Source organism: Halichoerus grypus, chromosome 13 (genome assembly GCF_964656455.1).
Source record: "Halichoerus grypus chromosome 13, mHalGry1.hap1.1, whole genome shotgun sequence".
Lineage (NCBI taxonomy): Eukaryota > Metazoa > Chordata > Mammalia > Carnivora > Phocidae > Halichoerus > Halichoerus grypus.
The window spans coordinates 49,697,022-49,841,200 of record NC_135724.1 but is presented as its reverse complement, the minus strand read 5'-3'; the positions used below and the strand labels follow the sequence as shown (position 1 = coordinate 49,841,200).

The following is a 144,179-nucleotide window of genomic DNA, read 5'->3' as shown; positions in this document are numbered from 1 at the left end:
TTTACTACAACTTAAGATACATAAGCAGATAAATGGAGGCTTTTGGAATGTGTCTTATGAAACCCTTATTGACAGCTTTGTTTTATTCCCTGTAGGTATCATTTTACCAGTGAAACTACTTCTAACTCATGGTCCCAGTGCAGATGTTAGCCAGCAGTAAGTTATCAAATTACCTCTTATTAAAATTTTAAGAATAATGTCAAGCAAGCTTTCATTTTTCCATTATGTGATTTTTATTTCTCCTCTGAACTATTCAGAAAACTTTTCAATAACTTGAAGATAAAAATCTCCTTTTCGGTCATCGTATTTCCTCACCTCCACTCAGAACAGAAAAGAACCAGATTTTCCACACTCTTAGGTAGAAGCAAGGGTATAAAAATGAGTCCTTAACTTCATTGTTTGTAGAGAAAAATCATAAGTTTTAATAATAAATACTAGAAAAATGCCCTGGCCTTAATGATGAAAGAACTACTTCTAACATTCTAAGTTGACCTGATTTTACACTATATTATAGGTAAGAACCCAACCAGGAGAGTTGATTAAAGAAAAAGTAGTTCTGTCAATGAACATGTGGTAGTATCAAAGATGCATAATTGGACCAGGTGTGCTATGGCCAACTTACAGAGAACACATGGTATTCATTTCTTTTACTATGACTTATATATTTAATACTGGGAGATGTTTCACTCAATGTTCATAGACCAGCATCTACAGATGGGCTCAAGGGCTCCTGAAGTGATATGTAAAATGACGTAGGTTTTTTATGCATTATTTTTATCAGATTGCCAAAATCCATGACAATGACCTAAGAATCACTGTTGTATGTGTTAGGGAGGAAAAATTTTCCTCTACCCTTCAAATTTCTTTTGACTCATTTAAGAATTAAATTGACATGATACAGACTAACAGGAGAAAATTAAGTTTAATTACACATATATGGGGACTCCATAAGAATATGAGGTCCATAGGCAGTCAGGAAATTGAGATTTATATGCCATTCTGAGCTAAGGAGAAGGGGGTAAGAGTTTGGAACTTCAAAGGGAAGGAAAATGATAAAGAGTAGTTGTTTGATAAACAAGTGTGTGCTAGGCCATACAAAAAACAATGGGACATAGAGAAGAATTTTAATAAATAGACTTCACTAAGTTCCTCCCTGTCTGCCACACCTAGTTCATATTATAAGGTACTTATCTATGGTGACAGCTCCCTTCCTGGAGCAGGTCTTCTATCTACATTCTTTTGTGCAGTTAAGTGAAAGGTCAAAGGTTCTTCCTGAGCCTTCTGTTTCTTAAAAATAATCAGCCTAAAATAATCGATATGCCAATGAAACACATTTGGGGTGGCAAATTTTGCTTCCCTACATAAAGGAACACTTTTCTGGAAACAAACCAGTCCTTAAGCCACGCCCTATGCCTCCAGACCTTAAAATTTCTATTATCATAACCCAAGGGCTTACCATTGGTGTTTTCAACTCCTCCAGCCTCCTTGAAGCATTTATTTTCCAGAAGTTGACTTGAGCCTCCATCCCACACAATGTCCATAGCCCTCCCCAGTGTTTCTGAGAATTCTTGGTGAGAGTGCTCACATTTCTCCTGTTTACCTCTCTGATTTTCTACTCTATTCACTTTTTTTTAAGAGTATGTATGTATGTATGTATGTATGTATTTATTTATCTGACAGAGAGAGAGAGAGCACAAGTAGGCAGAACAACAGGCACAGGGAGAGGAAGAAGCAGGCTCCCGGCTGAGCAAAGAGCCCAATGTGGGGCTCAATCCCAGGACCCTGGGACCATGACCCCAGCCAAAGGCAGATGCTTAACCGACTGAGCCGACCAGGCACCCCTACTCTATTCACTTCTTATAGCAACATCTATAACATGGAAAATAACTCTGTTTCCTTAATTCCCCAAAGTATCATTATCATAAAACAGAACTTTACTGAAGGTTTTGAAAAACTGAGAAGATCATGAATAACCATATTTTTGTTTCTTTAAACTTGATGCTTTAATATCTGCCCTCCATGCATTTGTTGGACATGCCTTATTCTGGACCACCCAGTAATATATTTGAGTTACCTTGACTTGGCCTCTTGACAGATTTATCACCCCTGCCTCCTAAAGAGGAGTCCTCCTCTTGGTCTGCTTTTCAAATACAAACCAACCAATCCAGAGTCCATACCCCCAACCACTTCCTTAGTCTGGGCCACTATCCAAAAGCCCAGGGAAAAAATTTAAGATGAACAATAATGAAGAAAAATATACATTATGATATATTTAAGGGTATTATAAAACTATATTTCCCAAAAAGATACTTACACCCGAGTGTTCACAGAAGCATTATTCACAATAGCCTAAAGAAGAAAGCAACCCAAATATACATCAGCAGATGGATGGATTTAAAAACGCAGTATATACACATAACAATATTATTCAGTTGTAAAAGGCATGAAATTTTGATACATGCTACAATATAGATGAACCATGAAAACATTCTGCTAAGTGAAACAAGCCAGACACAGGACAAATATTGTATGATTCCAATTATACGAGGTACCTAGAATAGGCAAATGCATAGAGATGGAAAGTAGAATAGAGGTTACCAGGGCCTGGAGTGAAGGGAACAAGGAATTATTGTTTAATGAGTACAGAGCTTCTATTTGAGATGTTGGAAAAGTTCTGGAAATGGATAATGATATAGTTCATTGTTAATGTAGTTAACACCACTGAATTGTACACTTAAAATGATTAAAATGGTAAATTTTATGTTATGTACATTTTGCATAACATAAAATAGCAATTAAAAATACGAGAGAAATTAATCTGAACAATGTAATATTGGTGCCTTCCCTGCAGACAGACCAATGACCAATATGAAAAGCCCAAGAAACAAATCTAAGTATTTCTTTGAATTATTTTTGAACAAAGACTATATTTCTAATACACACCATATTCCAAAATAGGCTCCAGGCAGATACAAATCTTTTAAAATAAAGCACTAGAACAAATATGTAGAATAATTATATGAACTTGGAGCATGGAGATTTTTCCTTACTATAACAGTAAGTGGAGTAACCACAAAGGAAGAAGTAAATAAAGTTGACTATATCAAAATATTGCAATTTTGTAACTCAAAAAACATCATTATCATAGTCAAAATGTAAATCATAAACTGGGAAAATGTCCTTTCTATGTAAAGAGACTTTACAAAAAAAAATAAAGCAGACTCTTCAGTAGAAAATTGGCCAAAGGATATAGACAGGCAATTTCCAAAACAAGAAAAGGAACAGGTCAATGATATATGGAAAAGTTTTCAATAGTTAAAAAATGTTCACTGGCATTGCTTAGTGAATTATGACAGAAAATCAGTGGAGAGACAGATACCCTCATGCTCTACTGATGGGAGCATAAATCAATTCAACCTTTGAAAAAGAACTGCATGGCAGACTATATCAAAAGTCTTTCATACAGCAATTCCACTTCTAGATACCTATTGTAAGGAAATTAATGATCAAGTGCACAAAGTAAACATGCAAGAATGTTCATTGCAGCAAAGTTTATAAGAATTGAGAAATTCTAAAGTGTACCCAACAAAAAGAGATTAATTGAATTAATTAAATAAATTATGGTACATTCTTACAATGGGATGCCATACAGCCATTAAAACTATATGAAGAGTTTATGAATCAAACTTAAAATGTTTGTGATAAATTGCTAAGAAGAAAAAGGGCCACAAAAATGTTTACAGAGTATGCTTTCATCTTCATAAAAATGAGTAAGTATGCATATATGCATATATTTGCAAGAAAAGGTATCTAGAAAGATATCAAAAGAGAAAAATAAAAGTGTATTACACAAACTTTATAATGACAACAGTGGATATAAAAAAGACAACACTCATCTAAGTTTCCATTTTTGTCAAAACAAAATCATTTTGTTTTCCATATTTCCATATTCCCTGATTTCTGTCTTATAAGCAAACAAAATTTGACAGAGTCATCATAACCACTGACAAAACCTTCCTTAGAATTCTACTGTGTCAGACACAAGGAAAAACCACTAAGAGAAATAGATGGATGGATGGATGGATGGATGGACAGATAGATGGACAGATAGTCACTCATAAATCGGCAAGGCACTTACTTTTTTTTAAAGATTTATTTATTTATTTTAGAGAGTGGGCACTAGCCAGGGGAGAGGCAGAGGGAGAGAAAGAGGATCTCAAGCAGACTCCCCACCGAGTGCAGAGCCCAACGCAGGGCTTGATCCCAGGACGCTGAGATCAAGGGTCAGACACTTAACCAACTGAGTCACCCAGGCACACTGGCAACTTAATTTTTAAGATCACAGTTCATAATAAGTAGAAATCATCATCACTATCACAATCAATTTCCATGGAGTTTTATCAAGATTCAGAAAGTGTGGTTGGGAGAGAGCAATGCGAGCTGTACCTTCCTGAGCAGAATTTCACAAAGGAAGTCTTTCCTACAACTGAAAAAAAAAGTTGACACAGCTATTGTTAAAACTATGCCAGAAAAATCACTAGAGGAAGCTGTGGGAAAGCAAGACCATGAGACTCCAGAGAAGTTACTCAAAGGGTGGCACCCTGTCCATCTGTTGTCATCCTACCAACTGGTCCAGCTTCTTCCCCAAACTGGCTCTCCAAGAAGTTGGCACTTGTTTAGCCAAGCTGTTGCAAAGACCACACTCATGGGAAATGGCTCCACTTGGTTTTGTATCACAATGTAGAACAAAAGACCTGTCCTATCCTTCAGAGCCTTCATGGGGTAATTTTACATCTTTATTTAGACGATGTCTGTCTCTGCAGCTAAATGGTAAGCAAGCTGAGCCTGGAATCCATCTATGTTTGCACACCTCCGAATCCCTAGCACAGTGCGTGACACAGATGGCCTCTCAACAGATAGGAGTGAGTGAGTGAAAAGCCAGGAAACTAGATCTAGACTGCTCTCCTTTACGTTTCAAGCCTTAATATCTTCATCTAAAAATAAAGGTTTGCCCATGACAAAGGATTATTGCAAGGACTAAAATTAAATAAGGTGTGTTCCATGGCTATCCCAGTAAATTCTTCATAAAAACAAATTCTCTCATACTTTCTCTTCTTCTCCAAGTTATAGTTGGAGCTCCATGACCTACCAGATATGTAACTAAATGCGATTGAATCTTCCATCTGTAAAATAAGGGATTAGGTGCTCTTAAAGCCATGTCCGCCCCTAACATTCTCTAAATCAATATAAACGCCCCAAAAATTGTCCCCGGGAGATGGGCTCACAATACATTCTGGTGGCTACAATTGGATGTAGCACTTAGAAGGAGCCCAAGGTGTGGAAATAATACAGAAAACATTAATAAAGGATAACATCAAACTTCAAACGTTCTATTTGGGGGTGGAAAGGGGAATTAGTTGTCAGAATATATGTATCTCAAACAAAGGACGATCATTAAAATCAGATTACTCATCAACAATGAGTAGAGTTTTAAGACTGCGATCTCTCTGCTCTGAGGCAGAGGGTTGGAAATGGTCTCTTCCGCTCTGACTCGCGGAAGAGCCGCCAGAGAACAAAAAGCCCCAAAAACTGATTCTCGCTGAGCCCATCCCCCACCACAGGGGGGCAGGACAACTCTGCCCAAACAAGGTTGCCTGAGTACCAGTGCAGCAGGCCCCTCCCCCAGAAGACAGGCTGGGAAAATAAGAGGCCAGCAACCCTAAGGTCCCAAGAAAACAGGTGCATCTTGCTTGGGTTCTGGTCAATAATTTGGACTCTATACATTCCCTCAAACACCCATCAACAGAATGACTAGGAGGAGGAGCCCCCAAAATAGAAAAGACTCAGAGATTATGACTTATTCTGCAGATTTACAAATGGATGCAGATATAACCAAGATGTCGGAGATGGAATTCAGGATAGCAATTGTGAAGACAATGGCTAGAATGGAGAAATCAATTCATGGCAACATAGAGTCTCTAAGGGCAGAAATGAAAGGTGAATTGGCAGAACTTAAAATGCTATCAATGAGATCCAATCCAATCTAGATAATCTAACAGCTAGGGTAAATGAGGCAGAAGAACGAATAAGCGACCTGGAAGACAATATAATAGATAAAAAGGGAAAAGAGGAGGCCAGGGAAAAACAACTCAGAATCCATGAAAATAGAATCAGAGAAATAAGTGACACCATGAAGCGTTCCAATGTCAGAATAATTGGAATCCCAGAGGGAGTGGAGAGAGAGAGAGGACTAGAAGATGTATTTGAGCAAATTGTAGCTGAGAACTTTCCTAATCTGGGGAATGAAACAAACATTCGCATCCTAGAGGCAGAGAGGACTCCTCCCAAGATCAAGGAAAACAGGCCAACACCCCGGCATGTAATAGTAAAACTTGCAAATCTTAGAACCAAGGAAACCATCTCAAGGGCAGTTAGGGAGAAGAGATTCCTTTCATACAGAGGGAGGAACATCAGAATAATGTCAGACCTATCCACAGAGACCTTGCAAGCCAGAAAGGCCTGGCAAAACATATTCAGGGTACTAAATGAGAAGAACATGCAGCCAAGAATACTTTATCCGGCAAGGCTTTCATTTAGAATGGATGGAGAGATGCAGAGCTTCCACGACCGGCAGAAACTGAAAGAATATGTGACCGCTAAGCCGACCCTGCAAGAAATATTAAGGGGGGTTCTATAAAAGGAGAAAGACCCCAAGAGTCGTATACAACAGAAGTTTACAGGGACAATCTACAAAAACAACATCTTCACAGGCAACATGATGACAATTAATTCATATCTTTCAATAATCACTCTCAACGTGAATGGCCTAAATGCTCCCATAAAACGGCACAGGGTTGCAGATTGGATAAAAAGACAGGACCCATCCATATGCTGCCTACAAGAGACTCATTTTGAACCTAAAGATACATCCAGACTGAAAGTGAAGGGATGGAGATCTATCTTCCATGCCAGCGGACCTCAAAAGAAAGCTGGGATAGCAATTCTTATATCAGACAAATTAGATTTTAAACTAAAGTCTGTAATTAGAGACACAGAAGGACACTATATCATTCTTAAAGGGTCTATCCAACAAGAAGATCTAACAATTGTAAATATCTATGCCTCCAACATGGGACCAGCCATCTACACAAGCCAACTGTTAACCAAAATAAAGAGTCATATTAATAACAATACGTTAATTGTAGGAGACCCCAATACTCCACTCTCAGCAATGGACAGATCATCTAAGCAGAAAATCAACAAGGAAACAAGAGCTTTGAATGATACATTGGACCAGATGGACCTCATAGATATTTACAGAACATTCCACCCTAAAACAACAGAATACTCATTCTTCTCGAGCACACATGGAACTTTCTCCAGAATAGACCACATACTGGGTCACAAATCAGGTCTCAACTGATACAAAAAGGTTGAGATTATTCCCTGCATATTCTCAGACCACAATGCTTCAAAACTGGAACTCAATCACAAGAAAAAATTTGGCAGAAATTCAAACACTTGGAAGCTAAAGACCACTCTGCTCAAGAATGTTTGGGTCAACCAGGAAATCAAAGAAGAACTTAAACAATTCATGGAAACCAATGAGAACGAAAACACATTTGTCCAAAACCTATGGGATACTGCAAAGGCGGTCCTAAGAGGGAAATACATAGCCATCCAAGCCTCACTCAAAAAAATAGAAACATCCCGAATTCACCAACTAACTCTACACCTTAAAGAACTAGAGAAAAAGCAACAAACGATGCCTAAGCCATGCATTAGAAGAGAAATAATTAAAATTAGAGCAGAAATCAATGAATTAGAAACCAGAAACACAGTAGATCAGATCAACGAAACTAGAAGTTGGTTCTTTGAAAGAATTAATAAGATCAATAAACCACTGGCCATACTTATCCAAAAGAAAAGAGAAATGACCCAAATTAATAAAATTATGAATGAAAGGGGAGAGATCACGACTAACACCAAGGAAATAGAAACAATTATTAGAAATTATTATCAACAACTATATGCCAATAAACTGAGCAATCTGGATGAAATGGATGCCTTCCTGGAAACCTATAAGCTGCCAAGACTGAAACAGGAAGAAATTGACAACCTGAAGAGGCCAATAACCAGTAACGAGATTGAAGCAGTGATCAAAAACCTCCCAAAAAACAAGAGTCCAGGGCCTGATGGATTCCCTGGGGAATTCTACCAAACATTCAAAGAAGAAATAATACCTATTCTCCTGAAGCTGTTTCAAAAAATAGAAACAGAAGGAAAACTTCCAAACTCATTCTATGAGGCCAGCATTACCTTAATCCCCAAACCAGGCAAAGACCCCATCAAAAAGGAGAATTTCAGACCGATATCCCTGATGAATATGGATTCCAAAATCCTCAACAAAATCCTAGCTAATAGGATCCAACAATACATTAAAAGGATCATCCACCATGACCAAGTGGGATTTATCCCCGGGATGCAAGGGTGGTTCAACATTTGCAAATCAATCAATGTGATAGAACACATTAATAAGAGGAGGGAGAAGAACCATATGGTCCTCTCAATTGATGCAGAAAAAGCATTTGACAAAATACAACATCCTTTCCTGATTAAAACTCTTCAGAGTATAGGAATAGAGGGAACATTCCTCAAGTTCATAAAATCCATCTATGAAAAACCCACAGCGAATATCATCCTCACTGGGGAAAAGCTGAGAGCCTTTCCCTTAAGATCAGGAACACGTCAAGGATGCCCACTCTCACCACTATTGTTCAACATAGTACTAGAAGTCCTAGCAACAGCAATCAGACAACAAAAACAAATAAAAGGTATTCAAATTGGCAAAGAAGTCAAACTCTCTCTTTTCACAGACGACATGATACTTTATGTGGAAAACCCAAAAGACTCCAACCCCAAATTACTAGAACTCATACAGCAATTCAGTAATGTGGCAGGATACAAAATCAATGCACAGAAATCATTTGCTTTCTTATACACTAACAACACAACTGTAGAAAGAGAAATTAGAGAAATGATTACATTTACAATAGCACCAAAAACCATAAGATACCTCGGAATAAACCTAACCAAAGAGGTAAAGGATCTATACTCTAGGAACTACAAAACACTCATGAAAGAAATTGAAGAAGACACAAAAAGATGGAAAAACATTCCATGCTCATGGATCGGAAGAATAAACATTGTTAAAATGTCTATGCTACCCAAAGCAATCTATACCTTCAATGCCATCCCGATCAAAATTCCAATGACATTTTTCAAAGCGCTGGAACAAACAATCTTAAAATTTGTATGGAATCAGAAAAGACCCTGAATCGCCAAGGAGATGTTGAAAAAGAAAAACAAAGCTGGGGGCATCACGTTGCCCGATTTCAAGCTATATTACAAAGCTGTGATCACCAAGACAGCATGGTACTGGCACAAACACAGACATACAGACCAATGGAACAGAATAGAGAACCCAGATATGGACCCTCAGCTCTATGGTCAAATAATCTTTGACAAAGCAGGAAAAAACATGCAATGGAAAAAAGACAGTCTCTTCAATAAATGGTGCTGGGAAAATTGGACAGCCACATGCAGAAGAATGAAACTTGACCATTCTCTAACACCATTCACAAAGATAAACTCAAAGTGGATGAAAGACCTCAATGTGAGACAGGAATCCATCAAAATCCTAGAGGAGAACATAGGCAGTAACCTCTTTGACATCGGCCACAGCAACTTCTTTCAAGATAAATCTCCAAAAGCTAGTGAAACAAAAGCAAAAATGAACTTTTGGGACTTCATCAAGATAAAAAGCTTCTGCACAGCAAAAGAAACAGTCAACAAAACAAAGAGGCAACCCACAGAATGGGAGAAGATATTTGCAAATGACACTACAGATAAAGGGCTGGTATCCAAGATCTATAAAGAACTTCTCAAACTTAACCCCCAAAAAACAAATGATCAAGTCAAAAAGTGGGCAGAAGATATGAAAAGACACTTCTCTGAAGAAGACATACAAATGGCTAACAGACACATGAAAAAATGTTCATCATCATTAGCCATCAGGGAAATCCAAATCAAAACCACACTGAGATACCACCTTACACCAGTTAGAATGGCAAAAATGGACAGGGCAAGAAACAACAAATGTTGGAGAGGTTGTGGAGAAAGGAGAACCCTCTTACACTGTCGGTGGGAATGCAAGTTGGTACAGCCACTTTGGAAAACAGTGTGGAGGTGCCTCAAAAATTTAAAAATAGAGCTACCCTATGACCCAGCAATTGCACTCCTGGGTATATACCCCAAAGACACAGATGTAGTGAAAAGAAGGGCCATATGCACCCCAATGTTCATAGCAGCAATGTCCACAATAGCCAAACTGTGGAAAGAGCCGAGATGCCCTTCAACAGATGAATGGATAAAGAAGATGTGGTCCATATATACAATGGAATAATACTCAGCCATCAGAAAGGATGAATACCCAACTTTTACATCAACATGGATGGGACTGGAGGACATTATGCTAAGTGAAATAAGTCAAGCAGAGAAAGTCAACTATCATATGGTTTCACTTATTTGTGGAACATAAGGAATAGCATGGAAGACACTAGGAGAAGGAAGGGAAAAATGAGGGGGGTGGAATTGGAGGGAGAGATGTACCATGAAGAGACTATGGACTCTGAGAAACAAACAGGGTTTTAGAGGGGAGGGGGGAGGGGGAATGGGTTAGCCCGGTGATGGGTATTAAGGAGGGCACGTACTGCATGGAGCACTGGGTGTTATACGAAAACAATGGATCGTGGATCACCACATCAAAAACTAATTATGTATTGTATGGTGACTAACATAACATAATAAAATTAAAAAAAAAAAACAATGAGTAGAGTTTTAAAAATGTAATATTTCAATTGCATCAAAACTGGCCTTGTAAAAAAAACCTTTTTCCTCCTCCATTCAGCTACAAGTATGGCTTGTGTCAGCCCATGCACTGTGGCATTTGTTCACTGAACCATTGTCCTTCTCAAGAGATGGTTTTTCACCCCAACAAAAATAACTATGGATCACTGGTTCTAGGAATATTTTCTCCCTTGTTTTGTTCACAGTATGAATGACAGATTCCAGTGTATTTATTTCTTACATAAGCAAAAGCTGTCATTAATCTGAAATGCTCTATATTGCAAACACAAACTGTTGCTTCTTATTTTCACATTTGGGGCAACTATGAAGTTCTAATTCGGAGTTCATAATTTTCCTCAAGGAAGGATATGAGTAACAAGGGCAGGGAGGAAGCCTACTGATATTTAAAGTTTTTCTCCAGCTCCAACTGTTTATGTAACTTTAAAGGAAAAATATTCCCTTCGTATTTATTTCTGTAGCTTTTCTATAGCATCTATAATCAAAATGTTGAAAAAATTTTACATATGTTTCCATATTTCATAAAGGAAAAAAACATTTAACACAGACACACAATGCTTTTTCCTGTTTCCCCTGTTAAAGGATGGTTTTTTCTGTTAAACATCCCTGTGAAATTGAATCTAACTTGTAGTTTTTCCTTGTAAAGTTGCTACAGTATTAGTAATTTTCATCTCTATTGCTACATTCTCTCAGAATCTTGTATTTCTCCACTTAGATCACATACCCACATATTTTTGTAATTGCTTGTCTAATTATCTGACTAGAAAAATGTAATCTCCTTGAAGGCAGAGCACATTACTGGTTCTCTGAATATATGAATACATCACTTAAAAGAAAATTAACGAATAAATTAATTCAAAGGGAATATATAGGCAACTCTGTAAAATACACCATATCCTTACAAGAAGATTATATAATTCTTTATTGTCACACTTATGATCCAAAAATTCTAATGTGAATTTAATTTTTTCAGCTTTATTGAGATTTTATTGATATACAGTACATGGGCGCACCTGGGTGGCTCAGTTGGTTAAGCATCTGCCTTCGGCTCAGGTCATGATCCAGGGGTCTGGGATCAAGCCCCATATCAGGCTCCCCACTTCTCCCTCTCCTTCTCCCTCCCCCTGCTTATGCTCTTTCTCTCTCTCAAATAAATAAATAAAACCTTTTAAAAAATGACATACAGTAGATGTAAGTTTAAGGGGAACAATGTGATAATTTGATATATGTGTACATTGCAAAATGATTACCACAATGAGGTTAGTTAACACCTCCATCCCCTCACATAATTACTTGTGTGTGTCATGTGTGTGTGTGTGGTGATACTCCCTTAACAATTTTCAAGTATATCATACAATATTTTAAATATTGTATTTTAAATTATAGCCACCATGCTGTACATTAGATCCCCATTTATTCATCTTATAAAAGAGGTCTGTACCCTTTGAGCACCATCTCCCTGTTTTCTCTACCCCCTCACCCCTGGTAACCACCATTCTACTCTTTCTTTTAGTTTAGCTTTTTTAGATTCCACATACGGATGAGAATATACGTACGGTATTTGTCTTTGTCTGACCTTCTGACGTGATTTTAAATGTACCAAATAGAAGGCCAGTGGTTTCTAATACATTGGCAGCAAAGATGAAGCCTAAGATAATATTATAATAAACAGTTTCATCATTTCTTTAACTAAAACTTCAAAGTTTTCATTCCATATCTTGGAATTCCAGGAATGAACATAACTTCTGACATTAAACAAGAGCATCATTCAAGAGCATTATTCAACAAGAGCATTATTCACATTAAACAAGAGTATTATACCATACTATAAACATTCATAACATTCATACGCCTTTCTGGTAAATTGGAATAAAATTAAATGGCCTTCAGGAGCTTCTATGCTTGGCAACTGCTTAAAATCAGATAATCACAGACTGTTAGAATTAGAAGGGACCTTAGTGGTGTCCAATCCAAATCTCTCATATTGCAGCTGAGAACAGGCCCAGCGAGTGGGTGTCTCACCCAGCAACCTTCCAGCTCCTTTTTCAGGACCCAGTGCAGAGCTCCTGCCACCTCATGAGGCCAGCTCTGGCCAGCTGTTCTTTTCCATTCAGCCATCAAAGTCCTCAGTCTCAGGGAAAAAAAAATTTTTTTAAGATAGTATTTATTTATTTGACAGAGAGAGACAGAGAGAGCGCACAAGCAGGGGGAGTGGCAGGCAGAGGGAGAAGCAGGCTCCCCACTGAGCAGGAAGCCCAATGCAGGGCTCAATCCCAGGACCCTGAGATCATGACCCTGAGATCATGACCCCGAGCTGAAGGCAGACACTTAACTGACTGAGCCACCCAGGCATCCCAGTGTCAGGGAAATTTTAACCATCCACTGGAAAGAATAAATTAATGTAAAAAAATTTTACGTATAAATCTCAACAAATTTTGAATTTTGCCCTTACGCTTCCTTTCCAATTAAAAACAAAAACCATCATGGTCTTTAGACAAACAATAGTTTGTTCACTCAACAAATCACAGCCTCGACAAAGGGCTAACAGAATATCCAGTTACCAGATATATTACATATAAAGACCACCTTTGCGTGGGCCAATGGTATTGCTTCTGAGCACAGACATCAGTGATCAGTTACCTCCACACAAATATTCCCAGCCCTGAAATAGAGGGCGGACAGCATTCAGCTCCTATGGTGCAGCACCACCACCTAGTGGCCCATTTAAAGGCCTCTTTCTCACTGCCAAAAGTGCTGCACTTGGCCTTTGTAGGTTAGCGATCTTTTTTAAAGACCATCTGCACCAAGATATAGTCTTGAAACTACTTCTACCTTATTATAGGAAATCCTCTGACTCACAGAGTACAATCCACCCAGCAAATAGGAACCATCTATCATAAAGCCAAATGAGACCAGAAACAATTTATACTAGTGAGCAAGAACTTCAGCCTTCATATCTTTCACTTTAAATAACTCAATTATTTAAATTGCACTTTTTTTTCCCCAGCTGCTGCCTAACTGAAAGGAAGCAAAACTGGAATTGACAGAAGCAATTTGAAGTGTACCATTTCACAGAAACCTTCAATACGACAGAAAAGAGAACACAAAAATGAAATGGAAACATACTACATCTATGTACTTACCAAAGTTAGTATCTTGAGCCAAGGAAGCGCTTGGTTATTTCTGGATATAGTCAGGAAGGAGAAAAAAAATCAGAATTTTTTTCCAGGTTTACTTGGATGTTAATGGCATGCTGACCTTGGACTTGAGAGCACTTGTTCTTGTTCTGTGTATTTACTTGGGCTCATGGTCTTTTGATGTAAGGCAAAATAACATTTTAAAAAAGCAAATGTCCTCTCCCTTAAGGACTGACGGTTGAGGAATCAAGCCTGAAAGAGCCTTTGTTGGATGGTAGATCCCACATCCACAGCCAAACCTCTCTGCTTTACATGCTTTATCTGCTGGGTAGCACACACATTTTATTCCGCATAAAAGAAGTTTGCCATTCTCTTAAGGGGTGATTACCCCCTGAGAAAGACCATAAGGTAACTTGGAACAACCTTTTACTTGATTAATGTAAGAGCGAATTTGGTCATTTCCGACCAAAAAATAGTAGAACTGCTTGAGTTAGTACCTTAAGGGGAGCTCATTAATAAGAAAGAAACCCGGCAAGTCCTGTATGTGCTTTGGTGAGTGCTGTGAATTGTATAAGACTGATGAATCACAGACCTGTACCCCTGAAACAAATAATACATTCTATGTTAATAAAAATAAAATAAAATAAAATAAATCTAAAAAAAAAAAACCCAGAAACCATGGGTACAAACAACACTACAACAATGGAAGGGTCTCCCACTTTCCCTGTGTGTGTGACTCCTTCACACAACTGTCCACAATTATGTGATTATGCCCAGATGCCTCATGTCCAAAGTCACCTTGGGTTTTCAGAAACTGGAAGACTATGAAACCAGATCTGATTCTACGAGAGGAGAAGGTCTGAGAAGGTCCCTTGCACCTCCTGAGCTAATTCTTTATTCCCACATCTCATGAGGAAACACAGTGTTCGCTGTGAGCTCAGGGAGCCTTGTTCAGAGTGAGATTCCCCAAGCTGCTCGTCCTTATTCCACATAGAAAGTGGCAGGTCAGAAACACAAAGCATTGCCTGAATTGTAAATGTCACTTAATAGTCAGCCACGGAGAGGTAAAAAGAAATCTTTAAGTTGTCAAGTGCAGAGGCTTCTAAGTGTGAACCACCAATTCTAGGAAACATTTCTGCAGTTAAACAGAAGCAAAGAGAACCAAGTTAGAAGCAGGAAGTAACTACCCAAAATATGAGTGTGCCAAAAAAAAAGGAAGGGTTTGGTTTCTATCATTGCTGTCCCCCTCCCACTTTAGCAGATAGCTCTGACTGGTTGGAAATTAACTTGTGTGAACACTCCCTGTACTCAGGAGGCCGGTGCTTCTTTCATGGTCGTGAATTGAGACATTTGCTGGAATTTCCTGCAGAAGAAAGGGAAGAGGGTATTTAGTATCTCCAAAAAAATATTTCGAAAACGAAAGCTTCTTCCTGAAAATTTCCACAACCTAGTTTATGAAAAAAGGAGCCACTTTAGAAGCAGAGGAACTCCCTTTGATTAAGGAAATCACCAATTTCAGTATAAAAATTAGAAAACAGCATCCATGTTTTTCTCAAGTGTGCCCTCATACGATCGTCATACGACCATCCTAGGGGCTAATCATTCTTTTCTCATTATCATTCTTTTCTCAATAAGGACAATTTGTAAGAATATACATTTTGCTTCCAGGTGGAATTTCATATAGCTCTCTTTCATTCTACATTTTTAAAATGCTCCAGGGGGATTTTTATTTCCCCTTGGTTTTCCCTAGTGCCATAATGAAATGCCAGATTTCTTTCTGTGATGCAGCCTTGCTAGGAGAGTCTCGATGAAAGATAAAAAAGAGAGTGCTGAGGAGGAAAACCACCATGTGCCTGGCCTACAGCACATCCCACTTTTCATTCAAGTGGAGTGGCCCCGTGCTTTGCTGTCACAGCTCGCCATCTGTGCTTGTTATCGTGGGGAGGGAAAAGCAAACCAGTGTCAAGCAGTGGAACCTTTAGATGTTAGAAGAATGGGCTGGGGTCTCTTTTATATAAAAAGTCAATGATCTTGGTTGCTAAGGATACCTTTTCACAACAAATATGTAGAGAGACCTTGACAAATGGTTAGGGACTCTGAATAGAATTTTACAATGAGGCTGCCTGTTTCTTATTGTTTTTCTTACACTTGAGTGTTGTTTTTTTTAAAATGGTATGACAGTTTTAGATGGCATAACAAGCCCAGATTGCTAAAAAATAATTCCGGGAGTCTAAGAAACCAATCTTAATAAAAAACCAAATTCTGCAGCCTAACCTGCAAAACAGGAATTACTACATCTAGTGCTAGAATTTTCGGATTTTCTACACTGTTAAAAGTGAAGTAAAAACTGGAACTGGATTAACCAGACTGAGGGCCTGAAAAGCTGAAATTCACTAAATATCTGTTAAGTTGTTTCATTTTCTGCTACCTATCCATGGTCCAAGAGATAATTCCACACAAAATGAAAAGAAGGAAGGAGAGAGAAAATAATTATGATGCTAATTCTCTTTATATCTAGAAGATGGACTTTATTACTTGGACTATAAATTAAGAAATTAATCCCTGAAAAACCTGCAATGTCAAAACAAAAGAATAATAAGTTACAACTGCTCCAGAGTGGACTACTGCTCTGAGAACATCTATGTGAAACATAATGAGCATATGAAAAACAAATGAGAAATCAAGTAATGTATGAATTTCATGTATTAAACAGAGGATTCTTCAAGAAACACAGCATGTTGCTGGTACAAAATAGAAAAAGCAAGTTAAGAGTTTCAGAGGGGGAAGCTTTAGAGAACATATCACTTGTTCCCGTCTTTTTTCCCCAGTTTTATTGAGCTATAACTGGCATACAGCACTATATAAGTTTAAGGTGTACAGCACAATGACTTGCATATACTATGAAATGATTGCTGGGGCGCCTGGGTGGCTCAGTCCGTTAAGCATCCAATTCTTGGTTTCGGCTCAGGTCATGATCTCAGGGTTGTGAGATGGAGCCCTGATTCGGGGCGGGCTCCACACTAGCAGGGAGTCTGCTTGAGGTTCTCTCCCTCTCCCTCTGCCCCTCCCCCCACTCACGCACATGCATGCTCTCTCTTTCTCTCTCTCTCAAATTAATAAATGTTAAAAAAAAGAAATGATTGTCACAATAAATTCAGTTAACGCTCATCATGTCATATAGATACAAAAGGAAAAAAATGTTTTGTTCCTTGTGCCCATCCCAGAACCAGGAATGTGCCAATCCCCTCTTGAATAAATGGAACCTAAAGTTCAGAAGATGGAGAGGTTTCCCTAAGGGACCAGGAAAGGGAGGAGCATAGTGGTCCTGAACCTATCTTCTTTCTGTTTCACATCAATATCAATTCCCCACACAGATCTCTCTCCCCAATGGAACACACACAGGTTTCCTTTGGGCCAAAAGGCACCTTCACAAAAATGGAGCCAACATTTAAAAATTAGAAGATCTCATACAAAACAAAGCTCAGCTTCCTGCTTCTTTTAAAAATGAGAAGATCTGGGGTATCTGAGTGGTCAGTTAAGTGTCTGACTCTTGGTTTTGGCTCCGGTCATCACGATCTCAGGGTGGTGAGATCAAGCCCTGCATCGGTCTCCATGCTGAGCATGGAGCCTGCTTAAGATTCTCTCTCTCCCTCTCCTTCTGCCCCTCCCCACTCACTCTCTCTTTCTTAAAAAAAAAAAAAAAAAAGTTAAAAATGAGAAGATCTGAAAAGACATCCAACAGGTATATGAAAAGCTTCTCAACATCACTAATCATCAAGGAAATGCAAATCAAAACCAGAATAAGATATCACCTCACAGCTGTTGAATGGTTATTATCAAAAACACAAGAAACAAGTATTGGCAAGGATGTGGAGAAAAGGGAACACTTGTGCACTGTTGGTGGGAATGTATGTAAGTTGGTGTAGCCACTGTGGAAGTCAATATGGAGGTACCTCAAAAAATTAAAAATAGAACTACTATATGATCCAGCAATTCCACTTCTGGATATATATCCAAAGGAATAAAATCACTATCTTGAACAGATATCTGCACTCCCTTGTTCATTGTAGAATTATTTACAATAGTCAAGACATGGAAGAAACCTAAGGTCCGTCAATTGATGAATGGATAAAGAAAATGGAATATTACTCAGCTGTAAAAAGAAGGAACTCCTGCTATTTGCAACAACATGGATGGATCTTGAAGGCATTATCCTAAGTGAAATAAGTCAGACAGAGAAAGACAAATACCATATGATCTCACTTGTATGTGGAACCTTGGAAAAGGAAAGGAAAGGAAAGACACAGAGAACAGATTGGTGATTGCCAAAGGCAGGGGGTGAGGGATGGGCAAAATCAATGAAGGTTGTCTAGTTATAAGATAAAAAGTTCTGGGGCAGTAACATACAACATGGTGAGTATAGTTAACAATACTGTACTTCATATTTGAAAGTTGTTAAGAGAGTAAATACCAAAAGTTTTCATTACCAGAAAAAATTTTTTACTATGGGAAGTGACTGATATTAACTAAAGTTACCATGGTAATCATTTTTCAACATATGCACATATCAAATCATTTTTTAAAATAAGAAGATCCGGTAGCAGTGAACAGCAACCCGACAGAGCTATGACTACCAAGAACTAGAACAAACCAACTCATTTTCCAAAATTTTCAACAAAGTCATTGCGCCTGGAAGTATCCACATATGATTGATTGACTGAGGGGAAACCTACTTAAAAAAAAAAAAGTCCAATATGAACTTCCTCAAGTTCTAAATACAAACGTGTTTATGGAATTGACCAAAACCTGTTGCAGTTTAACCGGTGAGTAGAAATGTTACGGTAGGTAGAATTCTCAGATGACCCCAAGATTCCTGCACCTGTTGAACACACTCTGTACAAACTCTTCCCTACTGGGTGTGACTTGTGACTGAGGTGGAAGAGGGACTCCCATGATTATGTTACATCAGATGGCGGAAGAGATTTTGCAGATATAATAAAGGTCCCTCATCAGTTTACTTTGAGTTAATCAAAAGGGAAATCATCCTGGGTGGGCCTGACTTAACCGTATGAGCTCTTAAAAGTCACTGAGCCCTTCCTGAAGGAAGAAATTTGGAGGATGAGAGAGATTCTCCTGCTGGCCTCACAGGGGCAAACTGAAGGGAAGGCAAGCAGCCTCTAGAATATGAGAAGGTTGCCCAGTTGGCCAACAGCAAGAAAGAAAGTATCCTACAACCATAAGGAACTGAATTCTACCAACAACCAATGAGCTTAGAAGACCCCAAACTCCACCGGAGATTGAAACCCTGGCCAAAACCTGATTTCCACTTTGTGAAAGCATAAGATCCAGTAAAAACATGCTTGGAATCAAACATGAGATTTGATGAGCTCCTAAAACTTTTGTGACTTTCTAAGTAATAACAGCACTAGAAACATCTTTGTTCTGATATTTGGTCTTTGACTCCAGGAACAGAGCTCCTAAATCCCTTGGAATTTCAAGGTGACAGAAGTGTCTTTTGTTCTAATGAGATGACTGGGGGCTCCTGGAAGGGGGCTGGTCACCAGAAGGACCAAACCAAGAGAAGCAGTTTGGAATTTTCAGCCCCACGCCCATTCTCTAGAGAGAGGAGAAGGGATAGAAATGGAGTTAATGATTTATGCCTATGTGATGAAGCCTCCACAAAAATCCCAAAGTACAGGTTTCTGAGAGCTTCCAGGTTGGTGAACATGTGGAGGATTGGGGAGAGTGGTGCCCTCATAAAGATGGAAGCTCCATGCCTTCCCACATACCTTGTTCTATGCACCTGTTCCATCTGGATGTTCATCTGCATCTTTTATCATGTCCTTTTCTAATAAACTGGTAAATATTAAGAAAACTATTTTCCTGAGTTCTGTGTGCCACTCTAGTAAGCTAATTGAACCCAAAAAGGGAGTCATGGGAACCTTGGATTTATAGCCTATAGGTCAGAAGCACAGGTGACAACCTAGACTCGCAATTGGCATCTGAAGTGAGGATGGGGGGCAGTCTTGTAGGACTGAGCCCTTAACCTGTAGGGTCTCATGTCATCTCCAGGTAGATGGTGTCGGATTTCAGTTAAATTGTAGGACAGCCAGCTAGTGTCACAGAGAATTGCTCGGTGGGGGAAAAGCCCCCACATATCTGGTGTCAGAGGTGCTATGAGTGTGGTGGTCATGGGAGAGGAAAACAGACTCAACTCCTGACCCACAGAAACTGTAAGATAGTAAGTTGATGTTGTTTTAAGCTGCTAAATTTGTGGTAATTTGTTATGCAGCAATAGAAAAAATACACTCATTCAATCCTTACAACAGCCCTATGAGACATGTACTATTAATATCCCCACTTTACAAATAAGAAAAACGGGGCAGAAAGATTAATAACTTGCCCAAAGGATTTAAATGCCAACAGTCTGGCATAAGAGCCTACCCACTCGGGGCACCTGGGTGGCTCAGTCGTTAAGCGTCTGCCTTTGGCTCAGGTCATGATCCCAGGGTCCTGGGATCGAGCCCCACATCAGGCTCCCTGCTCAGCGGGAAGCCTGCTTCTCCCTCTCCCACTCCCCCTGCTTGTGTTCCTGCTCTCACTATCTCTCTCTCTGTCAAATAAATAAATAAAATCTTAAAAAAAAAAAAAAGAGCCTACCACTCTCATGCACATCATTCATCATCCTGCTAAAAATCCCCAGATCTTTACTACTCAGACACCTGTGGTAGATGCCCCAAGGCTCAAACACTACAAAACAAACTCCCAAAAGGATATCATAAATAAAATCAAATGACACACCATAGACTGGCAGGGGAAGTCTATAATGCATATAAATTACCAATGATTGGTATCTAGAATGTACTGAGAAACCCTACTAATCAAAGACAACAACAAAAAAAGACAAATAACCCAACAGAAAAATGAACAGAAGATATGAACAGGCAATTGTCAGACAGGTTAAGTCAAATAGCCCAACATATGAATGGGTGCTCAATCTCACTAGTACTCATGTAAATTTCAATAACTATAAAGTCCTAAATGGCAGGAATGTGAAGCAACAAGGACTTTCATGTCCTACTGGTGGGAGAATAATGTGTACAACCCCTTTGGAGAATGATTTAGGAACACTAAATTGAATATAAGAACGTTTTTCGAATCAAGAATTCCACTTGAAAGTACATGTAATAGAGAAACTCTAGCCTTTGTGCATAGGAAGAAGAATATGAGAATATTCACTCAGTCTTATTTGTAATAGGAAAACGAATTCAGTGCCCATCAACAGAAGAGTCAGCAAGTGGGATAAATACATAGGCTTTCCTCTCTCAATGTTATCTATCTCTCCACTAATTTAGGTCCTCCTCAAGGTTTCCAATAAAATTTGCAATTGGTTTTATAGTCTAACCTTAAGTTTAAATGGTTTTGATGTCTATTACCAGTCCTTTATGCCATGACCTCTCAATTCTTAAATTTTAAATGTTGGTTTAACTCTTGATGAACTTGGTCATATGTCTAAGCAATTTTTTTTTCCATACAAGTATTTATCAGGGCTTTTGCACACATGATAACACCTTCCTTTAATTTTCCCAAACAAACAAAAAATCTGGCCAGCCATAATTTTCTCCAACTACACACTTTTCTCTACAGGTGGTGTTAGCATCAGTCTGTTTTCTTCCAGTATCCATAGAAGTCTAAGCCCATGCTTTGTTCCTTTTAAAACATCTGTTTTTCTCTGCCTGGGCCTTTGCAGTATTTCCTCTCTGCCCATGTTGAAAGGATGAAATCTCTTTCAACTGACTAAGATGTGGTACTACATCTCTGTTAGATAGAATATACAAGTCTTGAAAACAAAAAGTAGAAGCTGTTCCTGTCCCTGCAATTTTAGGTTCTCCTTGACCACTGAGACACTTCCTCTGAGGAATTAAGCAATAGTTCTACTGGAGCAAAAGCTCTGACCGCCACGGGAGCTTCTCATGCTAGTAGATCAGAAAGCAGAGTGGACGGGGCACCTGGGTGGCTCAGTCATTAAGTGTCTGCCTTTGGCTCAGGTCATGATCCCAGGGTCCTGGTATCGAGCCCCGCATCAGGCTCCCTGCTCGGCAGGAAGCCTGCTTCTCCCTCTCCCACTCCCTCTGCTTGTATTCCTGCTCTCGCTATCTCTCTCTCTCTGTCAAATAAATAAATAAAATCTTTAAAAAAAAAAAGAAAGAAAGAAAGCAGAGTGGAGCTACTATACTGGTGGAAGTAGGTGACCCAGATACTGTGAGGAAATAAGATTGCTGCTGCATCATCGAGGCAGGGAAGGATATGTCTGCAACTTAGGGATTCACCAGGCCACCACCTGCCATTTCCAGACCCCTCCAGGAAAGGGTTTGGGTTTCCCAATGGCCAAGCAACCTAGACCAGATAGTGTATACAAACACACCCCAGTCACACACAATTAAGTGGGAGGAGATGTTTTAGGGAATTTACAAAATATTAAAATACAAAGTGATGATTAAAATTAAAAATGTAATATTTTAAGGAATAATATGTATACTTAGCATCTGGAATGAATTAAGTAGTGTAGTTGAGTCTGTATTTGGCCATGAGTTTTCTGGTAACCAAAACAATAAAGCAAAGACATTTAGTGCAAGGTCTCACTTCCAAATAGAATAAGGCACATAGGAGGGGCAGAGCAAGATGGCAGAGGAGTAGGAGACCTGGATTTCGTCTGGTCTCAGGAATTCAGCTGGATAGGGATCAAACCATTCTGAACACCTACAAACTCAACAGGAGATCCAAGAAAAGAATAACAACAACTCTCTGAGCAGAAAAGCGACCACTTTCTGGAAGGTAGGACGTGCGGAGAAGTGAATCTGAGGCGATATTCGGGAGGATAGACGGCGGGGGAGGGGCCTCCGTCGGCCGCTTCTGGCAAGTGATAGAGAGCGGAGCACAAAATCAGAACTTTTAGAAGTCGGCTCCGCTGAGGGACGTCACTCCGGTGGCTAAGCGGGGGGTGGAACCCTCATGGGACAGTGTGGTCTCAGGACCCTCGGGGTCACAGAAAGACCGGGGGTGCCTGAGTGCGGCAGAGCTCCCAGGTATCGGAGCAGGGAAGCCGGCTGCAGAGACGGAGCCCAGGCACGGGCTCTCAGCTCGGGGTTGTCATAAACCGTGATCCGCGGCACAGTCGGGCCACTGCTCCTCCAGCAGGGACCCAACAAGCGGCAGATCCGGGGAGACTCACCTTCTTCCCCTGGGAGGAGAGGGGTGGGAGCTCACCGCAGGGATCTGCGAGGTTTGGAGACTCCACCCGGGGTGGGGTGCCAGAGATAGAAACCCGCGGTCACAGGCTGGGTAAGCACGGAGTGCGGCCGGAGACCGGGGAGACGGGAGTGACTGACTGCTTTTCTCTGGGGGCGCACTGAGAGCGGGGCCCCGAGTTCTCGGCTCCTCCGGGGCAGAGATTGGGAGGCCGCCATTTTCACTCTCGGCCTCTAAAGCTGTACGGAAAGCTCGCAGGGAACAAAAGCTCCCAAGAGCAAACCCGAGCAGATGACTTAGCCTGGACCGGGCAAGGGCGGGGCAATTCTGCCTCTGGCAAAGACATTTGGGAACCACAGCAACAGGCCCCTCCCCCAGAAGATCAGCGAGAACAGCCAGCCAAGACCAAGTTTACTGATCAATGAGAACGGCAGAACTCCAGCGCTAGGGGAATACTGCACATAGAATCCATGGCTTTTTTTACCATGATTCTTTAGTCTTTCAAAGTTAATTTTTTTTTAACTTTTTTTTTGAATTTTTCTTTTTCCCTTTTTCAACCAACATCTTATCAATCCCTTTTTTAAAAAACATTTTTATTTTTCATTTTTAGAGTCATATTCTATCCCTTCATAGCAGTTACCCGTATTTTTGGCATATATAATAAGTTGTTCTCTCTTTAAAATTTTGAGATAGTTTCTTCTAACAGATCAAAATATACCCTAAATCTCTAGTGTATGGTTTTTTTCTACTCCCCTGCCTGATCACATTCTCTCCCTTTTTTTTCTTTTTTTTTAATCCTCTTCTTTCTTTTTTCAAACAACTTCTTACCAATTCCTTTTATAAAATTTTTTATAATTTTCATCTTTACAGTCATATTCCATCCCTTCATCATATCAACCCTTATTTTTGTACATATATAAGTTTTTATTTCTTTAAAATTTTGGGAGGCACTTTCTTCTAACAGACCAAAATACACCCAAAATCTAGTATGTGGCACTGATCTATGTACCAGCCTGATCATATTTGATAATATTCTGTTTTTTTTTGTTTTGTTCTGTTTTTGTTTGTTTTTATCTTTATCTTTTTCTTTTTCTTTTTCTTTTTTCCTTTTTCTTTTTTCTCTCTTTCCCTTTCTTTTCCCCCTGCTTCAGGTCTTTTCTGATTTGTTTAGAGTATATTTTCTGGGGACGTTGTTACCCTGTTAGCATTTTGTTCTCTCATTCATCTATTCTCCTCTGCACAAAATGACAAGACAGAAAAAATCACCTCAACAAAAAGAATAAGAGGTAGTACCGACTGCCAGGGACCTACTCAATATGGACATTAGTATGATGTCGGATCTAGAGTTCAGAATCATCACTTTAAAGATACTAGCTGGGCTTGAAAAAAGCATGGAAGTTATTAGAGAAACCCTTTCTGGAGAAGTAAAAGAACTAAAATCTAACCAAGTCGAAATCAAAAAGGCTATTAATGAGGTGCAATCAAATATGGGGGCGCTAACTGCTAGGACAAATGAGGCAGAAGACAATCAGTGATATAGAAGACCAAATGATGGAAAATAAAGAAGCTGAGAAAAAGAGAGATAAACTACTACTGGATCACGAGGGCAGAATTCGAGAGATAAGTGATACCATAAGACAAAACAACATTAGAATAATTGGGATCCCAGAAGAAGAAGAAAGAGAGAGAGGAGCAGAAGGTATATTGGAGCAAATTATAGCAGAGAACTTCCCTAATTTGGGGAAGGAAACAGGCATCAAAATCCAGGAAGCACAGAGAACCCCTCTCAAAATCAATAAAAATAGGTCAACACCCCGACATCTACTAGTAAAACTTACGAGTCTCAGAGACAAAGAGAAAATCCTGAAAGCAGCTCGGGAGAAGAGATATGTAACCTATAATGGTAGAAACATTAGATTGGCAACAGACCTATCCACAGAGACCTGGCAGGCCAGAAAGGACTGGCAGGATATATTCAGAGCACTAAATGAGAAAAATGTGCAGCCAAGAATACTATATCCAGCTAGGCTGTCATTGAAAATAGAAGGAGAGATAAAAAGCTTCCAGGACAAACAAAAACTAAAGGAATTTGCAAACACAATACCAGCCCTACAAGAAATATTGAAAGGGGTCCTCTAAGCAAAGAGAGAGCCTAAAAGCAACATAGACCAGAAAGGAACACAGACAATATACAGTAACAGTCACCTTACAGGCAATACAATGGCACTAAATTCCTATCTTTCAGTAGTTACCCTGAATGTAAATGGGCTAAATGCCCCAATCAAAAGACACAGGGTATCAGATTGGATAAAAAAATCAGACCCATCGATATGCTGTCTGCAAGAGACTCATTTTAGACCCAAAGACACCCCCAGATTGAAAGTGAGGGGGTGGAAAACCATTTACCATGCTAATGGACACCAAAAGAAAGCTGGGGTGGCAATCCTTATATCAGACAAATTAGATTTTAAACCAAAGACTGTAATAAGAGATGAGGAAGGACACTATATCCTACTTAAAGGGTCTATCCAACAAGAAGATCTAACAATTGTAAATATCTATGCCCCTAACATGGGAGCAGCCAATTATATAAGGCAATTAATAACAAAAGCAAAGAAACATATCGACAACAATACAATAATAGTGAGGGATTTTAACACCCCCTCACTGAAATGGACAGATCATCTAAGCAAAAGATCAACAAGGAAATAAAGACTTTAAATGATACACTGGACCAAATGAACTTCACAGACATATTCAGAACATTCCATCTCAAAGCAACGGAATACACATTCTTCTCTAGTGCCCATGGAACATTCTCCAGAATAGATCACATCCTAGGTCATAAATCAGGTCTCAACTGGTACCAAAAGATTGGGATCATTCCCTGCCTATTTTCAGACCACAATGCTTTGAAACTAGAACTCAATCACAAGAGTAAAGTCAGAAAGAACTCAAATCCATGGAGGCTAAAGAGCATCCTACTAAAGAATGAATGGGCCAACCAGGAAATTAAAGAAGAATTTAAAAAATTCATGGAAACCAATGAAAATGAAAACACAACTATTCAAAATCTTTGGGATGCAGCAAAGGCAGTCCTAAGAGGAAAGTATATAGCAATACAAACCTTTCTCAAGAAACAAGAAAGGTCTCAAGTACACAACCTAACCCTACACCTAAAGGAGCTGGAGAAAGAACAGCAAATAAAGCCTAAACCCAGCAGGAGAAGAGAAATAATAAAGAGCAGAGCAGAAATCAATGAAATAGAAACTAAAAGAACAGTAGAACAGATCAACGAAACTAGGAGCTTGTTCTTTGAAAGAATTAACAAGATTGATAAACCCCTGGCCAGCCTTATCAAAAAGCAAAGAGAAATGACCCAAATCAACAAAATCATGAATGAAAGAGGAGAGATCACAACCAACACCAAAGAAATACAAACAATTATAAGAACATATTATGAGCAACTCTATGCCAGCAAATTAGATAACCTGGAAGAAATGGATGCATTCCTAGAGATGTATCAACTATGAACTGAACCAGGAAGAAATTGAAAACCTGAACAGACCTATAACCACTAAGGAAATTGAAGCAGTCATCAAAAATCTCCCAACAAACAAGAGCCCAGGGCCAGATGGCTTCCCAGGGGAATTCTACCAAACATTTAAAGAAGAATTAATACCTATTCTTCTGAAACTGTTCCAAAAAATAGAAATGGAAGGAAAACTTCCAAACTCATTTTATGAGGCCACCATTACCTTGACCCAAAACCAGACAAAGACCCCATCAAAAAGGAGAATTACAGACCAATATCCCTGATGAACATGGATGCAAAAATTCTCACCAAAATACTAGCCAATAGGATCCAACAGTACATGAAAAGGATTATTCACCACGACCAAGTGGGATTTATCCCTGGGCTGCAAGGTTGATTCAACATCCGCAAATCAATCAACATGATACAATACATTAACAAAAGAAAGAACAAGAATCCTATGATCCTTTCAATAGATGCAGAAAAAGCATTTGACAAAGTACAGCATCCATTCTTGATCAAAACTCTTCAGAGTAGAGGGATAGAGGGTACATACCTCAATATCATAAAAGCCATCTATGAAAAACCTACAGCGAATATCATTCTCAATGGGGAGAAACTGAGAGCTTTCCCCCTAAGGTCAGGAACACGGCAGGGATGTCCACTGTCACCACTGCTATTCAACATAGTATTAGAAGTCCTAGCCACAGCAATCAGACAACAAAAAGAAATAAAAGGCATCCAAATCGGCAAAGAAGAAGTCAAACTCTCACTCTTTGCAAGATGATATGATACTTTATGTGGAAAACCCAAAAGACTCCACCCCAAAACTGCTAGAACTCATACAGGAATTCAGTAAAGTGGCAGGATATAAAATCAATGCACAGAAATCAGTGGCATTCCTATACACCAACAACAAGACAGAAGAAAGATAAATTAAGGAGTTGATCCCATTTACAATTGCACCAAAAACCGTAAGATACCTAGGAATAAATCTAACCAAAGAGGCAAAGGATCTGTACTCAGAAAACTATAAAATACTCATGAAAGAAATTGAGGAAGACACAAAGAAATGGAAAAACGTTCCATGCTCATGGATTGGAAGAACAACTATTGTGAAGATGTCAATGCTACCTAGAGCAATCTACACATTCAAGGCAATCCCCATCAAAATACCATCCACTTTTTTCAAAGAAATGGAACAAATAATCCTAAAATTTGTACGGAACGAGGAAAGACCCCGAATAGCCAGAGGAATGTTGAAAAAGAAAAGCAAAGCTGGCAGCATCACAATTCCAGACTTCCAGCTCTACTACAAAGCTGTCATCATCAAGACAGTATGGTACTGGCACAAAAACAGACACATAGATCAATGGAACAGAATAGAGAGCCCAGAAATGGACCCTCAACTCTATGGTCAACTAATCTTTGACAAAGCAGGAAAGAATGTCCAATGGAAAAAAGACAGTCTCTTCAACAAATGGTGTTGGGAAATTGCACAGCCACATGCAGAAGAATGAAACTGGACCATTTCCTTACACCACACACAAAAATAGACTCAAAAATGGTTGAAAGACCTAAATGTGAGACAGGAGTCCATCAAAATCCTAAAGGAGAACACAGGCAGCTACCTCTTCGACCTCAGCCACAGCAACTTCTTCCTAGAAACATCGCCAAAGGCAAGGGAAGCAAGGGCAAAAATGAACTACTGGGACTTCACCAAGATAAAAAGCTTTTGCAAAGCAAAGGAAACAGTCAACAAAACCAAAAGACAACCAACAGAATGGGAGAAGATATTTGCAAATGACATATCAGATAAAGAGCTAGTATCCAAAATCTATAAAGAACTTATCAAACTCAACACCCAAAGAACAAAGAATCCAATCAAGAAATGGGCAGAAGACATGAACAGACATTTTTCCAAAGAAGACACCCAAATGGCCAACAGACACATGAAAAAGTGCTCAACATCACTCGGCATCAGGGAAATCCAAATCAAAACCTCAATGAGATACCACCTCACACCAGTCAGAATGGCTAAAATTAACAAGTCAGGAAACAACAGATGTTGGCGGGGATGCGGAGAAAGGAGAACCCTCCTACACTGTTGGTGGGAATGCAAGCTGGTGCAGCCACTCTGGAAAACAGTATGGAGGTTCCTCAAAAAGTTGAAAATAGAGCTACCATACGATCCAGCAATTGCACTACTGGGTATTTACCCCAAAGATACAAATGTAGGGCTCCAAAGGGGTACGTGCACCCCGATGTTTATAGCAGCAATGTCTACAATAGCCAAACTGTGGAAAGAGCCAAGATGTCCATCGACAGATGAATGGATAAAGAAGAAGTGGTATAGGGTGCCTGGGTGGCTCAATTGGTTGAGCGACTGCCTTTGGCTCAGGTCATGATCCTGGAGTCCCGGATCGAGTCCCACATCGGGCTCCCTGCTCAGCAGGGAGTCTGCTTCTCCCTCTGACCCTCCCCCCTCTCATGTGTTGTCTCTCTCTCTCTCATTCTCTCTCTCAAATAAATAAATAAAATCTTAAAAAAAAAAAAAGAAGTGGTATAGATATACAATGGAATATTATGCAGCCATCAAAAGGAATGAGATCTTGCCATTTGCAACGACGTGGATGGAACTGGAGGGTATTATGCTGAGCGAAATAAGTCAAACAGAGAAAGACATGTATCATATGACCTCACTGATATGAGGAATTCTTAATCTCAGGAAACAAACTGAGGGTTGCTGGAGTGGGGGGTGGGGTGGGAGGGATGGGGTGACTGAATGATAGACACTGGGGAGGGCATGTGCTCTGGTAAGCACTGTGAATTGTGCAAGACTGTTGAATCACAGATCTGTACCTCTGAAACAAATAATGCAATATATGTTAAGAAAAAAAAAAAGAAGAAGATAGCAGGAGGGGAAGAATGAAGGGGGGGAAATCGGAGGGGGAGATGAATCATGAGAGACGATGGACTCTGAAAAACAAACTGAGGGTTCTAGAGGGGAGGGGGGTGGGAGGATGGGTTAGCCTGGTGATGGGTATTAAGGAGGGCACGTTCTGCATGGAGCACTGGGTGTTACGCACAAACAATGAATCATGGAACACTACATCTAAAACTAATGATGTAATGTATGGTGATTAACATAACAATAAAAAAATTTTTTTAAAAAAGAGAATAAGGCACATAAATTTTTCCATAAAGGTGAACTGGACTCCAGCAAGAATTTCTCACAGGGATGCTTATATAAACACATTGAATAATGTAGTGGATAATTATTTTAGTAAGTATGAGAGCCTGGACATTTGTATACTTTGACTGAAGAACCAGCCTTCCGTATCTGAAAAGAAAATCTTCCTCCATCACACATCAATTTTATAGACAGACTCTAAACAGTGAGAAAAGGGACACCTATCACTCCTGCCAGATCAATTAAAGCACCCTTAGAAATTAGTAAAAGGGGCACCTGGGTGGCTCAGTTGGTTAAGCAACTGCCTTCAGCTCAGGTCATGATGCTGGAGTCCTGGGATCGAGTCCCACATCGGGCTCCCTGCTCAGCGGGGGGTCTGCTTCTCCCTCTGACCCTCTTCCCGCTCGTGCTCTCTGTCTCTCATTCTCTCTCTCTCAAATAAATAAATAAAATCTTTAAAAAAAAAAAAAGAAATTAGTAAAAGGACAGATTTGCCTAACAGTATTATTTGATTACTATTATAAAGATATTTCTAAGGGAACTATGATTACACACACACACACACACACACACACAGCCAAGAACGTTATTTTCTGATCATCTCCTATAATACAGTCAAATAACTTAGAGACCCTGGAAAAGCAGATAAACATAATTTCCACAAATCTTTTTCACATTCTTCCTTTCTCTATTTATCTCTCTCTCTTTCTCTCTCTTCAGATGTCACAAGCAAACTTCTGGCAAGTGCTAAATTGCAATAAATTCACAGTGACAAATGACTAGAATGCCAGTCTCCTGTGTTGTTGAGTGGAGGATAATACATATGTTTTAGATCCTAGACATGCAGATGGCATGGTTGAAAGTGTTGCGGAAATTTAGGAACCTGATTTATATTCTTGCCAGAGACAGAGCATCCTACTTTCTCAGAGAAGCTACCAGAACCACAATATTTTTTCTCAAAAAAAAAAAAAAGAACAAAAAACAGCTTCATGGGGCGCCTGGGTGGCTCAGTCGTTAGGCATCTGCCTTTGGCTCAGGTCATGATCCTAGGGTCCTGGGATTGAACCCCTGCTCAGCAGGGAGGCTGCTTCTCCTGTTCCAGCTCCTCCTGCTTGTGCTCTCTCTCTGTCTCTCTCTGTCAAATAAATAAAAATCTTAAAAAAAAAAAAAAAACCTTCAGATCTACTTACAAACTCAAAAAAAATGCATTGTTGATAAATCTGTATCATAAAACGTGGAATAAATTGCTTTGTCTTTTAAAGTGCTTTAAGGATGGTCTTCAGAGTCCAGACAATATTTTAATTACAACTCTAGTACCTGTTAATTAAGTAGCCCTGAGCAAGTTACTAATGTCTCCAAGTTTCTGCTTCCATGTCAGGGATAATACCTATTTCTCACAGTTGTTTTTTTGTTTGTTTGTTTGTTTGTTTGTTTGTTTTTAAAGATTTTATTTATTTGACTGAGAGAGTGAGTGTGAGAGAGCACAAGCAGAAGGAGAGGGAGAAGCAGGCTCCCCGTAGAGCAGGGAGCCGGATGCGGGGCTCGATCCCAGAACCCTGGGACCATGACCTGAGCCGAAGGCAGACGCTTAACCGACTGAGCCACCCAGGCGCCCCTCAGAGTTGCTTTGAGTAAGGAAAATACTGTAAATAAAGTGCTCAGCACTCTGTAAATACTTCATAGATGGCAGCTACTACTGCTGCTCAACCTGCTCAAGGCTCAGCTCCCTCCCTCCAGCCGCTCCTCCCTCCAGCCCCCCTCTCCCCAGACCCTCCTCCCTCCAGATGCCCCCCTCCACACCCCTCCCTCCACACCCCTCCCTCCAGCCCCTCCTCCCTCCAGCCCCCCTCTCTCCAGACCCTCCTCCCTCCAGACGCCCCCCTCCACACCCCTCCCTCCAGACCCCTCTCTCCAGACCCTCCTCCCTCCAGACGCCCCCCCCCGCACCCCTCCCTCCAGCCCCCCTCTCTCCAGACCCTCCTCCCTCCAGATGCCCCCCTCCACACCTCTCCCTCCAGACCCTCCTCTCTCCAGACCCACTTTGGCCCCCTCCCTGCAACCTCCCTGCAACCTTCCTCAGGCTGAGGGAGCCTGCACCGTGGGAAGGAACACAGAAGTAAAGACAGTGTCTCTTGTTAATAGCTAAGGAATTCTCCTAGGGACTGGAGAAAGGCTCAGGCCTAAGGGTAGAGCAGAGCTTCCGACTGCTTCCCTTCCTTATCCACCTGTTTCACCGGCAGATCCAAGGGCAGGTAGAGCTATTGCCACACAGAGAATGGCCAGACCAAAGCGCATTCCCGATGCCGAGCAAATGGCAAAACGGTGAGCAAGAGTCCGCGTCTTTCAGCTGGCCTAGGTCGGCTCCCTCGGGACTCTTGACCTTTTGCCTGCAGTCTGGGTAGGAACCCCTTCAGGAGGAAGTGAAGAAGGAAGGGTGAATTTAAGCGAGGTAACCCCGTGCACTAGTAAAACCTGCCTCACAATCAAACTAGCCACTCCTCTTCCCAAGGAACACGGGCCAGGCAGGCCCGGAGGAAGAAAGTTCCCCATCTGCGAGCTGCCTGGAATTCTATGGGAGAAGGGCTTTGTCCCTCTGACCTTTAAGGATCTCTCATTGCCTCAAAGCCCCCCGGGTTGTCAGTACAGCTGTGTCCTAGAGGGTTTATCACAATGAGTTAGTAGCAGAATGTGTTAACTCTTTGAGGTGGGAATAATTAGTATTGTTCTCCTCAAAGTTGAAATTTGTTTTATAAATACAAAAACTGTGACAACGTTCTTCATTCCTCAAGGAGAGTGCCAGTGGCATTTGGGGACAGACAATATTTGGTTGTGCTGGGATCCCATACTGGGCTAACGAACGATCAGATGGTCTTGCTGACAATACTTAGTTAAAAGTTTTCATTCCTTCTTTTAAGCCATTAGTTCCTGTTAAACAAGCCAAATGCTTTCATGATATTTGTCTTTCTACTTGTTATGGTCAGAGAGAATAAATTCCATTTACATAATAATTTTACATATTTAAAGTAAAGCACTTAGTACAGTGCTTAGTAAATTGTGAGCACTCAACAAATAGCTACCATTTTCTTTGTCAGTACCATTATCAGCTTTATTTGATGATTAAATATGTGTAAAAAGGAAAGTCAAAAGCAGCAATACTTTATACCATTTTGAACTTAAATTTCACCTGAGAGGAATCATTTTCATTTTCCAATTCCTATATTAGCTCTCCAGTCTCCCCAAAACTCAGTTTCCTTACCTCCAAAATGGGGGTGATGGTATTGACAGTATGCGGTTTTTATGAGGCTTAAATGAGACTGTCTGTGAAGTATTAGTGAGTGATAGCAACTAAAGAGATGTTTTTCTTAGGTTATTTTAACAGATGAGGGGGGAAAACAGGGAAGAGGCAGTAAAAAAAACCTCAGCTTCTGAAATCTCCATGTTATCCAATTCCAAACATCAATGTTCATACTAATCACCTGGAATCTTGATAAAATGCAGATTCTCCTTCAGCAGGTGAGGGTGGGAAGATGGGCCCTGAGATTCTGCATCTAACAAGCTTCCAGGAAGAAGCTTTACAACCAGACAGACCAGGATTTGCGTCTGACTCAATGAATAATTCTGTGATAAGTTATCTTTGAGACTCAGTTTCCGTATCTGTAAAATGGGTATACATACCTTATTATTATTATTAAAATATAATAATAATAATAATACACACCTTATATAATCAGTATGTTAATTATATAATATAGCATAATATAAAGCAATTGCCATGTTGTAGGCACTTAGTATAAATTCTGCTTTCCTACCCAGGAAGAAAACTAAAAAAACTAAGAAAAACTAACTAGAAGACTAAGAAAAGATTTATCAAACTAACAAGATTTCATTTCCGTGACAGAACTTTAGCTTTGTGGTATACGGTGTTGTCTGTTCAAAATATTTGCTGCTCCTCACTGCGGGAAGATTGTATCTCCTCATCTCAGTAATGTCAGAGCCCGCCACACGACTTAAGCAAGCCAAGGGTACAGGAATGGAAGTAAGTCGCTCCATTTGCAAGCCAAAGCTTTAAGAGCCAACATGAGGTTCCAACATCGTTCTTTCCTTCTCTCACTGTCCCAGAAAGGAGCTGCTCCTTCAGCCTCGATCCTAGAGCGAAGATGTGGTATAATAAAGAATTTGTGTGGTTGTTTTCCAGGCTTCCTGGCACAGAGCTTCTAAAACTCTTGGAATTTCCTGAGTGACAGGAGTGTCTTTGTTATCTAATGACGTGACTGCGGCAGGCACCTAGATAGCTTTCAGGACCAGAAAGATCAACCATGTGACTAGAGGGTTGGAACTCTGGGTCAGCCTGACCTCCGGGAAGCAGAGGGGATCTGGAGACTGAGTTGAATCATGTGAGACTCTGGACACCGGAGCCCAGTGGAGCTTCCTGGTTGGTGAATGGGTGAACTGCTGGGAGTATGATGCACGCTGGCTCCCCAAGGAGAGGGCATGGCAGCTCTGCATTCCCTCCCAGCCCTTGCCCTAGGAGGACCCTTTAGAATATAACTATAATCATAAGTATAGCACTTTTGGGGCACCTGGCTGGTTCAGTCGGAAGAGCATGCAACTCTCGGTTTAAGTTTGAGCCCCACGTTGGGTGTAGAGATGACTAAAAGAAATAAACAAAATAAAGTAAGTATAGCCCTTTATTGAGTTCTGTGAGTCATTCTAGCAAATTATCAAACCCGAGAGAGTTGTGGAAACCCCTGAATTTATAGCCAGTCAGTCAGAAGTGTGGGTGGCCTCGGGAACCCTGAAGGGTGTCCAGTGTCCCCATTAAGGACAGTCTTGTAGAGAAGCGAGCCCTTAACTTGTGAGGCATGACCCAATCTCCAAGCGGTGCCCATCAGACACGTATGGCAGCACACCCAGTTGGGGGCAAATCAGAATAGAGGAGACAAGTTGCTGAACCAACATATACCAGGAGGGAGGAATAAATCTTTGGTTTTGTGAACCACTGTGATCTTGGAGCTGTTTATTTTGGAACGTTAGGTCATCTAATCTGACTGGTACAAAGGTAGACAGTACTCAGATTTCAATCTGAAGGAATTACATCTCATTAACTAAACTGGTGAGTCTGGTGAGGAACGGGGTATACTACCCAGGGCATACCATGTGCTGTGGTGGCTCTTGCTTCTGGCTGCCCAGCACGTTTCTTCCCCCATTCCCCTTTGTCAGGTAACTGTGCCTGGCTCCAGCCCTAGACCCAGGGCTGGGCATGTTCCACCAGCCTGGCCAATCTTCATACCTGCACACAGTGAAGGGAAGGCATCACTGAGGCAGGCCAGGATCTTTCCCTGGAGCAGCTAAGCTGGGAGTGCAGCTGAGGCTTCTGGTGATCCCCTTTCTCGCCCTGTGGAGAACGCCTGTCTGCAGATGGAAGCCGAGCAGGGCCAACAGAGATGGAAGACAGACGTCCATTAGGAGAGACCTCGTGACCTAAGCCCTGGTCCCTGCAGCTCTGCCTTCCATCCGGGGAGCCAGCCCAGAATCCTTCTCAACTGCATGAGCCTTGAAATCATTGCTTTTCCTTAAGCTGATTTGAGTTGGGTATCTGTCATGATAACCGAAAGAATCCAGATGAATCGAAGCTAGCACTGAAACGATTCTGGCTATAAAAGAATTCTGTTGGATTTTTAATTTTATTTTAAATGATTGGTACTTGCAAGTTGATGGGTGCTGAATTCTAGCTAAAAGGAACCCTGGAATCTACCAAAGACAGAGGGCCGAAAAAATAGAAGGATGGCAAAGTGAACAGAAAGATCTACGACTCCTCCTGGCTGGGCCTGGCATCAGGAACTGTCATGTCAATATGTGGATGGTATGAGCCCTGACAAATAAGCCCTAGTCATCTCACTAGTGGCCAACTTTTCCAGAATAAGAAGTTGTTTTTAAAAGGACTAGAACTTAACAAATTTGTTTTTAACCTTAAGTTCCATTTGAGGAATGATTTCACAAGTTTAGGATTTATTTTAACACCATGACAGTTTTAAGTCAAGGAAAAATGAGCAGTTACCTATACTGTTGGCACGTAGCACGCAGAACGTGGGTTTGGCGTCAGACAGACCTCAGCTGAGATCCCACTTTGTTGCCTACCACCTGTCATGCCTGGGGCAAGTCTCTTAGTTCCTCTGAGCTTTACTTACTTTATAAAATAAAACTGATAACTACACTGTAGATGTAAAATACTTAGCACATATATTTAGCAGGTCATGTATTTTATGCTCAGTAACTGATAGCTATTATCGTTATTACATCAAGTCATCTAGGCTGCTTCCAGACTATCTAAAATGTGTTACTGTATACAATGGAATCCTCTGCCAAAAACCCTCTTGGTGGAAAGTTTCTTGTGGGATTGGAAAGATGCCTACTTTTTCTTAACATTTTGTCATCATTATCTTACCATTTGAGTTAAGGATGGTCAAATCCACTTTTGAAAAGCAACCATACAGAGAGGCAGAGTATATTTTAAAAAGAAAATGACCACTTTTAATTTCATCTCTAGTTAAATTTATTTTTTTAAAGATTTTATTTTTAAGTAATCTCTACACCCAACATGAGGCTTGAACCCACAAATCAAGAGTCACATGCTCTACTGACTGAGCCAGTTTAGCCCCTGATCACCAATTAAATTTAAAATTTAATCTTCAGAGTGCTTGGTTGGTTCAGTCGGTTAAGTGTTGGCTCAGGTCACGATCTCAGGGTCCTGGGATCAAGTCCCCGCTCAGCGGGGAGTCTGCTTTTCCTTCTCCCTCTGCCCCTCCCCCCCTGCTCATGCTCTCTTTCTCTCTCTTTCTCTATCTAAAATAAATAAATAAAATCTTTAAAAATTTTTAAATTTTCAAATATCTACCTCAAACTGAAATAAGAATGGCTGACTATTAAAGTTGCCAATTTTTTTTCAAAAACCAAGCCCTTTAAATAGAAATGAAAATATACAGTATTATTAGCTCATGACAATAAATTCACTTGGCCAGATGGTTTCCATGTGGAAACCCAGAGAAATGGCCCCTGAAAAAGCAGTCTCTCCACACCAGGCTTCCTGTGGTTGGTGCTTGGAGCACTCCAGTGCCACAATTTCCTAAAATTATTAAGCTTCTAATGAGGATTTAGGAGGCTGTCACATTTGTTCCAGAGATCCGAGAGTTCTGAATGCATAGCATATTAAAGTAGGACTAAGCAGAAATACAGACTAAGAGAAATCACATGTTCTTGATGTTAACTAGGGTCATCCTGGCCATCCCCACCACCACTACCACTTACTTTCCCACATGAGTGAATAAGGAAAAATCTAAAACGTTGGCTCTGGGATTTTGTTTGGCTTGGTTTGGTGTTCTAAAATTGTTCCTGTGTAAACACATCTTACAAAAGCCCAAAAGGGAGTTTAGAGGTTGGGGGTCTTTGCCTTGCTTCCCTTCCTATCATGTTACCAAAAGAAAAAAAGGAAGTTAGTCATTAGGAAATGAATTTCCAGTCACCTTCGGGACTAGGGGGAAAAAAAAAAAAAAAAAAACCCTCATCATTTGCTTGGAGAGCTTGACGGGAATGATTCCACAGTTACTTCATTACTATTACCACCAGGATCAGAGGTCTCCCCTGGACACGTGGGCAACCCTTGTGAAGATGGAGAGGAGAAAGGACACAATAAGAAGGCAGCCAGAAGCAGCCATTATATGACGGGTGTAATGGAATTTGGTGAAGATGAGAATCTAGCGGAACAGCAGAAATCGAAGGAGGAATTACTTTAAGGAACCAAGTGGTTAGAGATAGCTATTAAAGAGAGTGTCAAAGAACTTCCAGAATTGGTACAGAATTCCCACTTACATGGGTATTCAAGTAAAAATTAATAAGGAAGCATTCGTGGGTAAATTTGTTTGGGTTCCCATGACCTGAGGGAACCGATGTTACTAGGCAGTTTTTTGGTGAAGAGTCTCATCAAAAGTGTTCCTATGATGGGGAGAAAATGCAAGCGTCGAAGACATCTTCAGCTGAGTCCTGGAATACAAACTATCCCTTCATACAAATTGAAACTTAGCAAGAAACAGCATTCCCTATGTTTTGTAGGCTCTGGACTTGTAATCAGAGTTTGATTAGCAAGAGATTTCTGGTGGTTTGTCTGTTGTGAAGCAGGTCAGAATGACTGCCGTTTGTCATAACAATTCACGGGGAAGATGTGTGCAATGTGGCTGCAGACATAGGCCGGAGGCAGGGCATGCCCAACCCAGCTGGCCACATAAAGAATTTTTATCTTACTCTATGTGGCATGGAACCCATCGGAAGATTTTCAAACATTAAGGACTAGGTCATTTTCAAGTATAAACCTGTCTTGCAGCTACATCACTCCCTTCCATTCACTCAATGAATATTTTGTGAAAGTCTAGTATGTATCCAGTCACTGTTGTAGGCTCTAGAAAGAAACTGCTGAACAAGACAGACAAAAGCCATGTCTACGCCAGCCTAGTTGTTATCTTTGAACAATTTCCTTAAAGGGAGCTCTTCCGGCACGTGAATAGAGGCAGACCAGATTTTAGCACCTTCACTCACGTCAGCTAGGCTCCCTCATCTAGTGCACACCCTGTGTAAATGTTCATGGTGGCCCTGGGCAAGTCACTTGACTTCAAAGGGCTTCTGTTATAGTGGAGCAGACAGACAATGACCAAGCAAACACAGGATAAGTGTAGAGGACGATATGATCAAGAAAACCTGAAGAAAGACTTCTATAGATAGGACGGTCAGGGACGGTCAGGAGACTTTCTCTGAGGAGAAAGTAAATAAGCTGAGACATCAAGTATGAGAAGGAGCCAACTGTGAAATAAGCTGTGGTAAGAATGTTGCAGCCAAAGAGAACAGCATGGACAGTGGCCTTGAGGCAGCGCCAAGTAGGAACATCCTCAGACCGGAAGAACAGCAAGTAGGTTGGTATGGCTGGAGCGCCAAATGCGAGGGGCAGAGCAGGAAGACATGAGGTTGAAGGTGGTGAGGTCCCTGCCTATAGGACTCTGGGCTTTGATAAGATTTGACTGCAGTCAACAATAACATATTGTACATTCAAAGTTTTGGTAAGAGGCTAAATCTCATATTAAGTGTTCTTTCCATAATTAACAAAGACTTCAAAAAGTTAAGGTTGAGGGACCTGTGGGACATGGATTTTTATTTACGGGGAGTGAGAGTGCGCATGGTGACTTTACATGTATCAGCATAGAAACAGTCATCGAACCCCAGTGTGGGAATGATACTCCCCGAGGAAGGCGAGGGAACTGCGGACAGAGCCTTCACGCAGGGCAGAGTTTAAGAGGCCCAATGAAGGGGCACCTGGGTGGCTCAGTTGGTTAAGCATCTGCCTTTGGCTCAGGTCATGATCTCGGGGTCCTGAGATCCAGCCCCGCATCCTGGGATCGAGCCCCACATTGGGCTCCCTGCCCAGGGGGAGTCTGCTTCTCCCTCTCGCTTTGCCCTCTCCCTTTGCCCCTCCCCCCCATTTATGCTCTCTCTCTCTCTCTCTAATAAATAACTAAATAATTTTAGTAAATAAATAAGTAAAATCTTAAAAAAAAAAAAAAGGCCCAATGAAGAAGAAACACTGTAACATCAGAGGGTAAGAGCTTAGCCTTTAAAAGACAGATGACACTGAGTTTCTGTCTGTTACTCAGGGAGTTATTTAACTCTCTCTGAGTCTTGAGATCCTCATATAAAATGGGAATTAAAAACACCTACCTTATATATAAGGTTGTTCTGAATATTCAATGAGATAATGTATACAAACTATTATAGGGCCTGGCACTTAGGAGGGGCTCAATGAATGGCAAGCATCTCTCTCTCTCTCTCTCTCTCTCTCACACACACACACACACACACACACACACACAGCATAAGCCTGAATAGGAAACTAAGAAGGAGTTTCTCAAGAGGAAGGAAGAGTGGTGAGAGTGGTGTCACCAAAGCCGGTTGAGAGAGCTGAAAAATGAAGGTGGTCGGAGGTGTTAAATGCGACAGAGAGGTCAAGATGGGCCAGAAAAGCATCCACTGAATCTGGCTGTGGTAAGTCTGGTGGAGCAGTTTCAGTAGCATGGTTGAGTTGGAAGCCTTGTTACTATCATTTGAGGAATTCTTATACAATGTGGGACTGGAGATAGAGAACACACCCTGCTCTGTTAAAAGGGTTGGCTCAGACCAGAAGAGGAAGCCCAAGGCAGTAACCAAAGTGGAGAACAAGATCAACTCTGATTCTTTGTCTAAAGATGTGGATCACTTATGTACGCATGATAATATGCTCTGGAGGAGAAGCTACACATACAGAAGACAATGATGGTTGATGTATAGGGAGGAGGTCAGAGCTCCTAGGATCCAGGACACGAGTGAGGGCGCTCACTTTTGTTGTGAATGAGGAGAGATGAATGAGTATAAATGTCGTGGACTTTTGGGGATGGGAGTCAAGAGTTTAGATTTCTCACAGTGTGCTAGAAGTTAGATTTGAGACCAGGGGGCAAGGAATTGAAGGGTATGATTACAGGATTGACCTATAAAATTATAAAAGTAGGTGATTGGTTTGATATCAGCCTATAATAACTTTTGGATACTATAATTTTTAATCCATAAATGTCTTCATAGAGGAAATGAAATAACCCAAAATATAAAAGAAGACAAACTCGTCCAATACATTTTTGAATCCAGCTCTTTGGAGGGGAAAGCTTTAGCTTTGCTGTTAAAAAAAAAAAAAAAAAAAGTGAGGTTAAACCTAGAGTATGTGCAATCCAAAACCAGAGGCAAGGATCTCATTCCTTGAGGGTTCAAGGACGAGCACAATGACAGGAAAATTCCCTCCAACTTCTGCTCTCTTATCATTTTATTGTATCTGTTTCCTGACAACCTTCATGGCAGACACCCTTTCTGCCCATGGGTAGGAAATTCATAATCCAAGTCCATTCCCAGCTTTTGTCCCAACAGCCCTTCTGAACCAATACTGGCTCTCCAGTATTACTCATTAGTCATTTTAAAAATCCTTCAGAAACCAAAGAGGCTGTTGTGGTTCATTGCATAGTGACCATGACTTCATTTCAGCTCAACAGGTGCGGTGACATAAACAGCGAACACAGAGCAGTTTTGCAACTCTACTGGGAAACTCGGGAGATGGGCCTGAACATGATGATGGCGTTATTTTCAAGGTCACTATCTCAATAAAGAAAAATTTAATCGAAGTAAGCAGACTCTGAGTAAGTTTTGGCTAACGTTATTGGCCTTCTCTCTCCAACAGGCTGAGCATGCCATAAATTATTCATGTGTGTTGATGAGTTATTCTGGTCACTGTGATGAGATTCTGGCCACTGTGCCATGACCAGCTCATCCTCAATTTATCTTAACAAGAGAGCACTGCTACCCTGGATAGGGCTCCCTGTCCCTGGAGAAATTTTTCTGTATATAAATAAAAGCCCATGGAGAAAGTGGCGCGGGTCCCTGAGTCTTAAGTCTGGCCAGAGCCTGTGGACAGCACTATCCGTTTCTACCACAAGGTGGCGCTCGCAACCTCCGCTGTGCGGCTGAATGGCTGAATCGCGGCCCTCACCAGCCAGAATGAGAGGATGTTAGAGCAGAAAGGGTCACTTTCTGCAGCCCTGTTATGCCCTGGAGCCAGGGGTCCTGGCGTCAAGGTGTCTGGAGTCAGTGGTCTTGAAAAACGTACATAACAACCCCACCAGTGGCTTCTTAGATGTTATCTATCATGCTGGAACACTCCAAAGAAATCTTTTAACTCCTTATCCCTTACAAGGAGGACATACATTATTTGTGTATGAGGCATGTGTAAAGCATGGGTGCAGGTCCTAGCAAGAATAGAAGCAGGAAAATGAGCAAAAAAAAAGCAGTCCTCTACGGGGTCCCTTCAGTTTCCTCATCTCAAGAGGAGTTGAAAACGATTGATGGCGGTGGAATAAACTTAGAAATCCTAAAACGTGCTTCCCGTTCAGAATTTCTCTCTCAAACCCTAACTTTCTCCCCTGCCGCATCTCCACCCGCTTCCCAGGCACGAAGCTTCCTCTGGGACCTCAGCAGGGTGCAGGCACCAGAAGTCCTTCCCGATCCCAGGTCCCCCAGCCCCTCCTGGGCTGGGGGGCGAACCCCCACCACGCTCTGGGCGGTGCCTGTGATTCTTGGCCCCGCCTCCTGCCCCCTCCTTTGCTGATGCCCCGCCTTCGCAGCTTCCTGCGGCGGAATTCGGCCCCGGAAGTCAAACCAGAACTGAACTATTCTACAACTTTCTAGCTTGGGCTGCGCCACCAACGCTGACCCCACAACCCCCTTTTCAGCTCAGGTTGGTTTCTTTTCCATTCGCCTCAGAGGTGGGCCGTCATCAAGCCCAAACTTCACCTCCGTGTCTGTGAATGAACCTGTGTCCTCTCTGTGTGCCACGCGCTGTCCTAAGACATTCACAACAGTTCTACCGGGCAGGAAATACTATTTGAAATCCCCATTTTACAGATGAGAAATCTGAGGCACAGAGATCACAGACCGGGGAAATGGCAGAGACAGAATTTGAGGCGTGTTCTTATCACCCCTGGTGTGGTTTCTGCTTAGAAAACAGAAACTATCAGGGGTGAGTCCCTCCATGCCCGCCCCCCTCCCCAGGTCTTCACTTACCTGCATCTCCACTTGTCCTTGAATCCTTCCCTTTCTACCCGTAATCTTGATCCCAATTTCTCTCGGTGTCCCAGAAGATTCGCTCTGCCAGTTATTGTTCCCTTATCCCTCTACTGGAAGTATTCCATGGAAGCTTCTGATGAAACCTTGTTTGCCATCCCCAGCGGCTGCTCCAGAGTCCTCCCCCTGCTAAGCCGCCGGGAAACACGTTTTCACTGTCAGCCATCCCCCTCACCTGCAGCCTTGCCCCCTTTAGTTTACGGGACATGGCCCTCCCCTGACCTTCTACTTCTACAGCAGATATTCTCACTTGTTTTTTTGTTTCAAGGCAGGTGCTGAACTCCTACCTCAGACCACACAACTCAGAACTCTTGGCTCAGAGGTTCAGGCATTCGTAGTTTTTCAAAGCATCCCAGGTGATGTGGCTGAACAGCCAGGTTAAGAACCACTGCTCCCAAGAAGCCGGACACAAGAGGTAAGTATGCAGTGATTCCATTTACAAGAGGCACCCGGATGGTCAAATTCATGGAGACGAAAAGTAGAACAGGGGTTACCAGGGACTGTTTTCTCCACCTGAAACGTTCTTTCCTGCCTTCCTGCCTGGCTAATTCCTACTCATGCCTCAGGCTCAGCTCAGAGCTGGGGTTGGGCTGCGTGGAAACTCCACAGTCTTCTCTCCCTTAGAAATGTCATTTGTTCTGCAGCTGGAGCTCTTGCCTACATATTATTCATTCCCAAATCTACCTCCAGCCCTCCAGTGCTCCTGAATTTTGACACAAATTCACATTTCCCACAGGCTGTCTTCCACAAGATACTGCTTTCCTCAGGCACCTTAAAACCTACATGTCCAAAACTCAAGTTATCATTTTCCTCCTTTCCACCCTGCTTTTCCTCCTGTGTTTTCTATTTCAACAACTAGCATCGGGGTGCCTGGGTGGCTCAGTCGGTTAAGCGTCTGCCTTCTGCTCAGGTCATAATCCCAGGGTCCTGGGCTCCCTGCTCAGCAGTGAGTCTGTTTCTCCTCTGCCCCTCACGTGGCTTGTGTTCTCTCATGCTCTATCTCTCTCAAATAAATAGATAAAATCTTAAAAAAAAAAAAAAAACTAGCATCAGTATGTACTGTGCATTTCAAATACTTAGTACTGTACTCAGTAGCTATTATTATATGAGGGTTCATAATATAATTAGCAATAGAATTATAGTAATAGAATTATGACCAAGACTTTAGAAACATGGTGAAGCTGGTGGTTAAGTGCCTACCACTCTATAGCATCTCTATGTAAGATAACTTTAAAAAAAATCAGTCTCTTAAATATCATGGTAGAAAAGAAAAAGTTTAATGATGTAACTAACATGTTTATACTGGAGGCCATGTACCATGGTTGATTATCCCCAGAGCACCATTAGTTACAGTGTAGAAAACCTCCTTTGAAAAGTGGAGATTTGGGTGCCTGGCTGGCTCAGCTGGAGGAGCATGCGACTCTCAGTCTTGGGGCCATGAGTTGAGCCCCACATGGGGTGTAGAGATTACTTAAATAAATAAAACTTTAAAAAAGAAAAGTGGTTGCCAGAAGACCTAATGAAAGGTAGAAATAGCAAGATATATCAGATATATAGAGAGGATGAACCAAGGGTTGAGCAATTTTATGTCTCTCTAATGAGGATGTGCTATAGATTATAGAAGACTCTCAAAATACGTATTAAGGAGTCACTAACTAAACAAAATTAATGTGACATTGTTAAAGATGAGCCCTTATGAATGGATAAACAAGATGTGGCATAAACATACAATAGAATATTAGTCAGCCTTAAAAAGGAATGAAATTCTGACACATGCTACCAGGTGGATGAAGCTTGTAAATGTTATGCTAAGGTACATAAAGTATGCAAAGTAGTCAAATTCGTAGAAAATCGTAGAAATGGAAAGTATAATGATGGTTTCCAGGGATAGGAGGGAGCAGGAAATGAGTGTTAGTGTTTAAAGGGTACAGAGTTATAGTTCAGGAAGATGAAAAATGTCCACAGATAAATAGTGGTGATGGTTGCACAACAATGCACTTTATGCCTCAGAACAGTACATTTTTTAAATAGTTCAAATGGTAATTTTTATACTATGTATATTTTACCACAAATTAAAAAAAAATCTAAAAGCCATTAAGCTCAATACTTAATAATTACAAAGTTTCCTTAAATACATTTTCCCTAATAATAGGTAAAACTTGCAAAATTTTTATTTCATTAATAAATGTCATTTACTCCAAGATGGAATATCAGTAAGGAGGGATAGCTGTTAGGGAACAGCTTTCAAATATATCCAAGTTAAAGTTGGAAAGAAATAATTAAAAACAAGATTATAACTTACATGGAAGAAATAGTTGCAGGAGGAAGATGATAGTTCTTTCAAAGAATAAGGAAATAAGGGACATTTTTTAATACAATGTCTTTGTATAAAAGATATATATACAATGACTTTATTTTATAAAGTCAATTAGTATAGAAATTGTAATATAAAAATCTGTCCCTACACTTCTACCATTATACAAATGAAATATTTAATTTTGAGGGTCATATTGAAAAATGAAGAATTATGAATATTAAAATTGCTATTACTATTCTCTTTTTGATTGAATTCTCTCCTACTGGAAAACTTCAAACCAAAAATATTTCCCCAAATAATAAAGCTTAGAATGTCCAATGTGTTCATTCCCAGCTGCTCTTGTAGAAGCTTCAGTGGAGACAGTTGTCCCAGAACATCCGTGGGCTTCTCTGTGTCCTCCAGACCCCCTTGCCATCGGGTTGGGGCAGGTTACTAGTTCTGGCCAGTAGAAAATAGCAGAGTGACGTTCGTCACTTCCAGGCTGGAGCAGCTCAAAGCCAGTGTGCCTCACCTTCTCCTGTCCTGGTGACTTTAGCAGCTAAGAAAGTGACAGAATCGCAAGATGAAGGAATTCTGCATCCCCAAAGTGCGGCCCACAGACAGGCCTGGTCAGCCTGCCCTGGAACTTTTGTGAGAAATAAATGTTTGTGTTTTGAGCCACTGAGATTTGGGGGTTTGTTACCATAGCATAGCCACCTGATCCTGGCTAATACAGCAGGAGGACTACAGCTGATAAAGCTGGAATCATTATTAGCTTCCCTTCTCCTTGCAAGAGTTGGTTTTACCTGTGACCACTTTTAAAGATTCCAAAGTAGCCCTGCATTAAATACTATGAAACACTAGAGGGCAAAATTGAGTTGTAGAAATTTTTGGCCACTATCGTAAATGAAGCAAGGTATGGAATCTTGTAAAAATTAAACAATGCAACAGAAAAATGAGTGGTGAAAATCATTAGTTTTTGAAACAATTGTCTTCTTTATAAATCTGTTGGCTACATTGCACCATTTGAGAAGTGAGTTTGCGGGGCACCTGGGTGGCTCAGTCGTTAAGCGTCTGCCTTCAGCTCAGGTCATGATCCTGGGGTCCTGGGATTCAGCCCTGCATAGGGCTCCCTGCTCCACAGGTAGCCTGCTTCTCCCTCTCCCACTCCCCCTGCTTGTGTTCCCTCTCCCGCTGTCTCTGTCAAATAAATAAATAAATCTTTTTTAAAAAGTGAATGTGCAATACTTTAATTTTAATACAAAACCAATAAACTCCCAAAATGCATAAAGCATATATATTTACAAATATGAATACTTACCTTGTGGAAAACTAGTGGGAGTGTTCTCAGGGTAAGAGAAGAGTTCGTTTCCCATCTGTATTTCTTTTTTCTTCAGATATGCCTGTCTACCAGTGATGACCATTAGGCCATGGAATCCGTATGTTTTCTAACCTGGTTACTTGAGAAAGCTGAAGTTTCTAAGACCCAGTTATTATAAGAGGTGACCAGATGTTCCAAACATCAAGCTGTGACAGGAAGCTCCCCACCCACTCCAAATGTCATGCTGAGTTCTGAGCAGACTTCCCTTTCCCGTTTCCTTTTTCCCCTCTCTCTAATTTTTTTTCTTCAAAGTCTATTCAAAAGCTGCTGCCAAAACTGTCTTCCTCTATTGTTGTTCTGATGACATCATTCCCTTCCCCAACACCCCCTTGTCTTTAGTCTCATGGTCAAAGCTTGCCTTCATTTCCTTGGACTGCCTCTGTGCCTGCCTGTACTTCATTTCCCCCTTATTTTTGGCTTCTCTTCATCAGTTGTACACAGGATGTCATTTTTGGTGTCCCCGTGTTGAGGTATCTATTCATCTTTACTTCTAACAAAGAGAGTCTTCCCATTCCTCTATCCCAGATGCCCCCCTTTCTCTTTTAAACCCATTCCATTTATATATGCATTGCTCAAGAACATACTGAGCACCTTCGGCCTGCCAGGCATTGTCTGGGCACTGTAAGAGGGGGTATAAACATAGTAGAAGTACCAGGAAGCCATTTAGGTTGGGTCTTTGTGAATCCAACTGGAATTCACTCTCCTTTAGACACTAAGGGGACAGAATTGCAGGAGAAAATTATGCAAGGATACCAAATAATTATCCCACCAGAGTGGCAGATTTGGGGTAATTCTAATTATTTTATCATCTTGTCAAGACTATAACTTCAGGGGTGCCTGGCTGGCTCAGTCAGTAGAGCGTGAGACTCTTGATCTGGGGGTTGCAAGTTCAAGCCCCACGTTGGACATAGAGTTTACTTAAAAAAATAAAAAAGACTATAACTTCACTTACAAATTTGAGTCTTAACTTGGGGTTAAGGATATGAATCCCTCACCAAATCACAAAAACTCTTATTTCCACTGCATACCAAGCTCCTATTAAAAATTTTTTAATTGAGTTTAAGATCACAGTAAACAGTATCATATCAACAGGAAAAATATATTACAGTAACATAGAAAAAGGCAGCTGTGTCAAGCCCAAGACTCATATGAGAAAAGCTATCATCTAGAGTATATGATTTTATTTAGTAAACCAAACTACCTTAACTAATACTCAGGAGTATAAAATTAGTTACTATAATTATAATCTCCTGTTATTGATGTGATATATAAAAGGTTTATTTTGCATTCCTATTAATATACAATTTTGAGATTTTAACATGGGATAAATACTGCTTAATAATCACATTAGAGGAAAATCACTTTCTAATTAAAGATCATGCTGATATTTTATACTTAGGAATTTGGAATTTAGTCTAATGAAGTTTGGTTATTAGAAAGCACACTAAGTTAACAGTTTTGAGTTCAGTCATTAATTTGATGTGTAATGGTTTGCATACTAATGTTTGGATCTCTCATTTCTCAGTTTCCTCACCTGTAAAACAGGGATGGTGACATCTACTTACCCAGTCTTCAAGATTGTTGTAAGAATCAAATAGTTAAATAAAGTGTTATTCAGTGTAAAGTATTATTATTACATTTATGCCACTGAGATTTAAAGATGTTGTGATACAAATTATATACTTTATTGATTGAGTCAACTAAAAGTTCATGTTGTTGTTTATGGAAACTGTTTTAGACATACAGGTTTCTAAGGCAACATAATTAACAGATATGAAGTAAATGAAAATACCTGCCTTCTGCCGGTACAACTTCTCCAAATGTTCCATTTCAAATCAAATTAGCATTTGTTAATAAGAAAATATTAGTTATTCTCAAACTGTGTATTTTTATAGTTACAGAATTCAAATACCCTAAATCATATTTTTCCTATATAACAATATTAACTATTCCTAAAATTTGTATTATGTACTTACTATGTATCAGGCAGGATACCAGGAATTAAAAATAGAAATATATAGGAATGGTAACTGCCAGGGCGAGTATTATTATTCCACTTGAGTGTTTAAAATTAAAAACATAATTTGGCCTTTTAAAAGAATACTTATGTGGGGCTCCTGGGTGGCTCAGTCGTTAAGCGTCTGCCTTCGGCTCAGGTCATGATCCCAGGGTCCTGGGATCGAGCCCCGCATCGGGCTCCCTGCTTGGCAGGAGGCCTGCTTCTCCCTCTCTCACTCCCCCTGCTTGTGTTCCCTCTCTTGCTGTGTCTCTCTCTGTCAAATAAATAAATAAAATCTTTAGAAAAAAATTAAAAAAAAAAAAGAATACTTATGTGATAGAATCAAAGGAGTAGTAGTGGTATGCCTCATTCATTAAGTTTTTATTAATATTTTTTCTTTTTTTTTTATTTTATAGTAACCATCACTTACTCAGTGACTACTATGAGCCATGCACTGTACTAAGTGCTTTATGCACTCACTTTATTTCATTCTCAAAACAACTGTATGATGGAGGAAAAATTATTATTCCCAATTTATAGATAAAGAAACTGACACAACAGAAGTAACTTATCAAGATCCCACATCTAGTAACTGGCATTTGACCCCAAGCAGAGGTGTTCTTCACCACCATGCTGTACTATTTCAACAAAAGGAACTGGTTTAAAATCCACATTTAGAATTAAATGTATAGACCATGACATTTTAATGGAATAGATTTGGAATATTCAACTGGTCACGTTACTTGTGAATAGTGAAGCTTCGTGATGGTTAATTTTATGTGTTACCTTGCCTGGGCCATGCGATCCCAAGCTTTTGGTCAGATATTATTCTGGGCATGTCTGTGTGGGTGCTCCTAAATGAGATTAACATTTAAATTAGTAGAGTGAATAAAGCAGATTGTCCTCCCTGGTGTGGGTAGGCCTTGTTTAATCAGTTGAAGGCCTGTCCAGAACCAAAGGGCTGGCCCTCCCCCAAGTAAGGAAGAATTGCTCCTGCCTGACTGACTTCAAACTGGGACTTTTCCCTGTTTTCAAACACAACTAAAACATCAGCTTGTCATGGTTCTCAGGCCTTGAAAATCATACTGAAACTATAGCGTTGGCTCTTCAGGTCTCCAGCTTGTTGACATACCCTGCAGATTTTGGAACTTGTCAGCCTCCATAATTGCATGAGCCAATTCCTCATAATCTCTCTCTCTCATTCATCTCAATACATATACACACATGCATGTGCACACACACACATACGCACATATGTATCTTATTGGTTCTGTTTCTTAGTTTCTTTGACTAATACAAACTTAAAGGCCACCCAAGAAAATATCCAAAAAGCCAAGGAGAATGGAAAAATAATGATTCTGTAACATTTTACAGTTCATGTCTGAATAGGATAAAAACAAATGGTCTGTTCCAGTCATAACTCTATCACTTTCTAGTTGTTTGATCTTGAGTAATTCACTTAAACTATCTGAGACTCATTCATTCATTCATTCAATCACCACATACTTTCAGAAGGCACTGAGTGTACTTTTAAGCACTAAAGATATTGGGGTAGATAAGATAAAGGCCCCACCCTTAAAAAATTCAGTAGAGGGAGAGCTGGAGGCATTTGATAGAAACATCCATGTCTAAAGTCAAGAGTCGTGTATGTTGAATCATCAGACTCCTTGATCTCCTATCTATCCCCCACCCAAACTTTACTGCTGGCATCGCTTACACTCCATCTCCACACACATTTTGGGCTCTGAAACTCTGCCTAAGTAATCTTCTTCCCTTTGAGAAATGTCTTTTCTCAAGACATTTCAAAACTGCCTAGTAAGATCTCCCTCTACTCTAATTTCCCAAAGCTTTTATTTTCTATGCTCTTCATTAGCATGTATCAGATATGAGCTATTACTCATCTTTGTGTATAATATTCTAGGTGTTAATTTTCTAAAAGCAGAATATATCCTTTTATTTCTTTGTTTCATTCAATACATTCTTGAGTAACAATAATGATTTCTTCTATTGACTAGTGATGAGAAACTGGGGAATCACCTCTTTTCAATGTTAATTTTTCGTAATCTACACAATGAAGAAGATACTTGATAATGGGAATTCTATGTAAAGTATCTTTTGTTACCAAGAGAGAAAAAAAAAATAAGTAGGTTACAGATAGAATAATCTGTTCATAATGTCATTATGACAATAAGGAAATTAATCAACTCTGTTACTGAGATTAGATATTTTCTGTCCATGACAAATATCCAGAAGTATTCCCTTATGTAAGGATTATAATCTATATTCAGTAGTTAAATTTTAATTTTTGAAAAATGCTTAAGCCAGATACAATTTACAGTTCAAATTTATTGATATGTGGTTAAGGAACTGAGCTCTCTAAGAAAATTGGGAGCACCTTTTAATTTGTGGAGGCAGTGGAGAAAAGTGATTATGAATCAGACTCAGATTATAATAGTGATGCTACCTGTTATAAGGGCACAAACTTGGACACACTAGCCTTACGAAGTCTCACAATGAAAATTCATAAATTAGAATTTTATTCTATTTTTATTTGGTATAAATTGAAAAGGATATTCATCACAGAAGAATATTTCTGATTCCCAGGACATCTGACCCTCATTAATACCCAAATTTGTAGGACTGATATGAGGGATTAAATGAGCTATCATGATGTGAAGTACTAGTAATTTGTCTGGTACTTAGTGATTGTGAAATAAATGGTACCTGCTGTTAAGAAGAGAACAATTCAAAATAGAGTCACTTGTGCTAAGCCTACCTAAGTACACCAAGACTTGACACCCAACCTACTTGCAATTTCAACCTCTCCTAGGAATGTAATCTTGAACTAGTCAATCTGGAATTTCCTGGCCAGCAGTAGTGAGGTAATCCGCCCGACAGACCCCTTCCATCCTCCAAAGAAAAGTAATTCACTCTTTCCTTGTCCCTGTCCCATCTGTTTATAAAAGTCTCCCAATGGGGCATCTGGCTGGCTCAGTCAGTAGACCATGTGACTCTTGATCTCAGGGTTGTGAGTTTGAGCCCCACGTTGGAGGTAGAGATTACTTAAAAATAGAATCTTTTTAAAAAGATCTTAAAAAATAAAAATAAATAAAAGTCTCCTATTTTGTTCAGCTCCTCGGAGCTCCTCTCTATTTGCTAGATGGGCTGCTGCTTGATTCAGGAATCACTGAATAAAAACCTGTTTGATCTTTAAATTTACCCAGAATGGCCAGAAAGCTTGTATGTGGCTCATCACACTAAGTTCTCCATACTAGTTCTGCATTATTCCTGCATGGCTAAAATCTCTGTTAAATGTGTTCTTTTTTTTTTTTTTTAAGATCTTATTTATTTATTTTTGAGAGAGAGAGATAGAGCATGAACAGGGGGAAGGGTACAGGAAGAGGGAGAAGCAGACTCCCCACTGAGCAGGGAGCCCGATTCGATGCAGGGCTTGATCCCAGGACCCCGGGATCATGACCTGAGCTGAAGGCAGGTGCTTGACCGACTGAGCCACCTAGACACCCTGTCTGTTAAATGTGTTCTTCCTCTGCCTTGAAGAAGTTCATAATCTGACTTTTCCAAAATAGGTTTTATAGGTTAGAAGTTTCTCTCTCTGTTATGCTTCATACAAATGCTTTTACTTTACATTATTTATGTTCTTTGTGGGGATCATTATCTCAAGCATTGCTCCAACCGTATAATTTTTTTTTTTTTTTTTAAGATTTTATTTATTTATTTGACAGAGAGAGACACTGCAAAAGAAGGAACACAAGCAGGGGGAGTGGGAGAGGGAGAAGCAGGCTTCCCATGGAGCAGGGAGCCCGATCCCAGGACCCTGGGATTATGACCTGAGCCGAAGGCAGATGCTTAACGACTGAGCCACCCAGGCGCCCCTCTCAGGGTATGATTATAGAGGTTTGGATTAAAAGAAACTCAACCAGGAGTCTCCCTTCCTCTTTAAGTTCCATAATGAATTTGCAAAATTCCATCTAAATAGCTACATTGTTCCTGGCCCATTAGGCATTAGCAGCAGGATTTAAATTTAATAATTCACAGTGAAGCATTAAAAAGGAAATGTGAAAAATGTACATATGATTGTAAATATAAAAGAAATATTCATGATTTGAGCTGAACCAATGGTAAAAGAATAATAATGGTCCCTATAGTTAAACTAAATCTTTTAAATAGCTTATAATAGTAACATAGATCCCATAGCAGATGGAAACCAAAGAATGAGAGTATTATATTTATTTCAAATAATTGCAACAACAGAAAACATACTAAATACATGTATACTGGGTACAGGCTAGAGGGGAAGAGCAACACTTCAGGGCTGTATAGTGGGAAAAACTAGTAGGTGTGGCTCAGAGAATCTGAGGCTTAACTCAAGATGGATCTTTTAATATCAAATTATTTTAACTAAGTTTCAGTTTAAAGGGGGGAGTAACCTCACAGATGGTGGAGAAGACAAATGTAAGTGAATTAGCATATAAATCAGGGCAATTGCCTGGTAAAGAACAAACACTCAACAAATAATAGTTTCCAATTTTTTTTTCTATTTTGTGTCTTTTTTTTTTTTTTTTAAAGATTTTATTTACTTATTTGACAGAGAGACACAGCGAGAGAATGGGAACACAAGCAGGGGGAGTGGAAGAGGGAGAAGCAGGCTTCCCGTGGAGCAAGGAGCCCGATATGGGGCTCGATCCCAGGACCCTGGGATCGTGACCTGAGCCAAAGGCAGACGCCTAATGACTGAGCCACCCAGGGATCCCAATAGTTTCCAATTTTTATTGCCAAGAGATTGGAAGCTCCTTGAGAAGCAGGGACCATGTCAAAATAATTATTGTGTTTGTTAAATTAGTAGAAGAGTGAGTATGTATGTGTGCCTCAGAATATAGCTATCAGCAAAAGGAAAACGTAGGAAGACAGAGAATCTAGCATTTGTTGCTGTTGTTTTAACTGCATTGACTTCAGCCATTCATTTAAATTCTGTTTCTTATTTCTCATGCATCTTATTATCATTTGCCTTTTTTAGACGCTAATTGGGACAATTTTTTGAGCTGTGGAAAGACACTAGACATTTTTGTGACCAAATTCAACTGAACTAAAGTTGAAATCTTTATATTAACAGAATGAAACAAAGGAATTAAAGGAGTTTTGTTGTTGTTGTTTTTGTTTTTTCTTAAGGGAAGACTATTGCAGAGAAATCTCTCTCTCTCTCTCTCTCTTTCTCTCTGTCTCTTTTTAAGTGAAAATTTTCTGCTACTCGGCCAAAACCTTTAAGATCTGTGGAGGGCACTGGTCTGAAATGATATGTTGACTATCCCTCCCCCACCTCTTAATGCTTTCTCAAATGTGGTTTTGTTAATATCAAGGAAACTTTTTTCCTTTTTTTAGGTCAATATTCACCACCTAAAATATGTAATTTTATAATATTAAGTGGAGAAGAACTACAAGATTGTAGATCAATTTAAAACTTTAAAGTTTTTTGCCAGAATTCTTAATAGAATGACATAGTGGTTAAAACTGTTGGCTCTAAAATTAAACCATTTGGGTTTAATTTTCAGTTCTACCACTTCCAGCTATATATTTTTGTCTTAGTTAGGACATTCTTTTTCCTTCATTTTCTTTGCCTATAAGACAGGAGGGTTTACAATAATTGTACTGTTTCGTACTTTGCAGTGAGGATTGTTAGTACATAAAGAGTTCAGAATAGTTTCTGATATACTGTATGTGTTCAAAGAATGTTACCTGCAAGTTTTACAAGATCAGATAGAAATTTTGCTAGTACCAAATCAAATAGTGTAAATTGACAGATTTTTATAGGAGAGACATTACAAATCAGCTAATACAGTGGATTGCAAACTTTTCATTGTAACACACAGTGAAAAAAATATTTTACATCATGACTCAGTGTATACACATCTATAAGGGAAACGAGTTTGACAAAATAATACTTATTATATGTGGCTCACACTCATATTTCTTTGTTTCATTTTCTAAAAGATGTTGGTTGCCATCTACTAAATTGTTTTGCTACTTACTAAGGAATTACAACCCACAGTGTGAAAAAAGTTGATCTAGTAAAATGCCTTCACTTTACAGTAGAGAAAACTGGAGTCTTAAGAACTTGGGAAACTCATTTAAGATTATATAGCTAGAAAACATGATTCACCACATTAATGGAATAAAAGATAAAAATTATATAATCCTTTCAATAGATGCAGAAAAAGCATTTGACAAAACCCAACACCATTTCATGATAAAATCTTTGAACAAATCAAGAATAGAAGGAACATATAATAAAGGCTCTATGTGACAAACCCACAGCTAACATCATACTCAATGATGAAAAGCTGAAAGCTTTTCCTCTGAAATCAGGAATGAGACAAAAGTGCCCACTCTCACAACTCCTATTCAACATAATACTGGAAGTCTTAGTCAAAGCAATTAGGCAAGAAAAATAAGTAAGTGTAATTTCCAGTGGAAAGAATAGAATATGGGGTCAAGTGACCATCTACTTGGAAAAAGAGAAAAATTAGATCACTACTTCCTATTCTGCATCAGTATCATACATATTCAAATGCACTGAATATTTTAATGTAAAAGGAAATCACAAAAATAGTAGAAAAATATATAAATAACTTTAGGATTAGAAAGGAAATTTTAAGACTGCCAATTTAAAAGAAACCAAAAAGAAAGAGATTGATAGATTAAAATACTTTTCAATTTTTCTGTATTAAAGGAAAATTCACAAATAAAGTTAAATGGCACATGAAAACATGGGGGAAATGTTACCATTGTTGATGAAAAATAAAGAATTCAAACATTCAAAATATAAATAATATTTACAAATCCATAAAGAAAGAACAATCACACCTAATTGTAAATTTGGTAAAGGACAATTCACAAAATTAGAAATATGGATAGCCGGGGCGCCTGGGTAGCTCAGTCGGTTAAGCGTCTGCCTTCGGCTCAGGTCATGATCCCACGGTCCTGGGATCGAGCCCCGCATCAGGCTCCCTGCTCCGTGGGAAGCTTGCTTCTCCCTCTCCCAGTCCCCTTGCTTGTGTTCCCTCTCTCTCTGTGTCTCTCTCTGTCAAATAAATAAATAAAATCTTAAAAAAAAAAAAGTTTAGAAATATGGATAGCCAATAAATGTGCACAAATTTTCTAGGCAAATTTCCTTTCTTCAGATGGACAGTCAGATTCCCAGTGTCCTATTCTTTCCATTGGAAATTATATTAATAGTGTTTTATTTCCTTATATTTATGTACTTTATACCTTTGATCAATTCTATGTAGTATAAATGGTGATGGATATGCTAACTGACCTTATTGTGGTAATCATTTTACAATAGATATGTGTATCAAATCATCATATTCTATACCTTAACTTACATAATGTTGTATGTCAATTATATCTCAGTAAAGCTGAGGATGAAGATTACATAGCTACATAAAGGCATAAAATTCTGGGACCAGAATTTCTTTTGAGATATAATTTACATACCATAAAATTCACCCTTTAAAATGTATAATTCAGTGGTTTTTAGTATATTCACATAGTTGTGCAACTGTTACCTTTTTCCAATTCCAGAATATTTTCATAACCCTAAAAGAAACCCCATACCCGCTAGCAGTAGAACCAGAATTAGTATTTACTCCCAGACCAAAGATTTTCCACTGTCAAAGCTTTATATGAATTTCCAAACTGATTATCTTAAGGTAAGTAAAGTTTAACAAGGGTTGATATTCCTAAGTGACCAAATTTATCAAATACATGCTTGGACTTTACGTGAGTCTGTGCCATTAACCATCTTAAGATTTTACGTAAATTTCTATATTCTTTTTTAAAAAAAATATCTACCATATTCTTAAGGGTACATGACAAACACTTAAGAACAGAGCCTATGTATTCTAAACAGACTCAGGAAATGTTTTGTTTTTTGGATGTATAGCTCATCATCTCAAAGGAAATGAGACTTCTAGAGAGTATGTGAGACTTGGAGCCTTTCACAAAAGGAGGAATTTTTTTTTTCTATTTCAAAGTTTTCAAATAAAATTCACAACTAGACAATAGGTCCTTAAGAGGTCTAAGGAGAATATATATTTTCTTGAACAGGAGTTCAACTAAATTTTAAAAGTGCCTCACTATAATATAAACCAAAATTTTCACTCTTATTTTTAAAATATCCATTCCTGGGTCTCTGGCTTTGCTTCTGTTTTAACTAGGTTGGAATTAATTTCACATAAAATGAACATGAGTGCCTATTTTCTATTTTATGCCAAAATTACTAGGTTTCTAAAAGAAAAATCTCTGTCACATTTGGATTATTTAAATAGTATTCTCTAAAGTGTGAGTCATTGTATATTTTTTGGTGCTTCAGTGCAGAATTGTTGATTCTTTAGTAAACACAGTTTCAAGTATTCATAAGGACATAGGCCCATACAAATTAATGATTCAGAACTCAGGGTTCAAAAAATTTGAAATGGTTGTAGATTAGTCCACTATAAAGAAATGAAAATGATGATAATGACAATAAAACCAAAAAATAATTTTAAAAATATAGTAGCTAGTTCTTTTAAGCAAAATAAAAAAAAATTAATCAAATTAGGTATAAACTGTAAAAACTGATTTTTAGTTTCTAATGAAAATTTCCAAAAGAAAACTATATATTTTAAATTAAATTTGGTAGGATATTAATTCTTTTTTCTCCGGAAAAAAAAAAAAAACAATAAAAGCTTTGAAAAACTATTAATATTTACATTCCTTGGATTTCAACACAAAGAAAATATCCTACCATTAATTTCTAGTTCTCCAAGTCAAGTCCTAAGACCTTTTAAATACAATATAAACTAAAATATAAAGAATTCATCAGGAAATATTGTATAGATGCTTTATGAATGAATAAGTTGATTTTAAAAATATTAAACAACCTTTCCTAGTGTTGGGTTATTAACTGTGTACTGACTCTAATCACCGAGTTATGGTTACTAGGGAAGACTTAACTACAATTACCTAGCCTTGGCATATTAAAATGTAAACTTTAACATTGACTTAACCTATATATTTTGTATTTGGCAAGGTGATTATGTTGTACATGTATTCAGTTCTCAGACATTTGGTTCTCCATCTGAAGACCATGGTTTGGGGGAGGTATCATTGGAAGATTGACAATAGATGCCAAATTCTAATCTCCAGAAAGTTATGCTTAATGCATGTTGTTTTTTCTGAATTGAATTCATTCTTTTTAGGCTAGTCTCATACATCATTTTTTTTAGTTTGCCGCCAAACCTTTCTTAGAGATACAAGATGATAAAATAAAGAATTTCCTACAAATCTGTAGAATTCCACATTTCTTATTTATAGATTCCTATTTATACAAACAATTTACTAATTTAAATTATTCCAGAACTTGGAGAAATAAATGCTGTTTTCATGGCCATTGAAATAACATTTAAAAATAATTTCCTTTTTGTAATCACAAAGACTTTCAGTAGAAGAGGTTTTAGAACCTTTCCTCTTATTAGTTGTGTGCTGCTTAACCTCTCCAAGCCAGAGGAATCCAATCTGTAATCGGGGATAATATTACCAACCTCCAGGGTGATTCAGTGAATGGTGCGGGTAAAGCAGTTGGCATACTTACAGAGAGGGTTTAATAAAAGATAGCCATTGTTATTCTTGTTATCAATCCTGGTATCTGTATTGCCAATCTCACCGATTCATTCACATGACCTAAAACATTTCACCAAAGCATAGATCTTATTTGTTGCCTATGTTATTCCCTTAGAAAGAAGAAAATTAAGCAGCTATTTTAAGTACTCAAAAGCCCTATTTATATACAAATCAAAAGGAGTGTAAATACACTTTACTAAAGGATTAAATGCATTATGGTTTACATTGCATAATAAAATCTGGTCAGATTTTAATTTGCTCAGATTTAATTTACTTTTCACTAATGTGAAAAATAATTATACCACTGAATATACAAAAAGAAGATTTAGCTTAAAAAGGATATTAAAGGTTTTCAAAACGCATAGATTTATTTTCAACACATTTTTTTAAACAATGCCAACCAGTGTTAGCTTGTAAAATATCTAATTAATTAGTCCCTAATACTAACCCTTTATGTTTCATAATCTGATGTCAGTTAACTTAAGAGATAAGAGCATGCCTGATTTATAGTTTCTTTTCCAAAACTTTGATGTAGGTAAACATTCTAACTTCTTGCCTTCAAGCGAAGTTATGTTCTACTTTTCATAACCCATTTATAAAGATTTCCAGGAAGTGGCAATCTGGTAGCAATTTTAGTCGTGCTTAAACTCAATGTCGGAGACACTGACATATTATGACCACACACCAGCTTAGTGTACCAGAAAAGTAAGGGCCAAACACTTGGTAATGGCTACAGGAATTGCAAATATAGATCTTGGGAGGAAATTACAAGCCTGTAGGGCAGAGATATCAAATGAGTTTCAACATCTAACACCAATTTCAGGTGTTTGGTGCCTGAATTTTTGTGTTGGGGATTTTGAGGATGGGAGTTAGTGCTCTGGGAGAAAGGATGTGTACTATGCTGTGATCTAAGAGCAATGCTGCCCTGGGCAGGCAGGATTTGCCAGCTCTGTTCTAGGTTTGGGGTTTACATGTGGCTCAAGGCAGTTAGAGTCAGCCTTGGGGTCCTACAATATCTTATGCCTGCTTTTCACTATGCATCTTCTTCATCCTCTCTCTGAAAACCAGTTCTGCCATCCAATGCCCACCCCCGCTATGTGCATGAGACAGGAGATGTTTCCCTTAACAGCATTTGAGTTTCCTGTCGGTAGTACAAACAAGTAGCAGAGACTTAGTGGTTTTTATTTGCAAAGAACAGAGGTCTGTACTTAATTTAAGCAGAAAGAGAATTTTCTTTTGGAAGTTCAGAGAAGGGACAGGAAGATTGGTGGAGCACACTCAGGCAGGAGCCAAGGAAGGCAGGGCAGAGTCCAGGTCCTGCCATAGGGATGGTCTGCTTAGGATGCAGGCACCATCAGCACTGGACACTTGCCTACAGCTACTGGACTCCCCTACCCCTAGACATCAGTCATCTGCCACTGGATTCTCAATACCACAGCCACCATGAATAATCACCAAGTCACCTTTGCGTCACTCCCTCAAAATTCAAAATTCCAACCTGAAGCCTGGGAATAGTGGCGCTCAGATCACAGGGCTACACTCCTGCTGTCAGTAGAGAATTTGTTCTCAGGGAAGAGGAACTCGAATTAAACAATACCCTCAAAAGGTGTCCACCTCATGCTATATTCTGCTAGGCGGAAGGCATGTGAGAAGATGTCATGCGCCATCCAGCTTAGAAACTGCTGACACAGAACTAAATTGAGAGTGTGAAAGTTTAAAGTTATAGGTAAGGCTACCTAGGATTAGGCACAGTGGGTACTAGGAAGAGCTAGAGCAGAAACTAGGGGTTTTGCTAGATATAACAGGCCTGGGACCAAACTGCGGGAGAAATAGAAAGAACGTGAGTTAGAGAAACAAACCAAGAAATGACCCCAAAGTAGATTCCAACCCAAAGACCAGACTTCCAAAAAATAGTCCTGGAGCTGGGGGGCGGGGGCACACTGGACACAAGGTGGAATTTGATTTTAGATGGGGTAGCCAAGTTTAGAAGCTGGAGAGAACAACAAAACGGCAAAAAGATGGGCTGGTTTTGCTGAAGCTGATATAAGATTGACATTTGTTACATCTATTCATTGTAGGATGTATCCTTACACATCCAATGAATTGGTTCTCTTAGGCCTTGGCCAGTTGAGGGGAAGTAAAAAGTATACTATGCAAGCACCAGTCCTTGAGGCAAAGAAGGCAGCAGGAGCATTCAGAAATTGATGGGTTATTGCACCTCTCCTTAAGCTTGGCACAATGAGCCTAACATTCAAGGATGAATACTTTCCATTTGCCTAATTTTCCAGATCTTTGTTTAGAGGGGTCCTCATATTCTTCCTAATGGGGCCTAGGAGCTGTTTTGGCCAGGTGGAGAAGCCAAGTCTAACATGCTATAGGTAACTTTAGGCATCAAGTGGACATGAGAAGATCCAGGCTTTGAGTGGTTAGCACAAGTCCAGTGGGAGGCATTTTGAGGGCAGTTGTAATGGGATGGTAATTAGAGAGCAGAGACCACTGCATGCACCCCATGTAGGACTGCAGGCTTTCTAGTTATCAGGAAAAGAAAATCATCATCACAGCCTCAGTGATGGAAGCAGCAGGTAAATTTATCCTAAACACAAACATTTCCTGGCAAAATCACATGTTCTAGGGTGAGATTGAATGTGCCCCAGCTAAACTTTGAATCTTTTAAACTTTCAAAGCATTCAGTAAGCATTAATAAACTTGAATAAATGATACATTTCACTTTTGTAGGACTTAACATATCTCATTACTTTTGTTTCAAGCATTCCCCTAGCTTCCTCAACCAGCGGACTCTCCCAGGGATTCCAAGACTTATCCCTTCTTAACACATACATACCAGACCTCTCTATGCTGTGTGGGAGGGACACAGGGGTGCACTTGTCTTCCTGAATGAACAGATTTTCACTTAAAAGCAATTTCTATTGTATCAAACTCAGCAAGACTTTAGAGATTCTCTTTCTCACTTTTTTGTTTGTTTTTGGTGGTGTTAGTGTTGGTTTTTGGTTGGTATTTGTTTTTGCTGGTTTTGGTTTGTTGTTTTAAATATCCTTGGAAATAAGTGAGCCATTGAGTCTAAGATTGAAGTCTCCAGATTATTTACAGAGTAAAACTTGACATTGTAGATGAATTTTCCAAAAGACAAAACAGGGAATGAGGTAACAAAAAGAATCGAAATGAGGGTGAATAGAAGAAAACTTAGTAAGTTAACAGAACATGTAGGAGATTTTGACACCCTTTCCCACCTTTAAAACTCCATATAGAACATTTTCAAAGCCACCTCATTCCTTAAACTGGGGTAAACTAGTACTTTAGAGTTCATTTTTTGAGTCTGCCAGCTTAGGACAACAAAAATATATTTTATCCAGAAGTTTAGAAAAGTAACAGCTCAAAAATTTATTTCCTAGTTTATTTTTTTAAAGATTTTATTTATTTGTCAGAGAGACAGAAGGAGGGAGAGAGCACAAGCAGGGGAGTGGCAGGCAGAGGGAGAGGCAGGATTCCGGCTGAGCAGGAAGCCAGAGGCCGGACCCGATCCCAGGACCCTAGGATCATGACCTGAGCCAAAGGCAGACGTTTAACCTACTGAACCACCCAGGCGCTCCTATTTTCTAGCTTTAAAAAAAAAAAAAAAAAAGCTGAATATAAATCTACATGAAAATGTTTAATCCCCAATACAACTAAGGGCAAATGAAATTTTAGTAGCTAAGTCAAATTAAAGCACCATGCCATATTATGTGTACCTTTTTGTTAATGTGAATGCCTGTGCCTACTTTTGGTTCATTTAGTGAGCTGAAGAAAAAAAATTTCACCCTTATATGCATTTCCTAAGTTCCTAGAGTACCAGAATACTGACACATATGATAGTACTATTTGTCAAATATGATTCTTAATTTCGCTGAAAACCACAAAGGAAACCAGCAGACCCACATTAATAGTTCTGATCACCCCACCAAGGAGGAAATACAGAGAGGAAGTTAATCTACAAGTCTGATAGGGCAGAAGTGATTTTAGCAGAAGAGCCTCAATATTCAGCCCGTTCCGACCACTGACTAACCCTTATCTTTATCCCAGTTCCTTCTGGATCCTCTCCCTTCCCCCTCAGGCACTGGCTACTGGGCAGACAGGAAAGGTGCTTGGATTCGGGTTAGCAGAATTCTAGTTGTGGCTGCCTCACTTTCGGGGTCGCAGCCTCAGTTTCCCCAGCTGTCAAACAGGATATTAATACCTGTCCCTCACTGGGAAGTTGCCGGGATCATATAAGAATACGTTGTCTCCAGATAAGCCAAGGCCACCATTACTGGGAGAGTCGCCAAGAGAACTCAGCTTCGGTTCCCTCTCCCGGCAAGGCTGGTTCGACCAACAGTCAACAGGAAGCTCCAGGGGTTGGGACAGGATCCCTGGCTCGGAAGGAGGCCAGACGCGAGCGTTTCTGGACGGTGATCAGGCTGGTGATGAGAGCGTTAGGAACGCCCCCCTGGCTCGTGCGGCTGGGCTGAGATTTTACTATCAGCGACAAAGGGTGCGGAAGCATAGTACTAAAAAGCAAACAGTCAACCAAAATAACTCAACCCTGTCCTCCCCCACAAAAACAAAGCCCCAAAGCCTTCGGCACTACAGAACGGGGCGAAGGGAACGGAGAAAGGCAGAGGGGGCGGAAGCTGCGCCCCTCACTCCCTCTCCAGGGGCAGGCGAGTGTGCGGCCGTAGGGTCCGCGGAAGGGGAGGGGGCGCTGTGGGTCCGCTCTCCGCGTGCCAGAAGCGCCTCCTCCTCACGCCCCCTCAGCCTGCGCCGCCTCGGGAATCCGCCCAGGACCCCGCCGCCATGTTGGGTCCGGATAAGTGACTCGGACTAGCAGCCGACGGGGACCGCGGCGGGACGGCCCGCAGCCGGCGAAGCGCGCCGGCGCCGGAAGGCGGGGGGCGCTCGAGCCCGGGCGGGCGCGGCGCGAGTTCCGGTGAGGAGGCCGGCCGCGCGCGCAGGTAGCCGCAGCCCCCACCCTCGCCCCCGCCCTCGCCCCCGCCCCGCCCCCGCCGAGGAGGGGCGGAGCTGGGAGTGAGGGCGGGCGCCGCGCGGAGTGGAGGTGGAGAGTGAGGCCGAGGGGTGTGGGACCCCGGGAATTCCCTCCTCCTGAAGTAACGAGTGCGGGGCGGCTGTGCCGTCGTCGCTGCAGCCGGGCGCTCGGGACGAGGAGGTGGAGGAGGGAGAGGGCCCCGCGGGCCTCGCCTCCGCCCGCCGCCCCCTCCTCGCCACCCCGAGCCGCGACAGCGGCGACTCATGAGAGCGCGGCTGGAGGGCAGGTAAGGACCCGGCGGGGCCCCGCGGGCGGAGGCGGCCGACCCCGGCCCGGGCAGCGCTAGGCCCCGGCGCCCGCCCGCGCCCAAAGGCGCCGGCGCTCCCCGCCCCCGCAGGCTCCGAGTCGGGAAGTTGGGGAGAAACTTCTCCCCTCCCCCGTCCCGGCTCGCCCGGCGGGCGTGTCTCCTTCCCGGCGCTACCTGCTGGCCCCCTGACGCGGTCTCCGCCCCGTGCAGTCCTTCCCGGTCCCGCCCAAGTCCGACTTAAGGTCCTTGGAGCGGTACGCTACCTCCCATCGGTGCCTGGGGGCGAGATTAATTTTGGCTCGCTTGGCCAGACTGAGGGCCGAGAGCGGCGGCCCCTTTCTGTCCCGGAGCTGGAGGGTCTCCGTGTTAGCTGACGCCGGGTGGCAACTGTGCTGGGAGAGCGGACGTGGGTGTGTGTGGGGGCGAGTGGGTGAGCCTCTCGCTTTACTCAGTTTGATTGAAAACCGCAACATGTTAAAGTTTTCCTTTGTTTTGGGTTGGGGGTTGGGAAGTCTGCCATTCAGCATCCACTTTTACAGTATTAAGCCACTCCGCCTCCCATTTGGTTCGGTTCTCTGTCCACATGTTACAGAAAATTCTGTTTTAAAGTGTTTTTTTCTTCTTGATAATTGCTTCCAGCTTTTGCTTTATTGGGCATGGGGCAGTGTCGTTTTAAGAAGCGCGTCGAAAACCAAGTCCGATGTAGGGATTGCTTCAATTTTTGTTTTGTGGTGAGTGGAAAATAAGTCCAATTCAGGGACCGCTTTAATTTTTGTTTTGTAGTGAGTGGGACACAACATATAGTTCGGATTTGGTTGAATTTTCTGCGTAATTAATTTAAACAGTCATGGAATAACATACGTTCTAACAATTTATAAATTATTAAAGAAATGTCTAATGGAATCGCAACTTTATGTTCATGCCATTATGTATATGTGTTTCGTGGTGTGCTTTCAAATACATGATTTCACATATATGCATATGATTGTAGTATATTCGTGTCCTTGTAACTGTAGGATTGCAGTGCCGAAAGTATCTCGATAATTCTGAGTATATTTAAACCATCTTGTTAAATTTCTTTTTTTTTTAAGGTTTTATTTATTTATTTGACAGAGAGAAACACAGAGAGGGAACACAAGCAGGGGGAGTGGGAGAGGGAGAAGCAGGCTCCCCACGGAGCAGGGAGCCCGACGCTGGGCTCGATCCCAGGACCCCGGGATCACTACCCGAGCCGAAGGCAGACGCTTAACGACTGAGCCACCCAGGCGCCCCCATGTTGTTAAATTTCTAAAGTTAAGTTACACACTAAGGAAAATATTACTAAATGTGTGCATGTAACTGTGCACTTTAGGCATAGTATCCTGGTAAATCTGATATCTTAATCTAATCTAATATCTAATTTAAATAAATCTAATATCTAATAAAACCTAATATAATAAAATCTAATATCTAATATCTTAACTAGGGCAATGGCATACAGTGGACAGAAAACATTTTGAATGGGCAGGTTATGAAGGAGTGTCTTGTAGGAGAAAGAGGATCTTGTGTGCATCATACATGATTTTCATATATTCTGTAAGAACGTTGTATTTCACTAAGCCATACGTATGTTTTGTTTTACTGATATGTGAGACCCCTGTCATAGTTGACACTTAAGGAAGTTTAATTATTTTAAATTTTGGACATTACCTAAACCTCAGTGGAGATTTTGAATGCTGGTTGACGATTCATAGGGTCCTAAATTTGAAAAACAAAACGAAACAATTGCCTTTGATCTGAATCTAAATAAAAGTTCATATCCATGTTTCCAGAATAAAAGATAAAAAGGCTCTTAAAATATGTACTCTGCAGTAACCACCATAATGTTATAATAGCTTTTAATTTTGCAGTATGTTTTTGCTGACTTCATAAACCACAAAATTGACTCCTTTCTATTCAACCGAAAGTGAAATTATGGCTTTGACCTGTCTTCCTGGGATAGGTGGAATTTGTCTTATGGCTGAAGTATAATATTAATACATGGCTTAAGGTTGTTTTTTTTTTTTTATTTTTTAAATTCAGGAAAATCTCAAGCTGAAAAATCAACTTCCATGCAAATAAATCTCCTTCCTGATATGAAATGTTAAAAGAATAAATGTTCTAAGCTAATAGCAACAATCCAGTATAAGTGAAATATTACCAACCCATGGTATAAGATTTATTAGTGCAAAGTCCACATTTGCATATTTTTAGGCAGTAATTTGTTAACGTGAGTAATTTTTTTATAAACATATGTAACTCTCAATCTAGTGTTCAATGTAGGCATCATTTATTAGTTCCTTTTAGCATTATATTAAGAAGAGGTACAGACCCAGTTACAAAATAAGTCACGCGAGTGTAAGGTACAGCATAGGGAATATGGTCAACAATATTGTAATAACTTTGTAGGGTGACAAATGGTAACTAGACTTATGTTGGAGGGGTTTGTTTCATGATGTATAAAAATATCAAGTCACTATGATGTACAGTTGAAACTGGCAGTGTATTCTATGTCATTTATACTTCAATTAAAAGAAGTGCCTAGGGACGCCTGGGTGGCTCAGTTGGTTAAGCAACTGCCATCAGCTTGGGTCACGATCTCAGAGTCCTGGGATCAAGCCCCGCATCGGGGCTCCTTGTTCAGTGGGGAGCCTGCTTCTCCCTCTCCCTCTACCTGCTACTCTGCCTGCTTGTGCGCGCGCTCGCTCTCTCTCTCTCTCTCTCTCTCTCTCGGTCAAATAAAAAAAAATAAAATAAAAGAAGTGCCTAATATCAAAAAATTTAAAAGAAGTACTAAGCTCTGGTGTCTGGGAATGCAAACTTGGGAAATAAAACTATATTAAAAAAAAAAACCTGCAAGGAAGTGATTTCTGTAAAAGTAAAGATAGAGGAGGTGGGAGGAAGTTGTGATTGGGACCCAGCTTCTGCAGTGGTTACAGAGTTTTAACCTGGTGGTGGTTGCAAGGGTGTGCCTTAGTATAGTCACCAAGCCGTACATTTGTTCTGTGTGCTTTTCTGTATCTGTTTTAATTCACATAAAACTTTTTTTTTTCTTTAAGAAGCCTGTGTGTAATGTAGTATATAAGGTGCTTGGGTAAAGAACTTAATATTTAGTGACTGCCTTTAGAACACTGCCTGGGCTATCCTTTGCAAACAGGATTAGACTTATTAAATCATAATTGTCATATTCCGGCTAGTGTTTGTCACTACTTTGACATATAAATAACGTGTTAATTATGTTAATATTTTGAGGGAGAACACCAGATTTTACTAACTTTAAATCCTCCTAGCTTATATATTGTAAATGGTAAATAGTTGGTAGTCAAAATGTTTATTAAACTAATGGATACTATTCTGTCATCAAATATAAAATACAGTTTATTTTTCATAAAGTTATGTAAATGACAAAACTATTACATCAAGGTAATAAGTCTTTTAACCATTTTTTTTTTTAAAGATTTTATTTGAGTGAGAGCGTGCGTGTGTGTACACACTCGCGTGCGCGCGCTGGGGGAGGGGCAGAGGGAGAGGGAGAAGCAGGCTCCCCACCAAGCAGGGAGTCTGAGGCAGGGCTCCATCCCAGGACCCTGAGATCATGACTCAAGCCAAAGGCAGGCGCTTAACTGACTGAGCCACCCAGGCGCCCCCCATTTTCTGTTTTCTGTAACAGTAATTCTTTGGATCAGTAATTTTGGCCTTAGTTTTGATATTCTTAAGGATATAATGAAATTCTCAGCATAATAAGTTTTCGTTTACTTAAGCTTTATGAAGATGTGCCATATGGCTCCTAACAGAAGAGTATGTTTTGTTTCAAGAAAGCAAATGACAGTATGGTGTTGGAGTTTCAAAAATGCTGAGAATCATTGTATTATGCTTCTTGCTTTATGTAATGGCTTGCTGTTTTAGTCGTTGATTTTGTTGCTTTGCGTTGTCGTAACGTAGAGTTAAAGAAGAGATCACGTCTGTGCCAGATTCTTATATCACAGGAACTTTTAGTCATGTTATAAAGGTGATGTTTGCGGCGCTGGCTTTGTTATATGAATATTTACAGGAAGTTTTAGTTAAGATCTTCCATTGTTCAGAGCTCTAGGTGGCTTAGGTCACCTTCAGTTCACATTTAAACAGGTCTGTAATACAAATCCAGAATTCTTCCAGAGAAGTACAACTGCTTTTCTTTAAAGGTAATAATCTGTTCCTATTAAAGTATCTTGGTATCTTATTGGTATTGTGTACAGCAGTTTGTGTGTGGTTATGGTAGGGTATGTATTATCGCTTTTTTTCCTTTCAGCTGCTCCAGTGCCACAATTAGGCTGAGTATTGCTCAGCTGCAGCTGCTGGGTGATTATGAACCATCCAGCTCCTGTCTAAACTCAGAGGCGGATTTAGCAAAAGGAGCTATAGTAACAGCAGAGGGTGAAAGAGAAGAGCCAGTGCTGCTGCCAGTATCATTTTAACATGTCTCTATGCCAAGGAATTGTTGGCTGCAGCAGCACTACTGTTGTCTTGGAACTGGCAGACTTGATGGCAACATATCCCGGTCTGGATTGAGTTTACCTGATGTTACTCTTTAAAATCTTGAAGCTCACTCCAGGAAAGAGAGAGAATCCTGTAATTTCAAAGTACAGGAGAATACCGATGGACTGAATTACAAGCCTCAGTGCCCAGGATAGCAGCACCCTTCAGTTTCTCTTGCCTGAGTGTCTATATTGCGACTGCAGGGTCCCTGAAGTTTATACCATATACTCCATGCTGCCTCAAGCTGTGTCACTTAGAAGTGCTGCTGCTATTACTGTTTGTGGAATGGCAGGAGAGCTTATATGCAGGTTCTTTGGACATCCTACCTTTTCCGAGGAAGTGGAAGACCCTCAAGAGGGATTATTTCTAGAACTACTTGCACATGGTATATCCCCTGTGTCTGCCTGAATTTTGCAAGTAGGAACCCTAGATTCTTTTCTTTTGTTCTTTATTCCTGGGGTATGAGAAGATGCACATCAACAAACGCAGATACATTATCAGCTATATATGGCGAGCCCCAGACTGGAAGATGCCACAGGCAAATTTTGCTGCTTCTGAAATGTTACTCATTTTATAAACATGCTAAGCAAAGAGCAGCATCTTTTCCTCTTTTTTACCATGACTGTCAGAAAATCTACAGAGACAATTCCTTTTGCTAATTCTGGCTTTGAAACTTAGTTTGGGGTTGGCTAATTTGGGGTGGGTAATAGGGAGCATTGGGAGAATCAGTGCTCCAACTTGTATAACCAGAAGGAAGAAAGAGGTACGGAAGACCGTACTCCTGAATGTTAACAAGTGCACATGGTCGTTGTGGCACATACTTAGCAAAACACTGGTATATTGGCTCCCATTTTTGTGCTCCCACAAAACTCCTCTGATATGAAAGCACATTCTCCTTACATTGTAATTATTTCTTTCCATTACTGTGATACATGTGGCAAGGAACTGTTTTATATGAATCTTTGAGAACAGTCTCCAGTAGAATAAATGCTTAATAAATTTTGAGTTGTATACAGAGATGTGGTTCTGTGTATTTTATGACTATAATATACAGACTTTTGCTACACATATTTTAAAGATCTACCTCTAAAATTTTATAAAACTTAGTGCTTTTCCATAAGCTAATGTTAAAACAAATTCTTTAGATTTTTACCCTCAAAGTTTTGTTCTAGAAAATGATTTTATAAAACAGTTTGTAAACACTTGCAAATGTGAATTTAAAGGTCATTTTGATATTTCTAATAAACTGGGAACTCTTTGTAGTGAAGTTAAACTAGTCTTTAATACAATTTATTTTAAATGTTTTTTACTGTTTTTTTTTTTAAGATTTTATTTATTTATTTGACAGAGAGAGACACAGCAAGAGAGAGAACACAAGCAGGGGGAGTGGGAGAGGGAGAAGCAGGCTTCCCGCTGAGCAGGGAGCCATCCCAGGATTCCAGGATCATGACCTGAGCTGAAGGCAGACGCTTAACGACTGAGCCACCCAGGCGCCCCTGTTTTTTACTGTTTTAATGAATATAGAAAGCCCAAGCTATCCACAAAAAAAAAAAAAAAAAGGGAAAGAAACCTAGATTTTTCTGAAATACATTTGTCATCCTATCATGTTACTAGTGACAATCAATATTATAATCATGGCTTACGTTCATATCTTCCAAGGACAAAAAGAAAAAAGTCCTGATTTTCTTGATGTAATGTGTGTAAAAGAATATGTATTTTATAGGATATGTCTGCTGTTACTGGGGGTGTGGGTGAAGACAGGAAGTACTGGGAGGAAAGGGCTGACCACTGAAACTTAAAGATTGGTTTCAGCCTGTGTTCCTAGCAGTATGTAAACTATAGATTTTCTTTAATTATGGAGGCTAGTTACTTCTCTCATTTTTTAATGTAACTTACAATTTGTTAGCATTAAGTAGAAGTGGGAGTGGAGTGGAGAAAGTTGGTGGCTTTTGCTGCATAATTTAATACTTATAATTGTTCTTTGGCAAGTTTATTTCTTACATTTGTTCTCATGCAATTTATATTTTATTTTATTTTTATTTATTTATTTATTTTAAAGATTTTATTTATTTATTTGACAGAGATATAGCAAGAGCCAGGAGCACAAGCAGGGGGAGCGGGAGAGGGAGAAGCAGGCTTCCTGTCGAGCAGGGAGCCCGATGTGGGGCTCGATCCCAGGACCTTGGGATAATGACCTGAGCTGAAGGCAGACACTTAGAAACTGAGCCACCTAGGAGCCCCCAATTACTATTTTACAGATAAGAACATTTTTAGAATAATAGCTGTCAGGACTTTGAAAAGGAGCAGAGAAGGCAACATGGTATAATAAGGAAAGGACTAAAAGGTAGAAGGTCATCTGGATTTTAATGCCACTTTGGACAATGAAGAGCTATGTGGCCTTGGTCAGTTCAGTAAATGCCCTATGCCTCAGTTTCATCATTTGAAACAGGAGGTAGTTGGGCCAGATGGTTTCTGATATCCTTTCAGCCTTATATAAATGTGTGGTTCTGTTACAGTTGAAGTTTTTATATTGATAACATTTTAAGGAAACGTTTCAGAATCTAGAATTTGAAATAAATAACAGGTAAGTAAAGGTTGTAGTAAAAACCTGACCCATAGACTTGGCACTGGACTTTGCTCCAGCAAACGTAGTATTATTTCATTAAGTGGATATTTATTAAACCCATGGCGTAACAAATACTGTGCTAGTTTTTATGTTATAAAAATGTAGCATGACTGCTGCCTTCTAGGAATTCACAGTTGGGTGGGACTGGCTATGATTAGGAGATTGTTACAAATTTTGTAGATTGGTAGATCTTTTTAGTGTGATAATCTAGTACAACACTTCTCTGGTTTTTGATGGTATTACTGTGTGATACCTCTGAAACTTTAATGAATCCCTTTGCACTAGATACTTGTAGCTTCAAGCAAACTGAATTCTCTAGGCAGGAAGACTTGATTTTCTAGACAGTTCATTACAGATATGTGTGACACATATGCAGGTTCCATAACACTTATATAGAAGTTTTACTATAAGAAGGCACATTTGGGGGCACCTGGGTGGCTCAGTTGGTTGAGCGACTGCCTTCAGCTCAGGTCATGATCCTGGAGTCCCAGGATTGAGTCCCACATTGGGCTCCCTGCCTAGCAGGGAGTTTGCTTCTCCCTCTGACCCTCCCCACTCTCATGTGCTCTCTCTCTCTCTCATTCTCTCTCTCAAATAAATAAATAAAATCTTTAAAAAAAAAAAAAAGCACATTTGAAAATAAGGCCTTTAAAAACCATTTCAGGGGTGCCCAGGGTGGCTCAATTGGTCAACCATTTGCCATCAGCTCAGGTCATGATCCCAGGGTCCTGGGATCAAGCCCCGCGTTGGGCTCCTTGCTCAGCAGGAAGCCTGCTTCTCCCTCTCCCTCTGCCTGCCGCTCCCCCTGCGTGTGCTCTCTCTCTCACTCTCTCTCTCTGTGTCAAATAAACATTTCAGATTTATTTAGCAGTAAAATTAAAAAGATAAGGGCTTTATTCATCGAAGCAAATAGATGTGATGTCAGTTAACAGATAATCATGACTGTTTGGATGATAGCTTTGCCACATTATATCAGGAAAATAGCCACTAACATTAAAACATTTAATTTTTTTAATTGATAAAAACACAGAATAATTGTTCTGGATTTTTTTCTTTAACACATTTAGTTACTAGTTAGAACAAAATAAGCATAGACATTAGAAAATGGTTAGCTTTTTAAGGTTTGCAAAAAAGATCTTGTAAAAAAAAAAAAAGGAAAAAGAAGAAAGCCACTAAAATTATAAGTAGTTTGTGTTCCCAAAGTTTGTCAGTTGGGTCTTTGAAAATCAAAATCTTTTCCCAGAAAAAGTCTTTCCTGGAAGGTTAGCCTTTTTGGTTAGATTTCTAGGCAGACCATTAGAGTTTATAAAAATTTAACAAACAGTTATAATAGTGTTTCAGTTTGATTTTCAGGTTTTTGTTTTTTTAAATCTGAGCTCTTTGAACATATGAAATATTTGGTCCACTAAATGCTCTGATTATATAGGGGATGACCCCATTGCCTTGCCAGTTACGCTGTCTCCTCACCTTCCCAGCTCTTCACCATTTAAAAATCACTCTGCTATGAATTTCATATTAGGATGCCAGGAACCCTCCCAGTGATGCCTTGCTGTTAAGCTGAATTTAAGTACAGGAGGGTCCCTAGTTTCTCCCACGTGCTTGTTCCAGGCACTCTAAGCCTACTTCCTACTCTATCCCTATAGGACAGTGTGAGGAATGGGAAAGCTTCAAAAGATTGGAAATGAGAAACAAAAATGAGGAAAGTAGAAAAGTGCTTGGGAAAATGAGGAATGAATGTAATGTGGAAGTTTATAATTTCCTTCTTTGTGCCTTTTTTTTCTGTTTCCCACCCATTTACTTGTCATAGGAATTGGTTATGAAGGAAGAAAACCTGTTTTATGGCAGGTGCTGTGCTACATGTCTAGTTCATATGCATTATTGCAGTTAAATATTTGAAATCCTTTCCAAAATAAAATTGTGGATGAAATAGGCATTTATTACATGTGAAGAAACTGAGGATCAGAAAGTATATGTAATTTGCTAAGGTCACATGATTAGTGATGACTAGTAGAACTGAATTTATCTGACAATAAGCCTGTTCCCTATAAGGCAACTTCCTTAGGGATAAAGAGCAGTGATAGAAAGGAGGGTTTATCTTTTTCCTTCTCCCTTAAACTGTACATTTTTATTGGGGCTGAGAATTTTCAACCCACTTACACTTCTCTTTTTAATTGATGTAGCTTTGCCGTACTTATTTCATAATGGGAATCAAGGTCAGATATTATATGAACTGAAAAAGATGGGTTATTACACTAAATTCTAGCAAATGCTTTCCTTTTGTAGGTTTGGCTTTGTAATGGAAAATTGATATACTAATTCTAGAGCGCTCTTTATCTTTTTATAACAAGATGTTCAGCCCAGATTAACAAAGAGACAGTGTTTGGATGTTTTTCTAACCAAGCTTCTTCTTTTTTTTTTTTAATCTAAATTTAATTCATCAAAAGAACAAAGCAGGCAAAAGATGGGTATTACACTAACTAAACTGTAGCAAATGCTGTCCATTTGTAAGTTTGGGTTTGTAGAGTGTATAGGGAGTTTATGTTTATATAGTCAGCTCCTCTCTCTCTTTCCCTGTCACTCCTCCTCCCCTGAATTGAGTTTATGCTCAAATATGAGTCTTCTGAGTCAAAAGCTGGCTCAAACTTCTATTGTGCAACATTGCCTTTATTTCTACTAATTAAATCATTTTTTCCTAGATGAGTTGGTAGAAATAGATGGAAGGTCTGCATTTTCTGAATGGTCCTACATCGCATTTTGGATATGCTGCGGAAAGAGAGCATACTTTTTAATTTGCCCTGTCAGATAGATGGCAGTTTCCTACACCTTGGTACAGACTCATCAGCCATTCAAAGCTTTCCTTCTTTCTGGAGGATACAGTAGGATTCTTCCGTGCTGGCTAGTCCTATGAATCTTATTGTTATATGAATTCCTTAATCTCTGGATGGAAATCTCATCTAAAGCTCCAAATGGAAATTTTGTTTATTACTCATTTACCACTGTGTCAAATTCTATTGACAAAGATTTCCTTAGCCACCTTAGAAGCCTTTTCTTCTTTGGCTTCCTTTTATTTCTTCAGTTGTATCTAAGAATGTACCCTTTGTCCTCTTTAATAAGCTGGAGCATTGTTTTCTAATGAGAATGCTAGGTTGATTATCGTAGCATTATTATCCCACATAGAATATAGCTCCTTCATACATCACTCCAACAGTTCCATCATTGCCCATGTTTATTAAGTCTACGTAAGTGTTGGCAGATAGGTTTTAAACTGTTGCACCAAGTCTAAATGATGGGAGTGGCTGCTGCTAGAATGTAAGCTCCATGGAGGTAGGGAGGGATCTTTGTTTTGGTTACAGAAGTTATCTCAAGCATCTGGAACCATAGCACAATGTTGGCACTTATTAAATGCTCTAAAATGTATGACAGTGTAACAGTCCGCTGGCAGTGTTTGCGTCTCATGGGCATGGGAGAAAGAAATGTTAACAAATAGCTGGCTCCTCATTGGAAGCTCATGCTGTAAACACAGCTGCTTTATACTGCAGGCTCTTTGGAGTGGCAGGCCTAGGGCTAAACTAGTGGCATCAGTGCTCAGGGTGATTTTTTTTTTTTTAAGATTTTATTTATTTGACACGGGGGGGGGGGCTAGAGAGACAAGGGGGGGAAACTGTAGAGGGGGAAGGAAAAGCAGACTCCCCGCTGAGCAAGGAACCCGATGAGGGCCTCGATCCCAGGACCCTGAGATCGTGACCTGAGCCGAAGGCAGTCGCTTAACCTACTGAGCCACCCAGGTGCCCCGCTCAGGGTGAATTCACATAAACACTGTACTTGAGTCTGATGGAGAAATTAAGGTTTGATTTAGCAGTGACTTGTGTTAAAGACCAGTAAAAAAAAAAAAGTATGTGCAATAAGGGGATTTCTTTTCTTTATATCTTATTCTTTCTATCTCTAGCAGCTGTGTTTCTTAAAAACTCTGACACACATCAGTTCCTCTTACATTATGTTGATGTAAATGAGTTATAGGTATGTATCTGGTTGCAGGTAGACTAAGAAAAATAGTCTGTGGTAGGACTACCTTACAGTGACAGCCTTAGAAGGGGAGAATGAATTTTTGGTGGAAGAGTAGTTGCCTTTGCCCCAGAAGTGGAGAGAAAGTAACCTGTTAAAGTTAGACATCTCTGTGGAAATATATTATTTAGTTGTAGAAACATGGTTAGAATATTTGAAAGTTGTGGATAAAGATGATATCTTTTTTTTGTTTTTAAAGTAAGCTCTACGCTGAATGCCCTCATGACCCCGAGATCAAGAGTTGCATGCTCTACTGACTGAGCCAGCCAGCTAGGTGCCCCCAGATGGTATCTTCTTAATTTAAGACAACATATTAGTACAGAAGCAAACTAATTATGATGGAAAAAGTCAGACATCCCAGCACCTTTCTGGAAGTTTGCTTTTTAGAAGCAGAGCATCTGGAAAAATATAATTTCATGTTTTAGGTGGTAAAGGAAGCTATAAAGATAATTTGCTGTTTTGAACTTAATTAGGACCGGTAGAAAAAAGTGATATACAAATTATAGAAAGAACTTTTGGAGATAGGGACCATGTTGTCCTGGGTTTATATTAAAAGTAACAGGAAAAGTAATTTTGGACAGTAAGAAGATGTATGCCCTAGACTTTAGGAAACATATTTGAAAACCAGCAAAAGTCTTTGATTTCAGATTCTGATGTGCAGTATTCCACCTAAAGGAATGAGAAGTCTAAAAATGCCCCAAACTTTTTTATACAAAGAGCTTGGGAAGCACTCTGATGTGGGAGGGGGTCAGAGGAGAATTGTGGATTGTATCTGCATTTATGTAGTCCTTTTAGTGATTGAGAAAAGATAGTAATTAGCCGTAGCAAAGAATTTGGTGGGGATAGTAGCAGGTGGAAATTTTGATGGAACTAAAGCCCTACCCCACTCTCTCCTTCTCACCTCATTACTTCTCACCCCCTTAGCCACTCCTGCTGGGGCTTAGTTTTTGTTTTTTGTTTTTTTTAATGAATAGAACTTAAGTTAGAAGGAGGAACTCATAGTAAAGGTCAAGTAGAAGAGAGGGTCAAGAACCTCTTAGGATATTGTCAGAAGATGAATAGGATTTTTAGAATGATTGATGCCTAGAAGAATAAAAACTAATGACAATGTAGATGATTCTTAGAGATAAATTCAAAGCTGGAAGTAAGAAGGAAGCCACAGATCCACAACTTAGGGAAGGTGACATAATAGATAACGGGAAATGCCTAGCATGTCTTCTTTTCATCTCCTGACTTCTGTAACATGCTCTTGAAGTTAGAAAAGCTAGAAAAGAGAGTAAGAAAGTAGATAATAGTTAAGAGGGCATCTGGCTTCAGTTGATTTCAAGCTTCTTAGTCCAGAAGGATTCTTTCTGAAGGTAACTGAAAGACATTTCTCATATTCCCGGGGCCTCGGTAATAGAGAAATCAATGGAGACAGGTAGACGTTTCCAAAAAAAAAAAAAAATTTTGATTAAACGATACCTTAAATGAGGTTTGTTTACTCTCAGGCCTGTTTCTGGGCTTTCGTTCTTGTCCAGATATTGTTTATTCCTGTGCCAATACCACGTAGCCTAATGATTAGGACCATGATAACAGCAAGAAGAGCAGTTAACATTGAGTACTGCCTGTGTGCCAGTCATGGTAAAAAATACTTTAATATATTTTAACTAATTCATTTCTCACAAAACTCTATGAGTTAAGTATTTTTCTTTTGAAAATATTCTGACATTTAGCCATTTTATTTCATGAAAGGATTCTTTATAAGAAAATACGGAAATGCTGCACAAATTTGTGTTTCATCCTTGTCTACAGGCTGTGCTAATCTTTGTATCTTTCCAGTTTTAGTACATGTGCCGCCAGAGTGAGCACTGAGTTAGTATTCTTTTAAGTACACTCCACACCCAGTGTGGAGCCCATTGTGGGGCTTGAACTCACGACCCTGAGTTCAAGACCTGAGCTGAGATCAGGAGGCCATCGCTTAACGACTGAGCCACCCATGCACCCCCAGATGTTACATTTATTCATGTACAGGCTAGGACTACAACCAACTCTTAACTTCAGAGCCCATTCTCTGAACTATGAAGTTGTGATTACTAGTAGGACAAATCTCATTTTTCTTTTTCAGAAATTTCCCGGCTATTATTATGCGTTCACTTATCTATATGAGCTTCATTGTGATTTTGATTTAGATAATGTTAATTATGTAGGTTTATTTAGGAAGAATGGACATCTTTTAATAATAGCTCTTACCATCTAAAAAGTTATAGGTTTCCATTTATTGAGGTTCTTTATAAAATTACACAGTTTTATTTTTGTAATATAGACTCCAAACATTTTTCCTTAAACTTATTTGTAGGTATTATTTCATGTGTGGTTTGAAAAAACCTTGTTACTTGGAAATAATTTCAAAGTTACAGAAGTGTTACAAGAATAGTACAAAGAACTTCTGGATCTCCCTCACCCAGATTTACCAGTTGTTAACATTTTGCTACATTTGATTTTATTATTCCCGCATTGTGTATATGTGTATGGATATTCCCACTCTTTCCACCCCCCCACCATTTGAAAATTAGTTGCAAACATCATGTCTTATTACCCTTAAGTACTTCAGCCTGTATTTCCTAAAAACAGGGACATTTTCTTACACAACCACAGTACGATTATTAGATTTAGAAATTTTAATGACGCTATTATACAGTTATCCAATATACAGTTGGTAGGTTGAATTGTATTTTCCTGAAAGATAGTTTTAAGTCCTAACCCCCAGTACCTGTGAATGTGACCTTATTTGGAAATGGGGTAGTTGTAGATGTAATCAAGTGAAGATGAATTCATACCAAATTAGGGTGGGCCCTACCTTATAAGAAGAGGAGAATGCCATGTGACAACAGAGGCAGAGATTGGAGTGATCCAGCCCAAGCCAAGGAACCTCAAGGATTGCCAACAACAATCAGAAGCTAGGAGGAGGCAAGGAAGGATTCTGTCCAGAGTTTCAAAGGGAACATGGCCCTGCTAACACCCTTGATTTCAAAATTCTAGTCTGAGAGCATAAATTTCTGTTGTTCTAAGCCTTTTTTTTTTTTTTATAGCAGCCCTAAGAAACTAATGCAGCAGTCTGTAATCGGCATTTTCCCAGTTGTCTTCGTAATTCCTTATGACAAAAATCCAGAATCTAATCTATTGCAATTAGTTATCCTATCTTTTTGGTCTCTTTTAGTTTGAACAGTTCTTCAGCCCTATCTTTCAGATGTTGGTATTTTTGAAAAGTCAGACTACATGTTTTGTACAGTGTACCTTAGGATTTGTCTGGTGTTTTTCATGATTAGATTAAGATTATGAATTTAGGGCAGCAATGCTATATAAGGGGTATTGTGTCCTTCCTAGTATAGGCCATGAAGAGGCACTCTATGTTAGTGTGCCCCATTATTGGCAATATTAACTCAGGTAAGGTGATACCTGTCAGGCTTCTTCACTGTAGAGTTAGCATTTTTCTCTTTTAAATTAATAAGTAGTATGTGGGGAAGTACTTTTAGCTTGTTTATCAGTGAGTCTTGCCTGAATTGATTATTGTAACATTGGTTGCAAAGTAATACTTTTCTAGTTCTATAATTCCTTCTACATTTATTAGTTGAGATTCTGTAAGAGAAAACCTTTCCATATTCCTTGTTTATTAAAATGATTTATAGACTTTTTTTTAGTCAACAAGTTATAATCCATTAATATCCTTATTCATTTTTAAAAAAGATTTTGTTTGAGAGAGAGCACACACGAGCCCGGGGAGAGGGAGAAGCAGACTCTCTGCTGATCAGGGGAGCCCGGTGTAGGACTCCATCCCAGGACCCTGAGATCATGACCTGAGCCGAAATCAGACCCTTAAACAACTGAGCCACCCAGGTGCCCCGTCTTTATTCATTTTGATGCTCAAATTTGTTCTGTTTTTGGCCAGCAAGATCTTCAAGATGCCTCCTGTGTACTTTTGATATATTTGATATAGTCCCATCATTTTCTGAGTACTACTTTATTATTATTATTTTTGGTGTGAGATGTACTGGGCTCATCTTGTACTTACCTTGCTCCTTATCCAAGGAGCATTGATTCCTTTTAGCCAGGTATGTGTGATTTTGAATGCTTTGTTTTTAAAGTATATTTTTATAACTGGCTATTTTTGGTATATAAAAAAGCTATTTATATATTTTGTAATTGTTCTATAGAAATCTCTTGTTTCTGATGGTTTTTCATTTAATTCTCTTAGCTTTTTCTGTATAAATAATCATTATGCATAAATAATTATTCTAACCCCAACTCATTTCTAATATTTATCCATCTTATTTGGTTCTCTTGTCTAATTACATTGGTTAGTACTTTCAGAACAGGTCAAAATGTTGTTAGAAATTTAGTAAGACTGTTTCTAGGGTTTGCCATTAAGCCATGATGCCAGACTTTATTTGAGCTTTAGCTCTAGATCTAGAGTAGAAGGATTTTTTTTTTTTTTTTTTTAAGATTTTATTTATTTGATAGAGACACAGCGAGAGAGGGAACACAAGCAGGGGGAGTGGGAGAGGGAGAAGCAGGCTTCCCGCTGAGCAGGGAGCCGATGCGGGGCTCAATCCCAGGACCCCAGGATTATGACCTGAGCCGAAGGCAGACGCTTAACGACTGAGCCACCCAGGTGCCCCATAATAGAAGGATTTCTATTTCTGTGTCATGATTTATTTTATCAAGTAGGGGTGGATGCTGACTTAATTTTTTTTCTTGGGTTTTTTTTTTTTTAATGGCTTTTCTTATTTTTTAATATGAATTAATACTATGAATAGATATCCTAATACAAAACTGTCCTTAGATTCTGAGAATAAATTACATATTTTTTTAGTAGAGAAGCATACAACAGTGGTTATGAGCACTGTCGAGTATAGTAGTGAAAGGAAAAAAAAACACAAGCTAAAGGAAAACTCTGTTTCCTTTGTACAGTACCCACAGAATATTCTGGTCAACAGGCATATGGGGTTTTTCCCATACCAGCTAGTTTTCCAACACCAGCTGGGTGTTCTTCAGTTCAATTCTGACACTATTTACCTGGAGTTAGCGTTAGATCTCACAGATTAAGGGCTCAGTTTTTCAAGACTGCTCCCCCACCCCCAACCTCAGGTGCCAGTTGTAAATAGTGGATTCTCGGGTTACCCACAGCTTATATCCAACAAGGTTATAAATTGGGAGTTCATGCAACTCCCTCCTCAGGTTTGATAATCTGCCAGAATGGCTAACAGAACTCAGGAAGACAGTTCACTTACTAGATTAATGGTTTATTATAAAAGAGTACAACTCAGGAACCACCAGGTGGAAGAGATGCATAAGGCAGAATATGTGGGAAAGGGCATGAACTTCCAGGTAAGCCACCCTCCTAGCACCTCCCTGGGTTCACCAATCTGGAAGGTCTCTGAACCTTTTCAGTTAGGATTTTTATGGAGGGTTCTTTACATAGAAATAACTGGTTAAATCATTGACTGTTGGTTATTAGCTTAACCTCAGCTTCTTTTCCCTTCCCTGAGGTGGGAGTGTGTGGTGGGGCGGAAAGTCCCAACCAACTAATCACACATGGTTGGTCCTCTGGTGACCAGCTCTCTACACTTTGGGCTTTCCCAAAATCACCACATTAACATAAACTCAGGTGTGGTTGAAAGAGACTTAGTATGAATAACAAAAGGTATTCCTTTCACCTTATTGCTCTTACCACTTAGGAAATTCCAAGGGGTTTTAGGAGTTCTGTGCCAGAGCTCCTTGGCTCTAGCATTTTTCTGGCACCTATTACTCTGTTTTGTGAATCGTTGGGAAGCAGGTATTTTGATAACCCAGAATGTCTGTTGAAACAATACTACAACCAAGAAAATTGAAATCTCTAAAAGACAAATGGCCTGGACTTCTCTCTTAGGTTAAATCTTTATATCAAAAGGTTAGAAAAATCAAAGGACAAATTAGATATGTTTTAAAATTAGGAAGTAGAAAAACATGTATTATTTTATATTTGCACTGCATTTTCAGGACTGTCCTAGACTCTAGATCTGAAAAACAAAAAATTATATTCAGTGATCAAATATGGTGGGAGAGGAGAGAACACTGCTGCTGGTCCTTGGTGGTTATAGAATATTAGGGGATTTTCAGTGCAGTTACTTATCCAGGAAAACTGATTAGCTAGTGACTAAGTAATGCTTATATTTTCTAGCAATTCAAGAGAAGATTCTTGAGGGTGGGAAGAGAGAGATTTACCTCACTCAGAGCCTTTTCACTAGATCTTGCCCTTGTTCCCCCGACTTTTTGGCTCTGTTGGGATTGGGCTATCAGCAAAAAAAATAAGAAGGAAGCTTTTTCCTGAATGCTTTGGAAGAGATTAAAGAGCGTAAAACTAGTTTATTCATGTAAGTGTCAGAAAATTTAATTTATCCATGAAATACATGCTTTTTTTGATGGATTTTTGGGAAAGGTTTGAAGTATTTTTATGCTTATTGATTTCTTTAGGTCTCCTGTCTTTAACTGAACTACTTTTATTAATATCTATTTGCCTAGTCATCCTTTTCATCTAGTTTCCTTTGTACAGTACATTATTTATTTGTCAGAGAGAGAGAGTGCGCACACGTGCACAAGCAGGGGGAGTGGCTGGCAGAGGGAGAAGCAGGCTCCCCACTGACCAATGAGCCTGACGTGGGACCCTGGGATCATGACCTGAGCCGAAAGCAGATGCTTAACCGACTGAGCCACCCAGGTGTCCCTCATCTAGTTAAAATTTTATGAGCAAGGTGTTATACAGAGTTCCCTTTTATCATCATTTCAAATCCTCGATGGCTCTAGCACTTTTCTTGCACCTAATACTCTGTTTTTTATTTTGTTTTTTGATTAAGATTAAATCTAGCAATTTATTTCACTGATTTTTATTTATAAACCATATTGGAATGTTTTTATTATAATAGTGAAAGAACAGAAAATTAAAAGAAAAGTTAATGAATTAGAAACAGAAAAAGAAATCTCAGTATGATTTACAAATAATCCTCTTTTGGGTTTTTTTGGTTTTTGTTTTTTCCTTGTTTATTTCCTTTTTGGTAATAAGTGTAAAGGCTATGCTCTGAATATAGCCTTTGCTGAAGCTCACTAATGTGGTAGAAAGTTATTCTTTTTATTTTATAACTTAGTCTGTTTCCTCTTTGACATAAGAGTATTGGATCATGAAAAACTTTATTCATCTTATTTAGGAAAACTTGAAAACTTTTTTTTTTTTAAAGTAAACTTTACACCCAATGTATGGCTGGAACTCATGACCCTGAGAGATGGAGTCACATGCTCTGCCGACTGAGCCAGTCAGGTGCCCCAAACAGAACATTCTTGTGTTGCCATTTCCTCAGATTTTATAGCATATATTCTGTTGTCAATACTCACTAAATGATAAAAACATCAGAAAATTGTTTCCAGTCAGAAGTAAGGTATTCATGGGCGCCTGGGTGGCTCAGTTGGTTAAGCGACTGCCTTCGGCTCAGGTCATGATCCTGGAGTCCCGGGATCGAGTCCCGCATCAGGCTCCCTGCTCGGCGGGGAGTCTGCTTCTCCCTCTGACTCTCCTCCCTCTCATGCTCTCTGTCTCTCATTCTCTCTCTCTCAAATAAATAAATAAAATCTTTAAAAAAAAAAAAAAAAAGAAGTAAGGTATTCATGTATATGGAATTTTAAATATCTGTTCCCCAAACCAGAAATATAAAATGTAGAACATAATAATATGACAAGTGTTGATGTAATTCAGTTCAAACTTTTTTACATACTTGACCTGAGCAAGCAAATACTGCTAATACTGCTGTTAAGATTCTGATAATAGGGCACCTGGGTGGCTCAGTTGGTTAAGCGACTGCCTTCGGCTCAGGTCATGATCCTGGAGTCCCGGGATCGAGTCCCGCATCGGGCTCCCTGCTCGGCAGGGAGTCTGCTTCTCCCTCTGACCCTCCCCCCTCTCATGCTCTCTCTATCTCATTCTCTCTCAGTTGAATAAATAAAATTTAAAAAAAAAAAAAAAAAGATTCTGATAATAGCACAAGATAGTATTGGGGAGTAAAAAAAATTCTTGTTGAATTCTCATAGTTTTCCATAGTTGGAAACTTCCACTCCTGTATATGAGAAACCTTAAAAATCAAACGTGTTCTTTTTTTTTTTTAAAAGATTTTAGAGAATATTTTATATACACATAGTTACCATACATATGTTTTTAAAAAATGATATCAGGATTGAAATAGTAGAGCACAGAGGTAAGGAATAGTTCAGAAATATTGTACCAGTGTTCTGGCTTTAATTCTTAAGTCATGCTAAGGAACTTGGGACTGAGAATAAGTGATCATTCTTAGCTCAGGGGAAAAGGCTCATCATAAAATCTGAAGGTAGAAGGAAAGAAAACATCAACTTTTCTTTAATTAAAAACTTGGTCTCCTTTTAATGCAACACCTTCATCAGACTAGAAAAAAACCATTCATACTATTTCCACATTAATTTTTTACTTCAAAAAGTAAAATCAGGCAACTTCATATTCTTTGGAGATTCAAATTGTAGATGGAATGAAGTTCTTCAGAACATATGTCATGCGATATATTTGATTTTATGATACAGATATAGTCCATGGAGCTCAATTATATAAAAATTTGATATGTCCAAATACTTTTTTCCCCATAAAATTCAGTTTATTCAAGTATCTATAATATTTCTATATGGAAAGAGTAGCTGTTGCTAAATAATGAACAGTGCAGGAAACTAATATTATCAATTGCTGTTGCCTCCCTGAATTGCTAAGATGATGTCTGGAAATGGTCACCATGCATTTTGCCTTTCTAATGTAACTGCTTGTCTTCTCACCCACTTTATACTGACATTTTGAAGCTAGAGCAGTTTTTGAAGTCATAGCATTATCAAGTCTTTACAGCTTAAAGGGGATATAGGTAACTAGTAAATTAATATGATATATGTTTACTATGGGTTGAATTTATTTTTTTATCTTATGTGCAGTGTTTTTTTATCTACACTCCCTTCAGTTAAAGAAGCCAGATTCAGACATTAATTTGTTGGCTAATATTTATCTTTTGGGTCCAGTCGTAAACGTTGATTGGGAAAGGACCTGTAATTCATTTCAACAAACTTTAAAAGAAAAAAAAATATGTCTACTTCAGGCAAGGCACCATGTTACTTAATTAAGCTTTTTAGGAGATAAAAAGGAAACTCTGTTTATTAGTTTCCTGTGTATTAAATATACTGCTACTGTAGACTTGGAAGAGATTTTGTATTGGAGGTTTAAAGTTCAATGGCAGATCAAGAGAAGAGAAACACATGTTCAGGGAAGGCGTGGTGGAGGTGGGATTTGAGTATGTTTTGAAGGATAAATAAAATGGACATTCCAGAGGGAGAACATAACATGAACAAAGACACAAAGAAGATGGCAAAGGCAAGATAGATGCTTTCTGGTTATAGGGTGCTTCTAGCACAGAAATGTATGTGCTTCTAGCATAGGAATAGGGGTCAGTCATGGGGCGCCTGGGTGGCTCAGTCGGTTAAGCGTCTGTCTTCAGCTCGGGTAGTGATCCTGGGGTCCTGGGTTCGAGCCCCACCAAGTTGGCTCCCTGCTCGGTGAGGAGTCTGCTTCTCTCTCTCCCTCTGCCTCTCCCTCTGCTTGTGCTCTCTCTCGCTATCTCTCTCTCAAATAAAATCTTAAAAAAAAAGGAATAGGGGTCCGTCATATACTTAGTGGCTTTCAAACTTCATTGTTGCTACTCATCACCTGGGATGTCTGTTGAAATGTAGGCTCCTAAATTCTACCTCTAGAAGTAATAATTCAGTAAACCTGGACTGAGAGCTAGGAATCTTCATTTTTACTAAATACCTGAGGCTATTGTAGGGACACGTTTGTACAACTTGAGGCTTTAAATGTGTTCATTTTGACCCTGGTAAACCACTGGAGCTCTGAAGTTTTAGTGCCTCATTTGCTGTATGACCTTGGACAAGTTACTTAATCCTCTGTGTATCAGGTTCTGTATCTGTAAATAAGAAAAGTAACAGTAATTGATTTTTAGGATATTTTGAGGCTTAAATGAGATAAACCATTTTAAGTACTAAGCATAGTGGCTACAATGTAGTAACTGCTCAGTAAGTGTCATCTGTTGTTTTGTAGATTCATCTAGTTAAGAGAAATGTATTTTTTTTGCTAGATTATAATTCAGTTCATTAGTTATTCTACCCTACATGCTTCATCAGACTACTTCTTGGTGTATTACCTTGTGTTCAGTTACTTCGTTTACTCCTTTATTCATCAAAACCCTTTGAAATGTAATAATAATTTAATGCACATTATTAAATATACATATAAAATATGAATGTCATGACTACTTGTTCTTATTTGCTCACATTGATTTTTGTTTTATTTATTTTTTAAGATTTTATTTATTTGAGAAAGAGAACGTGTGAGTGAGGGGAGGAGGGGAGGGAAAGGGACAAGCAGACTGCACTGAGCTCGGAGCCTGAAGTGAGGCTCTATCTCAGGACCCTGAGATCATAACCTGAGCTGAAATCAAGATCGGACACTCAACCAGCTGAGCCACCCAGGTGCCTGATTTTTTTTTTTAGTAATTGGCAATGAAATACATGGTTAGCAAATTCAATACTTTTTCTATTCAAGGCAAAACAATATAATGTAACATTTCATTTGAATGAATTTTAATTCATTTAAAAATGCAAAGGTAGTATGGATATTGTTGAATGTTTTAATTCATTTAAAGATGTAATTTAAAAATAGAACAGGGTCGTCTGGGTGGCTCAGTTGTTAAGCATCTGCCTTTGGCTCAGGTCATGATCCCAGGGTCCTGGGATCGAGCCCCGCATCGGGCTCCCTGCTTGGCAGGAAGCCTGCTTCTCCCTCTCCCACTCCCCCTGCTTGTGTTCCCTCTCTCACTGTGTCTCTGTCAAATAAATAAATAAAATCTTTAAAAATAGAACAAACAAGAAACTATACTTTTATTTTTTTAATACAAGAAACTATACTTTTATTTTTTTAATTTTATTTATTTTTAAAGATTTTATTTATTTATTTGTCAGAGAGAGCACAGGCGGGGGAGAGGCAGAGGGAGAAGCAGGCTCCCCACTGAGCAAGGACTGCGATCATGACCTGAGCTGAAGGCAGATGCTCAACTGACTGAGCCACCCAGGCATCCCAAGAAGCTATACTTTTAAAAACATTTTAAAAGTATGGCATTTTAGATTTTTCTTTTAAAAGTTTATTAGAGGGAAATTTGACAGTATATATCACAACTTTAAAAAAGCATAACTTTTGGCTCATAGAAATCTTTTCTATCAAAGTGTTCATATACAGTCAGTTGTCATTATTTACAGTAGTTACGTTTTAGAAAGTCACTGTGAACACTGAATTAGTGAATACTGACTCATTGCTCCTAGAGAAGTTACAAGGTTAGGTTCCTTTGAGCCTCTGGTTACAACGTTTCTGTCAACTGATCAATTCGTAATCTCGTTCCACGTGTGCTTCTGTTCAATGTGTGACATCTTATTTAATGTATACTGTTGATTCATTAACACTGAACTCACAAATAGCACTCTAACTGATGTCCAAGTGAAGCTTATATAACACATTCTCTGTAAGGCACACTTCAGCCTTTTGGTTTAAGAACCCTAGACAGCACTTCAGCACTGACATCTGGGGGCCATTTTAAACAGTGACATCACCAACAAAACACACACAAAGTGACACTAGATAGACTGCAGAAAGGACACTTGTTTACAGTATGAGAGCCTTGTTTGACCTGAGCTGGGGACATGTAGATCTGGCAACTTAAATTTTCACAGCTCTGCACATATCTGCAAATGACCGTAAAAACGCCATGAGCATTGAGTTAGGGGTGTTTACAGATAAATCTTAGTAGAGTAGGCTAATTCACAGATAACTCCCTCAAATTAAGTACTCTTTTATCAAGCACCCCTCCCTCTGCAGGGAGGGGATAAAAAGGAAAAAATGCCTCCATGTTTGGTGTTGTAACAAAGAAGGAAGTCACCCATGTACTCACCCAAAGTCTCCCATCTTTAAATCCCTGGTAATTTTGGTAATTGTTCTGCTGAGACCAGTTTCCTGTCGAATTCTCGTTAGGGTACACTTGAAGAACAGTTGGGTCCAGTGTTATCCAGACAGATTTATGCCAATCACAGCCCTGTTACCAGGATTCAAGCCTTTTACAATGCTTCTGTCTCCTTCCAGCCATTTAGAACAAGGCCAGCTTTACTTGTTTCTCCTTCTCCCCCAAAGGCTAGTGCTTCAGAGGTTTGATAAGGAAGAGGAAGATGGTATCTCTTATTGGCTTTATTTCCCTCTAAGACCTAGTTAGATGAGTGAGTTCATTCAATTGACTTTGTTCTACTTTGAGAGCTAAATAAATTAAACCATTCTTCTAATTTAGAAAAGTTATGTTCCTTGGTACCTAATTAACATATGATACATTTTGAGCCAAAACATGTTCACTATCTAAACCATAACAGATCAGTATAATTTTGGTAGCATATTTATTACAAATACAGGGACTGTGATAGGCAGAATGATGGCTTCCCCCAAAAATCCATATCCTAACTCCAGGACCAGTGAATGTATTAGGTTACATAGCTGAGGGGAAGAACAGTTGTAGATGGAATTAACGTGGCTAATTAACTGATTCTAAAGTAGGAAGAGTAGCCTGGATTATCCAGGTGGGTCCAGTTTAGTAACAAGGATTTTTAAGAGTGGAAGAGGAAGGCAGAAGAGTCAAAGAAATTAACAGGCAGAAGCTTAGCCAGGCAGTGTTGCTGGCTTTGAAGATGAAGAGACTACTCCATGAGCCAAGGAATGCATGCAGCCCCCAGAAGCTGGAAAGGACAAGAAAACCAATTCTCATAGATTCTCCAGGAGAGAATGCAACCCTATTGACACCTTGATTTTAGCCTAATGAGGCCCATGTCAGACTTCTGAATGGTAAAATAATAAATTTGTGTTGTTTAAATCTACTAAGTTTGTGACAATTTGTTATGGCAGCAATAGAAATAGGTAATTTGTTATGGCTGAAGTGGAAGTAGAAGTAGAAAACACTGACACAAAATCTGAGTTCATTCAACTTCTGGCTTTGTCTCTATTACTAGTTTTGTGACATAGAACCAACTTACTTAATCTCTCAGGTTTTAAATTTCCTCATTTGTAAAACAGGGATGGCACATATCTTCAATGGTTACTGTCTGGATTAAATCAGTTAGTGCATCCAACACCTTTTTACTTTATATACATATGTTATTTAAATTTTATTTTATTTATTTATTTTTAAAGTAGGCTCCACACCCAGTGTGGAGCCCAACGTGGGGCCCATTGTGGGGCTTGAACTCATGACCCAGGGGTCAAGACCTGAGCTGAGATCAGGAGTCCGATGCTTAACTGACTGAGCCACCCAGGTGTCCCACATCTGTTATTTAAATTTTAATATGAGCATGGAGGAAATTTGCAGTTAAAAAGAAAATTTTAAAAACTTGCTCTTCATACAAGAAGAAACTAGAAATTGTGTTTAATAAATGTCCTATGGACACTTAAAATTGCAGGAAAAGTTTTGGCCATATATGTGACAAAATGTGTCTCAAAATAGGCATTTTTGCAAATAAGAAATTTGGGAAGACTCAGTTAATTTAGCATTCCTGTTTTCTTTAGTGTGAGTAACATGTTTATTTTGTTTATTATTAAAGGAAACAGCTAAAAAACTTTGTTAATTGTGTATTACAAATATTAATATCAGGTGAAAAATTAACCAGTAAATGATACTACATATAGAAGCTTAGAAAAATCTGTGTAGAGGCAGGGAAGTAGATATGTTAATTCACTCTTACTGTTTTATGCTGATTTTTCCAATTGAACTAAGTTGAGCTCTCAGATACAGTTTTGTTATAACCTTGGATCTATACTTATTGCTAGAGAGCTGTAAAATGTTATGTGATGATTTTTCCCAAATGTTTTTTCCACTTTATATAAGGTTTTCTATTCAGTTTGGAACAAGATATGAGGAAGGCGTTTAGAGTGTGCTAATTCAGATTTTAAAAGGTGTTTTTGAGATCTATTCCCACTTCTCTCTGGATCTCTAGCTAGAAGTGTGCTGTATAATTTGAAATTTTCTTAGAATATCCTTAAATACTTTGTAGTCTGTCTTGCATCATTAGCTGTTCAGATCAGAAGTTCAGGGAGTTAAAAATAAAGAGAATAATCCTTTTTACATGTTTCATGTTGATAACACATTTTCCATTCATATAAAACTTAAAATCAGAGACGTGTAACTTAAAACTTGACTAATTACTAATATATTCTTATTGTAGCTAATTCACTTAAGTAAAAATAATTCTTGTGAAACATTAATAGCATTTACTTAACGGATGGAGTAGTAAGCCCCGAATGTTTTGATTGCCTAGACTCCCTCATTTTCTTTTTTTTTTTTTTTAAAGATTTTATTTATTTATTTGAGAGAGAGAATGAGAGACAGAGAGCATGAGAGGGAGGAGGGTCAGAGGGAGAAGCAGACTCCCTGCCGAGCAGGGAGCCCGATGCGGGACTTGATCCTGGGACTCCAGGATCATGACCTGAGCCGAAGGCAGTTGCTTAACCAACTGAGCCACCCAGGCGCCCTAGACTCCCTCATTTTCTAAGACCTTCCCCATCTGCCATGTTTCAGTGGTGATCCCACTGGCCTGAGGGGTCTGGGCTAGAGTCTTTAGGAATTTGGAGTTCATACTTAGTATCCCTCTCTCTAGCTCTAAAATAAGGATCTATAACTCTGGAAGTATTGGCAGCCTTGTTCTACCCTGTAAAGAGTCGAAAAAGCTATTCTGCCATAGGAGAGAAGAATGACACAGATGAACAGGGTAGCAGAGGTGAAAGATGGAGAGAGATGGAAACACACACATGAAGGGAAAGGAGGAGAGAGATCGATAAATAGGAGAGGAGGAGATGAGGAAGAAAGGGTTGGAAGGGGGGCAGACAGAAGGACCAGAAAAAAGAAAACAAGGAAACGTACTTATTATTTAAGTTCCTGGTTCTAGTTTTTCCCTATGAGTTTGAATTCCACGAGAACGTCCTGTAGGCTTTATAAAAATTCTCTTTTTTTGGGCACCTGGGTGGCTCAGTCGTTCAGCTTCTGCCTTCAGCTCAGGTCATGATCTCAGGGTCCTGGGATCGAGCCCCACATCAGGCTCCCTGCTCATCGGAGAGCCTGCTTCTCCCTCTCCCTCTGCTGCTCCCCCTGCTTGTGCTCTCTCTGTGTCTATCTCTCTCTGTCAAATAAATAAATAAAATCTTTTTTTTTTTTTTTTAAGATTTTATTTATTTATTTGACAGAGAGAGACACAGCGAGAGAGGGAACACAAGCAGGGGGAATGGGAGAGGGAGAAGCAGGCTTCCCGCAGAGCAGGGAGCCCGATGCGGGACTCGATCCCAGGACTCCGGGATCATGACCTGAGCCGAAGACAGACGCTCAATGACTGAGCCACCCAGGCGCCCCAGATAAAATCTTAAAAAAAAAAAAAAAAATTCTCCTTTTTGCTTCAGCTACCTTTAGTCAGATTCTGTCCTTGTAGTCAGAAGAGTCTTTACCAATGCAAACACTTGCCTTTGTTTATGTGTTAGCTGCTCTCTATATAATGTCAGTTAATTGTCATAACCTTACAAGATAGGTATTACTAATCATAAAAAAAAAACAACTTAGGGTTTAGGAGCAATTTAAGTAATTTTTTTTTTTTTAAAGATTTTATTTATTTATTTGACAGAGAGACAGAGTGAGAGCACAAGTAGGCAGAGCAGCAGGCAGAGGAAGAGGGAGAAGCAGGCTCCCCACTGAGCAGGGAGCCCGATGCGGGGCTCGATCCCAGGACCCTGGGATCATGACCTGAGCCAAAGGCAGATGCTTAACCGACTGAGCCACCCAGGCGCCCCAGCGATTTAAGTAACTTGATAAAGGATTACATAATAAGTGACAGAACCAGGATTGAAATGTAGGTCTAACTCCAAAGTTCTTACTCATTCACTCTAAAAATATTGGATATCAGCTCTGGGGTAGATAGTAGGCCAACCTGCAATAAAGACAAAAAATTTGCTGTCCCAGAGTTTACAGTTCAGAGGAGGATAGAGACAAACAGTCAATGACAATTCAGGGTAGTAAATGGTTGGGGGAGGAAATAAAATGTGCTGTAAGAGCACTTGAGAGGTCATGGAAGATTCCTCAAATGTTTAAGGCCTGAAGGTTGGGTATTCGTAAGTCAAGCGTAAGGAAAGGTAGGTTTTGCCAAGCGTTTGTGAAAAGAACATGGTGCATTTGAAGATCTAAAAGAAATTTAGTATGTAGGGAGCATAGAATGCAGGAGATGAATGGAAAAAGATGAGCCTGGAGAGGTAAATAAAGCAAATTATGCAGGGCCTTCTGTTTCATATTAAGGTGTTTGGCCTTTATTTTGAGAGCAAGAGGAGGTTAGAGCCATTGAAGTCTCCTAATGTTAACCTTTAAAACTGTCAGTTATTTTGACCAGGAAAATGGGTTTATTTAGATATAGCAGAGCATTGCAATTTGGGACACCATGAGCAAGTTGAGATCAAAGGAGAGGAACCTTACTTTGTAGAGAAAAGGAGAAAGTTGGAAGTTGAACAAAAGTCCTTTAGAGGAAATTGGGAGTTCAGTGGTGATGGTTTCTCATAGGCGGAGTTGTGGTATTCTTAATATCCTGAGCTTGTTGCTGTAGGCAAAGAGAAATTCTTCTCTTCTCCTATTGAAGGAGTAAAGTAGGCTTCTTCCCTTTGGGAATGTGAGGTATGTCTCTCCCTTTTGGTACCCACAATCTCAAGTCCTTCTAGCCTCCCAACTCCATTTTAAATGAGGTTCCCTTTATTTAGTTTCACAGTCCTTATCACATTTTCTTTGTAGAAAACACATCTTCACATTGCAACCGTAAAAGACTGGAGAAACTGTAACACTCGAAGTATAGAGGTCAGTTAAGGAAGTTTTTGCAGTAGTACAGACAGTAAATGATTAGTAGCCAAGTGAAGTAGTAATTGGAAAAGTGGAAGAATTTTGGAGATTACAGGGTAGTATGGTCAGGTCCTCGTGACTCATTGAATATATGGGGTATGAGTTAAAAATGACTCTCAGGAGTCTGACTAAGGCAGTATGTACTTACCATTGATTGAAACATGGGTGACAGAGAAGAGTGGGTTTTGATGGGAAAGATGACAGGTCCCATTTTGGAGATGGTAAATTGGAGATTCCTGGACGGTGTTCCAGGGGCTTCCCAGCTAAAAGAGCCTCCTATAGTTAGTGGGTATTTTGGCAAAACTAGAACTAATCTTTCATTTTCACCCTTTGTTTCTGGAAGAGAATGCCTGCAGGTATATATGTAATAAGTTTTTATATTTTAGAAGATCTGAGAGACTTCTTCTATTAATTTAAAAAGTAAACCATGTTCTCTTGCAGCAAATTGCTAGAAAGTCATTGCTTGTCTTTGCCATTCTACTGTATAATTACCATTATTCTGTAGACTGTAGAAGAAAAAAGAGGCCTATTTAAAAGCAAAATTGGTATTTACCATATCCATTTACCTAGTAGATACCCAGGCAATTATATTGGCATTGGTTTTGAATGAAACAGGATAAGAAAATTAAACAATAAACATTTAAGTATCTAATATATACGCAAACCATACTTTTTTATTTATTGAGGACAGGATAGAATTTTCTTAATGAAAGTTAAAAATTAAATCTTAACATTTGGTAATTAAAGTTTTGAAGCAGACGTTTAATTTGTATCAAATTCTAACAAAATAAACTACATGTAGTAATATATCATCTTGCTTGAGAAAGGATATTAGGTAGGAAAATAAGCTAAAAAAGGACAGTGTTTTAAAAGAACATGTTTAGGGGTACCTGGGTGGCTCAGTCAGTTGAGCGTCTTGCCTTCGGCTCAGGTCGTGATCCCAGGGTCCTGGAATTGAATCCCTTCTCAGGCTCCCTGCCCAGTGGTGAGTCTACTGCTCCCTGCCCAGTGCCGAGTCTGCTTCTCCCTCTCCCTCTGCCCCTCCCCCTGCTCGTGCTCCTGCTCTCTCTCTCAAATAAATAAAATCTTAAAAAAAAAAAATAAACATGTTTATTGTGTTCGCTTTGGCAGCACATATATTAAAAACATGTTTGTAACTTCTAAATTTCAAAACAAAATTTTTTGGAAAATGGTTTTTAGATATACATAATATGCACAAATTAAATTCTTGGGTATCAATTAAAACTTATTAAAAAAAACTTTTTTCTTACTCCTATTACTAGAAATATTAGCTTGAGTATGAGAGCCATGTGTATAGCTTCTGCTAATTCCTGAGAAAAGGCTCGTGGTTGAACAGAATACAAGACCTGCACAAGAGGTATCAAAGATCAGAAAGGTTCCTGTAACAGATTAAACTGATTTCTTATTGCCTTACTTCCCAGCTCATCTCCAGCTATGCTCCCCTTCATGTGATTCATGTGACTTATTTTGGTTTTTGAAGCACATTTGACTACTCCTTGCTTGTTACTTCTATTGCTGAAAGCTTCCTCTCCTCTTCTGTATTAATTTCATGTGTATAATTGTATATTCAATTTATATACCAATTAAACTTCAAAGTTTTAAATCTATTGGCTAAAACATACATTGAAACTCAGGGTATTGCTACAGTGAAAGCATGGTGGGAATAAAGTAAAAGTGGGAATTTGGGGAAAATTAAAAGACTTTCAGGTCAATTTTGTAAACTTTCTAAAAATGTGTATCTAATTTCTCCTGCTCTTTAGTCTTAAAGTAATATCTAATTATTTACTGTGATTTGAAGGTATAAAATCTTGGTAAAGGACAGTAGTAGATAAAGTGTGAAAATCTGAGAGGATAAAAATTTTTAAGAGAGGGGGCGCCTGGGTGGCTCAGTTGGTTAAGTGTCTGCTTCAGCTCAGGTCATGATCTCAGGGTCCTGGGATCGAGCCCCGCATGGGGGGGGGGGTCTCAGCTCAGTGGGGAGTCTGCTTCTCCATCTGTGCTCTCCCTCTCTCAAATAAACCTTTTTAAAAAATCTTTTTAAGATAGGTATAAAATCAGCTTATTTTTTTCAAAAGTTGAGTGAATTTGTAGAGGGAATTATGCCTAATAAATATTTACATGTGTCTTTCTACCAACAAACTGTTTTTAATAATTGCCTAAAGTGGCCAAAGGTAATTAACTTTTACCTGGTATCTTCATAATTCAGATCTGTTCCATGTTGAATATAATAATTTTTTTAAAATCTTGGGGCTTTACATTAAGTTGTGATTTTTATTACCACAATTCCTAATATAATACATTTTAAGTATTCTTTACAACTTTTTTTTTTTTAAGATTTTACTTATTTGATAAAGAGCGCACAAGCAGGGGGGGAGCAGTGAGAGGGAGAAGCAGGCTCCCCGCTGAGCAGGGAGCTGACTCAGGGCTTGATCCCAAGACCCTGAGATCATTACCTGAACCAAAGGCAGATGCTTAACTGACTGAGCCACCCAGGTGCCCCTTCTTTACAATTCTTTACATATTTTTAAAATCAGGTCTTTCTTATGGCTGATCCTATGCCAGATTTCATTAAAGAAACCATAACCAGATTTCATTAAAGAAACCAAAGAGGAATTTAGAATGAATGGGCTTACTTTTTCTTTAAGGTCAATTGTTTATCTAAAATGAAAAAAAAAAAGGTAGAAAATTGCTATCACTGAGCACTGCAAGCTCAGTTTTCCATTGCTCACATTTTCTGTTCTCCTTTGACTCTTGGAAAATTAAGTTCTTTGTTTGCTTTTACAAGACAAAGTGCACGCCCTTTAGTAGTCTGCTGTTTCCTCCTTTCCATTCTATGTTTTCTGTTCTTTCCTAGTCCTGCCTGCCCTTTGTGCTTTATGCTAAAGGGAGGAGATTTAAAAGTGAAAGTTAAAGAAAAATCATCCCTTATGTTTATGGTCTATAGAGCACTGTGACCTGTAGAGAACTGATCATTTCATATCTTATGATAAATTCTATAAAATTTTTTTTTTATTTCTTACAGATTTAAAGCTTAGTTGTAAACTGGAGCCATCTGCGCAAAATGCCAAACTAGGGCTCCCTCCACCCCACCACTGGATACAGCATATAATGTAATAATTGCTTAGCTTGCTAGAATTAGTTTACAGATACAGTGTACATTTAAATTTTTTTAAAGGTTCAAAAGTATGTTAAATTGAGAAATATTAATCACTATTACTAATAATAAAGCAATATGATCATGGTGCAGAGGTGTGGAGTACTGTTTTCAGTTAGACTTGGGGAGTGAAGCTGACTGCCAATAGTGTTATCATGTTTGTAACATTTTCTAAAGGGCTAGTATTTAATAACTTATCAAAGAACAGAAAATGGTATACAGAAGGCTTCCCTAGAGGCTCTGTGTGGGTTTTGGAAAGAAGGTAACCTAGAACTCAGACGACTCAGCCTCATCTCCTTGAGCAAGTCAACCTTCCCAGGCTTCAGGTTCCTTATATGATGTAGAGATTGTCCCTACTCTTTTTTTTTTTTTAAGATTTTATTTATTTATTTGACAGAGAGAGAGAGCACAAGCAGGGGGAGTGGCAAGCAGAGGGAGAGGGAGAAGCAGGCTCCCTGAGGAGCAGGGAGCCCGATGCGGGGCTCGATCCCAGGACCCTGGGATCATGACCTGAGCTGAAGGCAGTCGCTTAACCAACTGAGCCACCCAGGCACCCTATCCCTACTCTTTTGCTGGTAACATATTAGGATTATTATGGAATCAGATTAAGTAATAAAGTACTTTGGAAACAAAGCATTGTCAAAGTATAAAATATTATTAAAATGAAATACCTTAACACATGGTGCAGTGTGCTAATGATTGAGCTAGATGCATTAAGAAGTACATCAAATTTGTTCCAGCTCTATTAGTCACACTGTTACAGAGCAGGTTCACTATAGGTAATTCTGATATATGACCATCTACATATATATAAAGTTGAAAAACATTTTTATCTGACTTAGGTAATTGATAAGTTAGGAAATGGTTGGAAAACCTGCAAGTATTTATAGAACTCTTCCTATGCTTGGCCCTTTTGGGGGAAACAATTTGTTGGGTTGTTGGATAGAATTATTCAGAACCAAGTAATTTATTCTTTCAACAAAAATGAACTGAATGTCCATATATATAAAGTAGTTTGTGTTAATTAGAAGGAAATATAAGATCCTTGTGACAGGGGTGGCTGGGTGGCTGGGTGGCTCAGTCAGTTAAGCGCCTGACTCTTGATTTCAGCTCGGGTCATGATCTTGGGGTCGTGAGAACAAGCCCCGTGTTGGGCTCCACATCAGCACAGGTCTGCCTGAGGTTTTCTTCCTCTCTCTCCCTCTGCCCCTCCCCCTACTCATGTGCACACTAGAACGCTCTCAATAAAGTCTTTAAAAAAAAAAGATCCTTGTGACATAAGCTCTGTTCCCTGTTGCTATTTATTCTGGCCTCCTCTTTCCTTTTATTTTATGTTATACTTCAGCACTGAACTACTTATGGTTTCAAAATCCACTTTGTTCTCTCTTGTCTGTGGGATTCTGAACATCCTGCTATTTCTGCCTAAAACACAGTCTCCGATTTGTGTAGTTAACTTCTTTTTTTTTTTTTAAGATTTTATTTATTTATTTGACAGCAAGAGACAGCGAGAGAAGGGAACACAAGCATGGGAAGTGGGAGAGGGAAGCAGGCTTCCCACAGAGCAGGGAGCCCGATGTGGGGCTCGATCCCAGGACCCTGGGATCATGACCTAAGCCAAAGGCAGATGCTTAATGACTGAGCCACCCAGGTACCCCTGTGTAGTTAACTTCTAATTGGCCTTTTTATCTTCCCCAGCCCATAAGCCTGTGTTTTGGAAGTTTAAGTGATGGGAAAAGCAGGTTAGGAAAGTAAATTGGGGAAGTTAACCTGGAATACATTAATAAATCTTTATAAAGTCTTTATAAATCTTTACTTTGTAAAGATTATTAGGTAGTCAACATGTTAGAACCTCTTTTGGTAGAATTAGAGGTTGAGAATCACCATAAATTGCAGATTATGAAGCAGAGTTGTAGAAATGGAGGTGATCTGAAGACAGACAAAACAAGCATTCATTCATATGTTCTTAGCTTTGTTCTAGGAGACATAGGTGAAGGGGATAAAAATGTCACTCCTCTGGTATTTAGAAAATACAGAGAATGCGTATAGATTATAAAAAAAAAAAGACAACCCTATAGAAAAGTGAACAAGTGTCTTGAACAGACATTTCACAAAGGAGACTGGCCAATAAACATGTAAAGGCGCTCACTTTATTAGTAATTGTGAGTGTAAAGTTCAAATCACAATGAGAGAGCACTACATGTCCGCCAGACAGATTGAAAATGCCAAGTACTAGTGAAGATGTGAAGCAATGGTAACTCTCATACTTTGCTGTTGGGAGTATAAACTGGTACAGCCACCCTGGAAAACTGTTCAGCAGTGTATACTCTGACCCAGCAATCTACTGCAAGGTGTATTTCCAGTAGAATGGTTGCTGGCAGTACATTTCTTGATCTGAGTGATGAGTTACATTGGTATTCAGTTTCTGCTAATTCATTGAGGTGTACATTTGTTATGTTTACTTTTCTGTGCATGTGTTTTACTTTAATAATTTTTTTTTTTCAATTTTCCTATTCTTATATTCTGGAGAAGGGAGCCATCATTATCAAAATCATCACCATGAATGAGTAATATATGCCAGGTACTGTTTTAGGTGCATTACAGATAACTCATTTAGCCCTCAACAACTCTAGGAGGCTTACTTTTAGTATCCCCATTTTGTAGTTGAGGAAACTGAGGCACAGAAAGGTTGAGTAACTTGCCAAAGCTGACACAGCTAAGTGGTGGACCCAGACTTTGAACCCAGATATTTTGTCTCTAAAGTCTGTGCTCTTAACTACTATGCTGTACATCCAATAAACAAACAAAACAGTCTGTGCACTTAACCCTTATGCTTTATATGGTGATAAATGGCATCAAGAAAAATAAACCAGGTTAAAGGAGAATAGGCAGTGTTCTAGGGAGTGTTGTATTGCTGCTTCATATAGGTTAGTCAGAGATGGTGTCATTGAGAAGGTGACAGCACAAAGATTTAAAGAAGCTGAGGGATAAGCTATGCAGGTACCTGGTAAGAGCTTTCCAGGCAGAGAGAGGAAAGTGCAGTGGTCTGAGATGGCCCATCTGACGGATAGGAAGAAGTCTGTGGCAGAACTGGGGCAGGTAAGTAGTAGGAGATGAGGTTAGAGAAGTACCTGGGGCTACATAGTAGGCAGAGGACTAGGGGGGTTGTGTCCTAGAAACCAGGTGGAAAGCATTTTTAGGAAAAGAGATGATCCCTGTGTCCAGTGTGGCTGACAGCTCAAGAAAGATGAGGACTGAAAATTGACTATTGCATTAGCAATGTGGAGTTAATTGGGGACCTTAATTGCAGTTTTAATGTAGTGGAAGCAGCAAGCACAGTCAGAAATCCAAAAACTTTAGACTACATTTTAAGCAAGTATGAGAAATGTAGGGAAGTTGGAATAAATTTTGCTAAAATAAAGTTGGTAAAGAATGGTAAAATTGGTAAGGAATGGTAAAGTTGGTAAAAAAATAAAGGTGGTAAAGTTGAAACAGACAGGATTATCAAAGGCCAAAGGTTTGAAGAAAGAGAATGCCTGAGTATCTGAAATATCTGGTAGCATTTCTTGTTGTTGTCACTACTTTAATCCTTTATTTCCTACAGGAGTTTGAAACAAAAGACAAATGTAATGGCCCTGGTGTTCAAGTACAATAATTTACATTCTTTTGGGGGATGACAGGACAGCCATATGCGAAATAGTAAAGGGACCATTTTACTTCTCTGCTCCTGAGAACTTGCCTCATCAACAAAACTCTTAATATTTTAGTTCCACATTTTTTCTTGCCCATTATCCAGGGAAGATGAGAAAGTAGTTCAGGTGTGATGAGGAATCAAGGTAAAACTTTGCATATACATTTGACCCTTGAACAGTCAAAAATTCATGTGTAACTTTTGACTCCCCCAAAACTTAACGACTAGTAGTCTACTATTAACCAGGAGCCTTAACAATAACAGAAATAATCAATTAACACATATTTTGTATGTTACATGTATTAAACGCTGCATTCTTACAGTAAAGAAAAAAGAAAATGTTAAGAAAATCATAAGGAAGAGAAAGTATGTACAGTACTGTAAAAAATCTGTGTATAAGTAGACCTGCGTAATCAAACTTGTTCAAGAGTTAACTGTATTGGGGCACCTGGGTGGCTCAGATGGTTAAGTGTCTGCCTTCGGCTCAGGTCATGATCCCAGGGTCCTGGGATGGAGCCCCACATCGGGCTCCTGGCTCAGCGGGGAGTCTGCTTCTCCCTCTCCCTCTGCCTCCCCCACTGCTCATGCTCTCTCTCTCTCTGTATCTCTGTGGCTCAGATGAATAAACAAAATGTTAAAAAAAAATCAACTGTATTAACCTGATTCTAACACAGAAATTTATTTCAGTTTGAAAGGTTTTCACTTTAAGTACATTTTGCTAAAATGGGCATCCATATAGCTAAAAGCAAGAACTTAACACTAAACAGAACAGATGTAATGGTACCTTCTAGACTCACAGTCTCTTAAGGAGAACCACGGGGTGAGCACCTGATGGCCAAACCATAACTGGTCAGCAAGTTAGGGCTTTTGCTTTTACTCTCCTTCATATCAGTGTAAACTCAGAAATAGGCAAATCAAGCAGTGGCTGTGGGAAATTGCAGGAACCTGGAGTAGACCACAAATGAATCAAAATTATAAGTAGAAGTTATGAGGTAGGGAACAGCTATTCCAGCAGAGCAAATAGTTGATTAAAGCATCAGGAATACTGAAATAGAGATGCTGAATCCACATATGGTAGGGAAGTAATAAGCTCCTAGCAATAAAGCAGTGATAATCTACTGTCAAGATACCCATTCAAACTGAAACAACAGCCTTTTGGGATTAATCTGTATGATCAGATTGTTCTATAGTTTCTGACTTTTAATGAGATTTTTAACTTCTCCCCATTACTATTTTTTTTTCTTTAGAATAAAACCCCTTCTTGAGTTCAAAACAGCCTGCCGAGCATTAAGCTATAAATTTTAGACTTACCATGTGGGCACATAAGGAAATGATATTTAAAAATTTTCTTTCTTGAAAAATTTGTTTTTAAGATTTTATTTATTTATTTGACAGAGAGAGGCACAGCAAGAGAGGGAACACAAGCAGGGGGAGTGGGAGAGGGATAAGCAGGCTTCCCACTGAGCAAGGAGCCCGATGCGGGGCTCGATCCCAGGACCCTAGGATCATGACCAGAGCCGAAGACAGACGCTTAACGACTGAGCCACCCAGGCATCCCCTTTCTTGAAATTAAAAGGAAAATCCCACAGAGTACTTTAACCAATTACAGTAAAACACTTAAAATGTTCATTTGTTTGAAAATGATCATTATTAAAGAATAAATCTGTTATATAAACTGAAGTACAAATTTATTTAGAAATTAATACTCTCTGCACTTTAATGACATTAAAACCAGGGAATGAAATGTTTTTTTCTAGGGATTAATTTTTACGAACATTAAAAACTGAAAATCTGAACAAAATATATTAAACAACTGTTTTCAGATGTTGGACAACAGCAGTGCAGGACTGTGATCCCTGAAATAAGGGAAACAAACAAGTCAGCTGTATGGTCACCTAATCACCCCAACTTCCTGCCTAGAGGCACAGTCTGAATTACAGAGCAGAGAGAGGAATCTTGGGCAAAGGACAGTGGTCTCAACAAGTTGAGGAGACAGAGATCAGAATTCATGGAGGCTGAGGCAGTTGAAAGTTACAGGGCAAAATTCCAAAAGAAGGACACTATGTAGGAAAATAATTCTAAAAGCTTCTGTAGGAGTCTCTCTGACTTTTTATTTTTCTCTGAATTCTGGAACATGTGTGTAGAATGAAACTATAAAGCCAGGCAAAGGTTGACCAGGTTGATATGAGCTAATAGCCCTTTGAGGTCATAGACGGTGGGGAGGCATTTGAGTTTTTTCTAGCTAGCAAAGTCCTTGTTGATCATTCAGAACTTTTAATAGAAACGCCCAAGGGCTGTGGTACTAAAGTACGTTAATAAAGAAACATTATGAACAACTTTATGCTAATATAAATTTAACAATTTGGATAATTAGACAAATCTCAAAAGCTATAAGTTACCAAAGTGTAACAGAAATTGAGAATGTGAGTAGCCCTGTATGTTATAGATACTGAATTGGTAATTTATTTCACTTAGCATAATACCTTCTAGGTCTATCCATGTTGTTGCAGATGTCAAAATCTCATTAGTTTTTGTGACTGAGTAATATTCCAGTATGTGTGTATCTATCACATCTTTATCCATTTATTTAAAAAAATTTTTTAAGTAGGCTCCACACCCATCATGGAGTCCAACACGGGGCTCGAACTCATGATCCTGAGATCAAGACTCTGAGATCAAGACCTGAGATCAAGAGTCAGATGCTCAACTGACTGAGCCACTCAGGCACCCCTATCCGTTTATCTATTAATGGACACTTAGGTTGCTTCTGTATCTTGGCTATTGTAAATAATGTTGCAGTAAACATAAGGGTGCATGTAGCTTTCTGAATTAGTGTTTGTTTTCTTTGGGTAAATACCCAGTAGTGGAAAAAGTAGATCACATAGTTCTATTTTTAAGTTTTAGAGGGACCTCCATACTGTTTTCCACGGTGGCTGCACCAATTTCCATTACCACCAACAGTGCATAAGGGTTCCTTTTCTCTACATCTTCACCAATACTTGTTATTTCTTTCTGATTTAATCATTCTGACTGCTGGGAGGTGATATCTCATTGTGGTTTTGATTTGCCTTTCCCTGATGACTAGTGATGTTGAACATCTTTTCATGTGTCTTTTGTCTTCTCGTGTGTGTCTTCTTTGGAAAAATGTCTACTCAGTTCTTCTGCCCATTTGTCAACCACATTTTTGTTATTTTGGTGTTGATTTGTATAAGTTCTTCATATATTTTGGGTACTCACCCCTTATCAGATATGTAACTTGCAAATATCCTCTTCCATTCACTGGGTTGCCTTTTTATTTTGTTGATGGTTTCCTTTGCCGTGCAAAAAAGCTTTTTATTTTGGTGTAGTCCCGATAGTTTATGTTTACTTTTGTTTCCCTTGCAGGAGACCTATCCAAAAATATGTTGCTAAGGCTGATGTCAAAGAGATTACTGCTTGTGTTGTTTTTGTTTTAGGGGTTTTATGGTTTCAGGTCTCACATTAAGTTTTTAATACATTTTGAGTTTGGTTTTGGGTTTTTTTGGGTTTTTTTTTTTTGAGGGTTTTTTTGTTTTTTGTATAGTATAAGTGGTCCAGTTTTATTCTTTTGCATGGAGCTGTCCAGTTTTCCTGACACCCTTTATTGAAAGACTTTATTGGAAGACTGTCTTTTCCTCCTTTGTCATAGATCAATTGACCATATAAGCATGGGTTTATTTTTGGGCTCTTTCTTCTATTCCATTGACTAATGGGTCTGTTTATGTGCCAGAACCGTACTGTTTTGATTATTATAACTCTGTAGTATATCTTGAAATCTGGGATTATGATACCTCAGCTTTGTTGTTCTTTCTCAAGATTGCTTTGGCCATTTAGGTCTTTTGTAGTTCCATCCAACAAATATTAGGATTCTAATTCTGTGGAAAATGCTATTGGCATTTTGATAGGGATTGCATTGAATCTGTAGATTGCTTTGGGTATTATAGACATTTTACCAATATTAATTCTTCTAATCCATGAATATGGTATACTTTTCCATGTGTGTTGCCCTCAGTTCTTTTCATCAGTGTTTTATAGTTTTCAATGTACAGGTCTTTTACTTCTTAGGATAAATTTATTCCTAGTTTGTTCTTTCTCCTTTCTTTCTTTCTTTCTTTCTTTCTTTAGTGTAATTGTAAAAGGGATTGTTCTCTTAATTTCTCTTTATGCTGTTACTAGTGTGTAGAAATGCAACAGATTTCTGTATATTAAATTTATATCTTGCAACTTTACTAAATTCGTTTAGTGAGTAGTTTTTTGGTGGAGTCTTTTTTTTATTTTTTTATTTTTTTAAAGATTTTATTTATTTATTTGACACAGAGAGAGACCGCGAGAAAGGGAACACAAGCAGGAGGAGTGGGAGAGGGAGAAGCAGGCTTCCCAACGAGCAGAGAGCCCAATGCAGGGCTCGATCCCAGGACTCTGGGATCATGACCTGAGCCGAAGGCAGACGCTTAACGATTGAGCCACTCAGGTGCCCCTGGTGGAGTCTTTTAGATTATATATCATATCATGTCATCTGCAAATAGTGACAGTTTTACTTCCTCCTTGCCAATTTGGATGTATTTTATTTCTTTTATTCCTTTTTTTCTTTGATTACTGTGGGTAGGACTTCAAGTACTATGTTGAATAAAAATGGTGAGACATGGACATCCTTGTCTTGTTCCTGATGTTAGAGGAAAAGCTGTCAATGTTTTCACCATTGAGTATGATGCTGGCTGTGGGTTTTTCTTATACGGCCTTTATTATGTTGAGGTATGTTCCCTCTAAACCCACTTTGTTGAGAGTTTTTTTTTTTATCATGAATGGATGTGGTATTTAGATTCTTTTTCTGCATCTATTGAGATGATCATATGATTTTTATCCTTCATTTGGTTACTGTTGTGTGTCACATTGATAATTTGCAAATATTGAACCATCCTTGCATCCCTGGAATAAATCCTACTTGATTATGGTGAAAGATCCTTTTAGTGTATTGTTGAATGAGATTTGCTAATAATTTGTTGAGGATTTTGCATCTATGTTTATCAGGGATATTGGCCTGTGGCCTTTTTTTCCCCTAGTGTCTTTGTCTGGTTATGGTATCAGGGTAATGCTGGCATTGTGGAATGTGTTTGGAAGCTTTCCTTCCTCTTCTATTTTTTGGAATAGTTTGAGAATAATACATATTAACTCTTTTTTTTTTTTTTTTGAAGTATAATTGCCATTTATCTATTTTTTTTTTCCCCTGGAGAACAGCTTTTCTTCAGTTCTTAAGGATTTTAGCTCCTTACGTGGGCTTTGGTGGAGATCGTGGGGCAGCACCCGTAGGTCTAAATCAGGGTGGGGGTGTTCAGTCCTTCCATGCTTCACAGGAGCAATCCCTGACCACCTTGCTGTGAATGGCACAAGTCATGCAATAATATAGTTTCACATACAGCTTGGGAAGCACATAGGCATCAAAGACAGTCGCTTCAGAAATGTCCCTGATGGCGGTGGCCTCTACTGTGGTCTGAATAATGAACTTCTTAATGGCCTTGTTCTTGGGCACGCAACGGGCACGGTTGGTACAGTGAATAGGCCCCATGTAGCTTCAGTCCTTTTTGGCATGACCATTATTCTTCTCTCCTTGGTCATCTTGGAAGCAGGACCCTAGAGAGCTAAATATTAACTCTTCTTAAATGTTTGGTAGAATTCTCCTGTAAATCCATCTGGCCCCGAACTTTTGTTTGTTGGGAGTTTTCTGATTACCACTTCAATTTTGTTACTAGTAATCAGTCTGTTCAGATGATTCAGTTTTGAAGATGGAATGTTTTTAGGAATTTATCTATTTCTTCTTGGTTTTTCAATTTATTTGCATATAATTTTTCATAGTCTCTTACAATCCTTTGTACATCTGTGGTGTCAGTTGTTACTTCTCTTTCATTTGATTTTATTCATTTGTGTGCCCTCTGTCTCTCTTTTTTCTGTCTGTCTCTGTCTCTTTTTATGTCTCTGTCTTTTTTTTTTAAGATGTGTCTAACAAAAGGTTTGTCAATTTTACCTTTTCACAGAACCAACTCTTGGTGTCATTTATCTTTTCTATTGTTTTTTAGTCTCCATATCACTTATTTCTGCTCTGATCTTTATGATTTCCTTCCTTCTACTAACTTTGGGCTTTGTTCTTTTTATAGTTTCTTTAAATACAAGATTAGGGGTTTTTTGTTTTTAAGATTTTTCTTGTTTCTTATAGTAGGCCAGGATTATTATAAATTTCCCGCTTAGAACTGTTTTCACTGAGTCCCAAAGATTTTAGACTGGTTTGTTTTTATTTTCATTTGTCTCCATGGATATTTTTATATCCTCTCTGGTTTCTTCATTGACCCATTTGTTGTTTAGTAGTGTATTGTTTAGCTTCCACGTGTTTGTTCTTTTCCAGTTTTTTTTTCCTTGTAATTGATTTTTAATTTCATACCATTGTAATTGGAAAGATGCTTGATATGATTTCAGTTTTCTTAAATTTATTGAGACTTGTTCTGTGGCCTAACATGACTTATCCTGGAAAATGTTCCATGTGTACTTGAAAATGTGTATTCTGGTTTTTTTTGGATGGAATGTTCTGTACATATCTGTTAAGTCCATCTAGTTTAATATGACGTTCAAAGGCACTGTTTCCTCATTGATTTTCTGACAGGATGATCTCTGCATTGATGTAGGTGGGATATTAAAGTGCCCTAATATTATTCTAGTTAGTGTCAGTCTCCTTTATGTCTATTAATATTTGCTTTATGTATTTAGGTGCTCCAGTGTTGGGTGCGTATTTACAATTGTTACATCCTCATGTTGGATTGATCCCTTTGGCATTAGGTAATGCCTCCTTTGCCTCTTGTTAGAGTCTTTTTTTTTTTTTTTTAAGGCTATGTCCTCATTTCTTTTCTTTTTTTTTTTTTTTTAAGATTTGATTTCTTTGAGAAAGAGAGAGAGAGCACAGAGGGAGAGTGAGAGGGAGAAGCAGACTCCCCACTGAGCAGGGAGCCAGATGTGGGGCTCGTTCCCAGGACCCTGAGATCATGACCCAAGCTGAAGGCAGACATTTAACTGACTGAGCCACCCAGCTGCCCCTACAGTCTTTTTTTTAAAAGTCTGGTTTGTCTGATATAAGTATTGTTACCCTGGCCTCCTTTTTTGCTCTTATTTGCATGGAATATCCTTTTGTGTCTTTAGGTTTGAAGTATATCTCTTATAGGTAGGTAGCATAGATGGGTCTTGGTTTTTTTTTAATCCATTCTGTCACCTTATGTCTTTTGATTGGAGCATTTAAACCATTTACATATTTACATTTAAAGTAACTATTGATAGGTAAATACTTATTGCCATTTTGTTAATTGTTTTCTAATTGTTTTTGTAATGCTGTTTCTTCTCTTGCTGTTTTTCCTTGCAGTTGATTTTCCTTAGTGTTATGCTTAGCTTTCTTTCCCTATATTTTTTGTTTATCTATTATAGGTTTTTGGTTACCATGAGGTGCATACATATGGCGGGTTTTTGAGAGGGAAAAGAAAGACTTAAAAGTGTTGAGAATGTGGAACAACTGGAATTCACATTTAGTGCTTGTGAGGATACAAAATGGTACAGCTGCTATGGAAAACGGTTCAGCAGCTTCTTATGGTAAAGGGTATGCTTAACTTTATATGACCAAGTGGTTCCATTCTTTGGTATTTATGGTGGTGGAGTATGAGCTGTGTACCCACACAAAGTCTTATACAGGAATGTTCATAGCTACTTTATTATATTAGCCCCAAAGTGGAACAACCCATATACTCATCAACAGGTGAATGGATAAACAAATAATGGTATATTCATATAGTAGAATTCTATTTAGAAATGAAAATTAGTGAACTACTTATCTATGCAGCAACATGGAAGTATCTGAGACAGACAGTGCTTGGGGGGTGGGGAAGCCAGATGCAAGAAACTGCATATTTATGTCAAACTCTAAAACTGGTAAATCTTGAGTTAGAGAAAACAAATTAGTGGGTTGCCTAGGGCTGGGATTGGGACTAATAGGAAAAGGGTACCAACGAACCTTTTGTAGATGACTGAAATGTCCTATATTGTGATTGTATTATTGGTTGCACAGTTAAAAACATTTGCTGTAAGTCATTGAACTGTATGCTTTAAATGGGTGCATTTTATTGTATGTAAATTACACCTCAAAGGATTTTAAAAATATTTTAGGAAAAATTTCTAATAGTGTCTAAGAGAAGAAATTTCCATAATTTTAAGTATATATTTCTCAAAAAGCCTTAAAATAGCAGTAGTATTCAAAATAAGAGTTAAAGTCTTTCAGCAAATATTCATGTACATTATACTCTATCAAATATCAGTATGAAATAGTTCGCTTAGAATTTTAATTTTATCTTTCTAGGGTATGAGATTTACAATTTTAAGGATCTCTCAGATTTCTGTAAACACTTTGAAAGAAGTTTGGGATCTATTTTTGTCAGTGTATTGAATCCTGACAGATTGAAAGGGATTAATATATTAACTATTGTCCTGTGATTTATCATTTAAGATCCTTCCAGCTGCAAGTTAACAGAGAACCAGACTAAAACTGACTTACACAGTAGATATTTCACTAAGATTTCTGGAACTAAAGTGTGTTCTAGGATTATAGTAGGGTTTTACAGTTCAATACCTGAGCAATATCATGAAGGACCCAAGTTCCTTTATCTTTCTGCCTTACCATTCTTGCTATGTTGGTATCCTCCTTTCAGATGAGTGCTTTGTCATTCCTGGATGGTTGTCTCAGATTTAGGCATCATAGATGATAACATTGAGGGAAGGAAAATGGAATATTCCTGTTTTGTATTCTTTTTTATAAGTGAGGAAGACTTCCAAAAAGCCCATTATCATGGCTTACCCAGTTAATTGGAGAAAGGGATAAGAGCACACTAGTAGCTTGAATCAAACATTATTTACAACCTAGGGTTGGACAGATGAAGGATGTGAGGGCGATCTGGCTGCGACATCTGTCACCCCATTGATCGCCAGGGTTGATTTGGCTGATCTGGTTGGCTAGGTGGGTGTCCCCTTCCTCCCTCACCGCTCCATGTGCGTCCCTCCCGAAGCTGCGCGCTCGGTCAAAGAGGACGACCTTCCCCGATAGAGGAGGACTGTTCTTCGGTCAAGGGTATACGAGTAGCTGCGCTCCCCTGCTAGAACCTCCAAACAAGCTCTCAAGGGTTGGACAGATGAAGAAATTGGCAAATAGAAGGAAGGTAAACAAAATCAGATAATCATTTTTTATTAAAGTAGGGAGGAGAATGGCTGAGTAACCCAAGGGTTTGCTGTATTAGATTACACTAAGACTCTGAAGGACAGGTTTAGTGAACTAGACAAAGAAATAGAAAACATCTTGATAAAAGTGCATGTCCCCAACTTATGAAGGTGTTGCATTCCAAAAATTCTCCATATATTCATGGCCTAGTCATTAATTTATTACTCAACTTAATGCAATATAGCTTTTATCTTCATGACACTGTAGCAGAAATGCTCTTGCTGAAGTCACCAGTGCGCTCCTAATTACCAATCACCTGGCCTTTTAAAATCAGTTGAGGGGCGCCTGGGTGGCTCAGTCCTTAAGCATCTGCCTTCAGCTCAGGTCATGATCCCAGGGTCCTGAGATCAAGCTGCTCAGCGGGAAGCCTGCTTCTCCCTCTCACACTCCCCCTGCTTGTGTTGTGTCTCTCTGTCAAATAAGTAAATAAAATCCTTAAAAAATAAATAAATAAAATCAGTTGAAATACTACTTGACTTCATTTTGGTCTGTGGCATTATTAGCCATTTTCTTCTTTCTTTCTTTTTGTATAAAATACATCAAGCAAAGATTTATATATCTATTACCTACATTTAATACATTATCATTTCTCTATTTGCTTCATGTTTCTTTTAAGAAAAAAAAAATGCCACAGATACAGTTGGAACTTCGCCCCATTCCACTATCTTGAGGTTGATGATTATCTTTTCCAACCATGTTTTTATATTTATGGTAGTACTCCCAACTCTAATTGCTGCTTCCTAATTTCTTTGCCTGTGTATCCGTTATCTGTAGGTATCCTGCACCATTGTATTAATTCTTCATTCTCCTCTAAATCTGTACCTTGTGAAAATGTTTTTGTTTACTTTTTCTGGTTTCTGCCTTTTGCTGACATATTATCAATCCTCTACAAGACTTTTCAACATGATGCCCCAAAGGCACCTAAAACTAACATCTGAATGAACTCATGTCCAGAAATACCTGCTTCTCTCTTCTCTACCTCAGTTATGGTATTACTCTACACCCAGTTCAAACTAGAAACTTTGGAGTCATCCATCCCATAACACACACATCATAATTCTTTTAAAGTGTTCAGTAAATACTGGGGAATGAATAAATGACTCCTTTTTCTTCATATCTCCTCTACTTATACCCAACTGATCATCCACACTTCAGTATCCTACTTATATTTACTTCCTTAGTATTTTCCTGTAATCTTTGGCTCCATGGTGTTTCTGCTTCTGTCCTTTCTTGTATGGGGTAGTGCAGGTTTATAACTTGAATAACTGCCATTCTTCCTTTCTTTCTGTTCTGTAATTCATACTTCTACCACAGTTATTTTTAAACACATATTTTCTCCTGCTGTTCACTTTTTAAAAGTCTTAAATAACTCCCAGTGCTCCCTCGATAAAATCTAAAAGAATTCCCTGTATGTGTAAATTGTCCTCTACCTTTAGCCTCTGTCCCACGATCTCATAGATACCCCCCATATTCCTGTCACAGAGAAAGTTTTCTGTTCCCTAAACACCCCATGCTTTTCAAACATCTAAGCCGTTGTGCACACTTTTTATTATTCCTGCAATATCCTATTTCCTCTTCCCAAAATCTCCAGCTCTTTAAGACCTAGCTCAGATGCCACTGTTTTGCAAAATTTATTTCCCCAAGCACTCAAGGCAGAGCATATAACTTCTTTTGTAGTCTCGGGGTGTTTTATACATACCTCAACTCCAGCATTTTTCACATTTTACAATACTGTACCTGTTTCCTACATTTGTGTGCTTTTTTTTTTTTTAAAGCAAAGGGTCCATTTCTTGACATTTCCAGCTCTTAGTGTCTAATAAATATATGTTAATAAATATATATGTGTATGTTAGTAGTGTGAAACTTGGAAGACGCTTTCCCTTATAACTTAAAAAAAAACTTTTTAAAAAGATTTTTTTTATTTTATTTATTTGTCAGAGAGAGTAGGAGCACAAGCAGGGGGGAGTGGCAGGTAGAGGGAGAAGCAGGCTCCCTGCTGAGCAAGGAGCCCAATGTGGGACTTGAATTCAGGACGCTGGGATCATAACCTGAGCCGAATGCAGACCAACTGAGCCACCCAGGTGTCCCCACATAAAACCGTTTTAAATGATGTTATGTTTCTAGGACACCCCCTAAAAATCTTTTTAACTCACGTTGCACCTGAAGTTTAAAAAATGTAAATCATGCCCTACATTTGTAATAACATTTCTGAAGGAGATGGGCAGCAGTTTCCTTTTCTCCACATCCTTGTCAGCTCTTACTTCTTTTTGTTACCATTTTGACTGCTAGGAGGTGATATCTCATTGTGGTTTTGAATTTGCCTTTTCCTGATGACTAGTGATGTTGAACATCTTTTCATGTGTCTTTTGTCTTCTCATGTGTATGTCTTCTTTGGAAAAATGTCTACTCAGTTCTTCTGCCCATTTGTCAACCACATTTTTGTTATTTTGGTGTTGATTTGTATAAGTTCTTTATATATTTTGGGTACTAACCCCTTATCAGATATATAACTTGCAAATATCCTCTTCCATTCACTGGGTTACCTTTTTATTTTGTTGATGGTTTCCTTTGCCGTGCAAAAAAGCTTTTTATTTTGGTGTAGTCCCAATAGTTTATGTTTACTTTTGTTTCCCTTGCAGGAGACCTATCCAAAAATATGTTGCTAAGGCTGATGTCAAAGAGATTACTGCTTGTGTTGTTTTTGTTTTAGGGGTTTTATGGTTTCAGATCTCACATTTAGGTTTTTAATACATTTTGAGTTTGGTTTTGGGTTTTTTGGGGGTTTTTTTTAAGGGTTTTTTTGTTTTTTGTATAGTATAAGTGGTCCAGTTTTATTCTTTTGCATGGAGCTGTCCAGTTTTCCCAACACCCTTTATTGAAAGACTGTCTTTTCCCCAGTATATATTCTTTCCTTCTTTGTCATAGATCAATTGACCATATAAAGCATGGGTTTATTTTTCTTCTTCTATTCCATTGACCAGTGGGTTTGTTTATGTGCCAGTACCATACTGTTTTGATTACTATAACTCTGTAGTATATCTTGAAATCTGGGATTATGATACCTCAGCTTTGTTGTTCTTTCTCAAGATTGCTTTGGCCATTTAGGTCTTTTGTAGTTCCATCCAACAAATATTAGGATTCTAATTCTGTGGAAAATGCTATTGGCATTTTGATAGGGATTGCATTGAATCTGTAGATTGCTTTGGGTATTATAGACATTTTATTAATATTAATTCTTCTAATCCGTGAATATGGTATACCTTTCCATGTGTGTTGCCTTCAGTTCTTTTCATCAGTGTTTTATAGTTTTCAATGTACAGGTCTTTTACTTCTTAGGATAAATTTATTCCTAGTTATTTATTTATTTATTTATTTATTTATTTAGTGTAATTGTAAAAGGGATTGTTTTCTTAATATCTCTTTATGCTACTTCATCATTAGTGTGTAGAAATGCAGCAGATTTCCATATATTAATTTTGTATCCTGCAACTTTACTGAATTCATTTATTCTAATAGTTTTTTATAGTTTTCTATATATCATATGTCATCTGCAAATAGTGAGAATTTCGCTTCTTCCTTATCAATTTGGATGCCCTTAATTTCTTGTCTGATTACTGCAGTATAGCTACATTTTAAATGTTATATAGTCAAGGTTGTAAATGTTCACCCTTTGAGAGTTTATGAGGCGGTTGTCTTATCACTCACCTACTTCCTTTTGAATGCCACATAAGAAAGGAAAAGCTATAAAATTAGAATGACCTTTAAAAGTAAGTGAATTAATGAAATCTCCATTTAGTGCTCTCACAGGAAGTGAATATAGTAATGCAGATTTTGTAATATCGGTAACCTATTATATGAGTCACATTGATAAGCTGGATAGTGTATAAGAGATAAGTAACTCTTGATTTTTTAAGAAATGTATTGCCAGTAATTTGGGGATAGGGTGGGAATTAGGCCAGTAAGCAAAAAAACAAGATACCAAATGGAATAAGGTGAGGGAGTCCCATATAAAAATCTCCCCAAAAGTACATTGGAGGTTTTAAGGAAGACGATATTTTGCCAATTATGGGGAAAAATGTCAATGGAAAAGTAGCATTTGTGATGATCTTCAGTGATTGGATAGAACTTTAGCAGGTAGAAAAGTGTTAGGTGTAAAATCCTCACAAACTTGGGAAAGCACAGGGCATATATACTGGGGAAACAGGAAAGTGTGTGTATGTAGATAAGCATGAGGAAATAATAGGAGATAAAGCTGGAAAGATAGATTGGGATCAAATTTGGCAAGCATTGGGAGTGTGACTGTAGATAAGGAAAAGTTACAGAGCTACCTGGTCCTATATATGGTAGCTGCTAGCCACATATAGATACTGAGCACTTGAAATGTACCTGGTCCAAATTGAGATGTACTGTAAGTTTAAAATACTAACAGATTTCGGAGACTTAGTACAAAAAAAAAAAAAAAAACTAGAATTTTTTATATTGATGACATGTTGAAATAATTGTATTTTAGATATACTGGGTTAAATAAAATATATTATTAAAATCAGTTTTATCTATTTTTATTTTTTTAACGTGGCTGCTAGAAGATTGAGAATTATATATGTGGCTCAGATTATATTTCTACACAGAGGGCTAGTATAGTTAGAAGGAGTGCAACTGATATTTGCTAGTACTTACTATGTGTCACATATTGTCTAGAACTTGTAATAAGTTTAAGTTAATCCTCATAGAAAGTCCTATGAAGTAGGTGTTATTATCCCCCTTTTTCAAGTAACTGGGGTACAGAAAGGTCGAGCAACATACCTGAAATCACTCCACTACTGAGTAGGAAGCCAGGAGTCAAGCGTAGGCCTCTCTGGTATCAGAGCCAGTGGCTTTCCCAGCACACTGTGGCATGTTGTCATTGGACCATTAAAAGTGGTTGAGCTAGAGAATGACATGATTGGAATGATACTTCAGCAGAATTGTAATAAAGATAAATGAGGACAAGAAACTTTGTTTTTAGCTGTCTGGTTTTTTGTTTGCTTTATTAATGTTACTCTTTTGCAGGAGAAAAATTCCTTGTTTAAAGTGAAGTTTTGAATTGTGTATTTTTGAAGTATACTTTATATTAACCACTTCTCAAAATATTTGCCTGTCGCCTTATAGATTTGATAATGGGCTGCATTAAAAGTAAAGAGAACAAAAGTCCAACCATTAAATATAGAACCGAAAACACTCCAGAACCTGTCAGTACAAGTGTCAGCCATTATGGAGCAGAACATACTGCAGTGGCACCATCATCTTCAACAAAGGGAGCATCTGTTAATTTTAGCAGTCTTTCCATGACACCATTTGGAGGATCCTCAGGGGTGACACCTTTTGGAGGAGCATCTTCTTCATTCTCAGTGGTGCCAAGTTCATATCCTGCTGGTTTAACAGGTGAGATTTAAATGGACAATTCTATTGTCAGCTTGAGAACGTGACCTTAGGGAGGCAGTACATAAAGTTTTTTCCTGCTGTAAGAAAAATAACTTACTGGGGACTTTATAAGTTTATGTGAAAATTAAAGCTTCTAACATAAAAATTAAAGTCTTATGACATACATGATACTGTTCTGAAAATTTGGTGATAATCTGGTGATTATCTACTGGTTATACCATTAATTATTTCATTAATTCATTTTTCGAGTAATTATTAAGTGCCTACTATGTGGCAGGCACTGGGGATATAAAGATTAAAAACATGTACCCCTCCCTCAAGAATGTTAATGTTACAACTTTTCAGGTTTATAAAGTACTATCCAATATTAAAGTATTATAGTAGTTACTTAATATTAATTAAATGGCACTGTTGTGATGATAATACAGTTTTTCTATCAGATACTGATTTAAAAAAATTAAAGTCCTGAGGCTCAGAGTTAAATTTTTTTTTCAGAGTCACAGATAATCAGGAGAGCCCAGGTTTAATGTCCTGTACCAGAACTCCATTTATTACATTATGATAGCCTTTCAGAGAACAAGAAGTGACAGCTGACAACCTTTCATGGAGCTAGAAATGCTCTAAAAAAGTAGTCAGAAATTTTAAAAAGAGTTCTTTTATGGGGTTTCCAGATCAGGATACTTTTTTCCTTGAGTAACAAAACATAACTGGCTTAGAAAAGGTAGGGTGAGCTCTAGGATTCCTTGATACAGCAATAGTTTGTTGATGTCATCAAGGACTCAAGCCCTTGATCTCTTTCCAGTAGCCCTTAGAGTATCTTAGGCTTGGCAAAACAGCTTCCAGCATCAAATTGAGCAACGCATGTCCTTACTACCAACCAGAGGGGGCAAAAAAGGAATCTATTCTATAAGCTTGGACTATAAATTTGTCCTTTCAGTCTGCTTACCTCCAGACCAGTAATAATGCTAGAGGAATGCCATAAGTGAATTCTATGAGACTGTTCATTTGAGGAGTTATCGTCATCAAAGGGTCAATTACAGTCTTAATTCTAACCCCCTAACTCTAAATAGTTCAGTAATAGATGGCCACAATAGTGTCCTCAGTCATCAGCCAAGTTTAAGTTATTTTCAGGATTATATGTTTGGGAAAGACAGTAATCCAAAATGATGCAAGTAAATGTTGATACTTGAGATACTTACATACCTAAACAGTTTACTTATGTGAGAAGTCCATTCGTGGTATACGTCTGTTAACACAGATGGAGGCTCTGTGTGCTACCTGTAGAGAACTGTAAGCAAGAGAAACAAGGTTTTTGTCTTAATGGAGTTTACATTATAACAAAGGTTGGACAATAATTAGTGAATAAACAACTCAACAGGATGATTAATGGTTCTTAAATGCTATGAGGGAACTGACCAGAGTGATTGGTGAAAGCCCTTTAGAAGATCAAGGAAAGCCGTCTTGAGAAGAAAACATTTGAGCTGAGGTTTGATTGTTTGATTGATGAGAATGACCTAAATATGTACAGAGCTGGGAAGAGCTTTCTGGGGAGAGAGAACACCAAATGCAGAGTTTCGGAGGTACAGATGAACCTGGCGGTTTTGAGGACTAGTGAGGACACCAGAGGGTAGAATTGTATAATATGAGATTGAAGAGTCAGGATTACTCAGGACCTTGTAGACTCTGGTAAGAAGTTGGGGTTTTATTCAAAGGCAAGAAGAAGCAATTGAAGAGTTTTTAATAAAGGATTTGCATAATTGAATTTCCTTTTTAAAAACTTCACTCTGGCAACTAGCTGTGTGGAGAATGGATGTAGGGAAGCAGGTACAGAAGTGGGTTAGGAAACTACTTCTCTAACAGTCTCAGCAGACTCAGCCAGAGATAACAAGGATTTGGATTAGGGTGGCAGCAGTGGAATTGGAAAAGAAAGTAGATAAAGAGGTATTTTAGAGGTAGAATAACGGTGCTAGTAAAGGGACTTGGCTTGAGTACCTGATTAGATAATAGTGTCATTTGCTTAGTTAGACATTCAAGTAGAGATGTCAGATAGGCAGTTAATACATGACTGGAACTCAGGGGAGAGCAGTAAATAAGCTGTTCTCTTCCTTTGTTTGCAGGTAATAGTTGTTTGGTGTCCTTATCTCTTACGCATCTGTGTACAATTCTATGTATGAAGTTATTTTTGGAATTTATAATTCATATCAGCCATATCATTTAATTTTTAAGAAAAGCCATTTTTAAGTGTTCATTATAATAACTACTCTTACTAAATTCTTAGTTATTGCTACTAAGGATCAGTTTTAAGGATGGACATATTCACCCATTGTTTATAAGAAATTGAGATGATCAGTGCCAGTTTGTAGTACTTGTTAATACTTTTTCTGCCAAAGAATTGATTTGAACTTTGTGTTTCCAAGTCAGAGATATTGCTACTATGAATCAAAATTAAATTTGTTTCTGTAGGTGTATAGAATTTTAGAATTTGTAGCATGCAGTAGTTTCATAGAAGGTCTTCAGAGAGCGTCTTATTAACTTAAACTCCAGCTGCCCAAGTCTCCATTCAGAAATAGATTCTGGAGATTAGGAAGAAAATTATGCTTAAGCTTTTTTGCTGACATTTTTTTTCTCTTATGTTAACATATATAATTTACCTTATTTTTTGGGTTTTTTTTGCTCCAATAGGTGGTGTTACTATATTTGTGGCCTTATATGATTATGAAGCTAGAACTACAGAAGACCTTTCATTCAAGAAAGGTGAACGGTTTCAAATAATTAACAACACGTAAGTGTTGGGAATATTTTGTGAGGGAGAAAGACTGACAGAAACCTAGTCTTCATGCTGAAACCACTTAGCTGGTTGATTCAGAGATGAGAGTGGTGAGGCATGGGTCTCTGCCCACTGGGTTGGATGATGCATTTGGTTTCTTTAGACACATGGCATAATAACTACTTCTGTAGCCAGAGTTATGACTTCTACAAATTGTGCTGTAGTGTGTGGTTCTTCCATAAACAGTAGAGATTTAAGAGTGAAGACTGAGGGAGTATATGCAAGTTAAGTATATTACTTTAAAAGAAAGTCTTTATAAAGAGAATTCTTTTTTCCTATTTAAGTATAGGATGATTTAAGGTTCTTCTTTCTTTCTTTCTCTTAACAAAAAACAAAGGAAAAAGGCCAAGTAGGGAGCCCCTGCAATCCCAACGTGACCACATTAAGTTGCTTTTTCCTTAGTTGACTCTTAGACTTTTTGTTTAAGACTTTTAGTCTGAGATGACTCTTAGACTTTTAGTGAGCCACTAAATAATGAAAGTCATTTAGTGGCCCACTAAAAATTCAGTGTTTGAATTGAAAATTCAATGGTTGTTATAGAAAATAGATCCCATATATTATGGTCTCTTTACTTCCAGTCATATTTCCTAACATTCTTGCTCCCATTTGCCATCCATTATTGTTCCAGAATATAAAATATGATCATTACTTTCTGCTTTAAAATCCTTTTTCAGTAGCTACCAGTTGTTGTCAAGATAAAAGAAAAGCAATAACAATGGTAGACATCAGCCATCCAGCTGCTTCCCCTTCCTCATTTAACCGTCCAGCCATACTGAATTGCTTGTAATTTTGTGAATACACTGGGTTTCTCACCTTCCCACGCCTTGACACGTAGTTTCTTTTTTCTGGAATGTGACTTCCTGTCTCCATTTCTTTTTCTTTTATCTGGCCAACCCTGTTCATCCTTCAAAATTTATATTCCTATGTCATTTCTCAAGGAGGCCCTTCTTAACATTCTTCCTCTCCTACCTGGCCCACACCCCATCTCCCGCTATATTAGGTATCTGTCTTTCATGTTGATGTAGCACCCCGTGCAAACCTCAATCATACTGCGATCACTACTTCGAATTATAATTTATTGTGTGCTTGTCATTCTTTTAGACCAGTGGTTCTCAACCTAGGGAAAAGTGCCCAGGAGACATTTAGCAATGTCTGGAGACAGGGTCCCTCCACTGTTTTCTGGTGGGTAGAGGCCAGGGCACTCTACCCACCTGTAGTGCACAGGACAGCCCCCAACAACACTAGCCCAAAGAGTCAGTAAGGCCATGGTTGAGAAATTCTGCTCTAGGCTGAGTTTCTTGAGCTTACAGACAGTCTTTTTACCTCTCTTTCTAGCATACCCTCTCATAAAGTCTGTCACTTAAAGGGTATTCAATAAATGTTTGAATCATGAATGGTTAGCACAAATGCAAAGTTTTAAGTTTGTGTATATGAGAGTGCTTAATATATACTAGGAAGCTACAAACCAAGTGTATGAGAATAAATATTTGAATTGCCAAAGGATTTTTCATCTCCTTTTCTAGAGAACAAATTCCCCTCGATCATTTATAAAATTTCAGTTTAGATAAAAAATATTTTCAATACTTTCCTCTGGCAAAGCAAAACATGCATTTAATTTTTAGTGGCAGAATCCATATATATCTTCCTCATTAGAGACTGATAATATTTGCTTCTTTCACATTAATTTTGGAAAAATCAGGGCTTATGTATTGCAAACTACACATAGTTCTCATGTTCTGAATTGATTTTAGTCTTGTTTAAATATTTATGGGTAACATTTTTGTAAATATACTTTATTCTAGGAATTAAATTTTTTATTCTTGTCTGTTGCAAATATTTTGTATACATTTTTAGGGCATCCTGATACTTTTCCTAAAATGACTAAAAAGGAACATTATGATTTTATGTATGGTTAAAAGCATTTGACAGTAAAAAAGAATGAACTACTGATAACATACTACAGCATAGGTGAACTGTGAAAAAATTATGATAAGTGAAAGAAACCAGTCCAAAAGTCCACATTATTGTATGATTCCATTTATATGAAATGTCCGCAATAGTCATATCCATAGGAACAAAAAAGATTTAGTGTTAGGCAGTGTTGGGGGGAGGCGGGTGGAGGAGTGGGGAGTGACTGTTAATGGGTATAGGGTTTCTTGAGTGGGGGGTGATGAAATGTTCTAAAATTGATTGTGGTAATGGTTGTATAACTCTGAATATATTAAATCCATTAAATTGTACATCTTAAAGGGGGAATTTTATGGTATGCAAATTATATGTCAGTAAAACTTTTAAAAAAGAAAACATCCAGTTGAAACTGAATAATTTAAAAGATTTACCTCCCAAACTGTTTTAGTCAGTATAGTTTATTGTTTTAGGTTGAAGATAGTTATGTAAAGAAGGGATCTTATAACTAAAATTAAACTTTTTTTTTTTCGTTTGGAGCAGAAATATGTATGCATTTGTGATTCCCTTAATTCAAGTAACCTGTTTTTAAATATTCTTTTGAGTTTAATTTTTGATCAAATGAATGCATTAAAAAATGGAAGTTAAACCTCTTTTCTACATAGATACAAGGCAACACTGCAGTAAATTGTGTTTTGAGCAGTCATCTACCTTGTGGTAATTGTTGTTTTATGTGTTGCAGGGAAGGAGACTGGTGGGAAGCAAGATCAATTGCTACAGGAAAGAATGGCTATATCCCTAGCAATTATGTAGCCCCTGCAGATTCCATTCAGGCAGAAGAGTATGGCACTACTTCATATTTTATTAATTACTTTGATTTTAAAAATGTTTTAATGCACATTCTACTTAGCCACAACTTTACACAGGCACAATTACATACCAGTCTTAATACAGCTAATATATCATATTAATAGGAGATGTTACTTGAAAATTAATAATTAATGCCATAGTATTTGCTTACAGTAGGATCATAAATGAATCTGCATTAATAATACTATTTTGCCTAGTCTGTATCCTTTATATTTTCACTTCAAAAAGTGTATGAACCCATTTTATATTCTGCAGACTCTTTCATTTCAAAAATTTACCTTTGGTAAATAGTATTGTATTTACAACACTGATAGTATTGTATCAGTGTTAATTTCTTTTTTTTTTTTTTAAAGATTTTATTTGAGAGAGAGAGAATGAGAGAGAGAGAGCACATGAGAGGGGGGGAGGGTCAGAGGGAGAAGCAGACTCCCTGCCGAGCAGGGAGCCCAATGCGGGACTCGATCCAGGGACTCCAGGATCATGACCTGAGCCGAAGGCAGTCGCTTAACCAACTGAGCCACCCAGGCGCCCAGTGTTAATTTCTTGACTTAGGTGCTTGCTCTGTGGGTATGTAGGAGAGTATCCTTGTCTTTAGGAAACACACACTGAGGTATTTAGGGGTAATGTTTCAGAATGTTTGCAACTTACTCTCTATCAGTTCAGAAAAAATATGTATACAGGGAAAGCGAATATAACAAAGTAAAATTTTAACAGTTGAGAAATCTGGGTGGAGGGTATATGAGAATTCTATGTGCTATTCTCACAACTTTTAAAAAATTAAAATTCACCTTCAGTGACATATTTTTTTAAGTCAAACCAAGAGTATCTGGGATTCATAAATACTACTTTGTTTTCATATCACAACACTTAACATAGTACCTTGCACATAGTAGGTGCTCTATCAATGTTTGTTTGCTTTTATGATATGTAATTTGTTTCCATAATTCTGTTCTGCTTGACACTTGTTACTTCCTGTTTTATTCTGTAAGCTTCTGTATTAAACCAAAGCCATGCTAATTTAGAGTTGCTAATAATTTGGATATGGTTCACTTGCACCTTAATGAATACAGATGATCACACTGTTACTAGAGAACCACTTCTGTTCTTCCTACTAGTCTTAACATTTCCATCTGTCAGTGACTGAGAGGTTCTCTGTTATTGTTGCCTTTCTTTCTCCATTTACTGATCCTGTGACTTGCAGGTAGAGTTGAAGAGACTGGTTGAATAGTCAATACATGGAAATACTAGGACAGTAAATTCTGACAGTAATATTTGTTATAATTCTATTTAATAAAGACCCTTTATTATGTTTTGCTGTATTTTTAAGCTGTGTAGCTCTTTGTTGTCATCCTTCCATTCCATTCTTACTGATCCTTATTTATAATCTTTCTGACCCTTCCACATTTCTAACTCAGAACACTATTTTTTCCAGATGGTATTTTGGCAAAATGGGGAGAAAAGATGCTGAAAGATTACTTCTGAATCCTGGGAATCAACGAGGTATTTTCTTAGTAAGAGAGAGTGAAACTACTAAAGGTAATTATAATGTAATATAAGTATAAAAATTTTCTTGGACAATATTTTGAGAAAGATATAGAAAAAGTATTTGTTTCCCCCACTAGGTGCTTATTCTCTCTCTATTCGTGATTGGGATGAGGTAAGAGGTGACAATGTGAAACACTATAAAATTAGGAAACTTGACAACGGTGGATACTATATCACAACCAGAGCACAATTTGATACTCTGCAGAAGTTGGTAAAACACTACACAGGTATGTGAATGTTTCGCAGGTAAAAATTATTTCTTGATCTGTTTTATGAGAACAGAATCTCTGTCTTTATGTCTCTTAAGGTTTAGTTTGTTACTTTACACACAAGAATGTGCTCGATAGATGTCTGTTGTATTCTAGTTTTAAAATTGAGGAGCAGGTAGTATTTATTACCTGAATTAGGTTCTTAGATATGCTAAAATCTGACTACCATTATTTGATTCCTTATATCTTACTGGCATAGTATTTACATTGGAGTTTCATAGTAGCTAAATATCAAGATAGATTATGACAATAAATAAAAAAGCATAAAAACAAATATTTTTTAGGGACATTTATTAAGTGGGTAAAACTAAATACTTAATGGAAAAAGCTCTATCAGATGTCCTTTTGGGTTACCTTCCTCTGCATGGCTGGACCACGTAAAACTTCCTAAAGTATAAATCCAATGAAATTTAATCTGAAGATGCATTTTTCTTTTCCTGGAAAATTAACCTATCGCAACTGTAGACATTCTTCTAGTCTTTCAAGGACCTTTGAAAGGTATTCAGTATTAGATTCTTGTGTCTCAAAATTTTGCCTTGCCAATTTGATACATGAATGTATCTAAAAGTTTTTAAATTATTAATACTAGGGGAGGGGAAATTTCCATGGCAATCTCTTCTTCAGTGACAGCTAGCTACAAATTTGGTCTGTTAAGTCAACCACCAATCTTGACATTGATCAAACATGTTACGAAGCAGTTGCATCAGTTGTAATTGCACTTTTTAGAATGTTGATTGTGTGGTTACTTGTTGAACATGGGAGGGAACATGTCTTATTTATAATAAGAAAGATTGTGTAAGCAGGATTCACAAGTCAAGCCATAGTGAATTTGGGATTTCCTGTTTTTGTGTCTCCCTTGTTTGAAAACCAGTCTCTTAAATGAAGAAGTTTTCTCCTTAATTTTTGGTATGCTTCTTACATTAGTGGTTATTAGGAATAGCAGTCAATAGTAGCATTCTCTTTGGGAAGAAACAAAACACAGTGGTCAAAAATAGAACTTTGGGGGCAACCAGAACTATGGTTTGAATCCCATCTCCATCACTTACTGTGTGACATTAAGAAAGCCGCTTAAGTTTTTTAAGACTTATTTATATGAGATATTTGTAAAGTACTGAATTAGCACAATAGCTGAGACATAATAAGTATTCAGTAAATTATAACTTCAAAAATGTATTTAACAAAAGGTGTTTCACCTCTTGTATGTTTTGCTTCTTATATACCATACAGCTCCCTTTTTGGTGTTTGTGCTTGTAGAGTAAAACTGAGAGAACAGTATGTTTTTGTTTTTGTTTTCTTCAATTTAAACTTCTAAAACATTAATGTACTAGGTGTACCTTAATTTTTGTAATTAATCATTTTACAGTACAGTTTATTCATTTATCTAGAACATGCTGATGGTTTATGCCATAAGTTAACAACCGTGTGCCCAACTGTGAAACCCCAGACTCAAGGTCTAGCAAAAGATGCTTGGGAAATCCCTCGAGAATCTTTGCGACTAGAGGTTAAATTAGGACAAGGATGTTTTGGTGAAGTATGGATGGGTAAGAAGCCTGAACTTTTGTTTTTTTGTCATTTCTTTAGCCATAGATTAAAATTAACCATAACTTTAGATAAGATATATTGAAATATTTAAGGTAACTGCTGCTCATTGAGGTTTGGCTTAAAATCTCTTAATATATAGATTAAAATAATAGATTGTGTTTCTCTAGGAACATGGAATGGAACCACGAAAGTAGCAATCAAAACACTAAAACCAGGTACAATGATGCCAGAAGCTTTTCTTCAGGAGGCTCAGATAATGAAAAAATTAAGACATGACAAACTTGTTCCACTATATGCTGTTGTTTCTGAAGAGCCAATTTACATTGTCACTGAGTTTATGTCAAAAGGTATGTGTATATTAGTTTCTTTTAGGGTATTCATGTTGATAAAATTTTTTTTTAATCTTCATTTCTATTTTTATGCATACAAATTTTTATTGTCTAGTGTTCCCTAATTTGAGATTTTTATGTAGACATTGAAAGGAGAAAATCTGACATTTTGTGTAATGGAATAGTGATTAGTTGCAGTTATTCCAGAGGATAGTACAAAGTTTAAAAGGAGAATTAAGCCAGCTCAATTTATGTTGAAAGTAAGTAGGTTTTTTATTCCATTTGACTAAAGGAAGTGGAATAGCTAGGAAAGTGAAAAAGTATTTCTACAAATTAAAATAATGCAATTAGAAACATATTTATATCTTTATTCCTAAATCAAAGAAATCAGGTAAACTTAATGAAATCTTATTTTAGTATAAAAACAGTCTCCATAGTCAGGTTCCTAGAAACTTTTTTCCACTATCATTCACTAAAATTTCTCCATTCTCCCAAATTCCAGACCCCAAGGTGGGATCTTTAGTAACAGAATTGGTTAGGGTCAGGATAAAGAGAAGGGACAGATGATGCTTTAGAAGAGGAACTGGTAAGCACTAAGTATGTTGATAGTCCTCCTTTTGCCCTCTCGAACTTTATCTTTTTTCCCCCCAACTCTTAATGAGTCACTCATCCATAATTAAAGCTACTGATTATGTCATTCCTCTCAAGTAGTCCCATTTTGGCCAACAATGTAGTTCCATCTAGTGGTGACAGGGCCAATTACAAGCTACATATTTGCTGTAGGAAATCAACCCCCCACCTCCCAAAGGAATAGAAAAGCCAAAAATTAAGAATTGAGGTAGCCTCCTAATTGATAGCCAAACCATGTGCCCCAAGGCACATGGCACTTTTTGGAAAGAATCTCTGCTACAAACAACTGCCAAATAATCCCTTTCAGAGTACATTGGATAAACTATATAAGAAGGGGAAGAGGGACAAGGAGGAAGTTTAAATCAAGATATTGATAGCATAAGAATATAATGGAGGTAAAGCTAATGGTCCATTTAACTTTGTATATTGATTTCAAGAATTATTTAATTGGGGGAACATGATAGACATCTTATGTTGTCAGATTCCTGGGTTAGAATTATTTCTAGATGGGAGATTTAGAATGCAAGATCACAAATGACCCTTCTGGTTTTAAAACTCCATACTTACCCATTTTGTTTCAGGTACTTAGCAGTTGATCCTCAATAATACATTCAAACTCACTGCCTCGTGTGCTCCCAGATAAACCCACTTTCCTTGCTAGACAAGTCTTCTTACTGCTTGTGGTTTCCATGATTCTGTTCAAAGTCTTTCATCTGGAATTTTATTTCCCTATCTCTCAAGCAGGCCATCAATCATATTTCCTTCAGATTATACTTAAGTCAAGTATTTGAGGCCATCCATTAATGTCCGTATCTGTCATGATCATTATATCCTATGAAATGTTTATAATCAGACTATTCTGTAAATTTTTAACAACCAAAATGTATGAATACTTCTAATTTACAGGACACTCTGCTAGTCAGTGTAGGGTATCAAAGAAATTAAGCACCCAAATAACTTATATTGAATTTGCAGAGAAAAGACCTGACCTTCTGATGAGTTAATTTTCAGTATAAAAGTAAATATTAGCTCACTGTAAACAAATAAGCTACAAGGCCAAAGCATAATGAATTTCCAGGTGTTTAACACATTCAGTAAGTATAGAAATGAGGAAGAGGTCACATAGACTGGAATATATTGAGAAAAATTAGTAGAAAAGTCAAGTCTTAAACTGACCTTTAAGGTTATAAAGGCTATGGATGGGTAAAGGGAAAGGTATGGGTATTTCTGCAGAGCTAAGTGGATATGAGGAAATGGGGAACAAAACCATGGGAAGTAGAATGTACAGAAGGCAGCTGGTTGGAAATAAGGCTGGAGAGGTATGTGAGAAAAACTTAAGGCTCCTCTGAATTGATTTCACTATTACTTATTGAGTACCTGCCCTCTGCCTGGGTGATGAATGAGCTTCAAAGGGTCCATGAACTTCCCCTGAAGTTATGTGTCAGATTTTTGCATATTTATGTATGTTTTCTGGGAAGAATATAACTATAAGGCACATTTGATGGGGGCGGAGGTAGGATTTGTTGTCGTTGGTTAAAGATCAGAGAAAAGGAATTGTCAAAATGACACCAATTCCAATCTTAGATTTCTGTGTGTTGCAGTTTTTCACTATTTTAGTAATTATCTATTGTTACACTGAAAAAATGTTCTTCTACTTAATGTATCAATCATGGCACCTTAGATTCTTTAAAACAAAAGAACTGTACCTTCTATTTATTTCTGTATACTCTGCATTGCCATGTGGAGTATTTATGTGATGTCAATTTATCTTATAGGAAAGGAAGTGAAGAAAAGAAGTGTCTCTTCCTCTGTTTAAGGACAATTACTTTACCTGTGTTTTTGATCATTCCTTTAAAAAGAAAACCCTTCCTAGGTCTCAACATCTGCTTTTCACCTTCTGCTCTGCTTGTTTGCTTCCATTCTCCCTTTTTTAAAAATCTTCACTTCCTAACCAGCCATTTACTCTTTTTTAAAACTGTTTATTTAATGTCAGCACTTTTCATAGATTTTTTTTTAAATTGTGGAATATTTCAGACATACAGAGAATACCATAACAACCATGTCCCTACCATCCAAATTTAACTAATGTTTACACTTTGCCATATTTGCTTCAGATCTCTCTACTAAGAAAACAAAACATTACAGATCTAATTGCATCTTTGTTTTTACCCCTCATTGAGCCCATTCTCATTTGAGCCTTCTCTTCAGGTTCTTTTGGGCCCATTTCCCTTCCAGAGGTAGCCTTAATTTTGAAGTTGGTGCCTACCTTTTCCATCTGTCTTTCATATTGATGTACTTTTATTGATACATATTTACCTATTAATATTTGTATGTTTTTAACTTACATAAATCTGACTAGCTTTATTTTCATTCAACATTATGTTCTTGAGATTTATTCATATGGATAAGGGAAGATCTAATTTGTATATTTGTAACTGTTGGTTGAGATTCTGTATGAGTATACCATTGTTTATTCATTCCTTTCCCAGTGAACATTTAGCTTGCTTCTAGTTTGTCACTGTAACAGTGAACGTCCCTGTGCTTGCCTCTTCTTGCCTATATGCAAGAGTCTGTAGTGCATTGGATGGCAGCAACATTAACATCACCTGGAAACTCAGAGATGCAAACTCTGGCCATAGGGCCCAGCAGTCTTCACTTCCCCACCACCTTGTGTAATAATGGTCCATTCGGTGCCATTGATCCCATTTATCACATTTCTCTGGAAAATATCTCCTTCTCTCCATTCCCACTGTCATTGCTAGATTTTAACATAATAGTCTGTCTTTCCTAGGCTATTTTAGGAACTTATAAACTTAATCCTTTTATGCAGTTTTGGCCCAATTTCATTTTCCATATTATTATTGGAATGATTGCTTTTTAAACATAAATCTGATCATATTGCTTCTCAGTATAAAACTTCATGTAAAAAGGTTAAAGTCCATTGATGCATTGCCTTCTGTTTTCTCTTTCCTTCTGTAGCCTCTTCCTCATCAGTTCCCATCTTTGTACCCTGTGTTCTTGCATAGGAAGGACTGTTTTCAGTTCCCTGAACTTTGATGTCACATACAGTACTGCCTTTCTACTTGTTAATCTCTCTTCCTAGAATTCCCTGTTGCCCCCATTCTTCCTTAGAAACAGATATCCTCTGTAAAGCCTTTTCTGACGTCTCCATAGAATTAACCATATCTATTGTGTCTGTAAAACTGTAGGTTTTACAGTAAATTTTATAACACCTACTGTGCAATATTTGTTTTTGTATATTATTTGTACAGTTCCTAGATCTATATATTATACTTTCTTACTAGATCACGATCTCTTCAAGCTCAGGGACCGTGACATATTTATCTTTGTATTTTGTGTATCTTTCATAGTGCCTTACATGTAGTAGATCCTTCGTAAATATTCAAATGGGCAGATAAAGGAACAAACACAATACCATGTTCCATCTGCAGTAGACAGACCAGAAGAAATATAGATATTCTCTGACTTTGAATCTCTGTAAAGGAAGAGATTACGTCATAGCTCTCCTTTGTTTCACAATCCTGTCGTGGAAAGGGCTTTCTTTTTTTTTTTTTTTTTTTAAAGATTTTATTTATTCATTTGACAGAGAGAGACACAGCGAGAGGGAACACAAGCAGGGGGAGTGGGAGAGGGAGAAGCAGGCTTCCCGCGGAGCAGGGAGCCCGATGCGGGGCTCGATCCCAGGACCCTGGGACCATGACCTGAGCCGAAGGCAGACGCTTAACGACTGAGCCACCCAGGCGCCCCTGGAAAGGGCTTTCTTTGTCTTGTTTTGTTTTATTTTGAAATACTTTTAAACTTTAGAAAAGTTGTAAAAATAATACACAGAATTCTCATACATATTTCAGCCATATTTGCCAATTGTTAATTATATATGTATCTTTCAATACGTAAAATATAAGGATTTTTCCCAGAACTGAGGAGCACATTGCAAATATTATGTTCCCTTTACCTCTAAATACTTCAGTGTTTGTCTCCTAAAGACAAAATTGGATACAGTTCCATTATCTGATATCAGTCTGTCCATATTTCACATTTGTATCAGTTGTCCTGGTGATGTCCTTAATTAACAGCACTTTCCCCCAATCCAGGATCCAGTCCATGGTCCTGGATTTCTTTTAGTTGTCATTTTTCTTTGGTGTCCTTTAATCTGGAGCAGTCCGTCTCTTAGCTTTTCTTGTCTTTGATGACATTGTTATTTTTGACAAGAACAGTATAGTTGTTTTAAAAATGTACCGTAAGGGGCGCCTGGGTGGCTCAGTCGTTAAGCATCTGCCTTTGGCTCAGGTCATGATCCCAGGGTCCTGGGATCAAGCCCTGCATCAGGCTCTCTGCTCGGCAGGAAGCCTGCTTCTCCCTCTCCCACTCCCCCTGCTTGTATTCCCTCTCTCGCTGTCTGTCTCTCTCTCTCTGTGTCAAATAAATAAATAAATAATCTTTTAAAAAATAAAAAAAATGTACCTTAATTTTGGTTCATCTGCTGTTTTTTCTTGATTAACTTCAGGTACATGGTAAGTTTTTAACCAGTAATACAAGAATAGCAAGTAGACTTTTCTAGCCTTTCTGTTAGCTGTTATTCATAGTACTTTGCTGTTCCATGGTATCTTCTGCTAAAATTAAGAGAAGTTAATTAGACTAACACTTCCATGTCAACTCAGCCACCAAGGTCTATTTTTAAGTACCCCAAGATACTCCCAGTTGTCTGTGCTCTTGATTCAGATTGACTTAAAAATATACAGGTATCTGATACTGCCTTTTGGATCAAAATTGGAATTGCTGATCTTGATCATAGCAAAGAAGGAATGCCTACAATCTAATGAGATGATTGAATTTTCCATATGTTATCAGAGAAGTTTTTAAAAAATTTCAGTTTAGGGATCTCTTATAGAATATTAAAGATAATTATTCAGAAATTCCAAAGCTGCAATAAATATTAAAGAATGACAAGTTTTTAAGTTTTGTATTGTGATGTGGTGATTTGTTTGGAGGTGGGGGAATGTTTATTTCAATCCTAATTTAAGATTTGCTTATTTTCCATGAACATTTTTCTCTCTCTTATAGGGAGTTTATTGGATTTCCTGAAGGAGGGAGATGGAAAGTATTTGAAGCTCCCACAACTGGTTGATATGGCTGCTCAGGTATTTGTGTATCTGTACATGCATCAGTTTGCATTGAAAGTATACATAAAAATGTAAAATAATCATAGTAGAGCTGTTGTTTATATAGTGAAATCATGGAATTTTAGAGTTGGAAGGAACATTAGAGATAATCCAGTCTGATTTCCTTATGTTACAGATAACGTAGTGTCTAAAGACCCTGTGGTATCTAACAGATTCATATAACTCACTAATATTAGAACCAAGCATGTAATTCCCAGTATAGTGCTGTCGTGTATCATGTGGACTTTTAGAAATCCATATGTATTTATATTTCAGCAGATAAATTTTAATATAACAAGTGGTTGCTATTCCAAAGAAAATTTTGGAAATCTAAAGTATATGCTGAACTTTCTATTTAATATAGTCCAAAACAAGAATGAAGATGGCAATATACACTTAAAAATGGGCTATTTTTACTCTTCTGAATTTTTGTTTTTATTTAAAATTTTTATTACCATGTACTAGCAATTTTATATATTAAAATTTTTTTTTAATTTTAGTTGACACAATGTTACATTAGTTTTAGGTATATAGCATAGTGATTCAACAAGTCTGTACTTTATACTGTGTTCACAAGTGTAGCTACCATCTGTCACCATATGATGCTATTACAACATCACTGACTGTATTCCCTATACTGTGCCGTTTATTCCCCTGAATCTTTGTTTTTAAATATGAGTGAAAACTACTAAAAGTTTCTATTCAGAAATGTGGTAGGTGTTCGAGGCACCTTTAGTTGACATGTTGGTTCTAAGACTGCTTTCTTGGTGTGAGCATCCAGATGTCCATGGAATCTGAAAGTTTAGGGAAGCTTTATTTTTTATTTATTTATTTTTTAAAAGATTTTATCTGTTTATTTGACAGAGAGAGACACAGTGAGAGAGGAAACACAAACAGGGGGAATGGGAGAGGGAGAAGCAGGCTTCCCGCTGAGCAGGGAGCCCGATGCGGGGCTCGATCCCAGGACCCTGGGATCATGACCTGAGCCAAAGGCAGACGCTTAACGACTGAGCCACCCAGGCGCCTCATTAGGGAAGCTTTATACCAAGAAACTGTCCATGTGAGGCTTTAGCATATGCCAAGCCTAGTCCATGGTCCTGTGTTCAAGGCTCTTAAACACAACAGTAGGGTTCAGCAAACTGTTTTTGTAAAGGGCCATATAAATATTTTAGGCTTTGTGGGCCATACACATCTCTTGTTTCTTCTCCTGCTCTCCCTTTTCTGACTCCCCCCTCCCTCCTTCCCTTTGTATCATATGTCTTTTTTTTTTTTTCCTTTTCAAGATTGCTGATGGTATGGCATATATTGAAAGAATGAATTATATTCACCGAGATCTTCGGGCTGCTAATATTCTTGTAGGAGAAAATCTTGTGTGCAAAATAGCAGATTTTGGTTTAGCAAGGTTAATTGAAGACAATGAATATACAGCAAGACAAGGTAAAATTACTTTTAGTAAATGCTTGTAACCTAATGCTCAGTGGATTTTCTTACCATTCTTTTGAGTATTCAGGGTTTTGCAGAATAAGAATCACTCTAGGTCTGTTCAGAACAGTCATAGAAACATCTTATTCATCATGTATATAAAATACATGATGCCATGACTTTATGATACTTATTTCCCTCAAGGAAGAACTTGACTTTGTGTTTTTTGTGTTATAGCAAGCAGTACACTCCTCTTTTTTTTTTTTTTTTTTTACTATTTTTGTCATGCCAACAAATAAGCATTTTTAAATTCCTTTTGTTACAAACTTCAGAACCATCCAGATTTTACTACACTAAGGATCAGAAAAGGTATTTTTGAAGTTAATAAATTGAGTAATGGCATACAATTTTATAAAGGACTTGGAAACCATCTTTACACCAGATTTATAATTCTTCAAATTTATAATTGTGATAAATAAAGATGTTTGGAAGATTGACACTATACAGAGGGAAGGGAACTTGTGGAAATTAATATAAGGTTGATTCTTCTGTTTGATGTCTGTTTTTGCAAACTTTAATTCAGTACATACTTACTGAACATACATATATACAATATATGCATATGGAAAGAGTATGAGGTTTTGAATCCCAGTTCCATCTTATTACCCAGAGACCTCAACCAAGTTACCTAAATTTTTTGACTGTGCCTCAGTCTCCTTACTTACAAAGACTAGATGGTAATATCTCCTCTTAAAGATTGTTGTGAAACTTTAGTGAAATAAAGTATTGTGCCTGACATTACCTAACATAATAGAGACTCAGTAAATATTGAGCTTATATTTTAATAAGTGAAATATATATATATGTATGTATATAACTATAAAGCAAATTATTGTGTAATTGATGTCAAAAGAGTATATGAAAAGTACTGTGGGAAAGAGGAAAGAACAGGAAGGACTTCACAGAGGGGATGGCTCAGAGAGCAGGGCTTTGGAGAAAGAGTAACTTTTTTTTTTTTTTTTAAGATTTATCTGAGAGAGCGAGCACGCAGGGGGAAGGGGCAGAGGGAGAGGGGGAGAGAGAATCCCAAGCAGACTGTCGCGCGCCCCCCCCCCCCCCCCCCCCCCCACTGAGCACGGAGCCCCACGCAGGGCTCAATCTCAGGGCCCTGAGATCATGACCCAAGCTGAAATCAAGTGTCAGATCTTAACCGACAGCCACCCAGGCGCCCTGAAAGAGAGTAACTTTGACAGGCAGAGATTCAGTAGGTTCCAAAACAAATCATGACATAGGTTGTCGATCCTGCTTGAAAATCTTCAGTCACCTTCCACGCCTACGAAGAAAGAGGCCTTTAAAAAAAAAAAAAAGATGCCTTGGCATGCCACATCCCCTACTCTCTAGTGCTGGCTTACCTTTAACAAATGTTTGTGCTAGGCATGAGGGCACGGCTAGGAGAGCTTGGTTTCTGCTGTCGAGGAGCTCATTGACTAACGTCTAAGACTGAATTGTAAACAAACTATTTCAATACAGTCTAGTAAGCCCAGCATAAAGATTAGTAAAGATTTAGTTAGTAGACCAAAAAATTTTTTTCTCAGCTGTCGACTGTTATCATCATTTCATAAAAGAAAGCATTTTAATACTATCCAAGTAGGAAGGACATAATCTCAGGATAAAGGACATACCTATAAATTAATAAGAAATATAAATTAATAATACCTATAAATTAATAAAAATTGTTAATTGATATGTGATCCTTTTTCTCTCTCTCTCTCTCTCTTTTTTTTTTTCCCTAGCAGACTGTGACTTTTTGTCAGTGACCACATTAGTACACAAACCACTGGGAACTGTTGCCTTAAACTAGGTTCTCAACCAGGAGTGATGTTGTTCCCTCAGGGGACATTTGGCAATGTTTGGAGACAGTTTTGGTTGTTACAGCTGGGACAGCTACTGACATCTAGTGGGTAGAGGCCAGGTATACTGGTAAACATCCTACGATGTACAAACTGGCCCCCCACCAAACAAAGAATTATCCAGCCCCAAATGCCAGTCGTGCCAGGTTAAGAAACCCCCTTCAACACAAGGCTTTCTTTTCAGCCTCTATACTTTTGTATAGTTCCCTCCAGCTGAGTATCTTCCTGTTCTTCTATAATCCTTAACTTTAAAAATTCTAACCATTCTTTAAAGTTTAACTTAGCTGCTACATTTTATTTTGTTTTATTTATTTTATTTTATTTGAGAGGGAGAGGGGGCGAGAAGGAGCAGAGGGAGAAGGAGAGAGAATCTTAAGCAGGCCCCACACTGGGCCTGGAGCCTGAGATCATGACCTGAGCCAAAATCAAGAGTCGAACTTTTAACTGACTGAGCCACCCGGGTGCCTCTAGCTGCTGCTTTTTAAATGAAAGTTTTTGTGACTGCTTGTGAAAATTGATCTGCTTTTCTGAATATCTAAAGAACTATTTTATAACGTTGTATATATACATAAGTATATAAGACACCTATAATCTTATTTTCACTCTAAATGTCTAAGCTTCACAAAGGCTGTGTTTTTATGTCTCCCATAATGATTAGCAAACGTCTTGTGCATAGGAAGCATACACTAAATATTTGAGTAAATATAGGCTTTTAAAATTAGAATCCAACAGAATGGGCCCTCATCAACCAACAGTTAGCTATAGCTACTAGGTGTTAGACTTCCTTAAACGTTATAGAGCCTATAATCATGTTTTTAGTTGCTTATTAGAGTTTCTACCTCTGGTTTTTTTTTGTTTGGTTGGTTGTTTTTTGTTGTTGTTTCTGTTTTTAGTAGGCTTCACGCCCAGTGTGGAGCACAGTATGGGGCCTAAACTGATGACCCCAAGATCAAGACCTCAGCCGAGATCAAGAGTTGGATGCTCAACCGACTGAGCCACCCAGGCGCCCCTCTACCTCTATTTTCTTGAACAGTTTTCTGTCCCCACCAACATTTCTTTTTCTTATGTCATTGATTTATGAGGAAGAAATGTGATTTGTTTTAATATAAATTTTAAATTTTAAAGAATTTTTCCCATGTATCTTGTATTTTTGAAGAATCTGACATTGATGACACAATAAAGGTATTGACAAAAGATTAGCCCTGCTTACACCATATTTACAAAAATAGATTTTTAAAAACAATTTACTTAAGCAGGATTATCATTGTTTTAGGTGCAAAGTTTCCAATCAAATGGACAGCTCCCGAGGCTGCACTATATGGTCGATTTACGATAAAGTCTGATGTATGGTCATTTGGAATTCTGCAGACAGAGCTGGTAACAAAGGGCAGAGTGCCATATCCAGGTAAGCTGGCATTTCATTTTAGCTCTTGGTTATTCCAAGAGCCTTAACTAGAGTTTATTAGGAGCAAAAAATGCGAGGGGGAGAAAGGCTTTTATTTCTTCTCTTTTCTCCCTTCCGTCCTTCTCTCCCTCTCATTATTTTGGCATTTGAGAATCATGATTCTTGAGATGGGGTAAACACATGAGGTGTGACCCAATTCACCTCAGCTTTCTCAGTTAGGACATTTTCCAAATGGGCCTTTAATCTCTACTATTCTCTGAGGTAATAAACATATCTTAAATATCCTGGATCATCTCCCCAACAACCCCCCCCCCCATAATTGAAGGTATGCTTAGCCTAGCGTAACACAGGGTGAGCTACTAATGAAAGCAGGATTACAAAGGAATACAAGAAAGGAATTGTATTTAATAACTTGAAGAAAGGCAAACAGGAAGCTGTTTCAGGGAAGTGCATCGATATAGTTACCAGGACCAAACTTTCTTCTGAACTTGTTTGGAAGTTCTTTCAGACATTGTCTTGCCACTGTCCCTCATTAACCCAAATTTGGTCCTTGTAAACTGTTAATATCAGAAAGTATCAGTCCTTCAAAGTAGTACTCTACATTCTCATTAATCAAATGGGGTTGGCTTTTGAAAGCATTAGTGTTAAAAGTAAGGTTTTAGGTGGAATGAAAAAAAATTAGACCTGTTGAAACAGATTAGCATTTTCTAAGCTCTTGATATACTTGACATTTAAAATTTATTTTTTTGTTGAAAGAATCCTTTCACTAAATAAACTTACTATACCTTGAATCATTTAGTGGCTAGGGGGTTTGTTCTGTTTTGCTAGTGATGTTTGGGATCACTCTTCCTAATATTTGGATCTTGTATATTAGGTATGGTAAACCGTGAAGTGCTAGAACAGGTGGAACGAGGATACAGGATGCCTTGCCCTCAGGGCTGCCCAGAATCCCTACATGAATTGATGAATCTTTGTTGGAAGAAGGACCCTGATGAAAGACCAACATTTGAATATATTCAGTCCTTCTTGGAAGACTACTTCACTGCTACAGAGCCACAGTACCAGCCAGGAGAAAATTTATAATCCAAGTAGCCTTTTATATGCACAAATCTGCCAAAATGTAAAGAACTTGTGTAGACTTCCTTATTTTACATACAGGAATCAAAAGAAGAAAGTCTTCTTCACTCTGCATGTTTTTAATGGTAAACTGGAATTCCAGATATGGTTGCACAAACCACTTTTTTTTTTTTTTCCAAGTGTTAAACTCTAAAATACCAATGATGAATTTTCCAACTTATTTCAGGGTCCAAAGAAAGTATAGTTATGATATTGATTACAGTGTGAGTGATAGCATGACAATGAAAAGCAACAAGGCTACTTCATTATAAATCACTTCCTTTCTTTTATTCCCCAAACTCAAGAGTTGTTAAGAGAAAATTATGTATCATTATAGACAAAACTTGGGAGATAAAAAGTTATACCATAATAAAATCTAAAGTTAAGGAACTTTATGGGACCAAACAATTCCATTCCAGTTTTTAAAGATTTTTTCCATTCATTGTTCTCTCAAGTTTTTTTCTAAGTTGAACAGTTAATATGCAATCTTATTAATATCTACCTTCTTTTGTATGGAAATGCACCAGGTTTTTAGAAGCAAAAAGGAATATAAACAGCATCTAAAACCTGATTAAATGTTAGATGACAGTAGTGACATTTGAAAGTATAATGCACTATGTTAATACTCATACTCATGGAACTGGAAAGTAGACGAAATTTTTCACTTTGATTAATCATTTTCTGAATAGCTCAGTTTAGAATAATGAAGGTAACTAGAAAGTGAGGTAATCTTTTATAAGGCATTGATTTTTTTTTTTTTTAAGGCACTATATAATTGAAGTTGTACTGTCCAATCCAAGGGAAAAATCTTTTAATCTTCAGATAGCATGAAAAAATAAGACCCAGTATTTAAACAGTCCTTTTTAAAAAAATAGACTGGTACTGTGAGATATTTCTAGTATGTACTTACGGTGATGGGTGCCACAAATATAAAATATCACTAGATCAGGGACTCGAATGCACTTTTGCTCTTCCTGAATATAGACTGACAGAGAGGAAAATATTTAAAAGAAATATGAGAAAAGAAAATGTGAAAATTTTATAGGTAGAGGGATGGAATGTTATGCTTAATGTTCATGTTAAGGAGTGACAAAATGGCTTTGCTGGCACTCACAGCTCCTCACTTAACTGTTTTCTGAGATTTTAAGAGTTACAAGGTATGACTAAAACTAATCTTAACATAAACACTAAGTGAGCGTTACAGCCTCAAACAGCTAAGTTAAGGCTTCCCACTAATTCCAGTGATAACAGCTTTTATGCAAAACATTTTTAGAACTCCAGTTTTCAAATCTGTGTTGAAATCTGCATTAACTTTTTAAATATACTTAATGGTGATCATTTTTTCCCTTTTTAGAATTTAGTTGACTTGGGGAGGAAAATTTAGTGAGAATAACAGCAGCACTGGAAGGGGGGGGGGGACAGGTTTTTTGCCCAAAGTGTAGAAGTGAAACTCAAAAGTTTTATGTCCGACTCAAAAAGAAATTCCAAAATATGAATTTAAATAGTTGGTTTAAGTGTAGCAAAGGAACTGAATCTGACTAATGTCTGGTATTTATGTCTTAAAATATTCTCCTTTATAATAAGTCACACTTTTAAAGCAATACATTACGTTCCCATATTTTAGAATTATAATTCCTTTTTTTTCTGATCAACATTTATTCAAGAAAAGTGGTTGAATCTAAGTAAGATCAGTGAGCTTTGTTGTGTACTTGCCCTGTTCACAACCCCTAACCCCAAGTTCCACTGTAACCTTGAAAACCAACAGCCCCTGTAACTATAATTTTTAACTACCATCACTTACCTGATTTCATCATTAAGTTTAAAAATCTGTGCCATGGTAACTATGTTGAAATTCAGACAATTTAAAAATGTGACAAATGAGCTTCATGTAAGTTGGTAATAGTTCTGGTACTAAAAGTTGTTGAGGTTTCTAATGTTTACCAAACCTGTTTAGTATTGAATCTCTCTTCCAAGAGGGTCTTCCTAAGACTGCTGTCATCATTTACCCTGAACATGTACAACCTGGGACATCAGATTTTTAAAGGGCTTTATGTGAACTATGATATTATAATTTTTCTAAGCATTTTAAAAAGGATAACAAAATTATGTACTAATTGTGTTCAGAAAAATAAGTCAGGAAAAGTTGATGGTATTCATTAGGTTTTAACTAAATGGAGCAGTTCCTTATATCAATTGTATAGTAAGGAAATAAAACACTAATTTAATGTGTATTCAGTTTAAATGGTTATGTATTTTTAAATTGCCAAGAGAAATAAACAACTTTGTACATTTGAAGATTTTTTTTCCCAGCAGCTTTTCATCTTCAGTGTCTTAATGTGGAATTTAACCCTCACCAGAAAAGGAAGTTGGCAAAAACAACCTTTCTAGCACAAACACTTTTTTTTAATGAATAATGGTAGCCTAAAACTTAATATTTTTATAAGGTATCATAATATTGTTTTGTGGATAATTGAAATAAAAATTCTCATTGAATGCACCCATTTATCTTTTCAGCCACTATTCATATTTTCTCATCGATTTTTTAAAAAATTGTTATTTATAGCATATTCTGAATTTGTTCTTCCATTAGGAAAAAAGTGTTCAGTTACGACTCTTGAGCAGAGTTAAATCAATTCTTTATTAAATTCAGATCATTATTGAACTCATTCTATGTGTTTAATATCCCATGTCAGGTGAGTGACATTTTTACAAGTTGTCTTTTTTTTTTTTTTAATTATACCAGCAACTGCAGTTAATGTATTGTACAACAAAACCTAGGTAATTTGAGTGAAGCTATTCACAGTGAATATGTGTGAAGGATATAAAATGACCACTTTTGACCATAAGGGACTTAATTTTCTAAAAATGAAAAATATGTGAGCCTTACTTCTGTGTGTATTTTACTCTTCTATTATAGGTATAATGAAAATAAAATTTTACTAAATTATGAATGGCCAATCTAAAACATTTATTTTCAATAAGGTAATATCATTATCTTTTACTATTATCTAAAATAATTAGCTTTGTTTTTCCCTAATGATTTCAGAACAGTACATTTAACCAACAAAAACATCATTTAGTAAACATTTGTTTAATATTTTTATATAGTGTAGTAATAGTTCCTCAGTTTAAGAATGTTTTTCTAGTTTGCTGTTTGCCTTTTAATTTTGCATGTAATTTTTTCTCATTTAAGTTGTACATTTATATGTTGTAAAATCTCCTTTATTATACTTAAAAAGTCTTTTGCATACCAAGATTAAATGTTCATCTTCTCTATTATATTTTATGCTTTCCTTTTTTACATTTCTCTTTAAGTTATCTTTTAAGTTATCTAGGTATAAAATGTGACTTAAGGGTCTAGCATAATTTTGTCCCGTATAGTTAATTTTCCCAGCACCATTTATTGGTTAATCCATTCCCATCCCATTAGTTTGGGTTCTTTATTATGCACATACCTACATATCTGCTTTGTTCAATTAACTTGCCATTCTTCCATCAGAATAACACTTTTAATTGCTAATCACTTGATAATGCAATTTTTTTAAAGATTTATTTATTTATTTATTTGACAGAGAGAGAGATAGCGAGAGTAGGAACACAAGCAGGGGGAGTGGGAGAGGGAGAAGCAGGCTTCCTGCCGAGCAGGGAGCCCAATGTGGGGCTTGGTCCCAGGACCCTGGGATCATGACCTGAGCGGAAGGCCGACGCTTAACGACTGAGCCACCAGGCGCCCCTTGATAATGCATTTTAATAATTGAACAAGTTATCTTTGCTGTTCCTTTTTTGGGCAAATTCTTGATGAAGTTTAAACTTTATTTTTCATATTCCCCAAAAATTCAAGTGACATTTAGGATTACATTATGCTTATAATTTGATAAGAATTAACATCTTTCAAATCAGTCTTCCTAGCCTGTTTATGCAAATCTTCATTTACATCTCTTAGTAAAGTTCTTCTCTAAGACTTTTCTCTGTGGAGTTGGAAGCTGAGTCTCCTCTCATCTCATTATACTGCTCTAAAGATGCCACCCAGGTCACTTCTGGAGACCAGGTCCCCACTTTGTTACAAAGAAACCAACTTGTAGAGATGAGGAAGATTGTGCCCCAGGAGCATTTGTTTCCCTAAAATCAGTTCTTCTCTGGCCCTTCCTCCAGTTTTTCCTTTTTTTGTTTAAATGACATCACATTGAGTTTCTGTCACCAGCAACTGCAGTCCTGATTAATTAACATTCAAATTGTCAATACAGAAAGGAATACTTATTAAAATAAGCAACACATGCTTCACATCATCTTTTGGCCCCTCCACATCCACTCTGCTGAAGGCCAGCCTGTACTCATCACTGGGTTCCCTTACTTTGGATTCCTGTTGGGGTAAGCCAGTGAGGAGCTCTAGGAGAAGATGGGAGGAAACCTCAAAAGGTCAAGGTATTTATTTCCCTATTTCTTCCTTTTGAGGTTGGGTTGCCTGTGTCCTTCAACCAAAGTTTCCTTTCAGTACACCTTTTTTCTCTTTTTGGGGAGTGATAACAGCTCTCATCCCTTATCTTTTCTGTTTTAGGAGTAGGGTGCTTCTAATTTTGGTTACTGCATTAATCCTGTGATTCTCCTATCCTGCCTGCCCTTTTGTAAATATCTTTGATTCATCTTAATTTGAGTGTACTGTTTCCAGCTGGGACCCTAACTGATGTTCCTCATACTACTAATAACTGTATCAGTAGAAAATACCAAACTTATATTATTACATCAAAGTGACAGTTGATACAAAATAGTAACATTTTTGGTAACAGTAGCAACATACAATATTAAGTGTAAAATTACTGTAAGACTTTATTAACTGGAAAGAACATACTAAATTTTTAAATTGAGGTATAATTAACATACAACATGTTTCAGATGTACACTATAATGATTTAGTATTTGTATATATTTTGAAATGATCACAATAAGTCTAGTAATGTCTGTCACCATATGTAGTTACAGAATTTTTTTTTCTTCTGATCAGAACTTTGAAGATCTCTCTTAGCAACTCTCAAATATGCAACATGGTATTTTTAACTATAGTTGCCAAGCTGTACATTACATCCTGATGACTTACTTATTTTATAACTGGAAGTTTGTATCTTTTGACTCTCTTCACCTATTTCCAACCCCATCTCTGTCAGCCACCAGTCTGTTCTCTGTATCTGTGAGCTTGGTTTATTTATTTGCTTTTTGGGTTCCACATATAAGTAAGATCACACAGTCTTTCTCTTTCTCTGACTTATTTCACTTAGCATAATGCCCTCAAGGTCCATCCAGGTAGCCTCAACTGGAAAAATTTCTTTCATTCCTTTTTATGAGAGAATAGCATTCCATTATATATACACATTTTATCCATTCATCCATCAGTGGACACTTAGGTTGTTTCCACATTTTGGTTATTCTAAATGCTGCAATGGAGATGCATGGACTTTTTTGTGTTAATGCTTTTATTTTCTTCAGATAAATACCTAGAAGTGTAATTGCTGGGTCATATGGTAGTTCTGTTTTTAATTTTTTGAGGAACCTCCATACTGTTTTCCATAGTGGCTGCAGCAATGTACATTCCCACCAATAGTGTATAAGGTTTCCCTTTTCTCCACATCCTTGCCAACACTTGTTACTTCTTATCTTGTTGATAATAGCTATTTTATCAGGTGTGAGGTGATATCTCATTGTGCTTTCATTTGCCATTTCCCTGATGATTAGTGATGTTGAGCATCTTTTCATGTGCTTTTCTTTGGAAAAAATGACTATTCAGATCTACCCCTTTTTAAATGGATTATTTGTGGGGTTTTTTGTTTTGTTATTAAGTTGTAGGATTTCTTTATATGTTTTGGATATTAATCCCTTATCAGATATATGACTTGCAAATATTTTCCATTCAGTAGGTTGCCTTTTCATTTTGTTGATCATTCCTTCTTGAATGAGCTTTGGTGTTTGTTCATAATCTTCCCTTACTATCTTTTTAATGTTTATTGGATCCGTATGGATACTTCCAGTTTTATTCCTGATCTTGGTAATTTGTGTCTTCCCCTTTTTTCTCATTAGTCTAGCCTGTGGTTTATCAGTTTTAGTGATTTTTCTGAAAGAATCAGCATATTCATTGATTTGTTCTACTTTGTGTGCATGCACATGAGTGTGTTCTATTTCATTGATTTCTGATCTTTACTAATCCATCCTGTTTTATTTGCTTTGTTATTTTTGTGGTGTAGTTCCTGTTCTTTTTCTAGTTTTTTTAAGATGGAAGCTTAGGTCATTGATTTCACATATTTTATCTTTTCTGATCTGAGCATTTAATGCAGTAAATTTTCCTTTAAATACTGCCTTAACTGCATCCCACATATTTTGATATGTTGTGTTTTTATCCATAATTCAGTTCAAAATATTTCCTAATTTCTGAGTTCTTTTTTGACCCATGTGGTATTTATGCTGTTTAATTGTTAAATATTTGGGGATTTTCCAGATTTTTTTTTTCCTCTCTTTTTTCCCCAAGATTTTATTTATTTATTTGACAGAGGTAGCGAGAGAGAGCACAAGCAGGGGTAGGGGGAGGGAGAAGCAGGCTCCCCGCTGAGCAAGGAGCCTGATGCAGAGCTCGATCCCAGAAACCTGGAATCATGACCTGAGCCAAAGGCATATGCTTAAACCAACTGAGCCACCCAGGTGCCCCCAGATATTTTTCTTCTTTATGTTTATTTGTATAATTTCAACCTTCTTAAATGTATTAACTATATTAAAATTCTGTTTTGTGGCCCAGAATATTCTACCTTGATAAATGTTCTATGAGTACTTGAAAATATTATGCATCTTGCTTTTGTTAGCTGGAGTTTTCAGCAAGTGTCAGTTTGGTCAAGTTGATTGTGTAGCTTAATCTTCTATATTCATATTGCTTTTCTCCCTATTTTCTATCAGTTACTGAGAGGAATGTTAGAATCCTCAACTATAATGGTAGATTTTTCCGTTTTTCCTTTTAATTCGGTCTTTTTATGTATTATGTAGCTCTTATTAGGTGCATATACATTAGGATTGTTGTGCTTCATGATAAATTGACCATTTTATCATCATTAAATGTCTCCATTAACCCTAGTAATATTCCTTTGGCTAAAACCAAATTTCCATCTGGTATCATTTCCCTTCTCCTTAAGAGCTTCTTTTAATATTTCTAGGGGCACAGATCTGATAGCACTGCATTTAAAGGTTTTTGTTTGACTTCCTTTTTGAAATACGTTTTAGCTCAGTTAAGAATTCTTGGTTGACGGTTTTCTGTAGTACTTTACAGAAGTCTCTTCACTCTCTTCTAACTTGCATTATTTCTGACAAAAAGTCTGTTGTCCTCAACTTTATTCTTCTATACGTAAAGGGTCTTTTCTCCCCCTCTGTATTTTAAAAATATAGGCTCTTTATTCTTGGTTTTTAGCAATTTATTTATGATATGTCTTTGCACAACTTTCTTAAAGATTATTCTACTTGGGGTTCTTTGAGATTCTTGATTCAGTGGGTTTACAGTTTTATCAAAGTTGGAAAATTTGGGGCTGTTATTTTTCAACTTGTTTTTCTTCTTCTGGGACTTCAGTTACATGTATGTCAGGCCATTTAATATTGTATCACAGGTCATGGATGCTTTGTCCTTTCCTTTTTTCTGTTTAATCTTTGTGCTTCATTTTGGATAGCTTCTTTTGCTTTGTCTTCATATTCACTAATCTTTTCTTTGGAGTGTCTGTTCTGCTTTCAATCCCATACGGTGTATGTTTTTTATCCCAGAAATTCTAGCTTTCATTTTTTTTCTCATTCATACCTCTCTTCATTATGCTTACATTTTCCTCTACCATCTTGAAGGTTTTTATCTGGATATTAGGACTATTGGGTCTGTTTCTATTGAACTTCCTCCTGTATGGGACTATATGTTTCTACTTTTATATATGCCCAGTGATTTTGGTTGGGTGCTAAACAATGTAAATTACAGTTTTGGGTTGCTGAAATTTTTAAAAAATTATTTTAAATAACGTTGAATTTTGATTTCATGCACATTTTCTACTCTGGCTGGTGGGGACAACCTCTAGGGATTGTTTTGTCTGTTCTTTACTTGGATTCAGTTCAGTCCTTTCAAGGTATACATTAAAGCTCTGTTAGGTCCAAAGCAATCTTTAATCTTAGAAGATTTGATCTCTGCCCTGCTGAGGATTCTACCTAATGTTCCATGTATTATTACCAAATCTTTACTATCAGGGACAGGTACTATTCCTAACCCTGTGCAACTGCCAGTAATTTTTTTTTAAAGATTTTATTTGAGAGAGAGAGCAAGTGCATGTGTGCGCAAGAGAGAGCAAGCATGAGTGGGGGAGGGCAAAAGGAGAGGGAGAGGCAGACTCCCTGCTGAGCACAGAGCCTGATGCAATTCGGGGCTTGATCCCAGGACACTGAGATCATGACCTGAGCCAAAGGCAGGCACTTAACCGACTGAGCCACCCACACACCCCCACCCCCACCCCCACTGCCAATAATTTTCTTGCCTGTTCTTTCTAGTGGCTCTTAAATTTGAGTAGTTTTCTCTCATTCATGTGCCTATCAGTACTCAACCAAAGTTTAGAAGGGGTCCTTCTGTTCTCTCGCTCTCAGACTATAGCCACATTGGCCTCCACTAATATAAATAAACACTAATTTTTGTCTCCTCAACTCAGTAACACTGCAGGCTCTGTTTGTCCCTCCCACCCCCTTTGCGCTGTAGCCTGTAGACAGTGAGTTGGGACAATTGCAGGGTTTTTTGTTTCCTTCTCTCCGGTCAGTCTTGTTCTCCCTATGGTCCATTGTCTGAAGTCCTTTCAAATATTTGAGCTGGCTTTCTGGCTAAGATAGTAGTATAAATCCTGTCCTTTTTACTTTATTTTTCCTAGAAGTAACAGAGCTATTAATTATAGTGATTTTTTTTTTTCCTAGGGTCATTAATTAGAGGGCAACATTTGGAATGGCTGGGTAGGCCTGTCCTGGTATAATAAGCTGATAACAATACTAACAGTTTTCCAAAGTTCACAGTTTGCCTTGGGAGAGTCCTAGATGGAATCTGGGGGCTGGTGAGGAAAGCAAGCAGATCCTAAAGTAAAACCCTGATCACAAGGGCAACAGAAAATGGAGTAGTTTATTCTGAAATTTACCCCTGGGATCCAACTCTGAAAACTCAGAAGGGACACAAGCCTCCTCACCTAGAAGAAAACCTGCTGACATACCTGTGCTGCCACGTGTCCCCCTCTTCCACAACCACCAGACACAGGTCTTCAAGGCCTAGCTTCACAGAAAGGCAAAATGTGATTCTCAATAAATGTTAATGGACATATGAGAAAAAAATAATGGGCATATGAAGACTAATGTGAAGAAAACCACCATAAAGGAAAAGAAATCAACAACCAAAACTAACACCTAAAGAACCAAGCTTAATGGAGGCAACGAATGAAAACTGTTTTGAGGTGTGGCATCAATTTTTTTCAACAGGGGTGAAGGTACACTAGTCTCATCTGTGGTTTTGCTTTCCCTGATTTTAGTCACCTGTGGCTAGCCTGCTGCCCAGAAGCAGATGATCTTCCTGATGAATCCTCAGAAGGTCAGTAGCCTTACACATTGCGAAAATGCCTAGTCATTCACCTCATGTCATCATGTAGACATTTTATCTCAGAGCATCACAAGAAGGGTGAGTACAGTACAAAAAGATTTTTTTGAGAGACCACATTCACTTTTATTTGTATACTGATATAATTCTATTTTATTATTGTTAATCTTACTGTGCCTAACTTATAAATTAAACTTTATCATATGTATGTATGTATAAAAAAACATAGTATATCTAAGGTTTGGTACTAAGTATGGTTTCAGTCATCCACTGAGTGGGGGGAAG

General features: G+C 38.2%; 1 protein-coding gene, 1 non-coding gene and 1 pseudogene across 6 annotated transcripts; 1 reads left to right on the top strand and 2 right to left on the bottom strand.

Annotated features, from left to right (window-relative positions):
• Positions 1-62,939: 62,939 nt before the first annotated feature.
• YES1 (YES proto-oncogene 1, Src family tyrosine kinase) lies at positions 62,940-137,559 on the top strand. Of its 5 annotated transcripts, none has more exons than XR_013443371.1 (13): positions 63,194-63,429; positions 113,056-113,328; positions 116,011-116,110; positions 118,803-118,901; positions 120,363-120,466; positions 120,553-120,702; positions 122,130-122,285; positions 122,454-122,633; positions 128,328-128,404; positions 129,709-129,862; positions 132,914-132,939; positions 133,031-133,162; positions 134,037-134,176. XR_013443371.1 is itself a non-coding variant. In XM_078060554.1 (13 exons), exons 3-13 carry the CDS (start codon positions 113,064-113,066, stop codon positions 134,243-134,245), a joined length of 1,626 nt encoding a protein of 541 aa, XP_077916680.1. In that variant the 5' UTR covers positions 63,198-63,429; positions 107,699-107,848; positions 113,056-113,063; the 3' UTR covers positions 134,246-137,559. The 5 variants fall into 5 exon arrangements, 4 of the variants coding, with proteins under 4 accessions (XP_077916681.1, XP_077916682.1, XP_077916680.1 ...); XM_078060554.1 differs by lacking the exon at positions 132,914-132,939 and adding an exon at positions 107,699-107,848 and having other exon boundaries at positions 63,198-63,429; positions 134,037-137,559; XM_078060555.1 differs by lacking the exons at positions 63,194-63,429; positions 132,914-132,939 and adding an exon at positions 62,940-63,086 and having other exon boundaries at positions 134,037-137,559.
• LOC118521896 (U6 spliceosomal RNA) lies at positions 76,419-76,522 on the bottom strand. The gene has a single exon (XR_004910354.1). It is a non-coding gene; the product is annotated as a U6 spliceosomal RNA (small nuclear RNA).
• On the bottom strand, positions 103,945-104,178 carry LOC118521894 (small ribosomal subunit protein eS26 pseudogene; annotated as a pseudogene).
• Positions 137,560-144,179: the final 6,620 nt, after the last annotated feature.

What these genes read in the sequence shown, in the direction of transcription:
- YES1 (XM_078060555.1), top strand. Translation starts at nt 113,064, where the DNA reads ATGGGCTGCATTAAAAGTAAAGAGAACAAAAGTCCAACCATTAAATAT. An exon ending in CACTGAGTTTATGTCAAAAG is followed by an intron (nt 122,634 to 128,327) that starts GTATGTGTATAT and finishes TCTCTCTTATAG; the next exon opens with GGAGTTTATTGGATTTCCTG. An exon ending in TGGTTGATATGGCTGCTCAG is followed by an intron (nt 128,405 to 129,708) that starts GTATTTGTGTAT and finishes TTCCTTTTCAAG; the next exon opens with ATTGCTGATGGTATGGCATA.